General features: G+C 34.5%; 1 protein-coding gene across 3 annotated transcripts; it reads right to left on the bottom strand.

The window, feature by feature from the left end:
* Positions 1-17,361: 17,361 nt before the first annotated feature.
* TUSC3 (tumor suppressor candidate 3) lies at positions 17,362-118,934 on the bottom strand (the record flags this gene model as incomplete). 3 transcript variants are annotated; one of them, XM_079534959.1, is made up of 9 exons in its annotated part: positions 17,362-17,456; positions 19,994-20,068; positions 33,174-33,237; positions 61,526-61,615; positions 67,993-68,133; positions 68,778-68,918; positions 71,344-71,461; positions 79,900-80,069; positions 118,836-118,934. In XM_079534959.1, the coding sequence occupies 8 exons, from the start codon at positions 80,037-80,039 to the stop codon at positions 17,362-17,364; spliced, it is 864 nt and encodes a 287-aa protein (XP_079391085.1). The 3 variants fall into 3 exon arrangements, with proteins under 3 accessions (XP_079391085.1, XP_079391083.1, XP_079391084.1); XM_079534957.1 differs by lacking the exon at positions 118,836-118,934 and adding an exon at positions 118,649-118,774; XM_079534958.1 differs by lacking the exon at positions 118,836-118,934 and adding an exon at positions 118,608-118,738.
* Positions 118,935-121,896: the final 2,962 nt, after the last annotated feature.

A 121,896-nucleotide genomic window follows, 5' to 3' on the forward strand; every position in this document is an offset into this window, starting at 1 on the left:
GGTTGGAAAAGACCTAAGAGATCATCCAGTCCAACCGTTCACCTATTCCCAATAGCTCCCACTAAACCATGTCCCTCAACACAACATCCAGTCTTTCCTTGAACACCCCCAGGGTCGGTGACTCCACCACATCCCTGGGCAGTCCATTCCAGTGCCTGACCACCCTTTCTGAAAAGTAATACTTCCTAATGTCCAGCCTGAATCTCCCCTGCCGTAGCTTGAAGATTGTCTACTGTCGTAGATTGAATAATTATAACAATTCTATTAGTCTTTTATGCTTGTTAGACACTAGTGAGAAACAGCAGCACTGAATTCAGTAGAAAATTTGGTACAATTCTTACATAAGCTGAATACAGTCCAGCAGTTAGTTTATTATATTTAATATGGAATGGTTTGCATTTCTTTGGGTTAGTTTAATTTAGTCATTTCTCTATTCCATTCTATTCTATTCTATTCCATTCATTTAGTTTATTTTATTGATTCTGCTGATCAATAGCTCCCAGTGGGCTCAAATTTTGATATTTTCCTTGGTCATCACATTTTACTGATTATTTGGGCAAACCATAGTTGTGGTTTTTCACTAATTTTCTTGATGTTCATAGAAAGAACTCTGATTTTGTTTTTGTCACTTGGATATCTTCATGGTCTGCCCTTCTCTGAGCTACAGTATCAATGCAGTTTGTAGGATGTAAGATGTGAATTGTGTGCCCTTGGTTGAAGAGAAGCAGTACAAGGGCAGAATGAGTGGGTACCGATTAATGTAACCAAATTATATACGGTTATAATGTAACCGTAACCAAAGTTTGTGATGGATCCCTGCAGGGATTCTGTTAAGTGTTTTTGCAGTAGACAGGAGATGTCCACCTGGGTAACCCTGCTGAGAGCAGTGTAAATGCAGAATGTCAACTACTGACTCAGAGCTCTCAGCAGCTGAACTTGCACTTCTGTTCTTATTTCAACAAACATGCTGGTCTTTCTTTGATTTAGGAAAGGTAGAAAGAGATTAACAACAGGTGTGAGGGCAGCAGCATTTCGTAATATTGTAACTTTTTTTTCTTAATTTTTTTCTTTCTTACCTCTAGGGGAAGAAGAAAAAGCATTCAACCACAGTGTTGTTCAGCAGTATAGCTTCATTTCTCAGCCTGGCAGCAAGCACCAGTACAACACACCTCTTCATGAACAGTTACTTTGATGGACTGCACCCATATGACATTGGGCAAGAGTGGTAAAGGTGGACAGTAAGTTCATCAAATGGATTCACATTGAAAAATCTGCAGACCTTGTCAGAAGGCAGCCTATGTGTGAGGGATGACCATTAATCTTCTCTTTTGTGAACTTTTCCTTTTAGTTAGGAAAGATTATTCTTAATTAAACACTAGCTATTAGATCAGAGGGAATTAGTTCAAAGATGTAAAAAGCTCAGTACATTTAGTGATAAAGTACTTGACATAATACTCTCCCAACAAGCCTCTGAAATGTGTTTTCTAACTAGACATGCATAGCCACAGCCTGAAAAAAATGGGAAAGTCATGTTTATTAATATATGTAGATTACTTTTTTTTTTTTCCCTGAAGTCACAGAAACATTTCACTTTTGAGATTGTCTCATATGAGGGCACTCAGTTATTAACAATCAACGTGCAAGTGGTACCTGAGTTCAGCAATAATACAAAACAATCTTGCTTTTGGTACAGAAAAGCATCTCTAGTTTAGGAGTCAAGTGAATTTGAAGATGATTAAGCAGAAATCTGCTCAAAGTTTTCAGAAAGATTTGACAAGAGAAGCAATTTTCCTTTGAGCTTGTATTCAGCTTTGAATCTCACTAGAACAGAGCTTTCATTTCACAGGCAGTCACTCACTGCACACCCAAGCTTTAATATTTAATGAACGCACCCTTTACAAGAGACTCCAGCAATATCTCAGATATATTAGTAAGTGCAGTGATGTCAATCAAAAAAAGAATAAAAGAAAGGAAGAAACAGAAAGAAAGGAAGTGCAAGTGATGTCTTTCACTGTTATAATCTTGTTGATTCAAAGCTTCTGTGTTTTGAATTCCAGAACCATGCTTCTTTTTGTATTCAATAGAAACTTAAAATTAGATAACAAAATAAATCTATCTTTTTTTACTGATTATGCTGATTACATTGTATTAACATGCATGCTTTAGAGAAAGTGTTTAAAACATAAAGTGACCACTGCTAATTTTGACCAAATGTGCTGTGAGTGACAAGGGTTAACCTCATGAACAAAGCAGGGCACCTGGCAGCAGGATCAGGTGGTGGGGATAAAAAAATCAGGACGAGGCAGGTCAAAAAGAGAGAGTGCAGCTGGAGCCTTGCAGAGAGTGAGGAAGCCTTGAACCATGTACAGGTATAGATTCTGTGAACAATAGTATATGGCTGTGGTATGGTGTGGTGGTTTGCTGTGTTAGGAGGCTCCCCTATGGGGCCAGAGGCACAGTGTCCCTGGTGCTGTGCTGGCTCATTGCATTGTGAAAATTGTTCTTGTGTGGATATGCGTGTGAGCCTCACCAGTTGCTCAGCTTTCTCTGTCAAAGCACTCTGTGTATGCCTGATGGGCTTGGTGCTCTTTGTGTTTTGCTGGAAACAGATAAAGAAGAAATATGTACATCTTCCTGAGAGCTGTGAAGTGTGACGTGTGAAGTCATTTTAAACCCTGTGTCTATCTGAAATGGGATTTTCTGGGGTTGATCAAAGACAGTAACAGCTCAATTTCAGTTATCTTTTTCTTGAACTTAGGGTAACTGCAATCTTTAAAGGGTGAGTTTTATTAAGGTACTCAAAAAATGAATGCAGACTCATTACATAAAGTGGAACAAACATGAGTTATTTAATGCCTGAAATATCCTTGTTACATAGATGATGTTTCTTCCTACTACCCTCTTAGGCCTGGGTTTGCAAAAATCTATGCAATGTCAACTCTGATTTTAGATGTGGATCTGATCGTTCTACTGCTTAGAGCAGTGCAAATCTGTCTATGCAGGAGGTACTGACTTGCTTGGTCTGTCTCAGGCCTACTGCCTGACTGTAAGACACCTGTGCTGGTGGAGAAGGTGCAGCTGCGCTGGGGGATGTGTCTTCACCACAGGGTTGTGTCTGGTTATGAGAAAAGCTGTCCTACTGTCTTGATATAGATTTTAGTAGATAAATAGTAGATATGGCTATAGAGTAAACTTAGCAAGCAACCTGTACCATCTGTCATAATATCCAGTAAAACTACATGCAGATAGAAGGGAAGAACAGTATAAAGGCTCATTGGTTCTTTGTACTTTGCATTTTGACCTATATGCGTTCATTCACATTCCAGTTAACTTCAAAAAATTAAACTTTGAATTTTAAATTAAATTCAAGAAAATTATCATTTCTTGGTGGAAATGACAGGGACTCGTAATTTGCATTTCTAACTAAATGCTCTGTGTTTTCTGTTTCATGAGCCTGTTCTGCTTCGGTTTTAAATTCCATGTGTGTGCGTTGAAAGTTACTTTTAAATGTGAGACTTTTAAGTTTCATTTAATTTCTTTATCAGAAATACTGTGAACTCTTGTCCTTGCCATATTATTTTTTATTAGGATTTTGAATCTCTTTCTGATAATCAGCATAAATATGTGTCCTTTGGAAGCATGAGTGAGTAAGAACCCAGCCCAGTGATCTACCCAACTGAGCAAATTGGTAACCAATCAATTATCCCTAAGTAGCAAGACAACTACTCCACATAAGAAAAGATTCATGTAAAACATAATTGTGGCTTTTATAAGCCAGGATTACTTATTAATTTATATTTTATAAAGTTGTAATCCTAACTACATGGAAGACTGCATCAGATCCATGAGCCACATTAATCCTATATCCTCTAGCTGTAACATATTTGCTCTGAGGACATGACTAATTGTGTAGTACTGTTTTGTTATTTTCTTTCTTTCTTTCTTTTTTTTTTTTTTTTTTTTTGTTTGTTTTCAAACAGTAATCAGATTTATTTTTTAATTTAATGTTTTCTTGAGGCTAAATAGGATGAATGGTATACATGTTTTATGCAATTAAACGCAATGTACTGCTTAAGGAATAAGCTATTATAGGGTGTAAGTAATGTTTTCTGCATGGCTTGCTAAATTCTGTGATGTTGGTGGAGATCAAATAAAATAAAGCTGTGTACTAAGAAAAGTATAGTAATTCAAGAAAAAAAACACATTGGTAAGAATAAGAGATGGTTAACCTTCTTATATAACTATACTTAAAAAAGAAACACAATAAAATGTAACAGTTTCCAGTGTTATGGGATTGCATTGGATTTCACAAGGCAACACTATGGTACTACTGGTACGCAAATTAGGGATATGAGGTGAAGAGCTTTATCTTAAAGATTGAGTACTCATTTTTACAAAATAAAACTAATCAGAAAACAGTAATCCTGTATTTGTGAACATTACCTTTCATTTCAAGATGCTTACAAAACATTATGTAGAAGATTTAAAAATAAATAAATAAATAAATTGCTCTCCAGTCTTGATTCTTTCAGCAACTGATTAGTGATTGTTTCCTGATTTGTATCTTATATACATCTAAAAACCTTCCTTAATTGCTCAGAGTATGCAGCTACTCCTCTTAAGATCACCAGATCACTGTACTTAGATTTGATTGTGTATCCATTTTCACAGACTCAAGACTTAGAATGTCTGTATCTCTGTATAATTTTTGGCCTCTGTATCTGATGAGGTATTTGGTGCTGAACTGAAGGGTCACAGCAACTGCCAAGCTATTTCTTGAAGAAAAATGCTGTCTGTAAGAAGAATGAGGTGTGCTTATTAATGAGTTTTGATTTAATTGCAGTCAAATCCTCTCAGAACTAAAATTAAAACTCTGTACAGCTATTTCTTTGGTGTTCCTAAAATTTCGATGTTGAGAGCAACCACTTATGTTGTGGCTCTTTTGTTTCTGAAGTTATTTAGCAGAACTGATTTGGTTTGGAGATTGACTGTAGACTTAGTAACAAATTGGTGTTGAGAAGTGCAGACTGTCTTGTTTACTGTCTTGTTACTGCTAGGTTGTGTAAGTAGTGTGACCTGGCGTCTTGTATCAACTGATGAAATATCTCAGCTGTAATATTTGCATTTAATCCATCAGAGTCAGATTATGCTGACTGCAATTAAGAAAGACAACTACATTTTCTGCTTTAGTGATCTGAATTAATTGTTTTAGAAAGTCGGTTATCTCTCCATTAGATAACATCAGATACTGTTTCTTTTATGGTATATAGAAATGGATAAACTTTCCCTTCATGCAGGCAGTAACACTGAAAACAGTTGTTTTGTTAAGTTCAGATCACCTGCAGCTTCCCCTCCTGGGGATCGTTGGGTTGAATGAAGTGTTCTTAGCCATTTCCTTTAATCGGCATCATGCAAATGCTTTGTTTGTGAGTATTTTCTGTCTTTGAAGTTAGCTACTTTATGCATGTTACAGCACCAAGTGCTGAATGCCAACAGTTCCTTACAGCTAAGATGGCTTTCTGCTTTCAGTTATATCAGGAGCAGATTTTTCTATTATTGAACTGAGTACCATATAATACTGACTGTAATATCACAGGTTTAAGTACAGAGCTATGAGCACAGAACATGTCAGAATACAAATAATGTTTAGGGGAGCATAAGGCTTAATTCCATCGTTTCTTCAAAAGACAACCACTAGTTTGGGAAGTATGACATGTGTGGAATCCAGGAAAGATTATATGATTGCACTTGTTAGTAAAATGCAGTTTTCATGTGATAACTGAGAGTCTAATATGTATTGAGAATACATTTTGTAGCTTTCTTTCATCTATAACCAACTACATAACAATATCCTAAATCTAAACATTGATCAATATCTTTGCCTTTAGACTTCTGAGAGTACTGATTCTTGTTTCACTCCACCTACAAGCCGTGCTGAAAAAGCCAGTCTATTTGTATCAAGGCATTCTATTCTACATCTTCATTTATCATTATTATCTTGTCCAATATTTTCTCTTTATTAATATGTGACACACTAGAGCACCACTCAGTGCTGCTGATTTATTTGTCACAAAAACTGAGACCTGCAGAAAGGAATCTCCCTTCCTCAAAAGGATGATAAATATCCACTTAAGCCTATAATGACAGTAAAATGTGTTTTCCTGAAATGAATCAAACTTAAGTGGTGTTTGGAGGACAAGTAACCCAGAAATCAGGTTTTTTTTTTAATGTACTTGAGGTGTTCCTCAGCATGAATGACAGTCAAAGTACAGTCTCTCTTCAGAGAGAGAACTGGTACTACTTGTATGCTAGTATCAGTATTGAGCCTCTTAGAGAAACAGCATGTTTTGAGGATTTTCAATATACTAAAAGAAAGAAAAGAAGCTGAAAGAATTTCCACAAAATGTGGATTTTAAGGAGAAAATGAGACTAGTATGATACTTTGGCATACAATGCACTGGTTATATATCATACACTTATTATATGCGAGTGTTGAAAAGAGATTAGTGATCAAAATGTGCTTCTAGATTGTCATACAACTTAGTTTTTGCAATAAGCAGAGACCTTAGGGACATTCAAATATTCAAATATTAGGGATATTCAAATCACCCTTCCATCTAAAGAAAGAGATTATCTTATTTGGAGATGCTTTATAGAAGTGATTTCTGGTGAGGAAGTGAAAAGAAAAATAAAATCTGAACACTTAGTCTACATTTCAAAAGTTCCTGGGTTGTAGCACCTGATTGTACTTTTGTTGATAGGTAATATACTTCTGCAGATGATGAGTGGTAGCATTTGTATGTGTGTGACACACACACACACACACACACACACACACACACACACACACACAGAATCATAGGGTTGGAAGGGACGTCAAGGATCATGAATCTCCAACCTCCCTGCCACATGCAGGTCCACCAATCTCCCCATTTAATACTAGACCAGGCTGCCTGGGGCCCCATCCAATCTGGCCTTGAACATCTCCAGGGACAGGGCATCCACAACCTCTCTGGGCAGCCTGTTCCAGTACCTCACCACTCTCTCTGTAAAGAATTTCCCCCTGATATCCAACCTGAATCTCCCTTCCCTCAACTTAAAACCATTTCCCCTTGTCCTCCAGTTATCAACCTCAACCCTTTCAAAGAGTTGATTCCACTCCTCTTTGTAGGCTCCCTTTAGGTATTGAAATGCTGCAATGAGGTCATCCTACTTTTCTCCAGGTAGAGAAAAGAAGGTCAGCCTTCTTTTCTCCAAGCTGAACAAGCCCAGCCTGTCCTCACAGGGGAGGTGCTCCAGTACACACACACACACACACACATATATATATAATATATATTTATATTATATATATTATATATATTTTTTTTTTTATTAATAGACATGACCACCAGGATATGAGTGACCAGAACTTGTATGCTAGAGGATATGTGCCCAAAGCATCCCTAAGATGCCAAGGCGACTTCAGATTTCTCCTAGCAGGAGTCTGTATGGGTCTTGGGACTGCATATAATCTTGCTATAAAATAATATGGCATTTAGATAATGATGTAAGTAGGCACTTCAGACTAATTTTCTTGTCCCCTTGAGATTTGCCTGACCTGGCAACAATTTAAAACATGAGAAGTGCTGTATCTGAAGCTGTGTAACTAATATGTCCCCACTGGAAAAAGGAAAAGCTCTCTCTAATATAAAAAAAAAAAAAAAAAAAAAAAAAAAAAAAAAAAAAAAAAAAACAACCTGGAAATATTTTCACTCAAGATGTAAACTGTTATGTTTACCTTCATTCTGCAGAAAGAATCCGCTGCTAGTGAAAATATTTTACAAGATAAACTATAACTGAATTGAACTTAAACATCTCTTCTCTGTATGTAATACAAAGCCTCCTGATCTCTATCATTAAACCTAGAAAATAAGACTTTTGCACCAAATGCTACCAGAAGATAAACAAAATAACTGTGGAATTGTGCACTCTGCAGCCTGGATGCATTCAGGTGTTCCTTTTGTTTGTTTGTTTTGGAGGGGGACCTGAAGTACTCCTTATTAATGTCTTACCTTGAGGCTTTGCCTTTTTTTTTTTTTTCTCTTTCAAGAGTAAGAATCCTAAAGGAAAAGTGTAAGTATTAGAATATGAAACAAGTCTTTCTAACTTGGGAACTTCTGAGATTTCTTTACTGTTCACACTTCTAAACTGTTTTTAAAATGCAAGACAGAAAGGCTAAATACAAACCAGATAAATATTCCCTATGTAATTCAAGTGGTTTAGAGGGACCAATATATAAACTGGTGAATATGAAAGTTATTAATCTCAAATGAAATGTACAGATCTGTGCTAACATAATACATAGTATAATACATAATATAATAATAGCATAATACAAACCTCCCTTGAAAATATGGAAAGGTGCTTCTTTTCACTTCACAAACTTACTGCAGTGCACAAGGAAAAAGATATGTTTTGTGTACTCATTTTATCTATGCCTTGTATAATACCATAGCTAACTGGCAGGAGGGAACAGATGGATGTAGGGTTGAAGTTATCCTAGGAGAGAGAAATGGAGGGAGGGTTTAAGAAGAAAAGAAGAAAAAAAACCCTCAACAAATGCATAAAATCTTCAGCTCATTATTGTAAGAGTATGAAAGATCACATTCTTTTTTTTTTCTTCAGGAGAGATAAGATTATAGATTTCTCATCTAGTTATTCAGTACTACAAGACATAAAGAGCAAAATAATACTTAGTTTTGTGTTATAAGGAATGAAAAGAATAACTGCCAAAGTTTCTAACTTATTTTAAGGTGTCTTAAGTCATTCAGGGGCTGTCTCCTGAGTGTGCATGTGCATACGCCTGAGCAGACACCTGCATCTATATGGAGGTCTGCTCTTGATCCTTAATAGGACATCAAGTCTTATTAATGTCACACAATTGTAGATAGAGTTTTATTGGGTTGTTCTGAAGAGGATCTCAAGCTGAATTTGATTGGAAATAGACTGGTGAATATTTTCACTACCTTTGGAACTTCAGTAGCTTGCCTTTGCTGCTATAAATCTTTGCTTCAGTCCTCATTTATGGATTTTCTTTTTTAACATGTTTTAGGTGGCTATGGCTGCAAATGTCAACTAGTGCAAAATGCCATCAAGATTTTTAGTACCGTACTCCCGCTCATTTAGAATCTCAGTACTTTAAAAGATACAGCATGCCTTTCTCCACCTTCAGATTTATGCATCTTACATTTGCATTTAAACAGTCCCTTTAATGACAACACGTTATTCCAGTTCTATCAACATCTAGTTTTAGTATCCAGGTACAACAAAACAAATGTATGATGTGTTTCCTTGGAATTCAGTTTGATCCATGTAAAAATGTGAAAGACTTTCATACAAAAAAAAAAAAAAAATGACAGAAGGGAGAAGCTGTTGGCAAACAAAAATGTAAGAAAATGGAGCAAATTCTTTTGAAACTGCTTCCTAAGGTCCATAGGAAAGTAGTTAAACCCAGGGGGTAGAGAAGGAGCATATGTGCCAAGTAGCATGCAGCAGAACAAGCGTAAGAAATGAAGGATTCCATGCTGCCTGCTGTGTATAGACGTGCAGTTCTTATTGCCCATAGTACAGCTGTGTTGTTTCTCAGTGCTGTAGTTTGTTCTTTAAATCAAACCACAACCAGTCCCCAGACTACTGTGAATGCTGTACTTAAGGTGATAAATTCATAGTGCTGGAAATGATAACCTATGATGTAGGACAGGAACTGAGTTCTCAGCTCCTTCTGAGTATAATAGAAATGAAAGAATTAATTCTTCCAACAAATACCACTTCATAAAATGTTGTGCATTAGCATTGTGAGAGGATCCTAAGATTTTTCTGATGCCCTCATATGAGAAAAACATCTTGAAGTTGTTAACAATTTTCTCTATATGTGTTTTAAAATCTGTGTGTTCTCATAACTGCAGTTCTTCAGGTCCAAATACATTATTCTGTGAATTTGCATTCTGCTAAATTTTGTATTTTTTCCCACAGTGTTTGTTTGACCATATTGTGAAATAGGCACCTTTCCTGAGTTACGTGAACAAATAAGATACGAGTCACTTTCTTGTACATGTATCAATGCTCATTTGTCACCTTTTTGTTGATTCATTGAGTTTTGAGAGGTTCTTTAAGAGTTTTCACCTCATCAGCATAGAACTTGAATATCCAAATCTATGAGTTGGAAGGCTGCACTGCATGTGCCATTTGTTGATGAATTCAAGTGATCACTGCACCAATCTTTTGCTTTTTGTATTATGAGATGCGAGTATAGGAAGCCCTATCTACTACTTGGTATCCTTTAATTGGTTTTCAATTCATGAAAAGGACACTTTCTCCAATTTCAGATTACATTCTTTATTAAAGCCTAGGGGTTTTTATACACATGCTTCTCTAATACCATTCTAGCCCTGTAGAAGCTTTGTGAAACTGTAAGCAGTCCCACAAATCTCAGCTGACCATTTTAACCTTTACCCTCAGTAAACTAACTTACTCTTTATTACAGATTTGACTATCCTATTGGGACTGGGAATTGTTCACAGGTTCACAGCAGTGAGGCTTCCCTCTAGATTCCTTTTACAGATGGGAGCCATGCTGCAATCTGTCAGTCCTCTGACACACTGGCAATCTGTACCGATGGGTGAAGGCACTTCAGTCAGTAGTTTTGAAGCCTCGCATTTGATTTCTTTCAGAGATCTTTGATAAATGCAATTTGGTCCTGAGAAGTTACCACATCTAGTTTATTTATTTAAAGCTAATGCATAGAAGGTGCTTGAATGAAGTAGCTCTTCTGACCTATCTGATACAGAGAACTCATTCTCTATGTCACAGTCTTAACAATGGGTGCCCCCTTCTTAAACCTTAGTCACCAGCTCTCTCGTCAGTTCCCTTCTTGTTTTCCTGCTCTTGTTGTGTTAATAATTTGGTACCAACCTGAACATTATCTTCACATTACTCTTCTAGCCCTCTTATATTTACAGCTGACTTGTGACGTTCTATGAATGTTTCTGTTCCCCTTGCCAGAATTTAAACACAGAACTCCCTAAGATGCTTTTGTAACTTTGATCTATGTAAGTCTCTTTACTTCTCTTTGAGTTGTGGCACATGTTTAACTAGATACCTAATAGAATATTTAACAGTTCGCAGGCTGTGTCTTGCTATTTCAGGTTGTTCCATTATTTATTATAATTACCTGCATTTACCGCCCCTTCTTTGAAACTGATTATCTCAATTTCACTTTGATTGTCCACTCTTGCAACAATATTAAACCTATTTTATTGTTCTTGCTTTTACCAAGTTACTGTCCCATGAATCTTTCTTGTACAGGTATCCATATACTGAGCAAGATGCTGCTCTTGACTGGGTTATTAATTGTGAGATCTATTCTTTATTCCAGGAAGTCACTGTATACCATTGGAAAACTTAGTCTCATCAGATCTCTCACTACCACTGCCTGAACACAGCAGTTTCTCTTATCTCACTTCCTGATTGCTATCATTATCTTGATCAAAGGTCAGTATCACAGTTCGTAAGGATTAAATTTATTGTTACTGGAGCACAGACCTCTGTGCTGTTGTATCCCATGTTAGCCTTCATGCATTGTGCTGTTTTATTACCCGCATATGCTATGCCATTTTTAAGTCAGTAGCCTGACAACAGTGTCATACTGGTGTGTGTGTGTGTGAGACTATATGTATCTGTGTGTACACACACACACACACCCCTATCTGTTCTATCTTCCATAGTGATATGTGGCTCTGGAGGCAGTCTGATTCGCCTTCCCTATGTATTATGATGTGCCTTCCTAGCTAGCATTTGGTGCTCCTCGGAAAAGGCTACATCTGCCTTCATGCTTTGAGCTAGAAAACAGGTGTTAGAGTTTGTCAATTTTCCCCCAGTTTCTAGTTTAAATATTGCTCTACAACTCTGCAACAGTTTTATGCCAGCAGTTTAACACTGTCCTTCCTGTTTTTCATTTTAAGAAGTTCTTAACATACCTTCCAGAATTGTAGAAGCCCAGAACTGGACACAATACTTCAGATTTGGCCTTATGCCGGGGCAGAGAAGGTAAGAAGAACCTCCCTCTACCTGCTGGCCACACTTTTTTTTTTTAATGCACCCCAGGATACCATTAGCCACCTTGGCCACCAGGACACACTGCTGGCTCAAGGCCAACCTCTTGGCCACCAGGACACATCAATTCTTCTTGGCAGAGCTGCTTTCCTGCAGATCATACCCTAGCCTGTACTGATGCATGCAGTTATTCCTCCCCCGGTGTAGGACTCTGCACTTGCCCTTGTTGAACTTCATAAGCCTCCTCTTGATCCAGCTTTTCCATCTGTCCAGTTCCTACTGCTTCCAGAATGAATACCTACAGTGTTTGATGAAGTGAGTTTTGTAGAGTTCAGAGAAACTCATCCTCACGTTTAGAGACATTCACGTATAATACATGAAGGAAATTCCAATCTGATTTCATTCCTGGCATGCCAGTGAAAGTGAACTGGAACTTGCAAAAACTGTATGCCTACAATTCTTCTTTCCTGAGCTACGCTAAATATAGTATGCAGGCATATACAAAGGTATATACTTACACATGAGAGCATTTCATATGAGGTGTGAGCAGGTACAGAAGTGACTTATCCAAGATTTGATCCTTGCACTTGTATGTTAGCTACAAAATATGAGACTGCACTACTTCTAGGAGCATCACAGCTACCAAAGGTTACAGTGTATTTTGGAGGGAATTCTGCATGGCACTGTGTTAGCATGCTCAGTGTACAATCAATCCAGTAAAATTAAACTTCTAAGCTAATCCTTTTATTCTCTAAGTTTACACTTTCAAAGCAAAGTAATAGCAAGATACATGTCATACTACTCATTATAGTTCCCACCATGGTATTTCTCTAAACAGTAGTTGAAGAAACAATTATTTGATCATATTCTAAAATGCATCTTAAAACAATTTAACAAACTTCAGATTTAAAACTTGACAAAACTCTTTGGATTCTTGTACTAAAATTAATAGGAGAGTCTTAAGACTTATAATGAAGTTTATTCAAATTCTTGAGCACAGATTATATGTAACATTTTAGTACTTCCCAATGAGATATTTATGGTATATATCTATCAATTAAGCATTCATTGCATAAAACTGTATTCATTTCTCTGCATACTATACAAATTATCACAGAAACAGATGAGCCAACTAAATAGTCTTGAATACGTCTAACAGTGGCAGGCAGATAAGCCGGTACTGATGTTATCTTCATGGTAAGCAGCTCTAAATGAATCTCTCTTGAATTCACTTAATTAAGAAGCTGAAAAGAAAGGAAACATGATTAAAAGCTGAAAAATGCCTATAAAATATAGTATTGCAATTATTTCGAGAGAATAAACAAGGACTTCAAAACAGTCATTTGAAAAGCCATTCAATGTTTGTGTAATAATCTCTTAAATGTTTATATCTCATTAGATAATCACTAAGTAAGCATGAAAGTCATCAAATAAAAACCTGAGTGACTGAAACTTATATTTTTGTATTAAAAACATTAAAAAGCAAAATGCACTTCAAACATCTGTTCTCTTCAATCAAGCTCTGCACCTGTTCTTACTACCTAAAAGTAAAAGCTATGTCTCCTGGGAGATATTTCAGATTTATTTTAATCATTCTTCCCTTGTAGAAGTGGCCCCTGAGTGGGGAGGGCATAAATGACTTGGCAAGGTTCTGAACGGCTCCAGACTCTTAACATTCTTAATGTTTTAATAAATTAATGAGTTTCAGATGACATTGCTGCTTCTTCATCCCTGGAACAAAACCTTGTATTTAAAATAAAAATTAAAAAAAGCTTACGTTTCAATTGTCATACATTTCATTTGAGGTTTTTCAAGGACATTATCAAATGAGGTATCTTTACAAAGGGGAACGCAGAGAGAAAGAGTTGTGCACAACCGCAGATTGAGCTAATTCTATAAACACAGAATAATGACAGGCTGAAGTGAAGGGTTACTACAGCTTGACTGTGTCTAGCTTCATATGAAAGAACTTTTGATTCCTCAAAGATATACAACGTGCTCAAGTATACACATCATATTAACTTCATCACTTTTCCATTTATGGCATAATTAACTACTCATTACAAAACAGCCATGCAAGTGCCATGAGCTAAAAAGACAGTACACTATAAAGATGTTCCCTGCTGCAAAAAGTTGACGTGCTCATTAAGCAAGACATACAGACCAAGGCAAAACAGATGGCAACTGGCTAGGTGCTAGAGGGTGAAGTGATTATTGAAAAGGAAATGCGAGAACAACTATACAATGAGAATTGCAAAGTGCTGAACAGAGAAATAAGAGAATGCTGTAGGATAGATATGCAAGGCCATGTACAGGAAAGAAGGAATGAAGAAGAAAGGAATAAAGATAGTGGGAAAATTTCGGGCAGGAAGAATAGGAGGGGTAAAGGGTAATCAGGCAAGTAGCAATGACAGAATCAGGGGTGGTGAAAAACTAGAAGATATTACTGTAGGAAAATATAAATATGGCAGTGTCATTTTGAATAAATATTCTGCTACCATATCTGCTACTGTATCTATATTACTGTTTGTCTGTAGCACAACTGAAGTACATGTTTAGCAGCTAAGGTAAAAAGCAAAAGTAATGCAGAAGTTACAGAAGTATAAGAAGGAAAAAAAGCCAAAGGTTGAAAAACACAAAGCACCAAAACATTATAAAAATCACGAAACAGAGAGTAGCCAAAAAAAGATGGAGAGGGGGGCAGGGTTTCAGAAAAACCTGTAAGAACAAGTTGGGTAATATCTGTTTAAATCGATCTTAAAAGACGTACTACGGAGCCAGACACCTGAAATTTGGATTCTTTATTCTTTAAAGGACTAGAAACCTCACAGAGAAGACTGTGGAAGTCTGTGGCTATTCGTGCACTCAGTATAACATTTGATTATTTAGATGAAGAAACTGGTCTGTTTTCCATTTCAGTTGGAAATTCAGCATTTCAGAATTTCAGCAGATTAAAATGATGTTACTCTCCCTTCCTACACACACGCGCGTGTGTGTAAAGAACATATTTATAGACCTGTGCTGTTCTGCAGCACTTCTGGAAACTTTTCTGTTTGTCACAGAAATTAACACTGATAATAGCATTACCATTAATCAAGGCATTACCAGCATGAAGGAGGTAACAGCATTCCCAGTACTTTAATTTATGCACCTTAGAAAAAGAAATAAATTTATCATGTTTTTGACTCCAGTTATATGTTCATCTAACTCTGTTTTGATTTATCTTCACTACACGAAGGTCACTGGAGAGAAGCAGGCTGCACAGTAGTTTATGTTACTTTTCCAGTTTTTATTGATGCATCCTGTTTCACATAGGACACATTTGAGGGTTTATTGACAGAGAGCACAAACAATTCTGTGTATTTGGCTTTTTTTAAAGTAAGAAAAAAATTGATGTTTTTGATAGTGCACATAAAGAAAAAAAATTGTTTAAATGCTAAATTTTACTTTAGGTATGCCAACATAAGCATCCTTTCTTTTTTTCTGATTATTAATTAGTATGCACTGTTTCTAGTGGTATTAAAGTTTTACTAGCCTGAGGCCAATTTATCACATAAAGACTTACAGTTTCAAGGTGAAATCATAACCAGTTAAAGTAAAAAGACAGACATATTTCACATTTTTAAGATATAATTACACTGGGATCTATTGATGAGACATAAAAAATCCTTGGAGAGATGCTAAGAAAGTCAGACAAAAAAATGTTTATCAACAGATATGACTAAAATTAATGTGTAGAATATAACATTAAAGGGACAAAGGAAAAATAAGAGAGTTTACATACTTGGTCCTTCTGCACACTCACTTCATTAGAATTGTAACTATGCACATAAACCAAAGAACTCCTCTTCAGAAAGAGTATGACATTGTCACGAATATGGTTGAGACAACTGAAATTTAATGGCAAGGCTAAAAGGTAGTTTCCAGAGAAGGTGCTGAGAGGCTGCAGAGACTATTCCAGATGGCAAATTACAAAATCCATACTGATGAAATCTCACAATACTATACTACAGGGCCCTTTGCTGATCAGTTTCCTTAGCAGAACAGAGTAAAAAGCAGGAAAAGACCACCTGTGCATATTGCGAGGAGAAGAGTTAAACTATCTTGAGTAGTGGTACGAAACTGAGAAAGCTGGCTTCTGTACTAACACACAAGACCACTCATGGAAATCAACATTAAGTATCAGAAAAAAATTTAGTATTCCCATAGGACTCATTAACAGTGACTGTTTAAAAAAAAAAAAAACAAAAACAACAGCAGAACTGATAATATTAATAGACTGTTCTTTTTTTGTCTACTTACTTGAAAATAGAGACTTCTGAATCTGCATTGCTAATGGTTCCCTTATGTACATTTTGTACATGCATTAGATGACAATTCATAGTGTCAAAAGATCTTTCAGCAAAGCATTACTACATCTACACTACAACATGAATGTCATGCACTTACTTTGTTCAACCACGGTAAACAGTAACACAGACTAATATATAATATGTGATTTATTAGTCTACTAGTTTAAAGAAAACAATTTCACTGGAAATAATGAAAATCTCATCTTTTTAAAATGCATTCTTGCCACTTAGATTGGGGAAAACAGCTCTTAGCTCGTTTTTTACATCTTAGCTGTACTGTAAAGCCTTGCGTAGCAAGGCTATGTCAATTGTATAAATATGTTTTGTATGTGTATATATGTACATATACATGTACATAATAGTTATTAATCTTGGATTTAGTTGTAACAACAGAAGACTGACTTTTTTCAAGTCGCCTGGTCCATCATTACTATAGCACAGAAGACTTAATTGCATGTTACTTTTTCTCCTAGCCTGGCTTTTTCAGGTAAATCTAAAAATACTATCAGGATCATGAGAAAATGATATGGGTTCTTGACAGGCTACTAAAAAAAGTGTGTAACAAATGAGCAAGATGCAAATCAGAAATCTAGGCAATCTCTACAGGTGACTCACAGCTGAATTACAGAAAGAAATATGTAAAAAGTTTTATAAATTCAAGCATAATTTTTCCTTCACATTTTTCATGGAGCACTGTATAAGCCATGGTCTGTACTCAAATGGTCTGCATTAACTGTCATTCTAATCCCATCAGCTTTCTATTTCTTTCTGATTTGCTCCAGTTGATCACCTTTCTTTCTGCTTCTTCCAACTCCCATAGATTCCAGTGGTAAAAATTAAAGATTTGTTACGTAAAAAATGTTCTTAAATTTAGACAATGTTATTAAAATACATCAGATGAGAATTTAATGAAAAATTACCTGTATGGGTAGCCATGGTATTTGGAGCGGAATATGGACAACAGGAAGCTGAAGAAAAAGACCACCAGACCCAGGCCTACTAGGCATATTACTGGAAAGAAAATAACTTTGTTTACTAGCGTATAAAAGATTTAAAACTGGAATCTCTACAAAGAATATTATTTACGTCAATCATTTATATAGAATTTTGACAGTGAAATACAGAAACACTGCTGCTTGCCTACTGATGCTCACTATCTTCTGATAGGATTTCAAATACACATGGAAATAATATTTATGGTTATTAAGAAAAAATAACTTGTCAGTTCAAATGTACTTTCAAGAAAAGAGAGCAGCAATTTGCAACTCAAATGTTTGCGGATGCAAACACCTCACTGCTGATAACAGATTTAATAACGCTTTAAATTATACATGTCAAGCAATGTCATTTCAGGTATTTGCTTGTTCTTTTGGAAAACAAATTACATTTAGAAAAAACATCCCTGGACTAATGGAATCATGCTGCCTCTAGTCAACCATCTAAGACTAAAGTAACTGCAAAGGCTGTTTATAACTGCTTTATCTAATTTTTAGTGGCTAAAACATTTCACTGTATTAAGTTCCAGGGCTGGCAGAGAAATTACTCTTAAATATTATGTCTTTGGGTATTGAAGTTAAGTAACAACGACACAGACCTTCTGAGAGCATCCAGATGCAAGCTCTTTGAGCCTTTTCAGGCTAAGAAAGAATTAGCAAAGTAAATACTTAAATTAACAAATCAAATCTGAAACACCAGTTGACACTTTTGTAGTAGTAGCAAAAAACCTTTTCAATCATCATAGCTCACTCAATTGTGCGCAAGAGAAAAAAAAAAAAAAGGAACATTTTACAGTCTGCTGTATATGACTGAGATACACCTCACCTATGAGGACTGCTCCGAAAGTAATGCCTAAACCCACTGCAACAGAGGTGGATGGTGGTAGTAAGTCAGTGGAGGGTAATATCCTAACAATACCCTGTTTCATTTTGGTGCCAGCAGCAAAGGGGCAGTCTGACAAAATGGTATCCGACACAGAAGTGTGTATGAAGTAAAGATGTGTCACTGAACTCTCCACGTGGAAAAAATGGAATCCATTGACATGCACTAATGCTTGATGAACGTTCGTGAAGACCAAACTGTGGATGTGAGCAGAGTTAGGTGGTGGGTTATGCATTTCAGCAATGGTGACAACAGTGGGTTACCTCTGTTGGTACAGATTTTTATGAGCTCAGCACACAGGCTTTTGTTCATTGCTATTGAAATGCATAGCTAATCAGGCAATGGTGGTGAACATGTTGAAAAACACTGTTTTGTAGCTGAGAATTTGCTCTCTCAAGTAGTTGCTACTCTTTGTGTCTGTTGTAGTTTCCATGGAAACAAACAGAAGTCGGTGAAGCTGAAAATGGATGCATTTTTCATTAAAATTGACTATGTAAAAACTGACATATATCAATCTAATTGTTAAAACTTCTGCAACTAGTTTGAGAAAATTAGCCCTGTACAGATTTTATACACACACTTCATCATACAGAAACTGCCAGTCACAAATATGATTTCAAACCATAATGAAATGAAATGTTAAGCATGAACAACGCAAGGCACACAGAAAGCATTCAAATGAAAGACAGCAGAAGCAAGTTTGAACTTGTGATATGATAGCCCATATCACTACACACATTATCACAGAAGCAACTGTGATCTAACAACACGTGCCAATTAAATTAATGTCAATGCCTTTTCAAAATCAGTATTAGTTAAGATCCATGAAAGATACACAAAATCAAGTTATACCTCTACAGCTCACTGAACATGACAGTCAAATCAGTATAGACAAACAGCTAACATTCAACCTACCATTATGAAGCATTATTGGCTAGCCCTATCTGCAATGCTGTATATTACATACAAGATGCTAAGGAATGGATTTTAAAAGAACAAATAGCATAGAAATGATGGTATCTTTAAAAATCTTCAACCATTTATGTGAGAAAAAAGTAAAAGGCTGTATGGTAAGAAGTTTAAATCTGAATAAAATGCTTTCATATAGTGTTCTTATGCAACTGACTGCCAAAAAAATATTTAGATACTCTGAATGAGAATGAAATTCAGAAAAAAAACCCATAAAACTAGCACTTCTGGCTAGCAGCCCTTAGATGTTACATATTAGGATATATTCTGCATTGTGCTTTCACTTTCCTTCAGAGACATATTGTACAAAGTGTAACAAGAATTTTTTCTCTCCTTTGCATGTTGTCGCGAACATCTTAAATGCCTAAACTCATTTTGAAAATGCTTTGAAACTCCTTTTCTTTAACTCACAGACACATTCACATTATGCTTTTCTACCTCATAGAGAATGTCAAGTCATAAGTTGACTGGGGATGCTTAAGACCTGTTTTTACTGCTACAACATGCTAATATAATCTATTAGCTATATGCTAATAGCTAATAGAGCTATTGAAGGTCTATGCTATACTCTTCTCCACTCCACAACATGTAAAAATTAGTTTAAGGAAGAACTTTTAAAAACTTAATCAGATAGTCATTTGTAATTTCTCAATATCTTTTTAACTGTGATAACATTGTCTTAATTGTACTAAGAAACTTACTTCTCCTCTTCCCAACATCCCCTTTGGAGGTAGCAGCTTCATTCAGGAGTACCATTCCCATGGTAATAGCAGCATCTATATCACCATTGTCAAGGAAACAGCAGATGTGCAGATACCTCAGAAAGCCACAAAGGCACAGCTAAAAGCTAAGGCTTTCAAGTTGATAAAAAATATTTACATATAAAACTGCATATCACAATCTACTGAACCAACAGATTCACCTGGGGGAAAAATAGGAATAACATTTTCCTTTGAGCATTCTACATAAAAGAGGAAAGAAGGTTCAAAAAGCTCTAACGAATAAGTCCTTATATAAGACATATGGCTTTTCAATAGTTATGGAAATAGATACTCTCCAATATTTTCCAATATTTGGTATATTGGAAAGTAAAGGATTTTACAAAATGAAGACTAAAAGAGCAAGAAATCATTCCTATTCCACAGTGGGTTTTTTTAATGAAAACTGAAACAGCTGAACTGCTTTATCTTTAATCTGCTTCTCAATAGACATCTGCTTAGTCTTTAGCGTCATATTGCAGCAGAGAAACATCCCAGAGGCAAAGTCCTGAGTTTTATTGCCTAATTATTACTGTTAGGAATACAAACAACTACATAACAATAAAACAATTTAGCGAGATCTTAAACCATACAATTAATTGCTTACTTAAAACTTGATAAATAAAAAAGAATGGTTGCTACTTACTGTGTTTAAAATCTGTTCTGAGGAGGAAGCATGAATGAATGTTACACTGAAGCAGGAGAGTGTCACCTGAGCTATATCTCACAGTTTCAGAAAATAGAAATTTTAATAGACACAGCTAAATCTTGAATAAGGGTGAGATTTTTAAACTTCACTTTCCCCTGGGCTAGGCAGCAGGATGGCAGACTAACTACCAAGTTTAAGAATGAGACACATTTCAATTTACCTACACATATAATACAGAAGATGCTTCACACATACTACAGACATGAACAATATTTCCAGCCTCTTATATCTGCATTAGTATTATTAATATTAACATTTTTACATTAACAATTTTCAAAATTAGACAAAAATTCTCTAATATATCCGAAATTTCAGTTATATGATTTCAATTACAGTCAAGTGAAGAGTAACAGAATTTAAAAAAAAAACAAGCACTAGTGGCAAAATGTGATATGTGTTCACACACATATCAGCCCACAGGCAATGTCAAGGCAATGTAAATTAAAACAATTTTTCAGGCATGGACATCCTCCAACGGTCCTAAATTAAGACACTTGCAACACATGCATAACGTAGAAGGCATGGGCTCACTTGGATTAAATTGTTAAGGTTGAGTTTTGTACAATATCACTGTTTAGAAATGTGAAAAACTGGGGATCTACTTCCTCCTGAAATTAGGCATTCCCCATCTTTCCAATTATGCTGCCCACTTTACTAGAGAGAGAAGAATGCAATATTCTTAATGGCAGAGAAAAGCAAGGAAAAGACTGCAACCAAAGCCCAGCAATTCTAGGGAATAATCTCCCTGGATTCCCAGTCTCAAGGCTATTTATAGTTTGTTGTTCTTTATCCCCCAAGGCATCAGAGTAAATATACAATGGAATTTATTATTAAATCTATGTTAAGAGAGATATCAGAATCACTATTATTTTCTCTTTGAATGGCTGTTTTGAAAGAAGAGCTCTAAAATTTCTTGAAGGCAAAAATAAGCTGGTAATACTGTGAATGCTTCAGACATAGACATTATATTACTGAAGTGAAGACTGCAGATGAAAGATAAAAGGAAAGCAAGAATAAAATAGTAGATAATTATACAAAGACTTTGGAGGTTAAGATAATGAAAATTTTGTTTCTTGGAGCATATTGAAACACAAGAGGTTTTCTTGTATTTCACCAAGAACACAGAACATCAGGAAACACTTCTTAACTGTGTGGGTGATGGAGCACTGGCACAAGCTGCCCAGAGGCTGTGGAGACTCCTCCTTGTAGATCTTCAGAAATCACCTGGATGTCGCTCTGGGCACCTGCTCTAGGTATCTCTGCTGGAGCAAGGGTGGGACCAGAACCCAGAGGGTCCTGCCTACCTCAACCACTCTGTGACTCTGTGAAAATGCTTTATAATGGTCATGAGGATCTGTCATGTTTTAAACATATAGCTCATTCATCACACAGTTATCAAAAATCTTATTAATGGATATTACAAATAAGGTGCCTCAAACATGTTTTCCCTTATGTCATTGTTGGGTTTAATCATGTTTTCATTAAAGCCACAGGCTAAAGGAAACTTTAAACATGACTTCTTTAGAAGTTCACATCAAGCCTAGTGTTACAGATAATGTAGAGTATATTTAAATGCATTGTTCATGAATGGATTTTATCTGCTACAAAATTCAGTAAAATACATATTTCAAAAGTACTTAATAAATTGAGCAATATGGAAAACATAACAAAAACATCCCAGGAGCTAATACGTAGGCTTCATAGAATATTTTAATCTTTCCCAAAATAGCTGGGGGAAGGAGGAGGACGAATGGAATCCACACTATTATACAGATTAGAAGAGAAGGTAAAAAAAATCATCTTCTAACCTCTCTGTTTTTCCTGAGCACAAGAGACTGGAAATTTCTTGCGCTACTCATATGCTTCTATGCAAGACTAGAGAAGGTGTCATGAAACTTATTCATTTCTCTGCTTTCAAATGTTAAGAATGAAAAAAAAAAAAAAAAAAGGAAAAAAATGCAAAAAAAAAAAAAATTTTGAAAAAATTGAAAAAATTGCAAGAAAGGCTGAAAGAAATACCACACAGATTCCACATATATTTCTAGCTCATCAATAAAAGCCCCTAGCACTGAATTATCTAATAACAACTTTATTTTACCAATCTCTCATTTAGATTTATAACAGTAATTAATTTTGTTCTTAATTTAACTGAATCATGAGGAATGACAAAGAACAAAACCCACTGAAAAGCTATTTGGCAGATATGAATTTTTTGTGGTTTTGTTTTTTTTGTCTTTTTTTGTTTTTTTAAACAGACAATGATTTTTAATCCTCTTTTCCTATTACTGGGAAGAACAGTTTGACAAAAGCAACGTCTCCTCTGCAACTGAGAGCAGATCTATAACCAGCAGAACTGTGCTTTCCAACCCCCCGTTTCGGAGACTCACATCATTACCCTTCCAACTTCCTTCACATTGACACTACTTTTGCTTCAGTTGTTGCTTTCTAACTTCAGTCATGGATTTTCAGCCTCACTTAGTTGATGTCAATGATAATGGCTTTATAACTTCACACTCTAACAGTGATTGAATCACTTACTTTAAATCTGTGATGTTGAAGCAAAACTTCAGTCAGTTGAGTCCTGATTTTAATGCAATCACTAGCTTTGTACCATAGAATATTTAGTTTAAATTACTATTTTGGGCTCCTCTTTCTAGCACTGTATGTTATGTCTTTATGTTATTTTGATATTCCACAAAGTGAAAGCAACAGTCCTGTTCCAGAAATAATCTACATATCTCTTCAGCAAAGTAGAATTTAAAGTTTTGTCAACTGATTACTTGGATGGTCTTCCATCTTCAAAAAATTTAATAGCATGAAAAGATGTACTTGTTTTCTGATTTCTGTTGATTTCTGTCACTATGCATTATGAAACTACTCTGAAAAGACAAGGCAAATGTGGACTCAGACAAATGATAGCTAGCAAATGTTTTAAACTCAGATGTTTATGTTTTCTGGTAAACATATCCTTTTGTAGCAATTTTGTAGGTGAATCTACAAAATTAATTTTTGTAAAATATCTTTCCGTTGTTAAATTTGGAATTGTTTCAGTTTTACTTGTTAAACTTCTGCTGCCCCTTTTCCTAGATGGCACATAATCCTCACTGAAATGGAGAACTTACACTAGTTACTTAGTGCTTTTGAAAAGGTTCTGAATACTTTGATAAATGAGGAGCAGTTTAGTAGTATGATGAAAAACAGTGATGATCAAAATTCATAAGATTATTCATAAAATGATCATCATCAGAAGAGTATTAGCTCTGCAAATACCAAGATGTTTTATTGGAAGTATTTTTAAGAAAAATGATTGGATCAATAAACTCTATAATAATGGATACCTTACAAAATGTAAGTGATTACTAGTAAATTCTGGGTAGTTTCTATTAGCATGCTTTGACTGAAAATTTAATTGCTATTAATTCCAGCCAGAATGTCCCAAAGAAGAAAGCTTGGCAATCTTACTAGTGTCATATACCATTTATATCTTTACTTCACAAATTTAGTCATAATCGCTAGTGAGTGGGTAACAAAAGGAGAGAAAATTAGTTGAGAGAAAACTTGTTAACTTTGTAAAAAAAGTATGAGGTCTCATTCATATGTTACTGGATTACTGCTAACAGTAAAAATCCTAAATCAACATTATTCATATTAAGAACTATGTTGTATCTGTGGACCATTTAATAATATATGAGCAAAAATAACTAAGGGACAAAATGTTAATTCGCTCAACTCTGTGTTCAATTTATTGTTAACTAAAATGGGGATAGTTTATTTCTCAGCATTTAAAAACTTCTTGCTCGCTTTATCATACTGGAACAAGAACACAAGCATCTTTAGTAAAGGGGTATGAGGATTAACAGGAAAATCTATGATTTACTGTATTTTTTTTTTCCCCCTGAGAAATAATAAGTAAAACATGATATGCTATCCCCTTATGAGAAGAAGGCATATCCCACCAACCTAGAAAATTATTTGCCTTAGCTTCTTCCTACTAATATTTAAACCTTTAAAATACCTGCTATAATTTCAGATATATTGAATATATATTAACTACATTTTAACTGAGCAGTTTCAAAGTGTATTTAACTTTCCGCTTACATCTGAAAAACCCAAACATAACATGCATTCCAATCATTGTATTCAGGAAGCACTTTTTAGCTATGTCCATTTCTTGAAAATGAAGTGTTAGTAACTTTTCCATCTTGCGAATCTGACGTTTTTTATGATAGGGTGAAGAAACTAATCAAGAAAAGTTATGGTTTTGAAATGAAAGACATTGTTGCTTCATTTCATGAACAATGAGTCTGATGTTCCACTTCTACTCTTTAGTGTGCCATCAATTCTGAATTAGACCATAACCATCCCAGTGGATGATTCAACAAGACCTGATGGCTGAGGAATGAGGTAAGTTTAAGATAACCAATATTTTTATGTCTGAACTCAGTGAAGGATAATTCCATATGTTGATAAAATGAGCATAGTTCAAAAATTATTTGTTTGAAAGCAAACATAACTCACTCATAAATTGTACACAATCAGGTCAAACATCAATATATTTAATTGCCTTAATTGTAGCTGTGCCGACAGTCATAGTAAAAATTCTGAACATTCTTTCAGACCAAGATTCTCTGGCTTTAGCTCTTCAAGAGCTTTATGAATTATTACACTAGGTTTGGCACTCAAGTTCCCCTCAACTCCTTGAAACCAGCAATTCACAACAGTGAAGGAGCTGTAACTCCGCATTTCATCCATTTAAATGTCAACTAAAGTACCACATTCTCTTTTTTGATGCTTTTCCATCAATTGCACAGAACAGAGAATCAATCTGATAGTAATATAGAATCCACTATAGTGAAAAAGTTCCCTTATTATTCATTTGATTACTGTCAGCTTCAGTTCATGAGATTTTCACAGAGATTGTCATTTTAATCCAGGAATAATCTAATGGAACCTACCCTCTTGTGATGTTCTTAGACATTTGAAAATGGAAAGGCTGTATAAAAGCCTTAGAAGAAGATAAAGATTCTGGAATGCATTTTAGCTCAACTGCAACAACGTAGCATAGATATATCCAACTAAGCTTGTGCTAAATGTCTAATCAGATATTAATCTCTCCAACTCCAGATTTTACAGCCTGATTTACATCCTGGTTATTCATATCATTTAAAACAAGCTGATTTGACACATTCATCAATACATAATTTATTCTTCTAATACTTTATTCCAAACAGTCATATTACTTTGAGGCACTTTATTTTAAATGCTATATTTGTTTCAGTACATTGCCTGATCTCTTTGCTAGTACCCAATCTTTTAGCACATGTACACACTTTTTCTTTTGCTCTCTCAAAGCACCTATGGATTTTTTAAAGAATATCACATATCTCATCATATATGACTCTAGGCTAGTATTGTACTTTCCTTTGCTTTTAAAGATCTGTGCAGTACCATAACAGACAGAGTTTATTCTTAGCTGAACAGTTAAGGACCGTTCAAGTTAGTAATAGAAGGTAAAAAGCTTAATTTTGGACTATGTTTCTGCACCTTTCAGCCAAACAATTATGCCACTTAACAATTGAAATACCAATTAAAACTGTAAGCTGATGGAGAAACAATGAAAAATGCTATTGTCTTCAGCCTTCAGTTAGAGAATGCTTTTTCATCTGTGTAGTAGCAGTCAGATATTTGTAAAAGGCAGATAATCAGGCAATTGCCAGAGCAATGCTAAATTTATTTCACAAGGTTCTGCACTTCCACTGGAAATTTATAGAGTCAGACACTGAAAATAGTTGAAAAATCACTGAGTTAACAATTTCATACATAGGACACACACCATATTTGAGAGCAATTCACGAATCTGTCATCAAATTAGCCAATGAAAAACACTGCATATTGTACTGACAAATACCCAGCTACAGACATAAAGTCCTTATGCATCTCGGTGGCATCTAAGAGATTTTAGTATTTTCCTCAACAGGTCATAATTACGAATTATTTTGAGATCAAATCAGTTGGTGAATGAGGTAATGGAAAGAAACATCAATCACAATACTATTGATTTTTCTAATTAGCATCTCCTTATGCTTTCTTACATCTGGTAGGAGTCAGGCAGCCTCCAAAAGATCCTACAAGGTTAACAGACACTAGTGGATAAGTGCAAGCAGAACACTGAAAACATCCAGCATGTTTTGTTACGTTGAGCGTTGATTTATATAGTTAAGAAGAAATGTCTTTAAATGCTATAATTTTGTTTTATTCGATCCATATATTTCAACAGTGGTGATCTTTTTTTTCTTACCCTTAAGACTGAACAAATAGAAAGCATATCTCACTGCTCTGACTGGCATTTTTACATAATTTCTGGGGGACATAATTTGATTCCATTGTGAATAACTGATAATGTCTTGGAACAGAGATCTAAACAAATATATTTCTAGGCCTAATTTCAAGTTCCTACACTCAGTGACTGCCTTTGCACAAGCTCTACTGACACACGGAAAGGCAGTTTCCATTTAAAGTCATTCTGTGCTTAAGTTTCATTAAACCAAAGAGGCACTCGGTATACTTCATTAAATTCACAGCGTAGGACAGGAAATATCTTTCATAATAGGTGTAATTTAACTGCTATGGAAAAGATTTGTCTTTTTCTTCATAACCAATCAGGTTTCTTTTTCCTTTTCAATCAACATCTCATATCCACCTACACAGCTGTCACATTCAATTCTGCCTTGGGAATTCAAATTAACCAACTGGAGAGACATTTCTATTTTCACTTAGTTGCATGTGTTTTCATCAGCATTAAAGTTAAGTAGGTTTAGCAGAAATAATGAGAAAGATTATCAGGTTAATATTAACTGCTAATTCCTATAACAGTGCCTTTAGATTTACGTCTTTCTGTGGAAATAATTTGCCTAATAACAAACTCTGGATAACACAAATATTTATGGTAACTTTAAGCTTACTCGGCATTGTAAAGATTTAATGTTATCGCATAAAGAAAAAGATACATTACATTCAAGTCAGTTTATTTCACAAGGAATGGCAATGGGCATTCATTAGAAGTACTGGTTAGTGAAATGAACAAAAGAGTGTTTCAGCTTCAACATCTCCCCTCCATCCCTACTGCTCCTTACCTTTCTTGCTGTATCTTCACAAGTCATAATTGCAGCTCAGCCCTGCACATTTCAATGACTGATAAAGCTACATTTAATACCAACAGCAGAACTGATTGTACAGTTTACTTCGTATTTTTCCTCTCTTAAAAAGACAGCTCTTAATTCCCCAGTTAAATCTCTATCTGCAAATTTTTATTTCTGAGTCATTCTCTGTGACCCCTTTTCTGCCAGGAAAGAGCTGAAAAATCAGACACCAGCAGTCTCGAACATCATTGCCGTAAGGGATGTGTACAGTTTTTCAGTGTGGAGAGGAGAAAAGAAAGATAGATCTATACTCTACGAAGCCTGAAACAGATTGAAAAATTAAATTAAAATAAAAAAAGCACCAAACACTAATTCCCATGATTTAACAAATGCACACAACAAAGTTTCATGAAACTAACAGTACAAAAATTCATTGCTAGAAAATACTGTGCCATTACCAACCCAAAAAAGGATTAAAAAGAAATAAGAAAAATATTCTGTATGTTAGGTCTAGTTACAAAATCCCTAACTTGTCAATTATGGTTTGATGATTTAAACTCATCTAAAGATGAGATTAAAAGTCATTGCTGCACAAAGATGTAAACTATGACAATCAACTTGAGAATATGCTAAACTTTATTGTTAAATTGTAACTTGTTTAGATATATTCTTTTGTTTATGTAGTAGCCAACAAATACTATATAAATTGTCTTTGCACAATTACTTACGTGAATATAGTTATTCATCTTTGTAAATTATGAAGTCCCGGCATCCTTAGAGATATTCCAACTCTTCAGAGGTAAAAACTTTTCATTACAGACTATGCAACGTCCAACATATTGATAGCTCCCATATAAGTTACTGCTTTCACATCCATTTAACAAGAACAATAAAAATATTTCCATTAAAAAAAAAATCAATACTATGCTCTTAAGTTATGTATATTTTGTTTGGACAGTCTGCCGTACTTATTCTACAGCAAGTACCAATCTGTTTCTGTGATGACTTATTTATCACTACTTTACTTCTCAGACAAGTCACAATATTGATAAAACTATGTAACTTCTGAAATTATTCTGTTTGTAAATTATATACAGTTGCTTAGAGGAGTGATCATCAGGCTCATATAGGAATAAATATTGCCATGTATTACATGAAACTTCCATGATTGCAAAATGATAGTCAGTTTTTGGTTGCTCCTGGGAAGGAAACACAGAATGCTTTGAAACTTAACAGACGTTAGCTGAACTTAATTGCCAAACTAACTAATCAAGCAGAGCCAGTCTGAAAAAAGTAAAAATTCTTTTTGCATGAAAATATTACTGAAGATTACACTACAAGGTTGGCAAAAAATCCAAATGGAACCAAAGAAGAGCCATAAGTCATAACCATGCAAGTTATTTCACTGTTCTGCCAGGTACTCATGCACTAGGTCAGGCAGTTTTGGTTTGAACTCAATATATTTGATGTATACCAGAACTAACAGCCGGAGTGCCAGCTGAATGACTGAACAGGCACTCCTGTGTGCATCAATGTTTATTAATTCTCAATCAGCTTAAGCACTGGCAAACGGGTACCTCGCACTGTATTCTTTCTAATAGGAAAATTGTATTGGGATGCTAAGTCAACTCTGTAGATTTGGATATATTACAATTTAGATAGATGAGTTCTCTGTCTTGACACGGTGGAGATACTGTTCTGAACTAAAATGCTCTCAGAATAAGTACAAATGAAGTGAAGCTCCCTTATGCTGGAATTTGACTGGAAATACATGTGTATGCAGCCAATTCAGCATCCCCACGTGATATGGACCACAGGACCATTTGATTTCAAACAACAGAAGCAACATGTATGATTCTGAAAGACCTACAAATCTTCATTTCGTAGGGTAAAAGGAATATCAGAATTAAAAGGACTACCTGTTACATAAAGAACTGTTTATCTAATTTTAAAGTCAATTCAAATTTTTATTTATTGCAGCTTGAAATTCGAAGGTCAATGTCAAAACAGATCTTTTTTTTTCTTGAATTACTACAAGGAATCTTCACCCAAGTTGTAAGATACTGTGAACTGCAGCCTTAGTAAGATGGCCTCCATCTGCCATCTCTAAGGAGCTTCACAGTGAATCAAAAGCTGGATTTTGGAAATGAAATAATGTTTTCTTCAATGTTCTGAAAAACTTAGTATTGTTTTTAATGCCTTCAGAAAGATGTTAAACATGCCAGCTAGTATGACTTGCTGGTAAGTGCAATGCCAGTATTTAGTTGATGGAAAATATACAGGAATACAAAATTAATCTCTACAAATAATCAAAATGCTATTTTTCTTTAGTGTTTTACAGATTTAGCATCATTTAGCAACATGAATCATTATTACAGTGAATTTACTTACTTTCAGTGTGTTGCCACTAAGATGTAGTAACTATATTTTTGAACTAAAACTATTTGTTTTAAATTTTATAATAATTTTAGACATACAAGTAGTATGTACTCAGTAATACTGTATACATGATACTGAATTTAATTTGGTTTTATAAATGAAACAGTATGTATAATATATTCACAGGTCCTTAACCAGTACTGTCCTTCTTGTGCAGTTACAGCTCTGGTCAGAACAGCAGATCTTTATATGGTAAAAACAAGTATAGAATTGGAACAGAAATTCATATTTTCTCACCAAATACATTAAAAATTTACTGAGAAACACAACTTTGCATTTCAGCAACTAGCAGGAAGTGACAACCTTGCCCTTGTGCTAAGTACTATGAAGTAAAAAAGAAGCAAAGAAAAAAAAAAAAGGACAAATCCAGCGAAGTATTATCTTTCTTTAAAATTCAGTGCAGCTTTTAAACTTTAACAAGTGCAGTGAATGTATGACTGCTTATCAGTTTGGCAAACTTTCTACTAATTCCCATATTTTCTGTCAACATTTCCTGAATAAACAAGTAATAAAGAAGCAATGAAGCAGCTAATAATTACTAGCAGCACGGCAAGGATAAAGAAATATTTATTCTTTCATGCACAACTGTTAAAAATCTGTCAGGACTTCATGTCACTTGTGAAATGCCTGTGTCCAAAATCCCAACTCAATAGTACTGAGCTGTGAAATGAAACCTTAGAGAATTCTTTCTGCAAGTGGTCATAAACAATCTCACTAAACGTATTCTTTCAGCCAGCTGCTTTAATTTAGTTAGCCAACTTCTCAGTTTAAAGACAGTCTCTGCCAGCAAAAGAATATCACTTTCATGTCTCAGTCAAACAAACAAAATACATCATGAACAAAAGTTTTATTTATTTTTAATCTTTGGTTTTGCTTTTATATTTCCCATTCTCATGCAGCAAATGAGATTTGTTTTAGATAACTTCTTTTTTTCTTTTTCATTGTGGCAGTTTGGGGAAAGCAAAAAAGCAAAAATAATTGTGACTATGCTAAAGAAGGCTTAGAGATGGTACTAATAAGATGCATACTATTTCCATCTACCATGTCTGCTTAAAAATGCATCAATTAAATTACTAATCACTGAGTGTTGACTTTGCAGCTTTCAGATAAAGCTATCTTTTACTCTCTCTTGCAAAGGAGCCCAAATTTAGAAAATATAAACGATATAAGCATCTTTAAACCTTTACTAAATATCATGTCATTTTGACGCAATTAGGGTGTCTTACAAAAGCTAGAGAATTCAGAGAATAGCAAAACAGTTGAAGTTGGAAGGGAACTCCTGAGATCATCCTGAGTCCAGCAACCCTAATCAAGTAACCTGCTACAGCAGATTGTCCAGAATCACGTCCAGCTGTATTTTTAATGTCTTCACAGATGGAGACTCTCCAGCACCTATGGGCAGCCTATGTTTTATCACCTTTACAGTAAAAAGTGTCTTCTCACCTTCAGATTGAGAAACTAGCTGTTCTCTCTGGATCCATTGTTCTTCATCCTGTCAGAGGGCACTACTGAGGAAGTCTAGCTCCATCAACTTCATTTCCATCCAAGAGGGAGGAAATCACACAAACTGACTGGTAAGATCCTCTCTGAGTCTTCTCTACTCTAGGTTAAACAGTCTTTCCTCTGAAAGATGAGAGATACTACAGTCCTGTAAACTTTTTTGTGGTGTTTTACTGGATTTGCTCAAGGAAGGCTGTATCTACCCTGTCTTGGAACTGGGAGCAGACACAGAACAGGACATATTAGTATAGTTGACTAGGGAATATTGCATATAATCTGAAAAAATATTATCATAATTTTTTTATTAAATTTGACATGGCTATCTGTGGAGCAAGTAAGCTTTTAGGTAGCAAAAGTCATGCTACATTAATGAAACGGATGATGGAAAGAAGGAAGCAAGAAGAGACAATGATGGTGTTGTTCTCTTTGGATTACAAATGCCAAAGAAAGCCAGATGAAGGGCAGGATATGTCCTCAGGTGTCATGTCAGAGGGAGGACAAGGGAGTAGCTATGAGCAGATAATCAAAGTCTGAGATCCAGTGATTACTTTACAGCTTTTACTTCATTGCTTTTCCTCTTGTTCTCCTCAGAGGAAATACTTGTAAAGAAACAATTCTACTATAATAGCAGTTAATAGTGACTGCAGTTTCCACTTGCTGAGCACAGCTGATGAAAACCAAGACTTAAACCAAAGAGTATATGAATTTTGCTTAATTTTTCTTACACATTCTTTAGACATATTTGGCACAAAAAGTGTAATTTGCTGTCAATCAATAGAAATGAAAAATTCAAACTAATGTCAGGAGATAATGTGAGAACTAATGGGACTGGGTTAATTATTCTCCTAAAAACAGGATGGAAATTATTTAGATTAGGTAGTAAGAAAAACAACTATAATTAAAAAAGACTCCACAAAGACTACTAGAGGACAGAGCATCTCTTTATACATTATTAATAAATTTCAATTTAAGGAGCTAGCAAGTTCTTATCAGTTAAAACAGGTAAAATAACCCAAAATATAATGCTTAACTTTTTAAAAAGAATGAAAAAGAGAAGAAAATTAGTTTCTACCACTTCAAAAATAGCACTGAATGGAAAAACATTAGAGGCATGACCAGGCATTAGAAGTAAAAAAGAGATAAGGCACATGTTAGTGAAAAGCAATACCAGCTTTCCATGGTAGCAAATATAGAAACAACACTGAATGTTTATTTAATCATATACTATAGCAAAACACAATACCTGTTCAAAAGTTCAAAGCTGTTCACTGTGAAAGCAATTTCACTTAATACTACAGATTGCTTTTTTTCTATTCATCATGATTCTGAAGGATACTCAGTAGAAGAATGATGTGTGATTCTGCAACAAATTGAGCCTGACTGCTTCCATGTATGTAACTCTGAAAAACAAAAATAATAATAAAAAAAAGAATTCAATTGAAAATGACGCAGTTGGGCATATGTGAATGCAAATAAAATCTGTTTTGCAGAAAAATATAGACTGCAGCAGACATAGCTGAACAGCACATACATATGGATCTAAATTTAGTCAAAAGTAATGTTATAAACAACATTTAGGAAAATCATACATATACACAGGATATAATACTTAATATGAAACATATAGTTCAGTTATTTTCACACTGCCAAAGTGGAGGAAATTATATGCATTTATTTGCTCAGGACATACAGAGAAGTAAAGCTGATGGACATGCCTCAGGACAGGACTGAATGAAGTTAAAACTGAAACTTAAAATGCTGCCTTTAATAAGTCAGTCTTTTTTGCTCTTAGACTGACTGAAGTTACTTCATAAAAACTATATTCCATCTTTTTCAGTAAAGGTATTCTTAGATCCATAAAAAATCATAAATAAAATTCATACACAAAATGTTTCATTCATATGAAATTGTAGTAAACACAACCATGGGTGCTAAATTGAATAATTCCAAGTATTCATTGTTAATGAGCTCATTTTGTATGTTGCTTGTTAATACAGCATACAATTCAAAAATCGTTAGTGTTTATTTTTTACTAGCCATGATATCAAACAAGTAACAAGGACTGTAAATACATGAAATGAACAAAGTTCTCTCTTTTCCTCTACTGTATCAATTACAATTGTTCAATAGTTTGCTGTGCTACCAAATGTGAAATTAAATATACTTCGTTCTCGAAGTATTTTTATACATATTGCACAGATGCAAATTTCACCCCAATTAAATAGACAAAAAAATGCTCACTCCCGATAAGTTAAAGAAAAAGGAAACTTCTTGCCCTCCACATGGCTTCAGGGTTTTATTAGTTTGCTTCTTCTAGCTCTAACGTTTTGCTTTAATTCATTTTATTTTGAATAGTTCTGCCTAAATACCATTGATGTCAAGATTCAGAACAATTCCAATTTGAAACGTTCTGACACTTTAGGATACAAAAGAATGCCTTAATCCACACAGGTTAAGTTCTGGTGAATTCACTGTCTAAATATGTCATTCATAAGATACTATAAGACATTTTTTACTCAATGGATGGTTATCTACTGCTTTTAAAATTCAACGTATTACGTTCATCCAAATCACTAATTCAAAGCTAAAGCACGTAAGAGCTTCATGTATCTAAAGACTCAATCTCTCAAGTAAAATGTCTTTTTTCCTCAACAAGATAAAGATTACTGATCTCATGTGATTACCTCACTGCAGTATGATTATGATAATAAGCCAATCTATATTTCCTGACTTTTTGTCAGGGCCCTTAATAAATCTCACTAAGGCAAAAAAGAGTGATATAAAAAAAGGAAGGAAATGGGAATATTTCATATTAAGAAAAAGTAAAGATGAAGTTAAAATGCTCCTTAATAGACTGATACTTAATCACCATTCTTTGCTGCCCTGTGCAAAGTGGTATGAAAAATCTCTTAGCATATAAAACCGTAACTAGAGAACACAATTCCACTGTCAATACAAATATTCACATTTACTCAATCAAATTCATCTTTGTATAAAATACAGGCTAGATTTAGATTGTTTTATCCACGATTTCCTCCAGCAAGTGATGAAAGAAACTGCTAAGATTTTGCTCTCTAATGTACTCTGAATCAGTTGCGGCCACAGTGCTGCAAATAATGACTGTCACTATTTCTCATGCAGCTAAAGCAATACATACATACATAGGTGTAAATACATTTGCTGGATCTGCATTCAAGTGCACTTAACAGTACACATCTCTTTTTATTGCTATGACACCAAATAATAACCTAAACCTTCTAATAATTAAATATATACTGTATTTGATAATATGAGGTGAAGTAAAATAAACAATGGACTTTCTAACAGAAAAGTGCAACACAGTCTAATAACACTATGTAGTTAATACATACCTACATGCATTTTCACATAATCACTACTGGTTGCTGCCTACACATACTCTAAAATCTATGCAAACATACAGTGGGAATGAAAAGAAATACGCTCTGTGTTTAAACGTGAACATTATTATCTTCATTTAATAAAAGCGGCTGTTGTATTACTGTTAAGACTATGAATACCTTCTGTATTTGTAAAATATTTAGATAAGAGCGGTCATTTTTATTGACAAGCTTTATACTCATTTTACACTTTTATGTTAGCAATTTAAACCATTTTAACATGATTGATGGAACAGAATTCAAAGCATATTACATACATACACATAAAATAAGCACAGGAATCATTCCTCTCTTCAAACAGTTCACCAACATTACATTGCTTAGCTTTCATCCAAAGTTTTCAATTAGAAATCTTTACCTTGCTCTTCACTAAATTCCCCAAGAAATTGATTTTATGGCTAATGTAAGATATATATATTTATCTCATCATTATTTTTTTTTTCATTTCAGGATTTTCCAGGAGCTGTTTGAGAAGCTTTCATGGCACAAAACACATCAGCAGATCAATCTCTCTAAAGATAAATCTTTAAGAACAAAAAATTATGAAAAGACATGTTCTCATTATCAATACTTAGATACCAAGATATCATCGGATACTTAGAAAAATACATGGACTAGACAGAGTTCATTTGCAAACAAAAAGTTTGAATTAAACTATATCAAACAAAATGAAACATGGAAAGGAACCTGCCTAGAAGACCTAAAGCAAAGATTCTACTTTGAAAACTAGATGATGAATATGAATTTCTGGTTAAACATCTCAAAGGGATTGATGTTATATATTTTAAAATGTGGGTTGCCAAAGGCATAGCCTTGCTTTCAAGGAAGCGGATGAACTTTGATTCAGTTCTGGAGACTTTATGTGCATATTAAAAAGCTAATAAGAACCAATTGTTACCTATTGCTCTTTCCCCAGAGGAGGGATAAGAATGGCTAAAAGTAAAGCAAGTATTTATCTTAACTGAGAAAAACCTCACCACCACAGCACAGTTAACTAAGACATAAAAAGATGTCAGATTAACTTAAAAGGGATATAGAAAGAACACTAGGTGAAATGTTAAATAGATGTTTATTGCCCATAAATACATATTTTTCATTTTTATTTTATCTTTTTATGTTCTATTCCAAATCTGCTTAGGTAAGCTACCCTTTCAAGATATTTAGTAATAAACTTAAGGTAATCATGAGGCTCCTTAGACTGTTCCCCCTGCCACTATTCTCCAAACTCAGAACAACAAGATGGTACATCTCTACAACAGCAGCAGGTCAGTCCAAGGAATGGCACTACAGAAGCTGAGAAAGTAGAAGTCTGTTTCAGACTTCAGATAACAAAAATAACTTGCATTTAACAATATAATGTGAATCACCTGAGTTTGCCACTGACTGAACCTACATCAAATGGGGAATGTCATAAATGGGGAATATCATAACCACTGCATGTAAGGAATTACTTGTGCTTTTTCTGCAATTAACTTTCATATCTGTATTCTAAAGAATAGACAAAAGCCAGTTCTTGAATTTTGGTCATCTTGAATCCAGATAACTAACATAAAGGAACTTGTTATGTGTGGAGTTTTTATTTTCACAATTCCTTCCCTTTGTAAAATTGCTGAACAACCTACATGCAAGGCATATATTTTTGTGAAATTCTATTTGAGACTACAAACTACTAAGGGACTGAGAAGTAAGATTTCCATTTTTGCTATCTTCTCTGCTTTCTGACACTTAATCCACTTCACATTTGGAAACTCTGTGAAGTCTATCTGGCTGAGAATGCTCTAGGCAAATGCTTTAAATAAACTCATGAATAAACTCAGTATTTTTCTTTCATTTTGGAAGCATCAAGGGGGAAGACCATATAAAGCAGAAGTCCATCAGAACAGATGCAATCACAAAATTACCACAACTGAGAAAACAGCAAATGCTGTGCTAGTAAGATTAATAGTAGACCTGAAATACGAATGGCTAGCTCTTTGAACAACATGCCCTTTTACACCTTTAACATTGTCCTATCTCAGGTTTAATTTCTCAGAAGCAATTTGAATTGCTAACTGAAATAACAATTTAACTAAATCAGGCCATTATATTTGGCAGTTACAATTGTTCACTAAATGCAAATTTCTATGAAGTAGTGTTAAATATTTATCTACTATTTGTAAACTCATTAAATATTTAGTGTAATAGAACTGCAGATGGCACATACATATAATCCCTCACTAAGCTATTCAAGGATAACAACAGTATAATACATTTTTAAATTTCCCTAAGTACACCATATGCTTGTGATACCCCATCAAGACTGATAGTTGTCACGTTCAGTAAATTACTTGAGTTAAATGTTATCTGTACTCTATTCTCACTTTCTGTTAATGCTATATAAATAAAGCAATCAGAAAGAAAAAAAAAAGAAAGAAAGAAAAAAAAAAGAAAGAAAAAAAGGCATCTGTGAGTTACACGTATTAAGGCAGTACAGTTAAGTTCCGGAGTTTTCCACTGAAGCCAACACATGATTTCAAGTGTTCTAGTATTCTTTCCTAAAAATAAATGAAAGGGCTGATCTCAAAGTAATGTCTCCTGTTTTGTTACACTGACCCACAACATTAAAGGAGGATGGTGGTGGTAGAGATTGAACCTTTCCACTGATATTCTGTTATAATTTGTTGACTTGTGACAGATGGCAGCAGAGGAGGAGTCTGACAGAATAGTGTCTGATAAAAGCTGCCAGCAGTACTGTGAGGAACAGCTTGATTTCACATGTGGCTATGGTGAAGTTATATGAGACAGCCAGTATTCACAAATTAACCCTAGGGAGGACTTTCAGGGCCTTTTGGATATTTAAATCTTGTGAAACAAGCAGGATTCACAGAACAGTATCAGAAGCGCAAAAGGTGGTGGTTATGGATATAATGAATGGGGGTAGATTGCTCATTTGGGAGGAGAAAAGCTAAGAAAAAGGGATAAAGTGGATGGGGGAAGAGCAAGCATGGGAAAAAGGCAAGAAGGGGCAGGAGGAGATTGCTGAATATAAGCAGGATGTTAGTTCCTTTGTCTGACTGAGCCCTGCCTCATCACCACAGCCTGATCTCCTTCCTTAGTCAGCTCTTACCAGGACAGTTTTTGTGTGTTTTGTATTCTGTGCATGCGACTGCTAGAGAACTTCTGTCTGGAGGACTAACTAGCTGATCACCACTGAAACTGCTTGCTGATCTCCTGAAGTGGAGGAGAACAAAACGCATCTGCATGCTTTATAGTTAACTATATGGGTGGCCTGCTGTGAAACAGCTGTACCTCCACATGACAACAAAGATGGCACAGAACTCAGCTACAGACAGACAAATGAAATATTCCAACTACATCTTGTCTACATTAGGTTTACACTATACTCAATCTAAACCTATTTTCTGCCAACTTTCTGAGGACTAAATTCTATTCAATCTCAGTTTTGAATGTTCATGATTTAACACTTCATACATTAATATATCCAAATTTAGATCACACATAGAAGAAATCTCCAGATTAAGACTATCCCCTGCGAAGGAGAACAATCCAAATTCAGGCTAGTATAAGTAGAAAGAGGTAAAGTAACACACTAGTTAATTACTGCAAAATAAGTTTATAAACTCCACACAAACAGGATAAAACACTATCAATTTGTCTTAATTTAGCACATTAACGTTCAGGATGAAATTCATGAAAAAGAGGAACATTATGCAAAGCTATGGATTACTTAATTATGAGTATGTCTTCAGAATGGCCTACTTCAATTACAGTCAATCAATTTTGCCAAGAACTTACATTAGCTGTAACAATTTGTTATTTTCTCTTAATCTATAGAACAAATAAACAATAATAAGAACACTTTATTACACCAGAGTTCTTTATGTTTTCAAATTAACATCTAGGAGCGCCTTGACTGTCTGCAGTACTTAAATTCTTAAAATGCACAAGTTTTAAAACTCTCTCACAATACTATTCACGTACTTTATCTTTGTAAGTGTTTATGCAGAAAAAGGTCAACCATGGTATGGAGAAATACTAACTCATTCGGTAAAGAAACACTTCAAAGTCAAACATTAGGATAAATTTTTACTGTTTTTTCTCATGATTATGTATGAATTTCTCCAGGAAGATTCAGCAAAACAGTGAAACACATTCAGGCTCATAGCTTTCAAACTCCTTCATTGCAGCTTCTTGTTTACACATCATGCTATCTAAAGAACAACATAGTTTCACCTGGAGCATGCTCTCTAAAATATCCTTATTACGAAGTAATAGTGCCTGTTGAGTTCATACATAGAAATAAGAAGTTTAACTTAATTTAAGAACCCGGTAGGCTACGAGTTTATATTAAAGAGTTTAATACTGAAAAAGTAAATAAATATTTGAAGTAATATCTCTATCAAAAGTAAAAAAAACATACTAAGTTGTGACTCCATTTCCTAATGAGCTCAGAAACCTGTGACTAATCTAATCATATATTCATTTCCAAAGTTACGACAATGTTCAAATGCTTATTATAGTAATATTTTTTTTAACTATAGATATATAGTAATAAAAAGACATATCTGCAAATGATGCTTAACTGCTTCACAGCTGAATGTAGTATTAAAAACAAAATAAATATAAACTCAGTCCTAATTTAAAACTCGATATAATAAATTTGTTTCTGGCAAACTGAAAATATATCACTACAGCAAGAAATGTGCAGCAAATACTTGAAACAGCAGTTTTTTTCAGGGATCTTTCTTTTATTTAAGAATTAAATCAGATGAGTTTAATTTAGCTCTAACCCATAGGAAATAAATTTTAGAAAGCTACTAGCTTTGTGAACATCTCCAATCAAATGAAAGCCAACAGAATGCCGCTCCGGTGAAAATTTTATTTGTTGTGTTGCTAGTACGTACTCTCTCTAAGCAGTGGCTATCCTCTACATGAAATCTAATTGAGCTTAGCTACAAATCAACAAGATGAGGACTAAGAAAACAGTTACAGTGCACACACAAAAACTGTGAGACCTAGACCAAATTACTAGAGGTAGTGTCTATTCACTTAGTAATTTTGTTCAGCTTATGCTCCTGTGTGGTACAAAACAGTCAGGCAATCTAGAAACTCAGCATTGGACCTTCCAAATAAAATTTGTTATGTGTTAACCAATCCCAACGTCCTTACTTTGACTGTTAGTTCAGGTGTTGAGATGACCTCTTACCTAATATGAGTGTAAAACATATTAACTATATCGGATTAGGTGGTTTAAATGCTATGCATAATTTCCTCCGTGTTTAAGAAATACATTGAGAATCTTAAAAAATTATGTACTGTAGCTAGGTATAACAATTTCACACAGACTCCTTGATTCACTTGTTAATTAGTTGATATGAGTTATATCTTCCATGCCTGAGCTCTCTGCTGCATTCACTGTTGCCTCAAACCAAAACAGTTCAGAGAAAGCAGCCAGATTTCACAGGACTGGCTAGCTGAGACAGACTGTGCTGGCTGACTTCCACGGAGTCCATCTGGAACTGAGTACAGAATACAATTTGGGTTCCCAAGCCTAGGGTAAAAGTGGAGAGATGCTGCTTAGTTTTGCCATCTAACTGTCTGCGAAAGGTAGTTGGTATAATTTAAGATAGTATACAAATCCTGGTTACTTTATACTACCAAATTAGGTAGTATAAACAAAAGTATAAATTTGCCTCTAAACAGCTTTTATTGTATTATTTGGAACATCTAGAAGTGTTATGAAAGGAATTATTTAGTAGAGATGACCTTGCAAATCAAAAACTGTGAACTCTCTGCTCAGCTATGTAGCTTTAATACTGAAATTATCCCACTGAGAGAACTCATTTTTTTTTAATTAGTAAAATTACTGAATAATAACAAGACAGAAAATACAACAATCCATTGATGAATCACTGCTTAGTGAATTTAAGAGGAAAAATACAGACCTGAACTCTCATTAGGAATAAAATAATTTTTACCTTTATGACATTGAATTCCCAAGTTACCTAAAAGACTGGCATACAACAAATTTATTTTCCCTGAAATGGCATTATAACACACACTATGCATATGAGAGACTTTAGCAGAAATAAAATTAAAATTTTCAGCATCTTTGAAATAGCACTTTTGTACAGTGAGAAAGTTTACACAACAGACTAGCTGATTGGCTAGTGATGCTTTGGTGATGCTTTGCTTAACAACTTAGCAACTTTTAATTCAACTTCTAAAAGGAAGACAAAAATCTCAGAGAAAAATGACATTCCTACAAACATTATTTCAGCCAGAGTTGAGCATCAAATCAATTATATTAGTCAAAGTTGAACAACTGAAGTTCATCTATTACTAGTTGTTTTGGAATATATTCTCCTTGCTTACCACGTGGAAGGCAAACTATAGTCAGGAAACCCAAACTTGTAGTGAGGAAACCAAAGCAGGAGAATGAACTATGTGATTCCAAATTACTGGAGCCCATACTCAATTAACAGCAAAGAGGGAATGTGGGGAACAATCCTGAATTTGGTATAACTACCTATCTCAAGAACAGTAGATGCAGCCCCTGATTCAGCTGCACACAGTTTAGGGAAATACTAAGTTATTTCAACTATAGGTTTCATAGACTAACAGCAAGCTTCAGTGTAACTTTCATCATTTTTTGGAACTGCACATAATCTTGTGCAGGTATAATGGGTATTTGTATATTTGGAGCATTGTTTTAAATGCTAAGTAACTAGGGAAGGAGAAATACTAAGCAGGCATGATTAGCAAAATTAAGCATGAAAACTTAAAATATTTATAACTGTTGTGGGTGGTTTTTTTTGCATTAACAGATCTAAAATTCTGTATTACAATAAGATACAGTTTAATAATCTAAAGCTTTAAATAGTGAAACTTAAATTTTATTACATACTACAGCTTTACAGTATTACATAGTAACATTACTCTTGGGATAAAAAGAACATCTCTAATCCAGCTTTTAAGAAATCTGAATTCAAGCAAACAACACTTGGAGAAAACTTATTTACATTCCTTCTTTAACCTTTTTTTTTTTTCCAAGACTTATTTTTTGTATTTAATCTCTCTGCTCCCCACAACTCTACAAGCTACCTTAGTAATTTCATCACAGAAATTACCACAGAAAACCCACATCTAGACTAGAATTTTCTCAATGGAAAAAAAGGTGCATCCTTATTGTCTTCTTTCAAATATAATCTCTCTTATTTAGTCTTTGTTTCAGGTAATTAATACTTACAGCTTTACAAAAAAGTCTGAACAAAAAATTCAGGGGAGAAAATGGATTAGAACCAAGTAAGAGCTGATGCACTGCTTTTTCACATTCACATCAATATTCTAGAATAAGGCTGTATTTTATAAAAAACTGTTCAGCTGAGTTATTAAAAAAATTACTCTGTATTGCCCAGAGCAATTTTCTGCATGGCAGTTTGGGTCTAGTTAGCCTATTTTATAAAAAGTACTGCTGACATGACATAGAAATCGAGCAAAATGAAGCCTTTACCAGGACAAACTGAGAACAAAGGAATTGCTCCATGTTTGGAATATAAAATTTGAAAGTAGACAGACTTGACAAATAGAAATTTATTTCACAATAACAAATGCTTTGAATCCATGATTTATGAAGGCAGCTGTGGGAGTCACTTATTCAAATTCGTTGTTTAGCACACTGGCAGATATTACCTAATTATTAGAGTGTGCAAGAGAGCACATTTTTTTCAATAGATGTGTTATACCATTAAGCATCTTGTGCTTCAGCAGCTATTAAATTTATAATGATGTATTTTATACAGTTCTGTTTAGCATTGCAAGCATTAACTTAATATGCTATAAAAGCCTGTAGGTAAAAATTATATGTTATGACACAAAACCTCAGACCCATCTACAGTGCTACACTTAACAAGTATTCCAGCCTACGATGAATACAAATCAAATATTGCTACGGGTAAGAGAAGCTGCAGTTCAAGTTCCTTCTGTCAGCCATCTCTGACTAAGAAAACAAACAAAACCCACAGTCAAGAACTAAAAACTTACATAACTGCAAAAAGCAGTGAAGTTCAAAATGACCAGTACATTCAAGATTATACAGAAATATTTAAAATGCCAGCTTTACTATAGAAGTCATAACTAATAATACCTAGAAGAAGAAAATCAATAGACAATAGAGCTTTCTCAGGTACCCAGGAAAAAGTAACCTGATGCCAAAGGAGAGATTCTGGTAAGACACAACAACTGCTTGTTCATGTCAGACTTTGACAGCTGCATACACAGAAGTTAAAAGATTTTTACAAACATTTGATTGTGAAATTGTAGTACATTTTCAGCTTAGGAGAGTATAACCTTAGTCACACTCTACAGATATCAGAAGTTGGTGTTTGATTCAAAGTGCAACTAAGTCTAAGTTCATAAAATTACTCAAATTTTAAATTTTACTTTTATGATACATTTTGGTTTTGGAATTAAAAAAAAAAAAAAAAAAAACAATTAATAGGCCACTACTTACTGTTAAGTGATAGAAGGGAGTGGTACAGGACCAACAGTTTATTTTGCACTGGCTAGAAATCTTCTATTTTTGTTGTAATGAACTTCTCAGATGTAAGCTATGAACAAAGACTAAGAATTTACCCAGAAAAATTTTGTTTTGCTGCTTCAGGTTTGAGTAAATCTTACTGCAACTGCATAATTCTAATATGAGAGAAGTAAACATAGGATTACAATACATTAAGCATGCAAAAACTAAATTTCCAACCACACAAATCTTTGAAGTTGCAATTGAAGTGATGGTTAGATTTTCAAGTTAGACTGTAGTATATGCTCAGCAGTTTGAAAAGAAATGCCATTAATTTAGGCAAGGTTGGTGAAAAGTAAAACCTAAGATGGCTCACTATTCAGAAGAATATGTTGATTTGTCGATTAAAACATTAAATACCGATGAAAACAACTGTATGGGGCTCACATAGCCATATTTTGTTAGTAGGGGGCTGCAGGGACACTTATATGAGCAGTGCCCAGCAGCTGTCCTGTGTCAGATATGAGCTATTTCCCAACAGCTCCAAAACAAGACCCACCACTGCCAGAGTTGAATCCATCAGCAACACTCACTGTATCTCTGGGAGAGCAGATGTAAGAGAAGGAAGAACTAGTGTGCAACAACAGCCGAGAAAGAAGAGTGAGAAATATAAGAGAAGTAGCCTTGCAGCTTGCAAGGTCAGTGCAGAAATAAGGTAAGAGGTGCTCCAGGCATGAAGCAGAAGTTTTCTGCAGGGCAGGAGAAGTCCTTGGTGGAGCAGGCTATCCATGGGCACCACACACAGAAGATCTTCATGTGCAGCCATGGAGGAACCCATGATGCATGCAGCAGTGGATGTGTCTGAGAGGAGGCTGCAGCCCACAGACAGCCATGCAGGCGCAGCCCTGGGCTGGAGCTGCAGCCCTGGGGAGAGGAGCCGTTGGGGGGGCAGGAGGGCTGAGGGAGCTGCCACATTTGGGGACCTGTGCTAGAACAGTCTGCTCCTGATGGATGGGCCCCTGAGGCACGGAACCACCTTGGAGCAGAACTTGGAGGGCTGTAGCCTGTGAGAAACTCACAAGATCAGTTTGGGAAGGATGGCATCCTGTGGGAGGGACTCCACATGAAGCAGAGGCAGAGTGACCGACCATGGAAGAGCAGCAGAGATGAAGCATTATGGACTGACCACAGCCCCCTTCCCTGCTCCCTGCATCACTTGGGGTGAGAAGGTAGAAAAGGTTGGAGGCATTTTCAGTTGGCTTTTAATTCTCACTGTGCTAGTTTGTTAGAAACATGCAAAAAACAACATTCAGCTCCCTACGTTTAGTCTGTTTTGCCTGTGACAGTAATTGGTGATATCCCTGTCCTTATCTCAACTCACGAGCCCTTTTTCTTCCTCTGTTCTTTTGAGGATGGATACTGAGAGAGACAGCTCAACTCCATCACACTACTATCAGTATGAAACCACTACCACAAAACATTTTTTGTAATAGCATTTGTATGTTAAATGTATAAGAGCTGTGATGCTTGAAAGAGGTTGAAGAAGAAAGTCAAAAAAGAGAGATCAACATCTCATCTGACAGGGCCACTGAGAATAGGCCAAAACAAACAAACAAACAAACAAAAACAATAACAACAACAAAAAAGCAGAACAAAAAAGCTAAACAAGCAAATAAAAATCCACAAGATTAATTGCTCACATGAATTTCTGAAAAGCTGATATACCATGAAGGAGATGGTAAAGTAAATCCAGGGAGGTGTTTATGATTCTCAGTGATGTTATGGGTTTAAATGCAAAGTACCACTTTAAAAAAAATGAATTAGAAGAGATGGAAATAGCACAAAGAAACCATAAGAAGGTGAGAGAATATTACAGTGAAACATAAACAGAAATAAAATACAAAATAGAGCACATACAAAACTGTTCTCCCAATTCAAAAAAAAAAAAAGAAATAGAGAAAAGTTCAAGGTCTGAAAAGCATTTCTATTGATTTCCTCAGGCTAAATGACAGGAAAAAGATGCTTTCAATCTGTGCAGCCTACATATCTGGATAAAATTGACATACCTCCCAAGAAAGCGTACGAATTAAAGAATATCCTTTCAATGCTTTGTATTTGAGAAAAGAATTTCTTTTCTGAACTTTGTTTATTATAAAAATAAAACAAGAAATATTAATTTAACATTAAGAAAAAAAATGTGAGGCCAAATATATTCTGTCAATTTTGTATATAAAATACAAAAATTAGAAATTAGAACTTTTTTGTACCTCTCTGGGGGCAGAACTCATTTGGTACACTTAGTAGTGGTGAACGTGGGTACTACATATTGAATCTGGCATTACACTGAATAATCTGCTGCCATGAAATTTGCAAATGACATCTGCAGATTTAGGAACAATGTGATATGCTCTTTAGAAAGGTAAAAAAAATAATAATTGTATTACCTATGAAATGCTGTAACTTATGAAAAATAAAAGCCTAGAAGTCTTTGAGAGAATCTTCTCAGTAACTGTGAGTATAGGTACATTTCATCACATGAAGAACCACAAGCATAGGACAACAGTTTTCACACATCAAAAATAAAAATTTATACTCAGCAAATTAAGGCAGAAATAACTACTCAGATGAAAGGAGAATAACAGTTGAAGGTACTATAGAGAAGGGAAAAACTGTGTATAGTTTTTAATCCTATATCATGTATAAATTTTTTAATGAAAATTAATGTACAAAAACAGTCTAACAAGCTGATCAAGGATCTGGAAGCCTCATCACTCAGATCTATGGGAAACTTCTTCACTAGCTGAACCTGAATCAAGGCTGAACACTACCCTCAACCTGCTGCACTTCTCTAAATTTAATTAATTCACTAATTTACTGCTGAGACAAGCAAATTCTAATGTTGTGTTTCTTACCTTCTCTAAATGAATTACACCAAAACTCAAGTCAACAACTCCCCAAGCCCCTAGTATTGTATCAGTTTTCAAAACTGATCTATGCGGGCAAGTACTTTAACTTAACAACATAAACACAGTCCAAAGATCATTTCTCCAGACATCCCATCACTTTGACAAACAGCTTGTTCCTAGTGTTAGAGGAGCTACTGTTGGCTGCATAATGAATTTTGTCTCCTTTAAAGTCTTTGGACCTTCAGGATTCTTCTCAGTTCTTAAAAACTAATTAGCGATTCTTTTAGCACAAGAGGCAGTTTCTGAAAATATCTTTTAAATAAAAGGAAAATGAAAGAAAGTTTTTGCCATCTAGTTGATACACAGTACACAATGAATTCTAAAGCTCCAATTACAAAACCTCGCAATGACAGCAGAATTCCAGTGCTGTGCTATTTGTAAAAGTGCACAGAGGTTTCTTCTGTGTACAGAAAATAATAATATGAAATGTTGATTTGAAAGAAGTCATAGGTGTTTTGCTATGTTTCAAGAGAACCAATATTTCACACTAACAGTTTACTGGACACAGAACTGCAGAATGTCAATATTTAGAAATATACACAGTATGCAATAAGCCATGTAGTTGCATGTTACAAACTATTAAGTAAAATCATTCACTCTGAATTAAAGAATTTTATTTTAACATTTATTTCTATGTAATATTTAACTGAACGTCAGAAGACTAAATAGGATACTAGAAGAGAAAAGCACACTGAAATCCGGGTACCTTTCAATAATACCAAAGAACAGGTTCTGCAAACAAGTTTAAGTTAGAGGTTGAGCAAGAGAGTGATAAGTAAAGCACTGATTTTTACTGTAATACCCACCTCGACAACGAAAAGAACTGTGATGGCTAGAAGCTACTATGTGTAATGTATGTGCTCATTCTTCTCAATGATTCCAATCACACATCAAGATGAGAACAGCCAGTACTATCTCTCTACTATTTCTCAATTTGTTTGTTGGTTTTGTTTTTTTTTTTAAATGATCAAGTAATTAAAATGTTTTTGTGGCTATACTTCCAGCATTTTCATATTTCCTGAAGTACATACACTTGAATTATTTGTAGTTAATTTTCAACTATTTCCTAACTCATGCTTTTATTGTATTAAAAGATGTGAACAAAGACAATAACAACTTTGCACCTGATAGTTTAGATAAAACCTATTAATGACATTACAGCTTAATATTTACATCTTGGTTGTGATCTAGAATGGTCTCTTTGAATCCCTCTGAGAAATTGTCGCCCAAGCAGTATTCCTGGTTTTAGGCAGTCTATCTTGAAACTACCATTTTGAACAGGTTTTCTAGCTGTAAGTTTGTGCAGCAGTTTTTTGAAAGTTGTAAATTTTAAATATCTGTAATAGCCTGAAGCAAGAAGTTTCACAGCTTTCTAATTAATGTGTAGAACTACATTTTTTGAAGACATTGCCTTCAAATTTAATCAGAATAAACTGAAAATTCGTCCTACTTTCCATGTCATTATTTAACAGACCTCACTCAGATCTGCATGTCATTTGCTTTCCTAGTTTGCCATTATCATTCCACCTACAGAAGCACTTCCATAGTTAAGCTGATCCTGCATACTTTCCTGAGCTTTTTCTGGAATGTATTTAAACCGTGCATGAAACACAGAATTTACAGTAGACTGTCCTTATAATTCTAAAAACTGTTCACTCTTTTGACTACTGCATATTTAAAAGTTATTTTGATTTGGCTTTTACAAAAGATCTTACTCCTGAATAGTCTGCTAAGAGCCGATTGTTTTACAGGCATTTAATAGCAAAAACGTTCAAGTGTTTTTTCCATTCAAATCATTTCATGGTTATTTCTAACAAAGCAGTACAATGGCAGAAAACACCCTTCCACAGTTCTTCTGCAGGATACAATTGCTTACCACCTGCTGGCTGAAGCCCAGCCAGCTCCTAGGCAGTACTTCCCAACCCCCAGCCAACACCCAACTGTTCTATGGTTTTTTTGCATGGTGCCACAGGGCATGGGACCTCCCTTTTGGCCAACTTAGGTCAACCGTCCTGGTTCGGTGTCCTCCAAGCTCCTTGTAGAATTGTGCAAGACAGGGGACTGCAGGAGTACAAGCTGAGAACCTAAAATGTCCTTGGCTCCATACAGCAGTGCTCAGCAACAACTACAACAACTACAACATGTGTTATCAACATTGTTTTTCTCCTAAAGCCAAAGCACAACAACACATCAGTCACTACAAAGAAAGTAAACTCCATGCCAAGTGAAACCAGAATGCGTGTTTTCAGAAGCTTACACTGTCTTTTAGTGTAAATTAAACAACGTTCCATTCTTAGTTTGAAAATCAATTCAGTAAAAACAATGGACTCAATATATCTCTATTGCATTTCCTAAGTTCTTCAATCTGCTTACAAAGATGACGTGATATCTTTAAGATTTAAAGATTTTATTTATAGTTTATAAAGAGTATAAGTGAGAAAACTTATCAAATGTAATTGCTAACACAAAAGCTTCATAGCCACCATAGGACAGAGCCAGTAATGTTTCTACCTCTCCTATGCAACTTTCTTTTAGCTTTTACCAGGTTTCAAGTAAGCTCAATTCATCAAAAATATGCAGCCTCGTTCCTTAGAATACCAGCTGACTAGAATTTGTTGTTTTTGTCTGCAGATCTTTCTTACAGAAAGACTTGAAAGAGGTATGTCTTTGTCTTGCCCAAGAATTAATACCAAGTCTTCAGCCTAGAGCTATCAATTTTCTATGAAGAATTAGAGTATAATTATATTTCTTCAACTGTCTATAAAGAGCACATAACGAAAATATGCATTATAAGCTAGTTGAAAAATATCTTTAAATCTTACAGTTTTGGAAATTAAAAAAATATAAACACCTAGATAGAATTCAGAAGATATATGAACATTTTTCTTTTTATATTGAATGTAAAAGTGTTACACATCAGTGAGCCAAAGAAATCTCTTACCCATGTTGAATAATATGTGATTAACATTGCAAACTTTTCTAGAAATACTTGTTCCAGACAGTCTTTAATCCATGGCATCAAATTCCTAGTCCTGAATGTTCTACTTTCAGAAAACACTGATTAGAATCACTGAAAAAGAATATTTCTGGAAGGAGAGTATTCTGGATATTTCAGTAGATTCCAGGCTCATCCTAATAGTAATTCAATACTCACAACACAAGTCTCTAGATCCACACTTGCAGTGTCTCTTTCAAAAAAGGTAAGCTAAGCTGGTTAATAAAACCAAAGAACAACTTCAAATACAGATGCCAATTGTGTAGATATCTTAAAGATGAAACAACTTAATATTTGAAAAGTTAGACTATGATATTACAAATATTACAAGTAAACTCCTGTTTTTGTTGCAGCATTTGAGATTAAGTTTCTTCCCTATGTATCTGGAAGTTTGAAGACAAGTTATAGCAATTTCGCAAAACATTACCTCTTACAGAACTGAACTACTGCTATCTGAATTGGATCTCTTTAAAACTACAATAGTAGGATTCAAACTAGTAATGTATGTAGAGCAATATGAAAGTATGTATTTCCTAATAATACTGCTTTAAGTATTGGATGTAAGTATCTTACCTATTTTTATCTAATTATCTAATCTATTTATTTTTTCCCACACTCGAATTACTCCTTTGGCAACAAGAGAATTGAGAAAACACTTATTAATTCCTCCAATTATTTTCACTTCTTGAAGACTTGTAGATTGGCAGGATAAGAGAAAAGGCAACTGAGAACAACTAAATGGAAATGAGAAAAAAATTAGTCCTTGTTCTGGAAGATGGGTACTATAGCCTGACCTTTCACATATTAGAAAATACATTTTAGCAGTGATACAAAATCTCCAACACTGAAATTTCCCACTGGTAGAGTTCTTAGCACAATATCCTAAGTTGATTTAATGGCCACTGTATGAACTCATCTGGAATCTTATGTTAAAAAAAAAACAAAAACAAAAACAAAATTATTATCAGACTCTTGAGTGATATTAACAGGGAAACAGCCAACTTTGCACAATACAGGATACTGTTAATACCAAATAAAGATCTATGTTCACTACTGGTTAGTTCTTATAAAATACGGAATATTTTTTCTGATGCTGAATAAAATAACCTAGCTTTCAGCTGAGATAAAGCTTTATCTGCATAGAATTTTCTAGGCATTTAGCATATTTGATGATTATTTTAATATTTACAGTGACCATTTTCATACACCTGATATATATTAGATAGTTACTGAAAGCTAAGCACTGATACAACTGTCAATTGTTATTTGCTAACCTCTACATCAGAAGGTCATGGATGAGAATTTACTCAAGTAAAACATAAGTCTTACTTCAGAATACCTAACTGAAGTAAGGATTTCAGACTACCCAGATCTGGTAACAAAGATAACATACAATTCTTATTGAAATGATTTTAAATGAGTTAGTAGACATATGGCTAACAATAACTTACAAACAAAAGCAAATAAAGAAAATCTTTACAGTTCTCTGTCCACTAGTAGTGATTAAGTCCTCGATTTTAGTGTAAGTATTAGCAAGTTTGAAGTGAGCCACATATAAAAGCTTAGAGTTATTGTATTACCATGCACATTTTGCACAGTGCACTGAAACGCATTCAGATTTTTCTATGTTAGTAAACACATAGAAACCTAAAAATCAATATATATAAAAGTAAGAAGTCCATTAACTCCAGTTCAAACCAACATACATTCAGTGATTAAAATATTGAGTTTACATGCATTATCAAAAAGAGCATAAAAACCCTAGTCTAGTCATCATAAATAATGCTATTTGTATATGATATAGTGGGTATTTATTCTTTATGTTTATATTCCAGTGCTAGACTCTAAAGTTCTAGCAGGCTGGTGATTTGATCCAAGGTTCACATCCCAGAAATAAATGTAGATTTTAATGTCAACTTCCAAAAAAAAAAAAAAAAAAAGAGGGTGATGTGTGGGGGTAGAAATATATTTAAAACCACTTTTTTTCAGAAAATATTCACAAATATCTGAGACATATAAGAGTAGAACTTTATACTGAAACAGCCCAGATACAGTTCAGAATTCAGTATTTAAAGTCTGATGTATTTATCATTATACTAATATCTAAACTGCATTAAAAACTGCATTTCAGTACACTCAATGAGAAATTGGCTACACTATAAGAACACTGATAATAGCGTTATCTCTTCTGTTCCAGTGAATATAAGCTCAAAGAGGAAGCTTCCTCTATTGACAATTCAAAGCCTTCTTGAGTATTCACATTATGACTCTGACACTTGCTTGACTGATAAGAGACAAAGTCAGAAAAAGTTTGAAGGTTAGTCTTTTGTCTCCCTCAAAACTAGTATTTTTAATACTATCTAGCAACCCTTTCCTAGCAAAGTCTTTTGAGAAATACACTACTTTTTTAATAGATATTAAAATGCAATTTCTGTATGTTTGAATGTGTCCTATTTCACTTTTTTTAAGCTGGACAAATTAAAATCATCAGGAATAACAGAACCATCTTTTAAACTGAAAGGAGAAATATTTAAATTATTAAATATACACATATACCTATAAACTGAAGTATTTGTTAGTTCCGTTAGAAGAATGAGCTTTTTCCTTTATGTCTATGAAATAATTTTTATTTCTTGGAGTAATAAATGTTATCCTTTTATAGTTCAGTGTATTATGTTGTTTGCAGTTAAGACAAAGAACAACTACAGTAGCAGCAGTTGTTACAGTCTTTCCTGCTCAAGGACTGGGGATCACTATTTGTCTTTGTGGCATTTGGTAATTAGCCCTTCATCAGCAACTGTGAAGACAAAAGGAAAAAAAAAAAAAAATCACCCCAAACAAAACAACAGTCAGAGAACACAAAATATTACTGTCTGCATCACAACCTCAGAGATGCAGAGGAACAGCTCTGTAAGAGAAGCCTAACATAGATGATGACTGCAGTAGCTGCTAAGATAAATGTTGACACATCTCAAAGTTACTTCTAGTTGTGCTTTTTATATACACATACAACAGCAAGAAACAGATTTGAGGAACTATTATCAGAGCGTATATGGTAAAATGTAATACATGCCTCGACCCAGGAACAAATACAAACCCGTGTTTGGAATATCTCCATGGAACTATAACCCCCTGCTCATTATCACCCTTCATATCAGAGGAAATACCAATACTTGAAGACGATCATCAATACTGATGCAAGGATGCTTATGTTTAGCTGCTGCAGACTCCCAGGCTATTTCTATGAGCAAGTAGTGCCTATTAATTCTCAGAACCTACTACCCAGTCTACATATTTCAAGTGGTTTTTACTTCACAGTAGTTTCTCTCTGGTTCTATGGACTGACAGAAACAGCAGCAGCATGAAAGTGTATTGAGTGAACTCCTGGAGTCCACCTTTTATCTTCATTCAAAAGAAACACATTCCATGAATCCCGTGTAATGACAACCAAATCACAGAATCATGATTCAAGCATATAAGGTGGAAATTAAAGTGATTAAGGTGTTCTAATAAGCACTCCTTATCTGAACTAAGTACTGATGCAGAAAAATGGAAGTGAGAAAGTAATACACTGAGCTTCAGAAGAACATTTCAGGCCCTGGTGAAAGAAAAAAATTTCAACATTTCAGCAGATAACACAGGCTCCATTCATGGTGGGGGATTTCACAAAGCTGAACAACTGAAAAGCATTTAGAAAAAAACCCTCCTTATTATAGACATAAGACTAATTTTCTACATAGCAATTGAAATAGATAGTAATAACAGCAGGCATCACTGATATGTATGTGACAACTGGCAGATCATATCTTCAGTCAGTAGTTCAACAAGAAACAATACTGTTTTAAATACAGTTTTCATAAGAGAAAAGGTATTGTGAAGTCGCAGAAAGTATAAAAATTGCAGAGAAAATGACCCATATTAATTTAATAAATTAGACTAAAAGATGAGCAATAACACGATTTCATTTTTCAAAAGAGGCCAAGTGAAATGAAAAATTAATGAGGGAAGTCATCTATACTAGAAAATTTGGTGAACTGAATGAATCACAAACTAACAGTTATAGTTCCTCAAGCTACCTTGCATCTATATCAATTTAAATAAATAAATAGATAGATAGATAGATAGATTAGATAGATAGATAGATTAGATAGATAGATAGATTAGATAGATAGATAGATAGATAGATAGATAGATAGATAGATAGATAGATGAAAAGATGATTCAGGAATGGATTCCAGACCTTGCTAATTAATTATCCCATAAGGAATAATAATGAACCTTAGGGAGAGTGGAAAAGAGACTGACTAGCAAATACATTTCTCTCCTAAAAGGTCAGAAAGCTTGCAGATAAAATGAAAGTTGTCAAGAAGTAAGCTGAGGTGACTCTGCAAATGAAATGAAAAGAGATAGCTCATATTTCAACCACTGAAACAGAGAGCAAGCAAAGAAGTTAATATGCAGTAAAAAGTGATAATGACCTAATTTTTGAATTCCATTTTCAGCAATGCTACTGATGAATAAAAGGCAACCAGAGATTTGCAGCTGACAAAATACATCTATGCCGTGCTAATGGCAAACTCAAAAAGCCTAATTTCAAATCTAGTACCTTAAACCCTAAAAGTAATGTTATTTTTTTTATATATTTATCCTGAGTCTATCAGAGTATGCTATTGCGTATCTATGGATTAGCATACATGGAAAACACATGGATTCCGAAAGCAAATTTAGCTTTCATTAACTTGAAATGCTTTTGGATGAAACTGAAATAGAGAACAATTAAATGTATGAAGGAACATGAAAAATGAGATGAAGTAATTATTCCAAAGAAATTGAGACCATATTCAGCAGACAAAATATGTTTCATAAGGCAACTAATCCTCTTGACAAACAAACGTGGTATTACTTTTCTAGTCTTTAGTAATTCATTCTGCTACATTTAAAGCTAGAAAAATGGGTTTAGAGCAAACATTATAGAACACTGAATACCTGGCTCAACTGGGTTTTAGAAATATTTAACAGAAGCCCACATTTTGAGACTAATTTATTAAGTATCAAGTTGATGACATGTAAAAAAACAGGTACTAACAAATTCAGCCAACATCAGAAAAAAAATGAGATTTAAAAACAACACTACATTACACAGGAAGAAATGAAAGCTATTTGCTTGGGAAGTAAGAAAATTTCCACAAATTATGTTCTCACCTGAAAACAACTGAGAAAAGTGACTATAAGCATGTTCTTAATTATTGTGATTTGCCCATCAGAAAATTAAGTCAGATTCAGGATACAAAACATACTTGCAATATATTAATAAACTACTCATCACCTCTAGTGAGGATTTGTCTATAATGAACAGGAAGCAAGAAAAAAAAAACAAAATACTATTTTATCAGAAAGAAGAATTTGTCTAGGCTTTAGAAAGTGAAGGCCAATGGGAAGGGTATCTATAAACGTACACAAAAGACAAGAAGGAACTCAACTCAGAGGCAAGCAATGACAAATAAATGGCAAATCAGTCAAAATTTTTCATTAGAATACAAAGTGCTACAGTAGTGCTCTGAAATGAGTGTGGGAACAAAACCTAGGTTTAAGATTTTGATAAGATGCACTTGCCCATGACTGGTCATACAAGGCCCCTCCTGCTTCTAAGTTCTTGCACATTTAGAATTACAGGGCTATAAGAAATGGATGTTAATGTTAAAAATATGAAATGGATGTCAATGTTATCAATACTGAGAAGCAAAGGAGAAGAAAAAACTCAAACTAGTATTATAAATTTGGACTGCACTTACTAACTTGGTAGTATACTCTTTCTGTAGGAAGTGTTCTCCCCCAGATTGCTGTGTTTTTACAATTTCAGTTGATCTGTCTATTTTCAGGACTCCATCCTATCCCAATTACTTCCACTTACTGTAGTATACTTCTGGTTAAATACACACTCAGAAGGCAAGGTACCCACTATTGTTTAGATTCTCTCCAGATTACTGCTGCACAAAATGGCTGTGAATACTAATATGCCCAAATATTTCTGCATATTTCCAGAGCTCAGTTTTGAAGTTCTGTTTTCACACACAGAACATTTTACTAGCAATACATCTACACCCCTTGGACATAGCAGAATAGCAGAACGTTTTAACACAGAGAAGTATCTGCTATATAAAAGGGAGGATCCTACTGCTTATTAGAAACCCAGAAGTACAATCTGTGTATAGAATAAGACTTTTTAGTTTACCTTTTAATTTAGTCATCTTCTATTATTTGTTCCTTCAGATAGTCAGTAAACATGAAAGATTAGTTAAAGAAAGGAATAAATATTGGCACGAGAGCTGGACCAATCAGACTAATTTGTTTCTTGGAAAACATATACAATACATTTTACATATATATATCAAAATAGCAAGTAGTAAGTAACTGTTGATTTCCAGATTAAAAACAAAAGTGAAGCAGCAAAATTCAGATAGTACTTCCAATGCCTGTTCTTTCTCTTGACATTTTTCACAGGTGTAAGAAAAATCTAACACTGTTACATTGAAATGACAGTATTTCCAATGTTTACTGGAAAACTATATGGAGACTGAACTGCTCTTCAACAGAAGAATATACTAGATCTTTAACCCTGGAAGTCTCTGAAGGATAGAACATATTTTGATACTTGAATCATCACACAATGTTGAAATTTTACTGCAACAAAAGGAACATCAATATCCTTTTGTTAAAGGTTATCTGGTTATCTTCGGGAAGGGAATATGAAATATTTGTAAAATAATCTATCAGATTTAGGAAAAGACAACTATGCAACAAGGAATGCTGGCAGAGTTTTCTCTCTCTTCTTCCTCACTCCCTCAAAATTGTTTAAAATATTTCCTAAGGTTTTAGAACAAACAACAATCTTAAAGTACAGGAATAACATCTGCTCAGTTCTATTCAGCTACAATGAATATCATCTCCAGGCTTAGTATCTTTTTCTCATTTCCAGTGTGAATATTTTTGTGATCTGATAACGATACCACCACTTAAGAAAAGACAGGCTTTCAGAAACTCTGAAGAGGCATACTGCTTGGCAAAGTTTAATCGTATTAAAGTCAATGGTATCTGCCAAACAGGATAAAACTTACCTTGTCTGTTCTTAAAGGAAACAAAATTTAAAAGGATAAAAAAAATTAAATGGGAAGGTAAAATATAGTGGGTTATGAGCTTTGCAGCTTCACATAGTTGAGCTTCATCTGACTTCTGATATAAAACTCTTCTGCACAGAACAGTTCGTTTTCCAAATGAAACTGAATTGCTTCTAGAAGACTATCAACACATACTTAAAAGGAAGGGGGGGCAGTGGGAAGAACTGTTTATTACTTGAAAATACTGATCAATTAAAATTGAATTTCTATTGTTATGAGTAGCAATTAAAATCCGGCTGGTTGTTTTTTTTTTGTTTTGTTTTGTTTTTTTAATTGGATTTTATAATGACAAAATACTTGCTGCCTGCTTGATTGTCCAAAATCCACTTTTATTTGATGAGAATGTGTTCTGTCTTTACTGAGCCAAAATACAGTACTGCAATAAAATGAGCCTATCTAAACTTTTACAGTATGCATGCGTCAAGAATTGATAACTTAGAGGTTCCTATCTCTCATAAAAAAAAAATTTTGTCATGAGAACTCTTACTTCCTTCTCTTCCCACATTACAAATGGGTGCAAAATGTTGGGTAAGATAGCCCTTTTCTTATATCAAAGTAGAAACATTTGTTATAAAGAAAGTTATTGAAAAGCCCACATGACTACCCCCCCTTCAACCTCAAAACATTACGAGGGATACATCTGTTAATAGTTTTCCAAATGCTACAATGTTGTTCATTTTAACGCGCTGAGAATTACTTGATACTTTGTTTTCTTTTACATTAGCTCCACTCCTTACACCGCCAATTGCTACAGTTTTTCTTGACTGAATCAGGATGAAAATTTTAAGAAAAGACTAGAGAAACCCTTCACTAGATAAAGTTTCTAAGAAAATTCAGTTGTGATGACTGCAGAAAATCTATTTCATTGAATAAACCCTAAGTAAATAACCTACTTCTCACTTCTATCAAGTATATTAACATGATTAGCTATTCCAGTGAAAAAAAAAAGTATTAATTTCAATAGTACATTTATAATTATTGTTGATGGACGCACCAAAACATTGCTATGGTACAAGGTTAATCTGGATATCTTATGTTAGACACTGGGACAATAACCTGTGTGAACTTTAAAAAAAAATCCAAAAGAAATACATAGTATAAATATATTCTGTCACACAGACATTTTTATATATTGAAGCTGAACCAAATAACGTGGCCACTTTCAGAAAAAATCACACATTCCAAATACAATCTACATGTATACTTATTTAGACAAATGTTGAAAGCAAAAAGACAATTTACTATGATCTACTGAGCTCGAGAGGGAAGGTATTTCTAACGACAGTTCCAAGAAATAGTTCAGGTGGTTGTTTTGGTGGTTTGCTTCTGCTTTCGTTTTTATTGGATTTAGATTACATCACATGAAAATTGTTTTTGCTATTTGCTATAGAAAGCTGCTGTGAATTCAGTACCTTCATAGTCCAAGTATAAATTTTCATAGAGTACCTTATGTTTACATTGGCAAATGAAAAAATGTATCAGAGAGGTCAAACATTTTTATTTAACTACAGAAACATACAGATTACTAGACATCCCCATCTGGGAGACAATTTGAAAAGTAATATTTCAAAGATGGTTCCTGAATAAAAATCTTCCGTTTTAAAAATGTTACACAATATTGTAATGTAAAAGACATATTTATATTTGATCTGATCCATTAAAGGAATACCAAAATGTATAAAAATTACTTCCTAACAACACACTTTTTGTTACACTCGAACAGTTCTAGCAAGCTTTTAAAATACAAGACACAGGAAAAGAATCCAATTAATACAGTGGCAAGCAAAACTATTATCCATCTCACAAAGCATCAGCTTGTGAAGAAAGTCATCTACTATATGACAAGGAAAATACAGTATCTCCCCCTGCACACAAACTTTCCAAATTCTAATCGTTTCTAAATAATGAAGGAAAATTATAAGCTTTCAAAACCATTTTCATTATTTTTAGATCAAGCTTGTCCTTCAACTTGTTATCCAAAAATACAACAGATAACATCAAGACAGAAATCTAGCACAACTAGTTTGAACTAGTTTGGTCAACAAAAAGCAGAACTGAAAGGTAGTATATGAATCCCAAAACTAAAATTAGCTGAATGCAGGGATAAATACAGAAAGCAACTCCAGAAACCTCACTAAGAGAGCGTATCCACTTTACAGAACAGACCTACTCAGAATTACAGAAATATGGCTTAAAAGCTTCATTGCAAGAATATAATCACAGAATCAAAGTAATTTTGGTAATCAAGCAAAGAACCATAAGTGCAGAGCAGAAGTTAAAAATTTTAAGAAATGTTAGCAGTACTTCTACAATAAAATGATTCTAGGAACTAGTGTTGTCTAAGGCAAGCAAACAAGTGCTTTTTCATCTTTTTTTTAATTTTTTTTTTTTTTAAAGGAATTTAAGGAAGAGAAATGAAGTGCCAACTAAAATTATGACAAGAACTAAGCAAATAAATGGAGATGGCAAGAAACAGTTTATGATAAAGACAGAATATTATCCCTCTCAAAGTCTGGTGGCATATTAGACCCTACAGTAGAGAATGAACTACTAACTCTTAGGAAATTCAAAAAGCTAAGAATTATGAAGTTGAATCTAACAATAAAATAACTAAGCTTGGTGAGCTATTCTGTGCCTTCTGCTGAAAACAAGAGTTTAAATGTTAAGATCATTGAAAGCAGTTTGTCAGTACTGTATACAAGAAGTCCTTGTATTGGCATGTAAATTTGGAATTGGTACTAAGTCTTCAGCACTGGAAATAAAGCAGTGAGTTAAATTTCATTCAGATATAGAAACTGCAGTTGCAGACAATACAAAAACAATGCTTATTATTATTATGGCTGAATACATTTTACAGAAGCATTTTATAAGCAGCTTTGTGATTTAAGATTTTGAGGAACATAGATGACTGCCAGATAAAATGAAATGGGAACATATTAAATAATGTTTTCTTGAAAAAAATGTCATGTAATGGTCTGCAAAACACTTAAGCTTCTAGCAGTTGTAAAAATCAGAACTTTAAGTTGCAAAACTACTGGTCAGTGATATATTAAATTAATCAGGAGCTTGGTGATCCTGTGTTTACCTGCATCCTTTTAAATTCTTAGAATTTGACTTTTTACATACTGACCAAAGTAGCTCCAATGAGATAAAAGCACTGACACATGAACATGTGGAAAGTGAAACAGAGAATCAAAATAACCTACCTGAAGACATCTAGTGGAACAAAAATAGATAAGTAGACATGTTAACTAATACAGCAGTTTAGCAACTAGAATTTAAGATCATTGTTATGGTTATTCTCATTATTTGGTTGCTTGTGTTTGCACTACCAAAGTAGCAGCTTTTATAGTATGAATCTGAGTTCATGCTATAAAAAAACAAAACAAGATGGCAAAGATTGAGAAAGGATAAAAGGGATATTTTTAAATGATTTTAGATTACACTTCAGAAACAAGTCTTTAAGAAATGCACTGTATAAACCTAGGTATGGTAAAAGACTAACAGAAACGGTTCTTTTTTTTTATGCAGTATTTCTCTTTCTGTCACTCTATCGGAAAACTTCGTAAGTTTATTACTGCAAGGCAGTAATGAAAAATTTTAAACTTTTATAAACTGTGTTTTACAAAGATTATTTACCACATTACTAGCTCTCCTTCTGCATAACAAGGTTGACAGATTGAATTATGCCATTTTATGATCTCAGTATGCTGTTATATTCCTGATACAAAGCAGATCAGTAATCAAAACATCTTTTTTTTTTTTTTTTTTTGCAAGTCCAATTAAGACACAGAGAGAACAAATTTGCTTTTAAGTTCCAAGATATCAGCCAATCTCTTTTAACTAGGATTGTCAAAGCTGAACTTGGCTGAACACAGCATACATTTACAGAAAAGGTTCCTGCCTAAGTTTCACAACAATTTATTAGAAAAGTAGTAAATAAGGAAGAGTACAAGAAACTATACATGGTCCTCTTTACCTGCTCTGTCCCAAAGTAGGCAAAGAGTTTCTCCTTGTGAGCTCTGATGAGCATTTGTTAATTTATGAGCAGAAAGGAGCAAGTATGAAAACTCTTTCAAAGACAGCATAATAAGAATATAATATCAATTCCAGGAGTGTTCAGTTAATGGTAACTTCCCAAGAAGTTGAGAGAGAACTTAAATTAAATGGCAAATATTTTAATGTGTTTCTTTTGTCAACTTTTCTAACTAAAATGCTTAAGACAAAGAAGTTATAGATCTCAAAGGTTTGTGTAAGTTAAAAAAAAAAATTGCTTTTCACATTGAGAGAGAATATGTTTCTACAAAATGACAAAACCCATTTATCACTGAGCAGTGGAAACTGTGTGCTATGAAACACTTTCTAGTACATTCACTGCAGCTGGAAGCATAATAAAAGAATTACAAAATTTCATTGTTCAAATCAAAGGCAGTAGAATTTTCTAAAACATCAAAAATTCTGTAACAGAGTATGCTTGGAATTTGAGACTTCAGACTCTGGCCCATTGTCATACAATGCAAATATCTGTAGTCACACATTCAGTATAGTAAGTGAAATCCTCCCCTCCCCCCCCCCCCCCAAAAAAAAAAAAAAAAAATTAAAAGAATTAACTCACCACTTGTCCATTCTGGGGATTCTTATGAGCATATGGGGGCCCACGGATGTGATTCCACATCTGACCAGATGTCATAGCAAATACAACACACTAGAAAAATAGAAGACCAATACAATTATTCATTTACAAAGGCAAATTTTCAGAATCTGACTTGAAATAATCTTCTCTTTATGTGTACTTGGAATTGGCACATTTACATACCTATATGGCAAAAAACAATCATTACTGTGGAAAGCATTTATTGCAAATATTCTGAAAACTACAATTCAAGACTTCTGCAACCTTTTATGAAGTTATTTCTACCTCTACAACAAATCTTTAGCTTAGCAGTTTGCTATAAGGTGTATGAAATGATATAAAACCACACCAGAAAAAAATTGAATTATCCACCCATTTAAGAAATTCCCATTTTTTGTCCTAAATGATTGTGCTTCATTTTAGTCATGACAAAATACAACAGTTTGATGACATCAGAAAAGGAAATTCCCTTTATTGGAGCTAGGTTAGGAATCTATGAAAACTGTGAAATACTTGCAGATGGTCATACTGCAGAATCTACATTGACAAAAATCATAGTCATAGCAGTAGTCATTATGACAGTCTTAAAGAGGAAAGTGTAATACCTTCTGATTACTAAACCAGAAAAATTGTTATGTTTCTGATAAATACGTTTCTAAATATGTAAATGTTTATGATTTATTAGTACAAATAATCATTTAAAAACTTCAATATATATTAGTCCAGCTTCCACATATACTCTCATTTTTACTGTATACGTGTATTCCCCCTAGCATAGTACAGTCACATCAATAACTAGGTATAAAATTTTTATTTATTTTTATTGGGATGGCTTACTAAACCAGAGAAGAGACATTTGTTTTTACTGAAAAGGTGGGAAGAGCTCTGGAAGCTCATATTGTCTGGAAATAATATTTAGCAATGCATTTGTGAAATAAATTTAAGCCAGCACAGCTCTTTAGTCCAGTATGGACTCTCTAGCAATACACTGTGAACCAACTTCAAACAACTTAGGATTGAATCTTGACAGGTTTTACAGAAAAAGATCAATAGCTATGCCTAATCTATATTACTTTTGAGGATTTCTGTAATGCACAAATTTTGTTTTTCTACTCTCATTAGGATGAATTAGCTATGACCAACATAATGGTGTAGTGTAGGCATGAGATGAAAGCAGTAACACGAGACACAGTACAGAATGGTAGGGAAGGGAGCACATGATGACACCAGTGAAATGAAACAAGACAATGAAATGAGACAAGGAAGCTGGTGAAACCCTGTCCTAGGGATAACAAAGGGAAAAGATGCATGCTTTTATCCTGTAAATTTTGATTTAAAGTGTAATTATAGATCACAGAATAAAGAACAAAAGGGAGGTGAGAGAGATGAAAACCAAAGAGTTAGGCAGTTGGAAAGTAAAACATCAAAAAAGAAAAGTTTTTTTAATGAAAATGATCATTTTACTTATTCTTAAATTAATGTATTTAATTCACAGCCTCCTGAGCCAAATCTTTTTCCACACATAAACATGAAAAAACCTCAGTTTTTATTAATTATATACTTCATAACTAAGAATTCTCTCAAATTTCTGAAGCTCTCTAACGTTTGCTAGTATAAATAAATTGCCTCACAACACGGTAGCATCTAACAAAAAATACCTAGGAGAAAATACTTGGAAGAACCTTTTAATCTACTTTAGATACTTTAGTATTTCCATCAAATCCCTAAAGCAAGAATTCGGTATTCTACATATAGTACTTGACATTCAAGCTTATTTTGCTCTATTCCATATTCACTTATTGCTATCACTGAAGTACTGTTCCACATATTTATAATTGGAATCTACAGACTTCTAGTGTTTGTAAAACTTACTTGAAATATACCCCACTATTTTTAGAACTGATGCATGTGTTACAGATAGTGTGATGTCCTGTGCTTAGCATTCCAAATCCGTTGGTTTCCAAATGATCCTGTGCTTTGGGATCCAAACTTTCCACAAATCTTATTACTGTGAGTTGATGTTTCTCAGGATCAAGCTTTTACAAACTCACTTCTATGAATGACTTGCAACATGTGATTAATGACTTCATGTTTATCTTAAAGGTTTGTACAGTATTGATTACAATGAAAAAACTCATAGGCAGAGAAATCATCCCTTTCCAATGTTCTTGGATTTTGTCAAGGTAGAAAGGATTAAAAGTGTAGAAAGAAGATTAAAGCTGAGGCATTTCCCTCTACAAACTTAAAAGGATTTGCAACTCCACTTACCCAGGCAGAGTCCCTCCTTCATCAGTTCTACAGATACAGTACCACTCACACCTCACCAAGGACAGCCCTTTCATACACCTGCCCCCTTCTTTCCTCTCATCATACTCCCAGAATATTTTACCAGCTGCATGCCACCTCAATTATCAGGGGAACTCAGGATTTAGCTATTTTAGGAGCTTCTTGATCTAGCTATCTTGTTCAGCATCTAAATGATGACAGCAAAATGTGGAACAGAATGATCAACAAAAGCAATACAGAGAGAGGGAAGGACCAATAATCTGCTTCAACACATTACGGTTCCGGGATCAAATATCCACAAGATGGTTTCAATAGTAACGAAGCGCACCTCAACTACTATAAGTACACCATATATATAAACAGGTCTGTCTGCTCAAGAACCTTGTGAACAAATTGCAAATGGGGGTCTTTCTCAACGGATTCACAGTGAAAAATCTCAGGTTTAGTTTTGATAAGAGGGAACGGGTCTGAATTCACCAGTAGTGTGCCTGTGTGTACCAGAAGTTTCCTAAGAGAAGACACTAACTAAGCATCTATATTTCCTCCAGAACACTGAAATAGTAGTAAGATGCAGCCTTACAACTATATGGAGAAAATATCTCTACTGTTCTCAAACTTTCAAAACTTAGTCAAATGATTTAGGTTCAATGTGTTACTTCTTCAGAGGTATAAGCATTGTTTAACAATATCTGCCATTTTATTTAATAAAATTATTAGAGGCTTAAAAGGCCATTTCAAAATAAAACATCCTGCTAGCAGATACAACAAAGCAGCTGATTATATCTCTTAGATCCTCAAACATGGCAATAATTTTGTAGCACATAAAAAATAAGAAAATTCTAGATTCATTAATAAATGCAGTTAAATAGAAGCCTAATTTCAAAAATGAAGAGACCCAAGCAGCCAGTTCTGTACCCAGTTTCTATAATTACTCTAGATTTGCACATTTTATCCAACCCACAACTACCATTCTAAAGAAATTTAATCCCTTCTACCTCGTTTAAATTTGCTTTTGCACTCAATAAAGGCTGCAAGATTTGTACTCAATTTCTGAAGAGCAATTCATCACTTCTTAGAATCTCTAGCAAGGCACAGACATTTCAAGGACAGGAACTACAGTACACAAGCAAAGAGAAGGCATTTCTGTATCTTTAAATGTGATGTGCGTCTCTAAAGCCTCTAACTGCGGGGGAAAAAATACTTTGATAACTTGCATTAGTCGCTGTTTTTGTTTTTTTTTTTTTTGGAGTTCCCATGTATAGGAGCCTAGTTTTTTTCTTCTGTATCCGGGAATAAAACAAATTGCTTATCTATCCTCATTTCCAGAAGGAGGTAAAGAAGTTAATAGCAGCCTTCAAGTTTTTTTGGAGCTGTAACTGATGATGAATGTCCTATACAATATAAGCACTGTGCAGTGTCTTGGCACAGATCATATCTCTCATAATCACTAACTGTTCAGACAACAGTAAATACATGCTTCATCTTTTCATTCAAGTGATTTGACATTCTTTGTCCAGAAGAATCAACTCCTAGGCAGGTATCTTGGAATCTGAGCACAGACTTTGTCCTCTCAGACATCATAGGCAAAACTGAAATACACTCCAAAAATGAAACTGAAAACTACATATAGAAAAGCATGGTGGCAATCTGATAAAGAAACTGTTTTGAAAAGCTCTCCCACTGCTACATTCTAGTCAATTGAACAAATATTTTCTCAGCACTAGAACCATTGTCTCAAAAGTAGCAATTCCTTATCTAAAATGTTAGAAATTTGCTCAGCTTACACCACCTGACCTTTTACTCCCTGCTTAAGAAATGAAGAGTCCTGACAAGAACCCGAATTGCTTTTTGTTATCAGTATAAAATGAATGACTGCAAATATCTAAGGACTGAAGTCTAAATCCCTCCTCATTTTTGCACTACACACAGAATGAAAAATATCCATGGATGAGTAGTAAGAATTGAATTAAAGTCTAAAATAATGCAAGGGATAAATTTTGGGTGTGATTCCAAATGATATCTTTTTTAATATTAGGTACTCAACAACCAGCATTTGCCATTCTAGAAGTCTTCTGGGTAATGTTGCAAGTAAAAATGCCTAAGGCATACAAGGTACTATTGAGTCTGTTGTGCTTCCACAAGGGGATGAAAACAGCTAATTGCACTGCTACTGCTCAATTTAATGCTGAGGACAAAACTAATTTAAGTCTTGTGTTAACTGGAGCTGGAATCAGTGCATGAGTTGAAAGTTCTCTCGATTCCAAGCCTATCACAACCATAACATGTGCCATTAAAAATGGCATTCCAATTCTTTTTAGTTAATATACTGCTGAAAATATTATTTCTAAGACAACTCATTGCTGTTGATGGTCGTATCAAATATATATCTAGTCAACACCTCTGGTACTCTTTTTTCTTCTGCTCATAGAGGTGCTTTATAGAGTAAATTTTTTTCTATTATTTAGGAAGAAATGCACTGCCAGTTTTTCATTAAAAGCAAACAAAAGTAATTATCCAATATTTAAGAGATTTAAAGCTCTTCAAAAGAACAAAAAAAAAGCATTTAAAAAAGTTTTAGTAAACAAAGTATGTTTTAGTGGTAGAAAAAAAGTACCAACATAAGACAACTGCAATCACCTATCTTAGAAACAATGTATCAATGGCTGCCCATTTTCCCTTCTATGAATCCTGACTCATTCTAGTCATTTCACAGAACATACAGAGGATCTGAGGTCATCTGTGCAAAGCCTGAAATTTGGACTCCCTGCTGACCCCACCAAAAGAAATTTCAGTGTTAACTTGTATGTCCATATAGATCTGATTAAAATTGAAAGGACTCATAGTAACTGGATAAAATTTGATCAAAAATCACTTTTCACCATGGGGCTTTGACAACATTGTGAAGGGAAGAGAGTAATGAACATGTTTTTTAAAAACTTAGCTGGAGCCATGGTTAATTGCCATCTTCTTATTTACTTTCAGATAAGATGTTTTTCTAAAATATCTTTTCAAATGCTGTTCATCTTTAAAATAAACAGACTGTACTGGAAGTAGTATTAGAAAGAGCAAAAAATCCCATTAATGTCATTTTTATCCCTTTAAACTCTATTATTACCTATTAATGCAATCAGTAGGATGATGAGTATTGAAAGGCACAAATACCATGGTGGTTGTTTTTAAATGTCTGATCACATTTAGGCAGTGACTCTCTCCAAAGGAGCTTGGTTCACTGTAATTAGAAGTTTCCTATGCTGTAGTTTACAGTTATGTACAGATGTAAAATGTCAAGCAGCTCCTAGGGATAACAGCAAATATTTTGAGAAAAAAATTGATACATTTACTTCCTTAATTTAGTTCTCAAGTTAATTATGTATTCAACTATTTATTTGATGCAGATTGTAATAGAATTATTCTTCATTTGAAGAACTGAGTTTTAACCTCTGCAAGATGGAAAACAACTCCTCCCACACCCCCCTTCCCAACATAAAGCTTCTGGTCAGAAACACTGAGGCATGAAATTGGAATAAAATTGTTGTGTCCACAGACACGGTGCATGGTTAAACACAGGAAATTCTATTGATTACATATTTTTATTTGATTTTTGACACAAATATCTATTTTACTGTGCTTATTATTGTTTTTTTTATTCTATAAAATCTCTTATACGGGTTAACAATGAATTGTTAAGGACAGTACTAGTGAATCCACCATGCAAGAATTCCATCTTTATCTGTTTTTTTGTTCTTGTTTCATTTTCTTACACACATATAAAAGCTTTGTTAATTTTCTTAACCTTTCATTACTCTAAAGCAATACTCTGACATCAATATCCAAACTGAGCCTACCATAACATTACTTCTTTTACAAAGAGAATGATAACAACAATCGTCAGTAACACTTCCTATTAGACATATTTTTCTCCTGAAGTTCAACAATAATCTGCAGCTAACAACTGAAGAAAAACATCAGTTTTCAATGAATGATTCCTAGTAACTGATAGTCACTGCTGACAAGAGTTAGCTTCAAGATTAAGGTTGCAAATCTTCATCTGTTAGTACCACCCTGATGTATGTACTGATAGATTTTACTCTGCTGCACAAGTAACAAAATATGTTAAAATGGGAAACTAACTAAAAGCATATACATATGGAAAAAGTGCATACCAGAGCTGCCATGGCCCAGCCAGTTTTGTTGTAGATGAATTCTAAATTATTTCTTCGTAGATACAACAATCCACCAACAAGAGATACCAGAAGAGCCAGAGCAATTGTACCAGAATAGTTTGGAGGCCTGAACACTCTAATCTGAAAAAGATAAATGCAAACATGCAGATCACAAATAAATTAATAACACAGAGAATACCTTATTACAGACAAACAATGAGCATCTGAAGTCTGGTATTAACAAAGATTAATCACTGAATGTATCCACGAATAAGAAGAAAAAATACTAGCTTCAGTAATAAGAGAACAGTTTTTAAGCACTAATGATTTGGTACTAATCTGAAAACTTAAATACACAATATTTCCATTCTTAACTCTTAAGAAAATTAAACTAACACATATAAAAATATATGTGTATGTATATTGTAATAATTATAATTTTAAGCAAATATGCATGTTGTGTCTGAATTAGGAGCAGCTGCTTTGGATTTATTTTCTATGTTTTATTGCAAACACATACTACTTATTAAGAACTAATTATCACAATATCACCACTTTGTCTAGAAAAGACCACATATAATTTACACAGAAGAACAATCTTCAAACTGCAGCTACAATGAATACTACTTTTTTCTTTTTATATATATATATTTTTTTTAAATGCTGTGAAGATTCCACGTTCAAGGAAAAAACAGGTATTAAGGAGAGATGACATTTATCATCTGCCTGTCTCGAACTACCAAGGTACATACATTTGGCTCCAACTTTTAAAATTGTTGACTTACATGAACATCTGTTCTGTCAGCTATCCATTTCGCTAGCTGTTCAGCCGCAAATCCGATTCTCTGCAGGTCAAATGTGTCAGCTCTCTTAGGTTTACCTTTTGGAGGAAAATGCATGAAAGTCGGAGCAGAGTTCATATTAAGCTATAAAACCAGGAAAAATAGCAAAAAAGTTAGTAACTTCACACCTAAAAATGTTTATTTCTTATGTACCAGACAACATAAGCATAACTAGTGTGAAAAACAGTATTTCCGTTCCCAAGTAATTAGTTGTTTTTTTTGTGTTTTTTTTTTTTTTGGGGGGGGGGGGGGGACTTGTTTGTTTTTAGTACATCTTTATGCACAGTCCTGTAAAAAGAGTGTAAAAAGAATGGCATTTCTTGCCATTTTCTTCTGGTAGAGCCGTTAGGATGTTTCACAGTTCAGAGTATGTACCTGCAAGCTTTTCTGAGTATGAGTATCTTATGCTTTATAGTTCCCACGCACTATAAGAGCTTCTCTGTAATTAGTAAAACAGAGACCTCATCCCCTTCCTTGTAATTAGTAAAATAGAGACCTCATCTCCCTCCAATCAATTAAAGAATATTAGGTTGAAATTCAAAGGAAAACATGTTTAAAAGAGATTGACATTGTTTCTCTTCCCTAGCTGTCACCAATCCAAAGTTATCTAGACTAAACTACTCATCTACACCTCCACTGGCTTGATGACAGACAACCCTACAATGATTAGTCTTGTTTGAATTCCAAATGGCTTACATAACCTTACGTAACTGCCTTAGGTAACATAACTTTCTCTATGCATCACACAAATGTTTATTCACATGTTGACGTCACTGGAACCACTCTCTGTGTATCAATTTTGGACATTTGTTTAAATAAAAAGCAATAGATTTCAGATCTCTTATAATTAAAATAAATAAAAGCCAGTGTATGCATGCTTCACCATATTCTGCAGCTATACTTTCTACAAAGGGAAAAAAAAGTAATCAAATAAGATAAACAAATAGATTTATATTTGCTACTTTATGTTCACATTTTTACTTCAGCTTTGCTAGGTGACACAGGATATTATAGTTTTACTATATAACATTCCTCCACAGTAAGTCCATCTCAGAGCAAAAACACCAAAACACTTGATAAAAATATTAAAGTTAGATAAAATGATGCAATGCGAAGATCTGTGAATAAAAAATGAAGAGTAATCTTGTTTGTTTCATTCCTGCAAAATGACTTCTATCACATTACCAAAACATTACCTAATCAAGTACAGAACTGATTCTATCATTAGAAATTACCTGCTATTTAAATATTTTTCATCTAAGTAAAAAACATCCCACTTCCTTAGTGAACTAATATCTAAATAAAAATATCCTTAGAAAGGATAAGAGAGCTGTTGTGAAATAGTTTAACACAATACTATACACAACGCTACAGTAGTACTGCTTTGCATACATATGCACAAGGTCAGAATTATTCCAAAATTCATGTTAAAAGTCATTGGTAATTAGTGTCCCTTGTGCTTAACACTGAATTTCTCAGAAGCAGCTGTAAAACTTACACATTTTATCTAATTTGGCATAACTTTTATGTGACTTCAAATACACATAATCTGAAATAAACTCTAGCTGTTCTCTTCTACATAAGGAAGAAGTTGGACCAGACTATTCTGATATGCACTGGTGACTTAAGGCAAGATTAAACAGTATATTTTGTATTATTGTAGCTATATGTATATGATAATGTAAAATTATATTTTTAAAGGTTATTTCAAAATTAATAAAGCAAAATGTAAACCATTGACAAACATACTTAACAGAACATATTCCAAAATGTCTACTGGAAGCAAAAATATTAGGAAATACAGTAATTAAACTTTCAAAAATATTAAATTTTTGAAAATTAAATATTAGAGATTTTCCCTGAAAACTTTATTCAAAATAGAGAGCTTCAAAACTTGGTACTCTTCTTAATCTCCACTTTTAGCCTCATTCAACAGATAAATATCAAACAGAATATCAGTGCAGAAATTAGCAACATTTTCCAGGAATGTGTTTTTTCTTGACTACTCAATTTAAAAGGGAACTTCAAACTACTCTCCAGGAACCGATTCCTTACTCTTCACAGTCAATACAGAAAACCAAAAGTCTATTTTATTTTGCCTGAAGTCAAAGAGTTCTAAATTTGAAGAATATTTTCTCATATAAAGTGAATGGAAAGTCTTAAAATACTTTTTTGCCCTAAAGGAAATTTTTAAATACAAATGTTCTTTGTATTACATTTAACCCCAGAACACATTAACAATGGGCTGATTAAATTTTGCGTATGTATCAGTTAATTTATATAATAAACATATAAATACTATGAACCACGCTTGGAAAATAACAAAAGTAGCTACTTGCATAAGTAGCCCTTGTTAAAGTCACAGAAATTCCAGCATCCGTTATTTGTAACTAGAATGAATTTTCACAGGAAGCGCATACAGAGGCATGTATCTAAGGAAATAATTGTTTTCTAGTATCCATTCATTAGTAAATAATGTTAAGAATGTTTTACAATATGCAGCATTTACCTGTTGAAAAACATCCGCCCCTTCATCATAATCCACTATTGTGAAAAACAGCTTGTTTGAAAAAGCAGACGAATAGCGCCAGGAATTAGCCAGAACTTGATATTCTTCATTAGCTTGCCTAAAAGAAACAAGCATACATCCATGTGGCATTCACTTGCAAAAGAGAGACTCTGTCCAGCTGCAGCAGTTAAATTAATTATTCTTGCAATATCACTCTCAACGTCCACATTATCAATTTTAAAAGAAGTCTCGGCACATAATGCATCTGTGTTTCATACTTGCCTTCACTACAATTACAAAGTTTTAAGTCAAACTAAAAGCAGAAACATTTCATATGTTAATCTTTTTCACATTTAAAAGCCTCAGAAAACACAAAAGCCTTAGGAGTGGCCTTAGTGGCAAGCATCACCGAAATCTGCAAGCATGTCTATGCATGGAGACACTTACATGGTCCTCAAGTACAATACCAGGATTTACTTGAGGAAGAGGATATGGGAATAATGAAACCAGTGGAAAAATTACGCAGAAATGTGACTGCAGTATTATTTCAAAAATACCAAATGCATAGAAAAAACTCTGGAAAAAAAATAATCTATCCCTATTCACTATGCCAAAAAAACTGCTAAACACTGGGGAAGCAATTAAACTGACAGGAGGTTTGTAAGTAACAGAAAAATGCTCAAGATTATTTCTATAAAACATGTTTTGGAAGTGATAAAGGATAGTTTTCCACAATGTAACAGCGTTACATAATGCTTTCCATCATCATTACAAAGTCATTTTTATTACTACTTGTATTTGTAAGAAAGGCTCCTATTGGCTTTTCTCACAGCTCTGTATTTAAGGTTGTTTCTGTTTTAGTTTGATTGCTTCATTAGTTTTAAACCTGGTCATGTCTGCACTGAGAAGAAAATAAAAGAAACACTGGGAATCCTTATCCACAGGGAAGAACCATAAAACAACAGGCAGAAACATAAAAAGAATTATTCCACAGGATAAATCCATATCAACAAATAATTCAATAAAAAGGAAAGGAAAACAACCTGAAAGGATCCCTGCAATACTTTCATCTTTACATATGCTCCTTCACTAGTTACTTCCATTTTAGTGATTAATCATATTAATTGCGTCTGTTGCAGACCTCAAACCAACACTCCAATATTTGGCAACTTTTATTTGCATATGGTTAGGTGCAAATGCAGTATAAAGGTATCCTGCAGCTTTTCTCAAAATGCTATTCTAATATTTTCCACATGTATGATGGCAAAGAATACCTTTTAATTAAAAACTGTAGCTTCAAGACAGAAACTCTGCACTGAACACAAAAATATCATTTTTTGAGAGTGAAGAGGAAGAACACTATAGGTGTTGTAAAAAACTACCTTTCACTCCCATTTCTTCTTAACTGAGAACAGCCTTAGGCACGATATATATTACACACAACTCCAGTGGAATTCTCTTGTATTTTGGAATAAATTTTTGTTGTATAAAATGTATCATGAAAAAAATCTCCAACCCTTAAAAAATAAATCTTACAAAACACAACTCAACTTTCACACTTACTGATTGAATACAACTTGCAACTTAAAACAATTATTCAACAGGTTAAATTTGCAATTACAATAATGGATCATGTACTGGATTGGTTGCTTCTAGAACCACATATCAACATTAAGCAGACTAACATGTTCACTGTCATCCTGAAGAGGGCAGTCAGACAACATCAAAGGAATGCTGTAAAATCAAGTCGTATCTGTAGGGCATTGTTCCGTTAAACCTGCTATATTAAAGCAGGACCATTTTCATTATAAGAACAAGATAAAAATCACTTCATCTTCATGCTAGCATTCTTCTTAGTCTACTTTTAACTTGAGAAGAAACTATTTCTGGGAAATCTGGATACTCCAATTATGCCTCTACTGTTTGACAACAGCCTCTTGTTCCCCTTGATCACCATGTATTTTTTCATCTTTAAGTTAAACTATTTTGAAAAATACATGATTGGTAAAATACACCTTCAGAAAGTAATATTTTGCAAAAAGTTTTCTTAAATTTTCTGTGAGAGCATACAAATGTTCTATGACAAAGCACTGAAGATAGCAAAGCATTCTGCAGTTCACCCTCATAGCAGCTCTTAGACAGCGTGGAAGGGGGAGACTGCAAGTAGGAGCGGTAAGAATACAGTGTTACGGAATTACTACTGAAGAACATCCTATGATTACTATATTAAATTACAAAAAATACATCCTCTGTATCATTTCCAAGAGATACACTGCTGATGCAACAAATTGCATTAATAATTTTTGAAGTGTTTGTTATTCCTTTTTAAATGCAATATTAGTGTAAGCCCTTGAATGTAAAAAATTCAACCTCCAATTAACACGTTAATATCAACTCCGTCACCATTTATCTACTTGTCTACCCCAACCATTAGTTAATAACAACTCTATCATTTGTTTACATTAAGTAACATCAATTGTATAAAATTATTATAATAGTATGAAATTATTCTAGTATGAAATCATTATCATTATAAGTGTGAAACACTTCACACATTCATTGTATGAAATTATTATCATTATAAATTACATAAAATACTCTACAGACATACAGCAAGACCACACTTGGGATGAACTCATCAGAATAATGTTAGCTCTGTTAAGTTTGACCAGATTTTTCTTAGGGAAGATTTAAATGATATTGCTGCTAGTCACCTCTTAATTTTATAATAATGGGTAGCAACTTAGAAACTCGCAATGCCAGCAGTAATACTACCAAGCTTTTAGAAAATAGTTAACAGATCAAAATGATTTTTTTCTACTAGGTTTTCCTGGAATATTCAACACACTGAAAAGAAAGATGCTAAGCAAATGCTCTACAAAATTTCTTACATTACTAAGTACATTACTAAGTACATTACTTTACATTATTAAGTATTGTTGTATTACACTCATTAGATATTAGAAGTTTTATTTACGAAGATTCATTATGTAGGTGTCTATGGCAGATAATGGCATTTGTATAGTTTGAGTTATATTAAATTTGATTAATTTTACTCAATTAGCCCAGCGTTATAATATGGAAAGCAGAAGGGGAATGTTCTTGAAGGAATAAAATAGAGTGTGGAATTATTTGCCAAAGAAAGCAGTAGAAACATTATTTTTTGGCACACCATGGACTGTAAAAAACATTAAAGAATGTACAATTGCCAAAGAATGGACTAGCAAGTGACCTACAAGTTCTTACCCATCTGCTTAAGTAAACTGTGATCAATACAGTAATTTAACTCCAAAGCAACTCTTGTATATTATTTGGAATTGCTTCCACTAAAAGAAGAGAGGAAGTTGCTAAAAACATACTTTAACTACTGCTACTTAGTATAAAGATAACAAATTCAGAATATTTATTTGCTTCTATGTTTTTATTTACAGTGACTCAGTTTCATGAAAGAACTTTCCACTATGTCCAGAATATTCCCCACACAGCACAACATGATACAGTATGAATAGTAGTTAAAAACTGCGCTATGACATCTAAATATTAGTAACAACAGAAAGCTAGTCTAAATCCATGCTGTTCTATACACAGCATTCCAATAGGTCCAATATTCTGCAGATAAAAGGATATGCCAAGATCATATTTTATAGAATCTGAGAAGTGGAAACCAAAAACAACAACTAGACTAAGGATTCTCTCTCAAAAATGAGTAGTATCCTGGAAAACAGGACTCACCCATACTTCTAGTGATAGAACAAGAGGAAATGGTTTTAAATTAAAAGAAGGGAGATTTAGATTAGATACTAAGAGTTTAGATATTACTCAGAAGATGGTAAGGCACTGGAACAGGTTGCCCAGTAAACTGTGGATGCTCTATCTCTGGAGGCATTCAAGGTTAGGTTAGACGAGGTTCTGGGCAGCCTAATCTAATGGGTGGCAATCCTGCCCACAGCAGGGGGTTGGAAGTAGATGATCTTTAATGTCCCTTCCAATCCAAGCTATTCTATGATTCTATAAAGACTAGAAAAACAAATGTACATAGAGCTTTCAGTGACTCCTTCCATGCCCCCTGTTCCTTTTCTGAACGAGAGTTCAAAAGATAATTCTCTCTCAGGACAGCTAAGACACATAGCAATGATTTTCTCACTATTTCTTTTTTTGCTCTTGATCAACCAGCAGAACACTGAGAGGCAGATGGAGAGATCCTGTCTTTTTCTTTTTAGTAACATCTTCTTGACCAACATTTATTTTATTTATTTTTTAGTTTTTAGTTTTAACTGCTGATCTGTTTGGTTGGCTACTTGAAAACAGTACTCTGATATTTTCTAGAGCAGTGAGACTAATAGATTTCCTTTCTTTTCTACATTAAAAAAAAAAAAAACCAACCTCTTAGATGTCTCTCACTGATAGGATAAATGATAATAAAAATATCTGGCCTCTGTTCTTTTGTATACTTTGCCATTTCTTTCTGTACACTGTAAGTCAACAGCAGAAGACAGCTAAATTTAAGAATCCTTTATAAAGCACACATTAAATTAAACTCAGCACCTAATGACACGCAAAATACACACTGAATTATAGCTTACCTATTACAATTCTGAAACAAATGCAAAAAAAAAAAAAAAATGGACTTGGAGATCATTCAGAAAGCAGCAGGCTTTCTGAAGTAGCTACAAGCTTCCCCTAAAAGAGACAAATAATCATTTCTTATATAATTGAGCCTAGTCACTCAAAATGCAACAAGTCTTTAAAAAGGATGTTCCACACCTGCAAAACATCGATTATACAGTTTTATAAATTACTTAAAAACACATGTATATACTTCTACACTCACACACCTTTTTTATAGATACATATGCAACTTCATCTAATGGGAGTAAACACTGCACCTTTCAGTTCAATGCAACTTCCAAAGTTTTTAAAAACACAATAGTCTGGTCAATGCAAAAAGAAAAAAAAATCACTGGCTACACGAGCTTCTCTCCATTACTGGTCATTTCAGGCTCCTCCTTCCTAAGCACAACCACCAGAAAACTGGCAAATCTTTCATTCAGATGATCACCAGATCACTCTGTCTCAAAGATGACAAACTTGCTGTTTGTTACCTTTTCAGAAATGCCTGCAAGTTAATCTCTTTTGGACACAGAATAAATCAATACTGCAGACTTATAATTCTGACATAATAATAAATTATAATTTTAAATAATTTTAAATAAATAATAATTTTAAATGTATATATTTAAAATATTTTAAAAGAGACAAATGAAAAAATTATAAGCAAATCAAGAAAAATTTCATAAAGAGAAAGCATTAAATGCAACAATATGATGTGTATCAGGTACAAAGAAGCCAAGCACTGCTTGAATATTTAAGCTTCATAAAATTGACAAGCTAAGAAAGAATCATTCAATATATATATTTTTTCCATTTGACCCTTCCTTAAGCTGATGCATCACATCATGTACTTATTTCCTGCAGGAATGAAAAATGCTTCTCATTCCACTAGTACTAAAGATCTAAGTACTAAGATGTTAAGTAACTTTTGCTACAGAACAGGTATAAAATAGGCATTATGTTTGGATTTTAATGAAGAAGATCAGCTACTTTGACTGAAAGGTTTATTTTTACACACAAGTTTCATCCAAACATTAGAAGTCCAAAGGATTCTTTTGTATGCAGCACTTTAGGTTTGTATTGTTTCCGCATGCTTTCACACACCTGTAACTGTTATGGGACTGATGAGACAATGTCTTCTCCTCTGCACATGGAAAAGTAACTTTTATTTTCTGAGACGAAAAGGGTAATTTCCCCACATTCAGGTTCTTAATATACAGGTTAACAAAAAGTTTTAAGATTTGGTTAAGATCATTCAAAGAAGTTCCATTCAAACTTTGGAACATCTCTGGTGTTTAAAGGGAAGGAAAAGCATCTTCCTTAATACCTTCTAGACAATGACCAAACTACATTACTTCAGAATGGACAGACAGTAATCCTTAGCCTAGTAGAGAACATGATCACCAAACTGATTTTACATTCACTCTCAAAGTGTGCCGAAGGTGATGCTAAGTTTTGTGCAGAAAGAAGTTACCTCCATCACAGTCACACAGTAGCACACTCATACAAAGCACTTGCAAGGTAAGTCATACAGATTTTACTCTAAACCTGGGCTCATTCTGACTTCATTCATTTGGCTATATTTAGAAATTTTAATCAGGTATATGAAGGTATACCTGGGTATAGGTTATTTTAATACAGTAGGATACACAACCTCTTATGGTTTCAGATATGCAGATCTGCAATGGCCTGCTCTGACAATCAGCTTCCATTCATCTTCTCCAAAACAGGAGCACGTCATCCACCACTGCTCCCCTACTTGTTATTAATCTTATTTTTCTTTTTGCATAATGCTGTATTATTCATGTTTAGCTTTTGAGGTAGCTTCAAGCAGCAGCAGTACAGTACATTTCCTTTCAAAAATATCATTCTTTAGAAACTGGACACTTACATGAGATACTGAAACGTCAAATCTAGCCAAAGAGAAAAGACACTACTCCCCCGCACCCCCTTTTTTTTTTTTTTTTAGAAAAGGTAATTAAGTGGTGTGTAATTTTTAGGGAGAAAATGCACTAATTCTTGGGACAGTTATTCAAAGATTACAGGTGTTATATTCTCAATACAACACTGGTTTTTTTGTATGCAGTTGTTTCAAAAATATTATGAAGAGGAAGAGTTAACTTAAATCTTGGACAGAAGCATCTTCACAGAACACTACAGCTTTACTTAAAAATCTATTTTTCCTTTAGGCAAACTGGCTACTGAATAACTAACAATAAAATAACGCATGCGTTTCAGTTCTATATGTCTTATCAGTGTTCCTGCACATTAATTAGCCACTGATTTGAAAATGTCGATTTTCCTGATAATGGTTTTATGTGCACTATGATCAACCTCATTAAATTCCTTTTTTTCCACATGAAAGAGAGGATCTCAGCTTCACAATTATTTAAATAGTCCCAACTGAAAGCAGTGATGTTGATTTTTTCTCCTATGCTTAGAGATTTTTTGTTGCTTATGTATATAAATGCCTAGACTGGTATATTACAGGATAAAGATTATGAGCAAAATTAACTTCATTAAACAATATGCAGTTCTAAGCAAAATTAACTTCCTTAATAACAGCAATATTTACGCTGTTTTCACATCTTGCAAAAAAACTGTACATTACACAGGGAATGAATTTGCTACTACCATTATGATGATAAACAGACTGATCCCTTTTAAAACTTAACTCCTGTACTTTTATCTACCTGTTAAGAAAATAAGTAGCAATTGAAAATATGATAAACTTTCAACACCCATTTCATCTCCTAAAGCTGAACTCTGGCAACACAAAGAACAAACAATAGCCACCATGCATAGGAAGTGGAAAATAATATTCCTTTGACTTAGGAATGTTGGACAGCTTCAGTACCTACACTTTCTCCTTGAGAGTTCAGAGTTCATGGTGAACTTATAGGAATGCAATCAACACCAATTTAAAAAAAAATTCTAAGACAAAGCTTAAGAAAAATTATATGGAACTATAGGTTTACATCTTACAACCCCACTCAAGTTGAAGTTTCTATTTTAAGAATTGCATTCTATCACCTAACAAAAGCAACAAGCTACTTACCACATTTATCAACTTTGAATATTGTTTACAGTGCACCTGCTTAAAACCAAGAAATGCTTCTTTCCTATAAAGCTTATCTATTTTACAGTTCTATGCAGCATTTTGCTGAATATTTAGATATTGTCCAGAACACCCAGCAAAATAAACCCACCTATTATTAGACTCAGTAATTTCCAATGCGTGTTTTGGCTGAAGAAGGTTTTATTAGCTCAGTTTCTGATTTAGTAAGGTAATTAAATACATGACTACCTTTCAGTTCTTTGGCCCCAGTCCCACATCTATCATTAATTATTTTTGGATTAACTCTGTTGAACTAGAAATTTGCAGAAAAAGATCTTGTATTAGAAGAATACTAGTAGTACTTCAATATATATTCTGAAAGGAAGTACCAGCACATATCAAAAGTGCAGTATCAGACAATATTCCTCAGAATGTATGTCCTCATGGGAAAAATATGTTTACATTTTAAGAACTGTTCAAACCTGTGAAATCACAGACTCGCATCTGTACCAGAGCCCTGAATATCATTTAACAGAAGGAATTAGTGGGATGTCATGTTATTAAATATTAATGATTATTCACTTTATCAAAAACATCTTTGGAGAGACCAAAGCATGAAGCAATTTCTTAAATGTGTGTTGTTATTTTTTTCTGCAGTATACATTTTGTTCAACTGTAATAAAAAAAACACTGAGTAAACTTCTGAAAATTTTCATATAGATTAAAAAGAAGTTGAAAAAGATGCTGCAAAAAACACATGAGGCTGTTAAACAGTAAACATCCACCCCAAGCAAAGAACAACCCTACACATACTGAACAATGATTAAAACATTCACTTGAAAACTGAGGTGAGAAAGATGGAAAAAAATCAGTAAGGTATAAATTACCTGCAAACAGAGCACTGCCGCTGTGGCTGGAGAGCAGTGAACATCACTATCACGGAGTAGTTACGAGGTGGAGCCTTCACAAATCTTCGAAATTTGTCTCCATTCATGCGGATGACTGAGCGCCTTGAGCTCCACTCCATTAGCTGTTCCACCTTCTCAGCCAGAAGATTCTGTAATTGAGGACAGAGAAGAGGAATGTTTAAGTTTAAACTTGAAGCACTCTGTGACTACATTCTAGTTTTGCATTCCCTGAGCACCTACTGACTTAAGCTGGAAGTTAGGAGGCAACTCTATAGCATAGTTTATCCTTGCATGTAGACCAGTAGATCACAAGCCTCTTAAAACAACTGTTTGTTCTTTTAAGAGAAATGATACATAAAATGAAATCAGACATACAGCTTGTTATTTAGACAAACGAGTAAAGCAAGTAGGACTAAATGTAGGACACCAGTATGGCAGTTAAATTCCATGTAGCTTCGGAAAATGAAACATTATAGCAGGTACTGTATTCAGTAAAAATCAAATTAGAGGAAGATAATATTATAATGAAAGATAAATCTGCTATGGAAAGAAAAAATAGATGAGAAAACTGGATAATATGACTTACAGAGAAGCTGAGTGCTACAGGAGGGTTGGAAGGACAGAAAGATAAACAGAAATGGAAACAAGGTGAAGGGGCAGCAAGCAAGAGAGAAACTGAGGTCAGAAAATTGGAAAATGAGAGACCTATGACAAAGCAAGCATGAGTTGGCAGTAGGAAGACAAACTAATGAGGAGCTGGAAAAAAGAGAATGTGATGACAGGTATAACAAAGATGAACGCAAATACTGCGCAAGAACTGTCCAAGGAGATGAGGTTAATAAATAGGTTGTTAAATAAATAAATGGTAAAATCAGTATAAAAATCAGTAAGGCTATTTTGATCACCAATATACATACAAGGGCTGCTCCAAAATTAACACCTCCTATTATGTTGGCCCATGATGTCAGAGGCAGACATTAGTGGTATAGCATAAGAGATTGAACATTATAATCAATATTCTATTACATTTTGTTGCCATGCAATTGATGGCAACAGAGAAGCAGTTTGACAAAATGGCATCTGACATGGAAGTGCATATGAAGTAAAGGTATGCCACTGAATTCCTCCATGCAAAAAAACAAAACAAAACAAAAAAACACCAATTAACATTTATCAATGCTTGATGAATGTGTATGGAGACCAAACAGCGGATGTGAGCACAGTGAGATGTTTCAGCAGTGGTAACAATGACATGAAAGACAAGTAAAACTCCAGATGGCCATGCAGATTTTTACAAGCTCTGCATGAAGTCTCTCGTTTATCATTTGTGAAAACTCATAGTTAATGGTGGTAACTATGCTGAAAAATAATGTTCTGTAGCTGAAAATTTGCTCTATCAAACATTGCTATTGTGCTCTTTGTCCGTTGTCTGTTTCTACGGAAATAAAAAGGTGGCATTACTTCCAGAATGACCTATGTATATGAGTGAAAGATTGAAGTAGTAGGGTTACCAGAAAATTACACCACCCTTCTTATTATCTTACTATCTAATACTTATCCTAAGCATTAGAAAAGATGGCTCTTGCACAGCTCTTTAAAAGACACAAACAGTAATCAGAAGTTTCAAGTTTAAAAGAAGATCTGATCAGCATAAGTCATAAATAGTTTTGAAACAGTTTTTGTCCCTACTAAGCCTAAAAATAATCCTTTGAAATTTCATTGACATTCACTTATTTTGGTTGATATCTATAACTATCAACCTGAATGGGAGATTACAACTGTGTATCAGGAGAATACCAATGAAAGAATTAATTCTAGAACTTTTCTTCTGCTAAAAGACTTACTAGTTTTTTGGTAGTTTAACTTCAAAAAGTTATTATGAGACGTATTTTAAAAAGAAATCAAAACAAACAAACCCAACAGGAAACAGGCTTTTTCTCAATGTACCAGATAAAAAAAAAAAACTACCAAACAAACTAACCTAGTAAATTTACCACACTAGGCAGCCAAGCTAGTACTTCAGGAATATGAAGCTATCAGGTACCATTTTACTACTTGCTTCCTTGGATTCTGAACAATATACTTATTCCAAATATAAAACTATCATTTAATAGATGGTGGATAACTGCATACATCATAAAACTTCTTCTATAGACCATATTACCAAATCTTAGGTCATTGACTGCACTTTATTATCCTACCATGTTTAAAAGCCACTTCTATTCCAGAAAGTCTACTCTTGCAGAATTATTAATAGGAAAGATCTTCTAGAGTAGCTCTAAACTTCACAATCGAATCTGTGGAATGTACTACATTTTAAGGCCTTCTGGTTTATAACATTGTGGAAATGATTGAAAGTCTGATACTGTTCTGTCATTTACAAGATCTTTGCACAACGAATGCTGCTCATCTCATTCAATAATAAAAGAAATACATCTAGTGTTAAATGAGCTTCTGCTGTAGTGATGCATTTTACTTTGAAGTTGAGTATCAATTTTCAAGAAATATGGCAGATTTCAGCATTACAACTGTTTTAAATTAGTATCAAAAAGGTACCCACTTCTTAGTGTGCTCTGAAAATGAGCAGTCTATTCAAAGAAACAAATGTATGTTTTAAATGCTGAAGGTGGCAGGCTGGATTTAGAGATTTCACAATCGAGAATGTACCTCAGATATTTTTCTAAGAAAATTGAGTTTTTAAAATAAACTTGTATAAAAATAAGAGAAAATAGTTGTCGAACAAAAGTATGACTGAGTTGTATCTCCAGAAATAAAAAAAAAAAAAAAAAAAAAAAAAAATTCTGCATAAAATAACAATTGAAAAGAGAAAGAAAAAAAAACTTGATAGGAAAAAAGCTCTATTGATACACAGGAAGGCACTGTCAGAAAATGAAATGAAGGTGATCTATCTAAAATTATTCTTGCACAGAAAATAAAGATATCCTTCAGCATAATTCTGTCCCCAGTTACCATTAAACCACACAAGTTCAAAAACTGTCAACCAAGTGAATCACCCTGAGGTTTCTGAACTTCTGCAGATGTGTTAACTCACCTCTTTGCACCTGGCAAACTTTTCTGTTTGCCAGAATCCTTCACATCCCCAGATAAAAGAACATGATTAAATCCAATTCACTCATGAATCTAATGAGATTCAAAAAGGCCTCATGCAAAGTGTTGCACTTGGGTTGGAGTATAAGTGTACAGACTGGGAGAAAAATTCATTGAGAGCAGCCCTATCTTGGGGGTCTTGACAGATGAGAAGCTGGACACAAGCCAGGAGTGCACACTTGTACTCCTGAAGGCCAACAGTATCCTGGGCTGCATCAAAAGAGGGTTGGCCAGCAGAGAGAGGGAGGTGATTGTATGCTTCTGCTCTGCCCTTGTGAGGCCCCAGCTGGAGAACTGCATCCAGGCCCCCAGCACAAGAAATATGCAGACCTGTTGAAGCAGGTCCAGAAGATGGCCACAAAGATTATCAGAAGGCTGGAGCACCTCTTCAATGAAGAAAGGCTAAAGGAGCTGGTCTTGTCCAGCTTGGAGAAGGGTCTGAGATCTCACTGTGGCCTTCTAATACTTGAGAGGAGCTTATAAACAGGAGGGAGTTCAATATTTCACACAGGTTGATAGGACTGATAGGATGAGGAAGAATGGCTTTAAACCAAAACAGAGGAGATTTAGATTAGTTATTAAGAAGAATGTTTTTACTTGGAGAGTGGTGAGGCACAGGCTTCTCAGAGCAGCTGTGGATGCACAATCCCTGGAGATGCTCAAGGCCAGATTGGATGGGGCCATGGGCAGCCTATCTGCTGACTAACAGCCCTACCTATGGCAGGGGACTGGAACTGTGTCATCTTTAAGGTCCCTAAGACTCTATAATTCTCTAGACAAAACTCATCTAGTGATGACTGAGATATAGGAACAATTGTTACTTATTACTGAGAAAACCACAGACAGTAACTCATTTTTGCTCCTTTCTGTTCCATACAAATAAAGACCATGTGCTTGCTTAAGCTTATCTATTTGCAGAGTTGCTATAAATATTTACCAGTTAATTTACCAGCTTTATGCTGATGATTCAATTGGACTATTTCAGTTGAAAAAACTGGGGAAAACAAACAAACAAAAACCACATAAATCTGAGGAAAGGAAATTTCTGCTTTAAGCAGAAACAACTTGGAATTTTGTTCCTGCAAACAGCTACACAGCGTTTTTAAATCAATGGATTTAAAGGCAGCTCTGTATCATTTATCTATTTTCATTAGCTTATACCCCCTCTGCACAGAAATAGAATATGTAAGACATGTAGAAACAACATAAATGCTAAGTGTAAAACCAAAATAATATTGCCTCCATTCTTACACTCTTTTGAAATGAATGCAAATATAAAGCACAACATTTTTTCAAAACTAAATAACTCTTAAAAACATAATTGAGAAAAATCAAAATACAGAAACTTTCTGAAGCAACGTCACTTTTTTTTATTTAAGACAGGGATTTTTCAATGAAGAGATCACCTATGAAAATAATTTTTGTTGCTTCAGTAGAGGCAGAGTAATTAATGTTTTGGCCTTAATCCTATTAGCCAGGAGAACAGTCTCTACTGAAATTAGATTCTTGGAAGAGCAATTCTACATAATTCTGCTTTTGTCCCTATGGCTAACAAAGGAATTTTCCATGTTTCCATGTTGTCTGTATCACTGAAGCAAGAACAAAACCACAGTGTACAGTTACCGTTCCTTTGTTTTAAATCTCAGTTTCCACTGATGTGATGAAACACCAGTGCTACCTATCAGAACTGAAGGCAAGCTGTAGCAAGTTATAAAAAAGAAGATGCTGGCAGGCTTGGCTTCTGGCAGCTGCAGCTGATTAGAAGCCTCCAACAATTCCCTGCTGGGGACTGCTTCCCAGCAATGTCTGTATCTCTTTCTTGCTTCTTAAATCAGCAGAGTCTGGCATCTACAAGCCTTCTTTTTAGTACTCTGTGACTAGAAGATTAGCAACTCTAAACAAAGCTTTACTCACTCATTCTCCATAAAAACAATGTCTATAAGACAAAGGATAAACAACAATAACCACAACCTAATATTTAAAGATGTTTACCCTCACTTGACTGTTAATCTTCCTTGGCTAAAGCTTGTAAATTTCTCTAGACTCAGATAAAATCATTCATGGCTGCGGGAAAATAAATAACTGAATAATCAGATTTTCTAAGTGCTTTACATTGCATAAAATTTATTTTGAGTTCTTTCATCTTTAAATCTCCTTTGATTTACCTTGTCTTCAGTTAGAACATCACTGCATAGGTAATTTAAAAAGTGAAGTCCCAAAAATCCTACTCAATGCTTCAGTTTCTTAATTAGCCCAAATTAACCTCCTTTCATTTGGAAAGTACTGGCCTCCTTCAACTTTCAGAAGAGGTTTTAGCTTTGGAGTGCTCCTTCACTACTATTAGTCTTGTGAACATGGAAAACCTTAACTCTGGAAAGTTCAGGTCATGGTCTGTAAAACATGGAAAGTTAGGGTCATGGTCTGTAAAAGAAGATACCACTAGCATTAAGAAAAAGTCCTCAAAAATAATACTAAGAATTAGACAAGGCCTCAATCAACTATCACTAGTAAGGCAGAGACATCATTTAATAGCAAGCCATTTTATCTTTCCTGATGAAAAGTTCAAATTCAGTTGAGTAGCTCTAATTTCACAGTTTGAAGTATAAAAAAGCAAAAGTAGTGAATTTATAATTAAAAGTTATGTCCTGTACCAAAAGTAGTTTAAATGTTAACTACAGTTTTAAAGGACTCATAAATGTCTCTTAACCTGACATCTACCTTAAATTTCAACCTGTTGTAACATTTTTTACACTATTATTCTTAATGTAACAAGAAAAACTAGCTGTATTTATAAATACATTTCAGTTGTACATTGTATGAATAGTTAACTTCTCTAAAAACTTCTGATAAACAATCACAGACACGTAATTATTGGGTCCAATATGCTAATGGCAGAAAGACAGTGGAATTAACAGTACAAAGTGTCACTGCTTATTTAAAGTCATTCATTTCTCTGCTGTGGTTCACCTCATGCCTGCATATCTTGAACATACCCCAAATAGTTCATATAATTCACAAACCTTAACCAAAAAATACTTATATAATTAATTTTATGCAATTGTTTTATGCACTTTATTTCCATTTTTACATGAAAAAGTAAAATGAATACTTCTAAGACAAGAACTTTTCTGAAAAGAGATAAAAGTATTACTTCTATTTACAAAAAAAGCCATAATCCAAACATAATAATGAGAACCCATGTAAGCTGGCACACTACAACTACTCAATATTATGCTCCACTGACTTGAAGTTGATATATTTGTGGTGGTTTAGATAGGATTTGCTTCTTCAAGTCAGACAACTGATTTTCAGCATTAGGCAAAATAGCCTAGATTTTGTGAGAATAAATGTAGTATGTCCTTTTAAGATCTGAGTAAATAAATCACTAGAGAAGTATAAGTACTGATGTTTTTAATTTTAGGCTACAAGACCCATTTCTAGCAATTAAAGAAAAAACCTTTTTAATTTCCTATTACATTTAGCTATCATCTGATAATTCTACAAGAAGTTACATTAAGACACTTTTTTTTTTTCCCTCAGTCAAAAATGCAGGCTAGAAAGTAACCTACATAACTGTTTTCATAGATTTATTTGACCTAGTGGAATTCCATAAATTTCTAGGAAGTACAACCCAAATTTGATAGTTTCCAAAAACACAGGAAATTAATTCTTTTTTTTTTTTTTTTAATTTCATCATGTTCATAATTTTATTTTTCATGGATATAAATACTTATATTGTTCATCTAAAATAAATTTAGCAGTATTAATTATAGAGTATGGTTCTAGTATTGTGAACAAGCACATATCCTTGTTGTGCTGCATTAAACTCTGCATTCATCTCTTTCTGAGTATACAGACCTACATAAGATGCCTTGTACAACACAGCAATAGACTTTTGTCCCCTACTTTTTAATTCATGGTTGTTGTCATTGTTTTCCACAGTAAAAAGGTCATTAAAGACTCAATGAGAAATATCAGAAGGATGACTTACGAATTTGAGAGATGATACTAAAACAAAAGCATTTGCTAAACCTCATAGTATATCTTGTTTAGGTCACCTTTATACTTAAAGGATATTACACTTCGGACAGCACAATATAAGACAACCACAATTCTGAGACTAAATGCTGTACAGGAAGGCTTAACAAGTTCCATTCATTCTCACTGGAAAAGATTTAAAGGTGACCTAGCAAAAAATATTACAAAGTTTCTTGACTGTAGGACAGGGGTAAAAAAAAAAACCCTGCAAAACATTAAAATTATGCAAAAAGTTAGAAACTAATTTAGATCTGCACCGATAGTTCAATTCACCTTACAAATGACTGTTTCATTCAGTATTTAGAACTCTTCAGATTCCTGGTAACTTGATATGGCTGATCTTTGTAGATAGGTAATCTTATGATTTTTAAACAGATGTTTTAGGTTAGTTCTCTGCACAACTGTAATTTCACAATATAAAACCTTTTAGTCCACAAACAAACCTCGCAGCTGTGGATCATCGAACACACGTTAACATTCATTAGTCTGTCATTTTCAAATATTTGTGAATTGTAGTCTGCTTAGCTAAGACAGCCTTTTACATTAATTTCTGCTAGTATTTCCAATAGTTTCAGGAATTCCTCCAAACATCCTCCAAGATCTTTCATCAAGTTCAATTTGCTGCAGAATTCTCCTCACAGTACTCATTAACCTAGCTGGTTATAATTCTCCAGTAGAGAATTATGAAGTAATTACTGGAAGTCATTTAATAACTATTACATAATTTGTGTACCTCTCTCTTGCTACAAAGAATGTCAATTTCTACACTCTCCTAACATTGTGGGGGTTTTTTTGTTTCTTTTGTGTTTTTTTGTTTGTTTGTTGTTTGTTTGTTTTTTTTCAAGAAAAATGAAGTAACTTTTGATCCTCCTCTTTTCCCTTCACATCTTCAGCTTCTGGATAACCTGCATGCAGCCTTAATAAACTATCCTCATTATTGAAAGGAATGGCATGTGAGTACTAAAAGCAAAATCTGCCAAATCTTGTACAAAAACAAGGCAGAAGCCATTTCTATTTCTTCTCCCCCCACTCCCCCACCTGCCAATGTTTATTTTTCTATTTTTTAAGGCTAACATCCTTGGAGTCTTTGAAAAAAACCACTGCAGTCTCTTTTAAGACTGTTTTAACAGCTATTCTCAAGCACTGTTTCTAAAAATAAACTGACCATTTCTTCAAACAGTAATACATAGCCAAATGCTTCCCCATCAATTTTATTATGAATTCTCATATTTTATTGTATCTCTTTAAAATAGGAAAACTACTAATAAAATACATTGTTACAGAGCAAGCCATTAGAACCTGGTAATCCAGGATCTGTTTGTTCACATGTTCAAAAACAGTTCATGACAGAGAATGTATCTCATGTACTTTATAAACAAGAAGAAAAGACACTCTTGAAGAAAGCAGTAAGATCCTTAAAAAAAAGTCCTTTTCAGAATCATTTCTCCATTAATATTTTCTGTATCCATATCAGAAGAACTGGAAGAAAATAGAGAAAATCAACATGAAGTTGATTTTGATGCTACTTTGGAATGTAGTACAGGCAATTAGAAACAAGCTTTAAGCTTGAAGATCAAGAAAAGAGTTTGTATCCCTGGATTTCACCCTCCATGAAATGATGCTAGATTTTAAAAACCTGCCTGATTGTAGGTTAAGTTCACATTCCTAGAGCAATTTCAGAGAATTCCCAAATAGCTGAGGTTGGCAGGGGCTTCTGGATCCATCTGTTCCAACCCCTGAACAAGCAAGGACACCCACAGCAGGTGCTCAGTCTCACATCCAGGCAGCTTTTGGAGATCTACAAGGAGGAGACTCCCCAGCTTCTTTCTATCATGGAAAGATCTGCTACAATGAAATCAAGTTTTACTTTAACAACAAAAAAAAGCTTATTATAAACTTGTATCTACAGGAAAATCACTAACACTTCACAGTGAACTAGATTCTAAAGGAAGAATGGTAAGGGCATTCTATTAAAATAATTTAGCTTCAACAATCATTTAAATGAATGCACAGTGAATGATACAAATCAGAGATGTGTTGGCTCCGTGAATTAAAAATTACAGTAATGGAGGGGAATGAAAGGACAGAAATTAAATTGTAGTAGGATACATAAGTGATGCTTAGTAATCAGAAATATACTGCTTGAACAAGAAAACAATGACAGCTCCATTAAACATGCCGTAATAATGTTGACGCAATCCATTTAATAATGAATGCGAGATTTATTTATTTTTTAATAGCTCCATCAAGGAACATAGCAGTGCTTCAACTTACTTTGTTACTATATAATGGGCATTTAAAATACAGACAATATTAAAGAACATGAAAACTTTTGAATAAGGCTGAATGACCTTTAACTAAATACATCTGCAGAATTCTTACAAAGAAGGTTTTCCACACAAGCACAGAAAGATCACTTAAGTTGATCTACAGGCCACAAAAAGCATCTGGTTGAAAAACATTCTGGGTATGAGCACATTGGCTACTTAATCTCTCAGAACTTATAAACAGAATAGGCAGAGGTCATAGATTACCAAGTGAATTCTCAAATACCTATTCCCTATTGGCACCTTTATTTTTAATAAATGTTACCTTTCTTATTAGAACACGGGGAAATTAGGAAATAGAGTTAAATTTCTCACTTGCTTCTTCGCAACACATTGAATAGTAAGAGAATTAAAAGGCAGATCTCAGAGCAAAGATGCAGTAAGAAGCAATAAATATTTCCCATCCTGAGTTAAGCATGCTAACTATTTTCTGCACAAATTAGTCTATGTACAAAATGAGAATATCAAAGCTTTTACTATGAAAGCTGTGATCAAACTGGTTTTCAAGCTTTAAAGTAGAAAATTTAGTATTTTTATCAGAGATACTGAAACATCTTAATACCCACTACAGGTATCAGCTTCATTTTCTTCCTTAAAATTCGAGATGCCAAAAGCATTGAAAGAATACGGAAGTTTGAAAATTTCAGTAGCATCATAAATAATAGAAGTTCAGATTGCACAGCAAGCATAACTAATCAGGGTACAACCTGCAGATCACTGTAAATTGCAATGTGTTAAAACATTATCTAAGTGCAGTTGGACAAAGAATTCAGTGCACTGGCATATGATCAAATGTCTATTTTGGCTATGGTGACTTTCCTTCTCCTCAGAAGTCTACTATGTACTCGTCTGAATTGTTCAAGATATGGAGGTTACTCCTTGAGAACAGAAGAAAGACAAACTTTTGTTGCTCTTAAAAACTACACAGAATTAATTTGTTTTGTATCATAAGATTGGATATCCAATTTGATTTTTTGTTTAAAGAAACAGGTAACTAATTACTAATATTTATTCTTGTGCTTTTGAGCATGAGTTCTTTAATAATAGAGAAGAAAAGAAAAATAGAATGTAGTTTTTAGATAAAAATTAGTATTTTATCAGTGGTGGAATTTAAGGAGTTCCCCAAAGGTAAAAAATGACATGAGGAGGTATAACTGTAAAAGAAGAAGACATATAACTAGAAATTAGCTTTCAGAACAATCAGATGAGTAAGTGAAGCACTTCCAGGTTGTTTTTTTTCAAACTGTAAAACTAGACATCTCTGTCTCTGATTACGAGCAGGCACTCTGATCCATTCTCAAGTACAGTGAGCTCTTAACAGCAATTCCATCAGGTCAGGCCAAGCATCAGCCTAATCCACATAAATTTGTGGACTCCTACAAAACACTGCAGGAACTTGAGCGCACATATCCTACTATATACTGTCCTGGTCCTCATCATTTGTATTTAAGGGACATGCTGAAATAGAAAATGCTATCTTCGTCTTTAAAATAACTCCACAAAGGATAAGAACTGAAAAATTACTGAAGCCAAAGGCCATGTTATCTTTAAGGAACACATCCATATGTGTACAAATAAAATGTATGCAGTTTCCTCTGTTCTTGGTTAGCAGCTAAGAGAAAAGATACACTACAGCTAATTCAATTTATTATCTCACATTTAAATATTCTAGTTTAGAAATCTGCATTCTGTCAATATTAACGCGCTAGTTAACCACTTTACCTTCCAGCACTCATTCACTTTTCAATTCCCATTCAGTGTGCAATAAGAAATTCTAATAAAACAGGCATGGCAGAAACCTTGTTTTATAAACTCAGCAATGAGTAGAAGCAGTTTTCATGCAAAAGGTTCTCCTTTACAAAAGAGAAGGTCTGCAGTGCTGCACTTTTTCTCGATGTGATCCTACAGAAAATCACTTCACTACTTCCCCAACAAATGCTACTACAGTTTTTGCCATTGCAATTAAATGTCAAAGTTAATCTAACTAGATCTCCATGGATCTAGTTGCTGTTATAGAACAATCGTCTAAGCTCACATCTCCCTGTTAGAGAGATAAACCATAAAAATTGAAGCATAAACTGAAGCAGAGAATGCAGTTCTGATCTATTCATTGTTCTGATCTATTCATTTGCCAACTTAACATTACCAACATGACCTAAGTGGCAAGTTAATCAACTATGCAAAGATTAAGCGAGAAAAAAGTTTTTTGGGGCAGGAGGGTAAGTGAGGAATACCTTTGATAAAAGAACTGCTACTGGGAATGTTACAGATACCTAAAAAACAAAGGTAAAGGTAAATATGTTTAACATCAAAGTTGTTAAGTATTCACTGCTCATGCAGGAACATGAACCAAATTGCCTTACTGCAAGGAAAAACACCGATCAGGAACATTCACTTCGCATTGGTTGCAAAGCTTTAAACATAATCAACTAGGGAGATTTGAATTTCTTCTAGTCATAAGAAATACACCAAGGGGAGAGCAAAGATAACCCTGACTAACTCCTTCCAATTTTAACCTGGCACAATTAATCATGGTGTTCAAGAGACCCAGGGTTTTAGATTTCACATCATGAACTAATTTCATGAACAATTATATTTCATGCTAATAAATACCTTTACCACAAAACTTTATTATTCATAGTCACAAAATGTACCCTCTAATATGAAGGGAAAAATGAAAAAAAGAAATATGTAAATAATAGTATTACATACATGCACAGCCCTAAATAAAACTGTCAATTTATATAATAATTTTTCCTCCATAGACAGAAGATAATTGGTGGGGGGGTGAAGGGGGGGTGGAGAGCAATCAAATACACCTCATTCTACCGCACCTAAAGATCAAGCATAAACAAGAAGGTTTACATCCAGATTTAAGAAATCCACAACGGACACTTCAACTCTTCCATACATTTTCACTGAACTAATACATCAGTGACCAAACAGAGGAGAAAAGAATTACCAAAAATTAGACGCAATTACTGTCCTAATCCCTACAGACACAAAGACTGAGAACACACTTTATCTCCATTTGACAGAGAGCTATCCTTTAACAAGAACACTATGTGATTTGCTGTCAACTTGCAGCTCTGAATAAAATTTAAAAATAAGTATGTAAGGCATTATTTTCCAATTTATTATCCTTGTGCATAAGTACTTATCTCCCTCTCCAAGAATTTAGTTCGTTTGAATTGAATTTGCTCTGCAGAATAATATATAGTTCCAGTAAAGAAATCATTTATAAACTGAACATTTATTGTAAACAAAAATAAAAAATAAAAATAGCATTTTGGACTATATATACACACACAAAGTTAAATATGAAGGACTGAAACTATAGAATATTATCATCTAAATAAGTCTGTTTATACACAGAATCCAAGTAACACAAGCTACACTGAATTCACCTGTTTTCCTTACAACCTATTAGCTTGGCCTACTGGGTTTGGACAAAGACCAACACTGTAACAGTTTTGTGGTACAATATGAGAAACAATATTTTTCTGAAAAAACATTTGTTAGAAATTATGTGCACGTATGGGTCAAATGACAAATAAGTGTACAAAAATAAAAGTATTCAAAGATCCCATAAAATATGTAGGGGTATGTAGCCCAGATGGCTTTTTACTGTTTCTTCATAAAGGAAAAAAATAAATAAAAGTAATCTGCATGCTACTAAGTCATTTTACATATCTACAGTTCTTCATTCAAGATAAGTTAACCAGTCGTTGTAACACTAAAACAAAAGTTTGCACTTCTACATAAATACAAATACTCTCAATAAAGCACACCAAAGTTTCCACTTAAAAACCACAGCTAACTCAAGAGGAAAATTTACTCTTCTGCTACTTGTTAAATGGCATTTAAACAGACTGTCAGGGTGACAGAAAGAGAGGTACACACACTAATCTCTTGACAATTACAATTTGAAATTTCAACCAAGAAGAGAAATTTCAGGAAAGGGTACATTTTCAAAACACTCCTGCCAGAAGATCTATACCAGAGGCAATCCAAGGCTCTCACAGATGCTATGGCTGTGCTGGTGAGAGTTCAGTTCCTGAACTGTAACAAACACTTAGAGCAAGCTCAGCTATCTGTTCTCTCTCTTCATGGTCCAAACTAGATTTAACAGCTCCGTTTTCTTTTTTCCATTTTGAAAGTAACACAGGATCAACAAGAGTGATCAACAACAAGGATTAACAACAAAAGTAAAAATCAGATTGGAAAAACAGCCAAGAATGTGTAAGCACAACAAAGGATGTGAGCGTCTGCTATACTCAGTGCAAGGACAAAAAGTATATTTAAATACGGTCTGTAAAGCTTAAAGAAAGAAGAAGCTGCATTCAAGACCTTACACATTTGAAAGAAGGAAAAAAAAAAAAAAAAAGAATCCATGGCAGTCGTATTCAAGTCAGTAACTCAGTACTGAACAGACCTTTTGAACAGAAGAACAATGCATTTCCTTTACTCTAAATGATAAAGATTTTTGTAGACAAGTTTAGGTCACAAGCATAACACTGTTCTGATTTATGCTCTTAATTATTCTGTGCAAAGAGCTACATTTGACTATTAAAACAGAGTCCTATCCTATTTAGTACTAATCAAAGAGCAAAATGCAACTGCATGAGGTACTAGACAAGCACAAACTAAGAGAACTCTAGCCCTTGAAGCGTAAAGCTATGAATAAAGAAAGACAACAGATCTCCTTTGTTTGTTTATCTACACCTGCATACAACATGCAAGAAATCAATTAAGAATGCAAGTAGACAATCTACAGTTGCTTCACATCTGTTGTCTAATCACTGTGAGGGTTCTGGAAAAAAATATAACAAAAGCCAAAGCAACTTAAGAAGGTGTCTGTAAAAACAAATGCTTTATAATGTATCCTGAGATGCTGGTTCAATAGGAAAATATTACTCAAGTTCATCTGTTTTTTTTTGTGGTTTTGTTTTGAAGAGTTAAACAGATGGACAATAAAGACACTGCAGGATAATAAAGACTAGGGAGATGGCAAAAAAAAAATCTGCTTATGAACAGAACAGAAAAATGAAATACATTCTGAAGCATTTTTTTATTACCAATAGTTGCAGAAGTAAATGGTATGTCATTTGTCACAAATATTGAAGGATCAGAGCAAGAATACAAACAGAAGGCAGATGGGATAAATAAAATGCTGTCATTTTTTAAGTTTTCAGAGGAGCCGTTGCTTTAATATTCATTAACTGTAGAGACCCTTTATTTTATCCCTCAAGCCCTAATTATTATGAACCCACACTGTCATCTACATTTTTTGCAAGACTGCATTCTCTCCTGTTTTAGAAAACTTAATTAAATCTTTAATAAGCCAGTATAAATGTAAAGGATGTGGAACACAAAATATCACCTTATGCATATTTATTAAATTTCTCCAAACCCTAAAGCACTTCTCCCCAAATTAATGGTACGGAAAAAAACGATTTCAGTTTACCTGTCAAATTACTTTCTTTTAAATAATTTCATCTGTCAGTTCTTATGACAGGGACTTTACTACTAAATAGTGTCTGGATGTACTCTTTGACACTTACTATCATCCCTACAGCCTAAACCACAGCTGATCACTTCCTCAGTTAATTGATTAAAATAATGTTACTAATCATTGTGTGAAATTAAGTGTGAAATCTAGCCATCCTCGAGTTGACAGTTTTATTCTCATCTTCCTGTCCAGGTGATAGCATACAAAGTAGATCAGCAAGGAAGTTCGCAATGACATTCAAAGTGGGGTTACCAACTATGGATAAAAGATTTCATGATGAATTTGGTGATAGTATAAATGCAATTTCTAGAAGTGCTTAGTCCAGTACTCTTACTTAGGTAATTCATTAGACTTCTGACAAACAAAGATGGCGAGATATAAAAAAAGTTACAAAAAAAAAAAAAATCACTGAACAGAATACTGATGGTTGCATATATGCAACTAACCTTGTTCTAACAGTAAGCACTACCTTCACACAATACTAGCACATTCAAGTACTCCAGGGGACAGAAGAGGAGGAAAGAGGAGGAAGGAGCAGAGCAGACAATTATTTTTGTTCCTTAAGAAAATCTGAATAGCTGCCTTTTTTTTTCTTTTTTTTTTTTTTTTTTAGAAATGACATACATTAGCTAAAAAAAATCTTGATCCCAGCTCTGAGGCCTGTGATGAAAACTCTATAATCTATAAATGAATTGATTGATTAGACATCAGTGCAGTGTGGATTTCTTCATGTTGTGGAAAATTCAACAGCCACGACAGCAAGACTTGCATTATTCATCTGATCCAACTTTAAGATCTACAAACAACATTCAGAACGTCATCACTGTTACTTGTAGTGGCTGAATACTCTGAATGAAACACTCAGCTGACATCATAAGAAACAATCCAACTGACTTTCAAATCAGAAACCCAAAAATTAAAGAGAGCAGTACATCTGGTTTGTCACTCAGCATGACAGTTATGCTTTGTTGATACAAATATGTGGCATGTGAAAAGAATATACAACATACAGAATGAACTTCAAAAATAAAAAAGTGAAATTTTAGGTTTGAGGTTTTCATATCTTAAGAAAAGCAGCAGAATCACAATCAATCTAATCCACAAGAAGATAAAATAAGTGTAATCCCCTACTAAATTTATGAAAGTATTAAGTTAATACAATACAAAATTTGCACCTAATCTTTCACATTACCTAAGTCTCAGTTTTCAACTGCCAAACTAAAACCAAAATTTTCTCATAGACAGACGCTTTACCTAGCAGTTCCTTCTTTACACAGGTAGGCTTAGATTGCCTATTTCCTATATTTCCTGTAATTCTTTCTTAATTACTTCATTATTCATCTAATAAACTTTTTGACACATTTATTGTAAATGGCTGTAATATCCTATCAATTGTTTCATCCATGCCATTACTATCTGCATATGAAATAATCTGATCAGATAAGCATTTCCTCAATGGCCAGCAGGAGCAGGGAGGTGATCATCCCCCTCAGCACTGGTGAGGCCGCACCTTGAGTACTGTGTTCGGTTTTGGGCTCTTCACTACAGGAAAGACGTCGAGGTCCTGGAGCGTGTCCAGAAAGGGCAACGAAACTGGTGAGGGGTCTGGAGCACAAGTCTTATGAGAAGCAGCTGAGGGAGCTGGGATTGTTCAGTCTGGAGAAGAGGAGGCTCAGGGGAGACCTCATTGCACTCTACAACCTCCTGAAGGGAGGTTGTGGTGAAGAGGGATTTGGCCTCTTCTCCCAGGCAATGAGCAGGACATGGGGTAACGGCCGCAAGTTGTATCAGAGGAAGTTTAGATTAGACATAAGGAAGAACTTTTTCTCTCAGAGAGTGGTCAGGCACTGGAATGGCCTGCCCAGAGAGGTGGTGGAGTCGCTGTCCCTGGCAGCGTTCAAGAGGCATCTGGATGATGTGCTGCGTGATATGGTTTAGTGCTAGTGGTGGCAATGGTGATGAGGAGACGGTTGCACTAGATGATCTTATAGGTCGTTTCCAACCTTGCAATTCTATGATTCTATGAATGTTTATTCAGAAATCACACTCATGCTCTCCATAACAGCTTACAATTGGCATTCTCTTGCAAATGATTACCATAACTCTAATCCTATCACCCTACAACCAATACATAAAGTAAGAGTCTAAAAATCAGCTTCCTTTGACTCTACATCTAAATTTTTGTTTAGTGTTTCACAGCTTCTCACCTGTTTTCTTTCTATATAAGTTCTTGATTGTGCTTCATACAATCAACCATTCAAAATAAAATCATATTTTGCGTTTACTGTAAATTACTATCACATTATCATTATTAGTTCAATTTTTCAAGATAGGCTGATTGTTGATGTACTTCAAAAGCAGTTACATTTTACAATGGACTGATCTCCATCACAAGTTCATTCCAAATTCAAGGGACTACCACTGAAAAAGTGAAAGTACAGCCTTGTGCTAACACACCAGCTATCCTCAACACCAGAAAACATATAATTTAAAAAATGCCGAAGTTTTTGTATAAGTAAATCCAAAACAAAGACGCCTGTTCAAGAAAGTGCATTTTTCTCTTTTGTATAGAGTTTCAGAACTGGTAGTTAGAGATTACCACACATAACAACTAATCTCTTTACCAAAATAACCATATTAAACTTTAATTTTTCCTCCATAGTTAATTCATTTCTATAAGGCAGTTGTTGTCTGCAGTCCATTCATGGTTCTCAATTAAAGTACACAGCTGCGCACTTAACAGCTTTAGGATTAAAAAAAACCCAAAACCACAAACCAGTCACATTTGCTCTAAAATTTTATTTTCCCTAGAAACATTAGCCAGGTAGATTCAGAAACTCTCACATTTCCTTACATTTCAGAAATGCTACACACACCAGGAATTGTAGGTGCACTCAGTGAGAATAAATTGATCCAATCTATTTGTATCTCTCAGGTATCATCTTCATAATGATTTTTTTTTCATTACACACAGTGAAAATTTCATACTTCCTGCATTTTGTGACCCTCACCTCTCTGTCAGTTCTAGCAAAGTGCTAGACAATGGAAAACACGTCCATAGATCATATACTTTCATAATAAGTTGAGAAACAAACAGAATGGAATGCTTCAATCTTTCACCAATTCAGAAACTGCATGACATTGCAGAAGGACAGCTACTCATAGTAGGAAAGAATTCCTGCTCAAAACATATGCAATATCTGAAAAACTGGCTGCCCAACATGCCACATCAGCGATCTGTATGTCATTATATTGCACAGAAGAACAAAATATACCTTTATCTCAACAGTACAATGAAGTCCAAATTTATTACTTAAAATATATTTAAAGACAAAAAAGTCTTTACCAAGTAAAAAGGCCAAAAAACTGCTTGATCCCACTTATTTACTTTGAGTCATAGAAAGCTGCATTCACAGTCTAAGAATATTAGTAATAAGAGGTCAAAATATCAACCCAATTATCCTGAAGGAGATGTGTTCTTCACCAGCAAAATAGACTCTCCAGCTTCTTAAATGAAGGATAATATTTCAGTACAACACAAGTACAACTCTCCCACAAAGGAAGGCGCACAACAGCAGAATTTACATCTGATTAGATACTCTTACTATGGGATCAGATCAATCCTCTGCACATATTGCGGATCTAGATTCTGCATAAGCTCTGTCAAGTACAGAATGCTATGCAAGATGTAGGATTGCTGAATTTATCACAGCAGAGCATTCCTCAGAGAGCTCCATTAGCGTAAAACATCAGACTCGAGAAAGACTGAGCACAAATCAGTGGAAGGGTGAGAGATTATGGGATGGAAATGGAGTAATATTTTTCCTGTTACTACTCTTCCCTAATCATCTTTTTCAGATGCTGTTTGTGAAAGAACACTGGCATTGGATGAACTCAATCTGAAAGATTTTAATCATTCTTATCCATATTATATTAAGATAATGGCTGATCTGATGTTAAAAAATATTGAATGCACAGGGGTTTTTTTCCTCCACTACTCAAGAGGAAAGAGAACAAAAGATTTTCTCTGATTATCACACTATGGCAAGCAGTTTGCTGCTCTCAAAAGATATCATCTGAACCATTTTCTGTCAATAGAGCACAGTAACAGAACAAAAATCACTTCTGTGAGGTCTTCTGTGAATAGATGGATAACATGAGAGGCAAAGATTAGAGCTTAATGAGTGAGAATCATCTCTTTTATAGATTAGGGCAGAGAATGATCACAAGTCCAGAATTCAGGCCTGGCACATGTCAGAGTATTGCAATCAGTGGAGATGAGGGGGAAAAAATAGCAAGGAAAAAACATTCAACAGATCACGTTAGGTTTGAGTGTTTCATACAGTACCCTTCCAGTTGGGTTGTTTCCTTCAACTAAAGCAAAGAAGATATCTCTTGAGCTAATCCATGCTGCCTGTTTTGAATTATCAGAAAGAAATAGAAAACAGAGACTTATGAGTTACAATGAAGATACTGAAATATTCAAAAATGAGTAATGTAATAAATTTCTTAAGACAAAAAGATAGAGGTCTCAAAGAAAGAGAATTGTGCTCACTCTCAGAACTTCATGTCATGATTAGACAAGCTAGCTGCAGCAGAGTCAATACAATATTTCATTTTATTAACCATGTGTCAAGTATTTTTAAGGCTAAAACATTCTTCAGCATCTTATGGTCAGAAATGGTAATAATCATACTTGAAGGATTTCTACTTGCTCTTACTTCGCAAATTTCAGAGGCAACAGGAGAGCACAAGATGTTAAGTATATGTTAATCAGATTAGTATTGCTAGTAATTTCTCAAAGAAAATCTGTATCAAATCAGATAGCATCTTGAAAGCAGATTTTGACTACTTCTTTCTGGAGTGGAAGCCAAAGAATAGCTTTCTATACAATTCAATGAATTTAGAGTAAACAGATATTCCAGTTTTAGGAAAAATTAATTCCTTAAAAGCTCAAATAAAATAATAATAAGAATCCTTCAAGTTGTCTTCACTTGAAAGGGTTAAGGACTTTGAAGGAAATATTAGGTGCACTACTCCTTGAATGCTGTAAACTGAATCTACTCTGGTCCTGACCAATAGGATATGTTTGCATACATGTCAACATTAATGTGCACACGGCATTTGATCTTAGGATATATCATACAAATAGAGAATGAAGGTATGAATTTCACAAATAATGAAATGAAACCCTTGTTTCCTTGGTACCCTTATCTCCAGTTACCATGATTCCAGACATGTTTCTCACCTCCACTCCAAACAAATCTAGAGACATGATACTCAGATTTTTGGAAGAAGAAAAAAATGATGTACTTTTGATGTACTTCTTCCAGTACAAGTACATCAAAATCTAACTGACCCTACATTGACATTTCATTTAGCTGTCATCTTAAAGGAGCAAAATGTGACAGCTGTTTTAGAACAAGAAATAAAAGAAAAAAAAACATATCACAGATTAGCCTCTTTAAGCAGTACACCAGTAAGAAGAAAAATTATCAAAATTCTTGGGAAAAAATGTTGAAAATATTGTAGAAAAATATGTGAACAATGAAACCAAAGCCTACAAGGAAAAAAAAAAAAAAAAAAAAAAAAACTAGAGAAATATAGAAAAATACAAAAGCAATAGCTATGATTAAAAAAAAAAAAAAAAAAAAAGGACAAAGGAAAAATAAAATGAAGAAAAAAAGTAGAAGCACTGGGAGTTACAGTATGAAAAAACAAAAATACTACATTCTAACATTAAGGAAAAAAGGAAATACAATAAAATGCAGTAAATGAATGGCAACAGTCTTAAATTTGACTTTGACTGAAATTTGACTTTGAAACTACACCCGTAACTTTCCCCTCAGCAGCCATAAACATTTCAAGATGAGTAGAGCAGGCATAAAACGTCCGTCAAATACATGAATATTCAATTTCTAGAGAAAAGAAAGAAGCTAAGAGAATAATAAAAATTAACAGAAAAAAAGAAATAAGTTAGATGAAGTGACACAAAAGAAAGAAGCTAAGAGAATAATAAAAATTAACAGAAAAAAAGAAACAAGTTAGATGAAGTGACACATACTTTTAAAAAAAAAAAAAAAAAAAAAAAGAACACTTGGAATACAGGAAGGAAATAGGGAGACCTTTCAGTTAAGAGTAAGAAAAAGTCACGTAGCAAAATAAAACTCCTTGTGTGATGACTGGAGAGTACAGCTAGGCACTCTGTATCATAAAAACTCAGAGGGTTTAGCAGACAACGAAAATTCTATCTTGAAAAACAAAAGCAAAAAAAAGTACAATGAAAGTCTACTCAGAAAGTTAGAAGTTATTTCTAGAAGTGTTGAAAAAAAACTGCAAAATCCGTCAGAAGAAAAAAAAAAAGAGGTCATAAAGGACTACATGCAATTACTCTGTTTCTTTATTTACAGGTTTTATAGACAAATATCCAAAACCAACACAGATTCCAAACTGCTCCCCAGGAGAATTACACAGAAAGAGATAAGAAAAACAGAGAAAGATGGCCAGCAAAAATAGTCAGAGTAACGAAAAGATAAACACTCTTCTGATCTGAAGTCATTTAAAGTCAATGCTAGCAGCAACAGCTACTACTCGAAGACTTCATTCCCTACCATACGTTTGGGAAATTATTTATTCTGTCTATATAAGGGAATTTCAGGGATAAATGACAGGTCAGGATGATTAACCAATACACAAAGACAACCACCTGCTGAGATGGTAAATTTGTTTTAAAGATCAAAATAGCATTCAGAGGATGAAGTAAACTGAATGTGGAAATGCCATTCCATAGACACATAGACACATCCAATACAGACACCTCACATTTCCCCCATCCCATTTCAATTGAGTCAGTTTAGTTACTGACAGGAGTAATCAACTCTTCTGATTATTCCTTAATTTGTCTGTTGGAACTGAGCATTCAAAAATTAAGAATATTTAATTTAATTTTAAGAATATTCAATACGCAAGGATGGATAGCAGGTAAGAGAAAAATCACATTTAAAAACAAGCAAACACGCAGACTGTATTCTAACTTCCTTAGGATTCCTCACCACTATTACTAAATGTTGTTCTTTGCTCTCTGTTTCGTGTAGTGCTATTAAAATAAAGCACATACTCCATTCCTGTAAAATAAATAGCATTATGTGGGTTACTCTTAAGCTACCTCTCTCTGGAAGACAGGATGTTACTGAGCAGTAGCTCTAATTTTTTCTAAATTAAAACATTAACACAGCTATAGCAGGAGAAAAGGGGGGGTAGGAGGGATGGGACTAAAGCAAGGGAAGGACAGCGTTACCCAAAGTGTAAAAGCAGCTGACATGAAATATAAAGGTGACACAGTAAATGGCTTATTTCCATTTTGGACCACTCTTTGTGAAAAATCTTAGGTACAATGCAGCTGACAACACCTAAAATAGCAGACATTCTAGGAGATAGACTGTAGGCTGAATCACAAGGTTATTTCCACTCTAGAAGGAAATTCTTCACATAAAACTGTAATATTTTGTGTATCATTTTTGTCATTCATTATTGAAGGGCCACTGTTTCAGGAGGATGGATAAATATCTAGTACATATATATGCAATACGTGTTATTGTCACATACAAGAGAATTAATACCATTTTGGATTAAACAATGTGGTAACTTCATAAACAGCAACTTTAGGTTTAATTATTTCATGTATTTGTTTTATGCTCTAGTATATCTTTTTGTGCAATATATGCATTTCCATTAAAAAAAGCAGTATACTTATATAGTGTTTAAAGAACACATTCATTTTATTTAAAAATACAGTGCAAAAGGAAAATTTAAGGATAAAAACAGATTACAATCCTTTTACTGCTGTAGTAATAACTTACACATCTTCCTATCAGTTTGTAAGACTGAAGACTTTAATCCCTTTTCCAGTTTAAACATTCACAATCCATGGGCCCAAACAGCTGAACATGAAAGAAACAACCCTCTAATCTTGGTGCACATGCTATATGAGAAGCCCTTAAAAACATTTAGAGTTTGTTCATCAATTTTATGGACAAAGGGAAGGAATTAGTTCCACTGCAGGCTGGGTTGCCTGTCCCTTAGCAAGGGCAGCTGCAAGATGAAGATGCAGTTCTCAGCCTGTAGTGAGCGGGGAAGGAGACAAATCAACAATCAATTCAATGCACAGTGGTGACTTAAAACATTATATGTATTTTGAATGTATTGTATACATATCTAGTATCCTTGGAATATATCCAAAAACCTAACTAAGATAGTGAAAATGCAGAGGAAAAGGAATCAGCAACCACTCAAGATTCAGTACATCAGTGAAAGAGATCACAGCATAAACTGAACATTGAGACATTTGAAAATTTTTTCATCTAATAATTTTACAGTCAGTTCAATGAATTTTTCAGCCGACTCAATACATCTTTGAATACCAGAACATTCACAAAGGAAAGCTTTAAACAGTCTAGCACATACCTTCTAACAATATAATCCCAGAGGTGCACTTTTGTTTCACAAGGAATGCACTGAGCATGTTTGATAATTACTGCATAGTAATATGTGTAATTATTGTATAATACTAACTCAATTGTAACCCTTCTGACCTAGGATTGCAGTAGGTACATTCCTAAATACATCAGTGAGGCACAGAAGCCTTCTCTAAGATGTCTATAACAAAGTTTACAATTAAGGACTTCTGCTGTTGTTTATGAGTGTATGTACGACTGTCTTAAGATTTCTGGAGGCACAGTATACACAGCAGTTATTTGTTCTGACCAAAGACATGAGATCTAGCCCAAAGTTGAAAATAATGAAACAAGGAAAAAATATGGGCAATATGAAATTGGAAAAGAGCACACACACTTTTCTGCTCATCGTATTTCTATTCTCATAAGAGTCTAGGTAAACAAAACATCCTCTTGTGAATGTAAATAAACAAGAACTACTGATATTCATTTAAATGAAATACTGAAGTGTAGCATTATTTCTACCTGCAGAAAAAAAAATATATATCAATAAAGTCTACACCTGCTGGGGAATTAAAGAGAAGTTATTTCTGGTTTTGTATTACATCAACATTTTGAATAACACTGAGATATACTTCTTATAATATTTATAAGATGAAATATAATACCACTATTGACCTCTGAGCAGGAAATTAATTACATTAAAATTAAAAATAATAAAGTAAATATAATACTTTACCCATCAACTGGAGATGAGTTTGAATGTTAATATACCTTCACATTCTAAAATATCACCTGTAAATCTGGTAATGCAACTGGTAAAGCAAAAGTATGCCTCATATCAAGCATGGTTGGCTTTTAACTGATGTTGGCACATAGACAAATGGGAAATTAATTCTATGTTGATATTTATGCATATGTTATAGTTGCTGTTTTGGTGATCACTAAAATAAGTTAATAAAAGCTTTCATTTTACAGCTTTATGCTAATGTGACAGTTCTTATCTTGAAATATGCTGTAAACTCAAAATTCAGAAATTCAGAGCATCAACCAGTGAACTATCCCAAAAGCACGTGATTTAAAAAAAATAACTACAATAATGCTCATTTATCTTGCATTCAGTTAATTCCATGCCACCAAATCATAAATCTCACTCTGTACCTTAGACAACTGGAAGTCTTGACCTTAGTTTGAACACCTGGGATCAAAAAGAGACTAACATCTTTTATGTTATTGAGCAACACAAGCTTTGACTAGTCTCGGCTCTTAACATAGTACTACCTTTTCCCCTCTTATTTACTATCAACAATAAAATATTTATAGTCAGGAAGCCTAGAAGCTATCCCTAGCTCTAAGGAAAAATAGTGAGTAGAAAAGAGGTGGCAAATTAGTCTGGTCACTTTGAAAGGCAGTATAAGACAGCATGTGAGATTTGAACAAACAATTGGTCTTCAGTCCTATATCAATTTATTTTTTTTTAATTTTGAAAATACATACCTTCCTACTTCCTACTTTCCAAGCTTTCTTGTAGTCCATCAGATATAATGGAAAGTTGGTGGTAACAAAACAGTATTTTTGTCCTCTTTCCTCCTCATGCTTATCCAAGAAGATATCTAGATCTGATCTATGACAGATATGTAATCAAAATTCAATGGGCTTATCTTTCCATGTGAATTCTCCATTCTGGTGGATGGAGAATTCACAGTCCATATACATGGCTTTGGTCAAATCAGAGATTATCTATTATGTAGCAAAGACAGTTCCATAGAATCATGGAATGGCTTAGGCTGGAAGTGATGTTAAAGATCAGACAGTTCCAGCTCTCTTGCACTGAGCAGGGTTGTCAAGCACTAAATTAAGCTGCCCAGGATCCACCCAAACTGGCCTTGAATGCCTCCAGGGAGGGGGCAACCTGTTCCAGTAAGGGCCTTAAATAGCATGCAAACAATGCTATAAAAACAAAGAACTATGGCTAGAGTATGGGTAGGAATAAAAATACATAAATATAAGCATTTCCATCAATAAATTTTCAAAGCAGTGTAAAAGATTCTGATATTGACAAAGTTTAATTCCTGCACATTATTATTTTCTACTTCAAACAGATGCACAGAGAAAAATAATGTTTGTTGCAACTGAACTCCAACAAAGCTATAACTGAGATGTAAGGAAGTTCTCAGATCAAAAAATTTAATATAGTCATCTGTAATTTCAGTTTTAAATGCATTAAACTTATCCACAGGAAAGGCTACCTCAGAAGGCAAGTAGCAGAAAAACGTGCAATTCTGGCTTGCTAAATATATTCAGTGAAAGGTCTGAAGTGGCAGCAAGGGGAAAAAAATAAGCTCAGAACCAGATAACATCTTGTAGCATTTGCTTGCAGTAATTTCATATCCAACCAGGAGCAAGAAGGTTGAAGACCTTCAATCCAATTTGAAAACTGTTGCCAGAAAAAGGACTTTCTGAGAAGGGCTTTTCCCTAAGTTCTTGTTTGTATTTATGAAAAAAAGACAAGACCAATCTACATTAATTTAATGCAAGTACTTGTGTCAGTAATGGAAAGCCCAAAATCTTCAGGGAGATAAAACAGAACATTTATCACAAGTTTCTTTCTGTTAAAAGAATTCCGGAATATAACTAACAATCTACCAGTGTGTCATTGGCATGCTGCACATTGTTTTTTAGAGAAGTTCAAAACCTCCCACCATTTTTAACTTCAAGTACACATTTCTTCATGACTGTTATACAGAAGTGATGACAAAAATCACTTTTTCTTTGGGCTGCTGTTTTAAGTATTTCTAAGCAACTATTATACCATGTACATAGTATTACACATTGACTAATAGAGCAGACAACAATCTGGATGTATTATTCTTCCATATGATTCCTTAAAAAGGTAACTTCTAGCATGGCCCAAATGGAATGTTCTTGATAAAAGTGACAACAATTACGACAACAATGCATGAGGATAAAAGATCTTCAGGTTTTTCTTTTCACATCTGCTACCGTACAGAAGCTGGATTTCTTTGATCATGCGCTTCTCTAAATATATAGCAAAAATCCATCAAATATACAATTTCCCATGCTTGCAGCAATTTCATAACATGCAGACTTTACAGAAACTTTAAGAAGTTAGGATTCAGGTTCTGACTATTGATTTTTCCTTCCCACCTTCCACTGTACAGAAAGCAAACCCTTTCCTTTTGGTGAAATCTTCCATTAAAAGATAAAACAAGCAATTAAACAATGTTAGTGATAGTAGGCAATAAAGTTTTGAGAGCATCACCATTAATTGAATGCAAGCTCTACTTATAAAAATCAAGTGATTTGTATATTGTATCCATTGCCTGTGTTAATGCATACTTCAGAGTAGCATGCCTCCTAATATTTTTTCAAACTAATTTCAATCATGACTAATGCTTTCACTGTGAGAAAGATCATCCACCCCTACTTATGCTATCTCAGTGTCATTTTATTACTAATAGTTACCCACATATTCTTTGCTGACTCTGATATTTAATCACCTTAATTTTTTTCTATTACGTCATCCTTTCATTAGTCAGTTTATTGTCAGGGTTTCTTAGCAGTTTCTATCTCATGTGAGGAAGAAAACCCACAAAAACACAACAGAATTACTGGTTAACATTCTTTTTTTCTGTGCTTATTACCTCAACATTTTCTAATAGTAATACCTTTTTACAAAAGTTTCCTTCTTCCTGTCAGTCATCTGGATGAAGTTCTTGCATACCTGCAGTTACCCATATATCAATGTAGAGTAGTATTAAGCATTCCTTGAGCAGAATTTCCTCTCTAAATACCACCTTTACTGGTAACTAATTCTTTACAAGACAAGAGACATAGCATGGTGCTAAAATTAATGGGCAGCCTCTGGTCAAGAGGAAATATCTCCTGAGATGGATAAAACTCTCAATCACTTCAACACAAAATAATTATTTCGTAGTTTCAGATCTATGTCTGGACAGTTTAAGGACAGATCACAGATACCAAAGTGTAATTAGATATAAGAAGTGCAATTAATAAGACTAAAGAAGCTTGTTTGCTGTTGAATGCTGAATCAAAACTGTTTAAAGTGATCAGCATGCTTTTATGTAAAACCTTTAAATGTGCTCAGTAACAGTAGCAATAGCATATGTCATGAAGTCTTAACATACCTTCTGAAAAGAATTTCTGAAATTTTAATTGAAATATAATTACTGAAGTTCTATATATTTTTTGTTCTTTATGATCAAAACCAGTTGAAAGGGTCTCACAGACCATAAGCTCATTTTTAAATACTTTTGCTAACTCTTTGTAGATTCAAGATTAAGTGTAGAAACTTGAGTAAAAACGTGTTTCCTCAAACATTTTTACTATCAAACAGTTCATAAAATTTAGGAAAATTTCTATTATGGCTTCTTGGGAGAAGTACAGACTTTAAATTACTTTGAAAACAAAGCTGCTGTATCAGCTAATGAACTTGTAATTTCCCCTCTCAGCCAAGCGAACACGAGTTTTGCATCAGAGCACAATGCATTGTGTTGTTAAAAAAAATAATGTTGCCATAACTGAACAGCTTCAGCTAGACTTTTGAGGTATTTAAGGTACATGCCAAGAGACTAACATATTAACACAGTTCTAATTATGTTACTTGAACACATTGGGATGAGAAAAATGTAACTAAGGATTAAAGTTCTACTTTCTACAAAACCACATTTAACCTGAGCATATAATACATACTCAGACTTCAGATCTCTCCAGTTCACATTGCTCAAGAATCTTCTAAAATGAACATGACTGATAGAAATATCATTCCAATGATAGATGCATGGAACTGCCTTCTCTTCTGCCACTGATGGTACTAAAGGTTGCTAAACCTCCAATAAAAAATATCTCAACTAGAAGCTTCAAGTGGGATGAATTCAGGTCCCATGCATTTTACTGCAGCCCTATTACTAATATGTTTTATAAACCATTCTTCACTAAAATAATTTTGTCCCTCCCATCTTGTATTTCAATAAGAGTCAAATTTCAATGTATCTGACTATGTATAAACTAAATCAAACACCACTAACTTTGTGCTATACTTTTACACATACTGGGCTAGTGAGAGTAATGTGACACTTTGATTAAGTCACACTGAAGCAGTTAACTTAGGGTACTGTGATGTACAGCAACCAGGGAGTGAGATCAGAGATAGCAATTCCAGGTTTGAAAAAATTTCTCCTGGCTATGCTGGGTACTTAAAACCCAAATGCTGTAAGTAAATAAACAAGCCTAGAATAGTGAAAGGAAAGTAATGATTAGAGCACCTTTATACTTCTTATTCATTTCAGGGACTGGCACTTGGGGCACTGGATATAGCACACTCTACATCTCCTCCCTTCAGCCACCTGCACTGATAACAGCTGTTACAACTGAGAAAGTGATGGCAGCTTGGATGGAGAAAGTCAGTGTGCAGGGCTTATACTGAAGAACTCACTATTCAGAAGCAACCTTGACATCTTTCACTGCCTTCTGTCTGTTCTCCAACTAAGAAGTCTGGTGGGCAGCACTCATCTACAGACAGTGGACAAGTAAACTTACTTGAACAGAATGCATTACAATATTTTACATTAAATAGTTATTGGATTAAGTGTATAAACAGTTCTGGGAACTCTACAACTCCCTCTCCTCATCATCATTCAGCCACAAAATTATTTTCCCTCTTGTTCCTCTCTGACTCAGCAAATGCTTCAACCTTCTCTGAAGCTCTGTGCCTGCACAAGAGGATAGTTGTAGTAATGTATACATCTGTATTAGCAAGTAGTGCAAATCCAAAAAGATCTGGAAAAAAAAAAAAAAAAAAAAGTAGGTCTTCAGTCCTAATATTCAAATGCTCTATGTTTTGAGTATTTTACTTTGAACTAATTCTCAACCAAGGACCGACCGTAAACTAGCAGCTAGAGTGCAGTATGTGCGTTTCTGGAGTGTATGTTTCTTGTTAATTTCAATATAAGAATCCAGTTCACACACTCAGAGACCACTTTAACACGAAAACAGTGCCTCATAGATGGACAACTGCTGATTCACTTTACTCTTTTTTGATGACAGATCACCTTAAGTGACAGTAACATACAGTATAGACAGTATGACAGATCACCTTAAGAGGACCCAAGCATCCAGAACAGCAGACTGCCAAGCATTTATCCTGTGAAGCAGGATAACTGTTTGATTTCTGGGAAATGGTGTCACTATTTCAATTTCCCAGACATGCTGTAAGCACAAGGCTACTATTTGAAGGGACAAGATGTCATGTTCCACTGACAAATTAAATCCCATCATTGAACATTACACGAGTTCACAGCAAACAATGACAGAACATCAAGTTTTCATGCACAGAATGGGCTAAAATGCAAGCTACCGAATTAGATGAGAAATGTCCTCTGTATGTGTAAAAGCAGAATTTCATGTGCCTATTACTTTTAAGACAAATTTAGTTAACAATCTGCAGAACCAATATGCAGTTATGCAAGACCATTTTAGATGAAGATTTTGGACTCTAAAAGCTACATTCTCCATGAATTCTGGTTTAAGTGCTTTCATACCTTGTAGGACCAAGGTTTAGACTTACAGCAAGACAAAAACTCAATTGTCAATGCAAAGGTAAATGCTATTCTGTGTAGGGCAGGGCAAGCCACTATATATGTATTTTCTATCTATACTGCCTGATTTATCCAGCTTAGACAAAACGACCAGAAAAATGAAAAAGCCTACCATGCATTTTAAGTGGAAAATGATCAGCAGTGCCTAAAGCCAAAGAAGCAAAGAGGAAATTAAAAGGAATGATAGTATCTGGAGCTTCTCCAGCGGATATTAATAATGTTTTATCTTAGTTTCTAAACAAATTGCCCACTAAAGAAGTTAGTGCATTGCTATCAATAAGCAGAGATATGAAGAAAACTTATAAATATAGGCAACAGCTGCTATCCACATCTAGCCTAGAAGAGAAAATGTCTCACAACAAAAGAAAAATATTTACCACAGTAACTTCAGTATTTAATGAACAACTCCCATCCAGCTGGACAGCTTAAAACTTCTGCCTCATCCTTTGCATTGAGATATGCTAAGTAAGTGAACCTATCTGCTGTGGATAAAATAAAAGGTGTAACTCTCCCAAATTTTCATCTTGGATTAGTTTTCCAAGGACTGCTACCTCCTTGAGACTTCAACAGAATTCCTGCCATTCACTTCCCACTTAGGTTGGAAGCCTTCATAGAAATAAGGCATGGAGTTAAAAGATGAAACACTTTCCACTGGAAAATATTAAAGCTGAACCATCATATGGTTTCCAGAACACAAATAACAACTGAACTATACGGCAAAAATAAGAAAGAATTCAAACAACTTAGCAGTACCATTTCTACCTTCTAGAAGATTTTAAAAAGTTTAAAGAACCCGCACATCTGATCATAGCATTTGATCACTGATCTTGGCTTTCTTTAGCTGAAGCATTTAAGCCTGCTAAACATTTGTTAAGGCAAGGTCACACTGCAGTTCCTTATAGCATATTGCTTGAGCAGTTTCCTACATCAAGCTACTAAATTAAATCAGCTAGATTTCATGGGAATCACTGCTAAACTGTAACAGACGGACACATCTAGACAGAATGAACAAAATATTTATGCTGGATCAAAATAGTGTTTTATTAGGTGATTAAAACTTGTCTTTTCAAAAGTGCATGCATCTTAGTACGTACTTTCTAATATATTTATGTATTATCACATAATACATAATTCTAACATATTTATGTACTATTACCTGATCTGGTCATACACTGAGCAAGCGGCACTTCAGCACAAGGTAAGTTAAAAGAATCTATGACTTGCTGAGTGAACTTGAAGAAGAAATTTGCCTACTAATGATGTTTTACATGCCACTAACAGCAATTCCATTTAAAGCACATGACTGGAAGCTGATAATCTTATCAACTTCAGTCATCCATCATCAAAAAGATTGATCTGTTGGACTGTGTTTTGCAATATTCAATGGTTAGACTGATAGATAGGCTGAAGTGTCCTCACAACCTAATGGCAGCATAAGTGGTTGATGAAAACCTAAAGCATTTTTTAGAAATGAGGTCAGAAAGGTAATTACATAAAAGCAAATACAAATCTCTAACTCTTCATAGTTTTATATTGAATGAAGAATTCTCAGTGTTCCCTAGGCCTCTGCACACATTCCACATTTTTCCAGATTTTGCACTGAGATTATGACTGTAGTTCCATAGTCATAGTCATATATTAGTAAGATAGATAAATGAGGCAGCAAATGCATTACCCTTCCTAGGCACCTGATCTTTGGCATAATCTGAAGAAAAAAAACAAAAAAACAAAAAAACAAACAAAAAAAAAACCTCGAAATCTACTGAAAGGAGCCAAAGAAGTTTTATTTTAAAAAGCTTCCTGAAACCAAAACCCATTTACTGCCGTGTGAATTCATGCATGAATTCATTCTTGGCTTGGCCAAGTGAGGAGGTACAAATTCAGTACTATCTTCTACCTGAAAGCATTTCAGTCTCACATCTCAGAAGAAATCCATATCATATTTACAATCAGTAGTAATACTTGACCATCCTACACAATCTAAACAGAAGCCAGAAAAGATACCACCTTAAACATAATTACATCACTGTCTGAAAGGAGAAAAAAAAACCCACAATACTCTAATGTAGTGATAACATCCACATTTTACTTTTTTATTGGTTTTTTTTTTTTTTTTTTTAAGGACTATGTACAGGAAGAGTTGGTATACAGTCATAACCCCTATTTCCTACTCCCATAGCTGAAGTTCACTCAACACTTCATGTAATACATCACCTATGTAAGCAAAAGATATCAAATTCAGAACAGCACAGGAGAAAGCACAGCCTTAGAACTGACTTAAGCATTCAAGCTCTAGAAAAAGATAAGATTTCAGGAACATTCTTCTGCTTTTCATTTCTTATTCCCTAGTTCAACACCACTGATTATACAGCGATGTTGAGTGAAGGTACTGCCCTCTGATGAAATGTACTACTCCTCCTTTTACTAAGTTCCTCTTCAATTGCCTCACCTATTTGCAGTTTGAATTTCTCTCTTTTGAGAGATGTTTAAACACATGCTGATATTGTTATTTCATTTCTTCACTTTATCTACATTACATCTTCCACGTTATCTGGAAAAAATATATATCACCTCTTTCAGTTAAAATAGATTTCTACTTGTATTCTTTATATCTCTAGATAACCTTGATGAAGCAGAGTATCAAAAGGAGCCATATTTAAAAGCAACCTGTCTGCTCGGTTTTATTATTTCATACATTAATCTCCCATGCAGACCTCCTAGCTATAACTTTTACAGAATGACAGAGATTCACAGAGAACAGGTTTAAAAGTAAAAATGACTTCATATTTTTTTGTGTATCAGTACCCCAGTGAATTTACTAACCTTGGATTCAATCCAATTTAGATTTCATTCCAGTTTACTACTAAAAGTAAAAGAAAGTGATATGGAGTTTGGTGCTAAGAAAAAATAATCAAAATATGTTAAATAACAATTTGGACCACTTGACTCAGCAATAAAAGTAAAACATCAACAGTTATCAAGAAAAGTCTGAGAGACAGTGAATAATATATAACTCTTACACTTAAGTAGAATTACCATATTATTCAGCAAAAACAAACAAACAAAAAAAAACAATATGAAAGCAGTAATTAATTATTCTAAACAAATATGCGCTTAGAGGACAATGCAGTTCTGAATTAAAGGCTTAACTTTAGATTATGAATGTTTCTCTGCCACTAACAGAACCTAAAATAAAATATGTGAAAGCTTGAATGTTTAAACAAAACCTGATAATATGCAGTATAAAGGGAATTAGCTAGTAAATTAGCATAACAACCAACAATTATTTAATGTCATGAAAACAGGCTAAGCATCAAAGGTCTTCATAAAACAATTAAGCTCATAAATATTAACCTTAAATCTTACAGGTTTTTACACTACATTGTCTTTCCTTCTGCTTTATGTGCTCAAAAAAAAAAAAAAAAAAAAAAAAAAAAAAAAAAATTAGAGGAACATTTACAGTAGCCCAGACATGAAGACATACACATCTAAATCTATGAAAGTTGAACAGAAATGGAACTATGCAAGATTCAGGCCTACAACCTGTCTTTGCTGACCTGTGAATGGCAAGAAGATGAGGAATGTAACTGAAATCCTCATTTTGTAACAATACAACAGACAGCAATAATTATAGGAAATTACCATTAAAAAAAAAAAAACACCACAAGCAAAGAAGAAAATAGGCTTCATCTTTAAAGCAGTGAATGTTACAGCCTACAACCTTCAAGAATTTTAAGCTCAGACTTCCAATCCACAAAGGCAATGCACAATTCTAATTATCACTTATGATGTTGATATACAAGTGTTTTATGCAATACACTCAAACTTTACTAAGGTTAATGTCTGGTACATATGAAATTCAAGAATAAGTTGCTTAGGATTTCAAAGAAAAAAGCAAGAAAGAGTAATGGAATGGCATAATTAGGTTAACAACTCCAACTGCAGATGTGGAAGATGAATAACTGAGGGCATTCCAAAGTATTAGATGTGATAATCAGGTAAAAACAAAATCTTACCAATAAATACTATTAGAAGGGAAAAAAGTCTTTCCAAAGAAATGGCAAAATTTGCTGCTGTTTCCCAGAATGCAAGGGACATGTTCATGTTTTCTATGCTATTACAACATTGCATCTAAAATGCAGCTCAGAGGATCATTACAGAAATACCTTTCAATTTATTGCATGGTAATAGCATATTACAGATTTTTTTTTAATTTAATAAATTTGATATACATAACAAATATTAAAGTAAGTACAATATCTAAGAATATTAGATCTAACAGCATTAGATGAAAAAACATCACTTTTTATTATGCCCGCTTTCAGATCTATTAGATAGAAGATACCATACAAAGTTGGGGTTTTTTTTAGTTCTGATCACTAGCTCAGCCAAAAAATGCAACCTTCAAAACACTTTTAGAAAATAAACCTGGAGATCCACAATAACATTGTTATAACATTATACCCACAGTAAGTAACAAAAGACAAATCAAACAAGCATTCTTTACCCCTCTAACTATATGGATTTTACCAGAGAACTTAGAACCCAAGCAGATACTATTTGTATTTTCCATGTGGTTACAAAGGATACACTGTATAATTGATTACAGAGAAGAACAGGGGAAAAGATCAATTAAACCACTGTTGTGTCTTATGACACCAAGGATGCCAAATGGAGACATCTGGGCAGAAAAAAGTTTCAGTAATCCAATTAAAAAACACTGTCAGGCTGTTGTTGTAAGTATTCCTTATTTCACTTATCGTATGCCATCACAAGAGACATTAAGTTTCTCTACACACACATTTGTTAAAATAAGAACTGCAAGCTAATTTTGTGAAGTTTCTCCAAAACCTCAGTTAATTAGGAACAGTAGAGGGAAGACATATCAAGGTTTTGACTGCTTGAGAAGATCAGCAGAAAATACAGAATTCTTGCAATCACATCCCTCCCTTTCTCTTCCTCCTATCTCCCTCTTTTTTTTCTTTTTTTTTTTTTCTTTTTCTTTTCTTTTTCTTTCTTTTTTTTTTTTTTTTTTTTTAAGGACAGAGTTCAGAAAAAAACACAATTGTGTTCAAAAATTTTTACATTTTGAGGTGTGACTTATAGCTGTTATTTCACTTCAAAACCAGGACAGTTACTTAAAAGCTTTAAGTATTGATTGAAAAAGCCTCCTCTCACCATACTGCAACAAAAGAGAAAATGGGAAATTACCCAAAAGAATATAAAGCTTCCACTTTAAATACAGCTTTAGAATTACTTCAAGCTGAATCTACAGTTAAGACTGCATTTCCCTTCAAAAATTCAACCCTATCCACATCTTGATTTTCAATAAGGCTTTTAAAGAGGAGCCTATACTTCATGTAAGTACCAAACATTTGCCTGCATGCTGTTTCAAAAGCAAAGACATGCAGTGCTCCACAGTCCAGAGAGGAAACACAACATTTTAATGATTAAAAGATCAAAAAGTCTTTATATTCAAGCTGAATGTTAAACAAAATTTCAAGGGAGAAAGAGAGTAAAGGGTTTTAATTATCACTACTTTGTTAAAGGTATCAGAGATCCCGAGAGATAATGATCCTTTATGCTACATACGCCATTGAGTGTGTTCAACGCTCCTACTTCATAGAATTGCAAGGTTGGAAATGATCTGCAAGAGCATCTAGTCCAACCCTCCTCCCACTGCCACTGCTACCACAACCCTCTAAATCATTGTCTCGTAGCTCCTCATACAGACGCCTCTTGAACGCTGCCAGGCCCAGCAACTCCACCACCTCCCTGGGCAGCCATTCCAGCGCCTGACCACTCTATGAGAGAAAAAGTTCTTCCTTATGTGTAATCTAAACCTCCTCTGGTACAACTTGTGGCCATTTCCTCGGGTCCCGTTTGTTGCCTGGGAGAAGAGGCCAAACTTCTCTTCATCACAACCTTCCTTCAGGAAGTTGCAAAGTGCAATAAGGTCTCCCCTGATCCTCCTCTTCTCCAGACTGAACAATCCCAGCTACCTCAGCTGCTCCTCATAAGACTTGTGCTAGACCCCTCACCAGTTCCGTTGCCCTTCTCTGGACACGTTCCAGGGCCTCAATGTCTTTTTTGTCATGAGGGGCCCAAAACTGAACACAATACTCAGGACTTTTCTTCTAATATTTACTTCTTTCCTTTTTTCTCCACTGGCTTTGCTACATGTTTGCCATGTTTTTGTGTTGTGTTTTTTTTTTTTTTCCTTTAATTTAAATAGGCAACCAGAACATCTCTCAGCAGGAAAGAAGTCTACAGGCAGTGGGAACAGCAACAGGAGATGGAAGAATAAGTTCCCATTTTGAAGCAATGGTGAGCAAATGGAAGCAAAGGCAGCAGCACACTGCTGCAAACTGGGCAGGCCCTAGCTCTGTCCACATTGGTTTTTGCTGCATTTATGACCACCATCAGAAATTAAACAGAGAGGATTGTTTAGAAAAAAAGATTGCAATGTTTTGTACTTATTTCCTCAGTGGCAAAAGCTGTCCAGGGTGAAAGAGCAGAAGAGAAAAGTGAAAAGAAGGATAAAGGGAAGAAACAGGAACATTTATATGTTTATATAATCATACTACTGTTCCAGAAATGTAACTTCAATGGCAGCACTCAGCTACTTATGAAATAATTTAAAACCATTCTCTGACAGTTCTTCATACTTCTGCAAATATAATCAAATTTACTGTGGAATTCAGCAGCCTTCTGTGATATGCCACAACGAAGAGTTTCTGAAGTTATCAGAGTATTTTGCTGTATGTGACAGTGTATTTCAGTGACTTAAGAACTGACATATTTTCCACCTTGAACAGTTATAACACAGTATTGCACAATCAATACAGGGAATTTGAGACACAAAGTCATGCCAGTTTTCACTAGTTTCCTCTATGTTTTTTTTCTGCTAGCAATAAGTTCTTCAAAACACATGTAAGAACTCAGTTCTCTCCTTTCTGCAGTCATTATTTCCATCTTCCACAATCAAACAGCTGATCCAGATACCAGCAACAATTCACACCTTATGCATTATTTTCTACACAGTTGACAATTGAAAAAAAAAAATTAAAAAAAAAATCATTGTCTTCACTAAAGATCCTTTTAGTTCCATTAACTTCCCTCAAGAAGATTCACTTTGCAAAAATTCACTGTACCTTTAACCACTTTTCCAACTGCCATAAAAGCTACGGCAATCTGGTCAGTCTTTATATGAATAAACAGGTTCACTTTACTCTTGATTTCTATCATCTCTGCTTTCTGCCACTACTAGAGTTGTAAACAGGAACTTTCTCTATCACAAGGTTATATGCTCTTTTTTTCTTTTTTCCCCCACCAAAAATACTCTGCAGAGGTGATTTCCAAGCTGCTTACTCTGAGAAAGTTGAAGTTTCATATTAAGTATACAGATGCTTTTCAGAGGACGACCACCATCATGAACAGTACTAGCATAGTGGCTGAGTAAGAGGTATGTTTCAATCCTGTTACACAATACAGCTCTGCAGTAAAACCGGTAAACTTTGTAGACAGCCATTTTAATTTACCATTATTTACTGTCAAGAAAGGATTTCATTTAAAAAGAAATAAAGATTATTTCAGCTATCTTGGTAGCACAGCTGCCACTCTACATGAAAGTGTCAACAAAAGTTGCTAAGCCAGTACATCACAGCTAAAGGGAATCGATAGTGATAAACATTAAACACATTTTATTAAATGAAAAAGGTAAAGATTTGAAAAAATACATTAATTATAAGAGAGAGCAATACATTACTGTCTATGCTTCCCAGTTGCACAAAATTGTCCTGCAAACAAAAAAAGAAAAAGAGAGAAAAAACAACAGGGGGAATGCATAGATTTCAGGTGCTCATTTTCTACACTGATGCCCAAATGACTTATGTGGACAGGCACTATGTAACCTGGTAGGACCACAAAGTCAGACTATCATTTTAATGGTGAAACTGGGATTTTACAGACTACATTATTTCCTGAAAGATGTGAACCTTAATAATTTATGTACTTAAAAAAAATAAAAATAAAAATCAAAGCCATCCAATATTTGTTGCTATTCTGCCTGCACAGAGCTCAGTGAGATGTCTTGGTAGCAGCACAGCCTGGCACCCAGGTGGGCAGAACCTCACCTGGAACTGGGGGCAAGCTGATGCAGTAAGCATTTGCACTAGCATTAAAACCTGGAAAATGGTAAATATTTACACATTTCGGCTGAAGACAGACATTCTGTTGGATGTCTAAGCAAAGCCACCCTTTCCTCCACGGCTCACACTCAGATGCCCTGGGCCGGCAATCAGCGTGTACACTAGTACACCACACACCCGTTTCGATCGCTTCGGCATTACTTATTAGCCGGGGGCACTCAGGTGGCATCGCAACACACGGTTTAATTTCTTCCTGCTGCGGCTCAGCCCCCCGGTGCGCCCGTGTCAGCGCAGGGACGGCCGCGCAGCCGGCCATGTTCGGGGGGCGGGGGCCAGCCGCTGCCCGACGCCCTGCAGGCGGCCCCTGGGGCGCCCGGGGAGAGCAGAGCCACGGGGCAGGGGGACGGAGACCCTCGCCGGGGCACCGCCGCGGGGAAGAGGCACGGCGGGGCAGCCCCGACCCCTCAGCCGGGCGCGACGGCGAAAGAAGCAAAGGTTCTACCTCCTTCTTTTTCTGGCCTCCCCCGAGCTGGCCGCAGAGAAAGAGGAGGAGCAGCAGCAAGAGGAGGAGACAGTTCCCGGCCGACAGGTGCAGCAGCCGCCGCAGGACACCGCTACCCGACGCCATGCTCCCCCCTCCCGCTAGCCGCTGGCCTCCGCAGGAGAGCACCTGCGGCCACGCTGCCCACCTTCTTCCGTCGATTGGATGCGGACCGCGGCCAATCGCAGCGCCCCGCGCCGCGGAAGCTATTGGGAAATGTAGTCCTCACCAGCAGCGCCGCGTGCCGGTGAGCAGCTTTACCCGCTGGCCAAAATTCCCCGTCCCCAAAACAGCTGGCCACCATGGCAGCTGCCAGAGCGCTGAGTGCAATCATGAGTTGAGACTACATTCAAAAAATAGGAAACCGAAGACCCTAATTTTCCATGTTTATATGCATACGCATTTCACTATTCACACAGAAAGTCGTCTTTGCAGAAAATAATATTCACGTAATACACCAATAAAATTATTTTTTATTTTCTTCTCAGAGCATTAACCATGCAGTTGTTTTTGTGTTGTTTTTTTTCTTCCATACACTATGCAAATCACCGATCACATTTCTTTCCATGGAACACACACCACAGTGGGCCGGCTAGGTAATATTAAATTAATGAGCACCTACCTTTTTTTTTTTTCTTTTTTTTCAGATTCCAGGTGTTCACCTTATGCTCTGTACCTTATTTACACACATCTGTGCTGAAGGCACTGACAGAACTATTCATTTCTTTAGAGATTTTGCTATATCTCTCAAAAATATTGTTACTTTTCTAATCAGAATACCAGATGAAAATAGGAAGCTGAGACACTGAGAGAGTACTCAAAAGTGTACTTATTTTAGGCACAGAATTTTTAGATGGTATCTTAATGATAGTATTGGATGCTAGATCAGTGATACTACAGACATCTTAGCAATATGTGTTTAAAATATTAAATAAGGCTAGAGTGTTTATTTATATTTGCAATGTGTCTTTGAAAAGTTACTCGTATACACAGTAACTATGGATCATATTCAGCTAATCTACCAGATACTTAAAAGTGATCTAAGTTTCTTAAATTCAAGAAAGTTAAAAATCTTGTTATCCACATGTCAGATTTGTCTCTGGACAACAGTAACCATAAGGTGGTCAGTAATGTGGGTTCTGCTTCTCAACTATATATTAAAAAAAGGCAATATTCAAATGTTTACACCCACTTTCTAGCCTGTGGCTGAAAAGAAACAGTAGGAACAACTTACTGGATTCTAATACAGAGGCATTTATTGAGAAGCCTACACTTTCAGAATAGTTTCTCCAGTATAATTTGTATTAGTAATGCTATCAGTACAAATATTTCAACATGACTGACAAAAAGTCTTAGGATTGCTATTATCAATACCACAGTAGTATGTTAACCACTATATATAAATGATAAATGATAAATGATAAATGATCTGGAGAACAGACTATGATATCATGGTATTGCCTCCCATGGAATCTACTTCCCTACAATACATGACTAAAAAAGAAAAACTAAAAACAAAATAGCTGCTGTTAGAATGGATTACAGAGGTTCCTAACACAGAACTCTGCTTCACAGAGACAGGATATTCCTATCAGAATGATATTTTAAAAGATGTAGACCTTTTTCTCACCTCTACATTTAGAAACACTGCACTGGAACGAGAGACACTTTTCTTAACAAATGTGCTAAAAGAAATAATATGTAATACGTAGTTTAAAAAATTCAGGATACTCTTTCTAAATCCAGAACAGTTTGTAATCCTCTTGGTCTCCTCCTGAGCCTCAGGCACCATGGACCTTTCACATTTTCACTGTGTGAGAGCAGAATTATAACTATGAGGACATGACAACTACTGGTAAGCTCGTTCCTTCAAAATGCTAAGAAATAGTTTCGAGGCAATGCAGATCTGCCAAGGATCTTATCTTTACTTTTAATCTAAAGTCTCAATTTTCAAGAATCCTGAAAGTCTTGACCGTGAGCAGGAAACAGCAGCATGGCAGCGTGGGCAATCTGACTTTTTCTGCTCAGATTTCTAACCTGTGTTCTGTACGTTCTGTATAAGTCCCAGAACTTTCATATTCAAGTTATTTGTGATTTTTATTTTTTATTTATTTTTTTAGCTCACTGAATAATGGAGACTTCACACAGTTGATTTAATGTTTGGGAGCTGCAACTCAATTAAACCATTGAACCTGCAACTGTGTTTGTTTTTCACTTTGAAGCTATCTAAGGATAGAGCTAGCCTCAAGGATATTTTATACAGACGTAGCTGCCATATAATCATGACATGTATTATCATATTAGCGAAGGCCTAAAAGTGAAAGGATGCTTTCCTTTCCCTCTTTTCTCAAGAAACTACAGATGAAAAAGTAAAAGAAGTGCAATGCTGGAGTTGGATTAATGAACTGCCCGAAATCTCATTTCAGTGCAGACTGCAGTAAAGTTTGGGTAGGGAGAGCAGTCTGAGGAACAGCTAATGTGAACGTGACTAACCAACAGATCAGATTAACTAAAATCAAAACTTGCAATTCAGAAACATTAAAAACAAATAAACAACAACAACAAAAAAAAACTTAAAGAAGGAGTAAAGATAGTTGCATAAATGGAAGAGTAGTCCAACTCTTTCCTAGAAGAAAAAAAAACTAAAAGTGTTCATAAACACCTTATTAACACTTTAACAAGTAGTTATGATCTTCCTATCTTGCCTACTTCGTTAACATTTTTCTTTCTTTCCTTGTAATAAAAATATTGTTTGTATGCTACATAATTAGTTGAGGTTTTTTATAATCCATGTAGAACTCAAGCTGGCGTGATCTTTCCTTTCCTTTTGTTTTAAATAATCCCCAAATAACCCCCTTAAATTTAAATCTGACATTTTTTCACAGCCAATCAATTCCTGACAGAAGAGATATATGAATTAGGCAGCCATGTCCAGCCGTATACAAAAAAGAGTTACTGCTCTGGTTGCCAGGTTTCATCTACTACTTCTTTAATTAGTTTTGTCAGTTTTTCTGTTGAACTGAGTTTTGATAAGAAAGAATTTCCAAAAACATTCAATATTTTCTGCAGGTAGCTTTTAAGTTTATTGGGGTTTTTCACTTGATACGTATATGCTTTCCCGATTATCTGTAATTAGCACCCAAACCACATTTCAGCTGAAGTACTCAGTTCCAGAATTTGTTTTCAACTGAAAATTTAAACATGATGTT

The sequence above is a fragment of the Tetrao urogallus genome, assembly GCF_951394365.1.
Source record: "Tetrao urogallus genome assembly, chromosome: 4".
Lineage (NCBI taxonomy): Eukaryota > Metazoa > Chordata > Aves > Galliformes > Phasianidae > Tetrao > Tetrao urogallus.